This window comes from Mytilus trossulus, chromosome 4 (genome assembly GCF_036588685.1).
Source record: "Mytilus trossulus isolate FHL-02 chromosome 4, PNRI_Mtr1.1.1.hap1, whole genome shotgun sequence".
Taxonomy (NCBI): Eukaryota; Metazoa; Mollusca; class Bivalvia; order Mytilida; family Mytilidae; genus Mytilus; species Mytilus trossulus.
Genome location: NC_086376.1, coordinates 62,506,862 through 62,651,040, shown reverse-complemented (window position 1 = coordinate 62,651,040; position 144,179 = coordinate 62,506,862). Strand labels below are relative to the sequence as shown.

Genomic DNA, 144,179 nt, shown 5'->3' with positions numbered 1-144,179 from the left:
CCAAATGACTTCATACGGGGTGAACAATGAAGTATAAAAAAGAAAATGTGGTATGATTTCCAGTGAGACAACTATCCACAAAAGACCAAAATGACACAGACATTAACAACAATAGGTCACTGTTCAGCCTTCAACAAAGGGCCTTCAACACTGAGCTAGGATTTGTTTTATATTGTCAGGTTTGAGGTAATGGTAAGTTTTACTTTGTGTATAATGTATAGAGGGGGGATAATGAATCCAAATGACTTCATAGGGGGTGAAAAAAAAGATTGGTTTAAGATACTGTTATGTTTCAGGTAACAGTAGGTTAAATTTTGTGTATTATGTATTAAGGGGGTATAATCAATCCGAATGACTTCATATTTTGTGACCAACAAAGATTGGTATTATACTGTCAGGTTTGAGGTAATGGTAGGTTATACTTTGTGTATAATGCATAAAGGGGAGATAATTAATCCAAATGAGATCATAGGTGGTGAACAATAAAGATTTGTTTTATATTGTCAGGTTTGAGGTAATGGTAGGTTTTACTTTTTGTATAATGTATAAAGGGGAGATAATTAATCCAAATGACTTCATAGGGCGTGAACAATAAAGATTTGTTTTAAATTGTCATGTTTGAGGTAACGGTAGGATTTACTTTGTGTATAATGTATAAAGGGGAGATAATCAATCCAAATTTTATAAGGGGTGAACAATAAAGGTTTGTTTTATATTGTCAAGTTTGCCCCCCAAGGGTGACTGGGGTATAGAAATATGGTCACTTGGTCTTCACCTGACTGGCAGTAAAAAGCTTGCCCAGATGGGGCGTCCGTTTGGCTGTGCGGGATGTATCAAGTTCGCAGTCACGTCCGGTCAGAAGGGGGACGTTAAATCCGATGTCTCGTGTAAGGAGACTGCCACGCTCTTTGCACGTTAAGAACCCTTGCAACAACTCTTTGAGGGGTCCGTAGGTGGCCTATTGCAAGGCAAAATTTCTGTCCCTATCCAATATACCCTCCTTTTCCGGTGGCAGTCCAAATTTCCCCGACCATCATCCCAGATGGCCTCTATTGTACAACCTACCTATTGTATTTATTGTGAATTTGTTCTCGTCCTGAATATGCATGAAATATTTGCCACTGGACGTTAAGCAACCAACAATCAATCAATCAATATTGTCAGGTTTGAGGTAACAGTAGGTTATTCTTTGCGTATCATGTTTTTAGGGGAGATAATCAATATGACTTTAAAGGGGTTGAAAAAAAAGATTTGTTTTATATTGTCAGGTTTGAGGTAATGGTAAGTTTTACTTTGTGTATAATGTATAGAGGGGAAATAATGAATCCAAATGGCTTCATAGGGGGTGAAAAAAAAGATTGGTTTAATACTGTTATGTTTGAGGTAAAAGTAGGTTAAACTTTGTGTATTATGTATTAAGGGGGTATAATCAATCTGAATGACTTCATATTTTGTGAACAACAAAGATTGGTATTATACTGTCAGGTTTGAGGTAATGGTAGGTTATACTTTGTGTATAATGCATAAAGGGGAGATAATTAATCCAAATGAGTTCATAGGGGGTGAACAATAAAGATTTTTTTTATATTGTCAGGTTTGAGGTAATGGTAGGTTTTACTTTGTGTATAATGTATAAAGGGGAGATAATTAATCCGAATGACTTCATAGGGCGTGAACAATTAAGATTTGTTTTAAATTGTCATGTGAAGTTAACGGTAGGTTTTACTTTGTGTATAATGTATAAAGGGGAGATAATCAATCCAAATGACTTCATAAGGGGTGAACAATAAAGATTTGTTTGATATTGTCAGGTTTGAGGTAACAGTAGGTTATTCTTTGTGTATCATGTATTTAGGGGAGATAATGAATATGACTTTATAGGGGTTGAAAAAAACCATTTGTTTTATACTGTTATATTTCAGATAGCGGTAGGTTATACTTAGTGTATAATGTTTTAAGGGGAGATAATTAATCCAAATGACTATAGGGGGTGAACAATAAAGATTTGTTTTACATTGTTGTCAGGTTTGAGGTAATGGTAGGCTCACTTTGTTTAAAATGTTTAAAGGGGAGATAATCAATCCAAATGACTTCATACAGGGTGAACAATGAAGTATAAAAAAGAAAATGTGGTATGATTTCCAATGAGACAACTATCCACAAAAGACCAAAATGACACAGACATTAACAACAATAGGTCACTGTTCAGCCTTCAACAAAGGGCCTTCAACACTGAGCTAGGATTTGTTTTATATTGTCAGGTTTGAGGTAATGGTAAGTTTTACTTTGTGTATAATGTATAGAGGGGGGATAATGAATCCAAATGACTTCATAGGGGGTGAAAAAAAAGATTGGTTTAAGATACTGTTATGTTTGAGGTAACAGTAGGTTAAATTTTGTGTATTATGTATTAAGGGGGTATAATCAATCCGAATGACTTCATATTTTGTGAACAACAAAGATTGGTATTATACTGTCAGGTTTGAGGTAATGGTAGGTTATACTTTGTGTATAATGCATAAAGGGGAGATAATTAATCCAAATGAGTTCATAGGGGGTGAACAATAAAGATTTGTTTTATATTGTCAGGTTTGAGGTAATGGTAGGTTTTACTTTTTGTATAATGTATAAAGGGGAGATAATTAATCCAAATGACTTCATAGGGCGTGAACAATAAAGATTTGTTTTAAATTGTCATGTTTGAGGTAACGGTAGGTTTTACTTTGTGTATAATGTATAAAGGGGAGATAATCAATCCAAAATTTATAAGGGGTGAACAATAAAGGTTTGTTTTATATTGTCAGGTTTGCCCCCCAAGGGTGACTGGGGTATAGAAATATGGTCACTTGGTCTTCACCCGACCGGCAGTAAAACGCTTGCCAAAGTGGGGCGACCGTTTGGCTGTGCGGGATGTATCAAGTTCGCAGTCACGTCCGGTCAGAAGGGGGACGTTAAATCCGATGTCTCGTGTAAGGAGAGTGCCACGCTCTTTGCACGTTAAGAACCCTTGCAACAACTCTTTGAGGGGTCCGTAGGTGGCCTGTTGCAAGGCAAAATTTCTGTCCCTATCCAATATACCCTCCTTTTCCGGTGGCAGTCCAAATTTCCCCGACCATCATCCCAGATGGCCTCTATTGTACAACCTACCTATTGTATTTATTGTGAATTTATTCTCGTCCTGAATATGCATGAAATTTTTGCCACTGGACGTTAAGCAACCAACAATCAATCAATCAATATTGTCAGGTTTGTTTTAACAGTAGGTTATTCTTTGCGTATCATGTTTTTAGGGGAGATAATCAATATGACTTTAAAGGGGTTGAAAAAAAAGATTTGTTTTATATTGTCAGGTTTGAGGTAATGGTAAGTTTTACTTTGTGTATAATGTATAGAGGGGAAATAATGAATCCAAATGACTTTATAGGGGGTGAAAAAAAAGATTGGTTTAATACTGTTATGTTTGAGGTAAAAGTAGGTTAAACTTTGTGTATTATGTATTAAGGGGGTATAATCAATCTGAATGACTTCATATTTTGTGAACAACAAAGATTTGTATTATACTGTCAGGTTTGAGGTAATGGTAGGTTATACTTTGTGTATAATGCATAAAGGGGAGATAATTAATCCAAATGAGTTCATAGGGGGTGAACAATAAAGATTTTTTTTATATTGTCAGGTTTGAGGTAATGGTAGGTTTTACTTTGTGTATAATGTATAAAGGGGAGATAATTAATCCGAATGACTTCATAGGGCGTGAACAATTAAGATTCGTTTTAAATTGTCATGTGAAGTTAACGGTAGGTTTTACTTTGTGTATAATGTATAAAGGGGAGATAATCAATCCAAATGACTTCATTAGGGGTGAACAATAAAGATTTGTTTGATATTGTCAGGTTTGAGGTAACAGTAGGTTATTCTTTGTGTATCATGTATTTAGGGGAGATAATCAATATGACTTTATAGGGGTTGAAAAAAACCATTTGTTTTATACTGTTATATTTCAGGTAGCGGTAGGTTATACTTAGTGTATAATGTTTTAAGGGGAGATAATTAATCCAAATGACTATAGGGGGTGAACAATAAAGATTTGTTTTACATTGTTGTCAGGTTTGAGGTAATGGTAGGCTCACTTTGTTTAAAATGTTTAAAGGGGAGATAATCAATCCAAATGACTTCATACGGGGTGAACAATGAAGTATAAAAAAGAAAATGTGGTATGATTTCCAGTGAGACAACTATCCACAAAAGACCAAAATGACACAGACATTAACAACAATAGGTCACTGTTCAGCCTTCAACAAAGGGCCTTCAACACTGAGCTAGGATTTGTTTTATATTGTCAGGTTTGAGGTAATGGTAAGTTTTACTTTGTGTATAATGTATAGAGGGGGGATAATGAATCCAAATGACTTCATAGGGGGTGAAAAAAAAGATTGGTTTAAGATACTGTTATGTTTCAGGTAACAGTAGGTTAAATTTTGTGTATTATGTATTAAGGGGGTATAATCAATCCGAATGACTTCATATTTTGTGACCAACAAAGATTGGTATTATACTGTCAGGTTTGAGGTAATGGTAGGTTATACTTTGTGTATAATGCATAAAGGGGAGATAATTAATCCAAATGAGATCATAGGTGGTGAACAATAAAGATTTGTTTTATATTGTCAGGTTTGAGGTAATGGTAGGTTTTACTTTTTGTATAATGTATAAAGGGGAGATAATTAATCCAAATGACTTCATAGGGCGTGAACAATAAAGATTTGTTTTAAATTGTCATGTTTGAGGTAACGGTAGGATTTACTTTGTGTATAATGTATAAAGGGGAGATAATCAATCCAAATTTTATAAGGGGTGAACAATAAAGGTTTGTTTTATATTGTCAAGTTTGCCCCCAAAGGGTGACTGGGGTATAGAAATATGGTCACTTGGTCTTCACCTGACTGGCAGTAAAACGCTTGCCGAAGTGGGGCGTCCGTTTGGCTGTGCGGGATGTATCAAGTTCGCAGTCACGTCCGGTCAGAAGGGGGACGTTAAATCCGATGTCTCGTGTAAGGAGAGTGCCACGCTCTTTGCACGTTAAGAACCCTTGCAACAACTCTTTGAGGGGTCCGTAGGTGGCCTGTTGCAAGGCAAAATTTCTGTCCCTATCCAATATACCCTCCTTTTCCGGTGGCTGTCCAAATTTCCCCGACCATCATCCCAGATGGCCTCTATTGTACAACCTACCTATTGTATTTATTGTGAATTTGTTCTCGTCCTGAATATGCATGAAATTTTTGCCACTGGACGTTAAGCAACCAACAATCAATCAATATTGTCAGGTTTGAGGTAACAGTAGGTTATTCTTTGCGTATCATGTTTTTAGGGGAGATAATCAATATGACTTTAAAGGGGTTGAAAAAAAAGATTTGTTTTATATTGTCAGGTTTGAGGTAATGGTAAGTTTTACTTTGTGTATAATGTATAGAGGGGAAATAATGAATCCAAATGGCTTCATAGGGGGTGAAAAAAAAGATTGGTTTAATACTGTTATGTTTGAGGTAAAAGTAGGTTAAACTTTGTGTATTATGTATTAAGGGGGTATAATCAATCTGAATGACTTCATATTTTGTGAACAACAAAGATTGGTATTATACTGTCAGGTTTGAGGTAATGGTAGGTTATACTTTGTGTATAATGCATAAAGGGGAGATAATTAATCCAAAGGAGTTCATAGGGGGTGAACAATAAAGATTTTTTTTATATTGTCAGGTTTGAGGTAATGGTAGGTTTTACTTTGTGTATAATGTATAAAGGGGAGATAATTAATCCGAATGACTTCATAGGGCGTGAACAATTAAGATTTGTTTTAAATTGTCATGTGAAGTTAACGGTAGGTTTTACTTTGTGTATAATGTATAAAGGGGAGATAATCAATCCAAATGACTTCATAAGGGGTGAACAATAAAGATTTGTTTGATATTGTCAGGTTTGAGGTAACAGTAGGTTATTCTTTGTGTATCATGTATTTAGGGGAGATAATGAATATGACTTTATAGGGGTTGAAAAAAACCATTTGTTTTATACTGTTATATTTCAGATAGCGGTAGGTTATACTTAGTGTATAATGTTTTAAGGGGAGATAATTAATCCAAATGACTATAGGGGGTGAACAATAAAGATTTGTTTTACATTGTTGTCAGGTTTGAGGTAATGGTAGGCTCACTTTGTTTAAAATGTTTAAAGGGGAGATAATCAATCCAAATGACTTCATACGGGGTGAACAATGAAGTATAAAAAAGAAAATGTGGTATGATTTCCAATGAGACAACTATCCACAAAAGACCAAAATGACACAGACATTAACAACAATAGGTCACTGTTCAGCCTTCAACAAAGGGCCTTCAACACTGAGCTAGGATTTGTTTTATATTGTCAGGTTTGAGGTAATGGTAAGTTTTACTTTGTGTATAATGTATAGAGGGGGGATAATGAATCCAAATGACTTCATAGGGAGTGAAAAAAAAGATTGGTTTAAGATACTGTTATGTTTGAGGTAACAGTAGGTTAAATTTTGTGTATTATGTATTAAGGGGGTATAATCAATCCGAATGACTTCATATTTTGTGAACAACAAAGATTGGTATTATACTGTCAGGTTTGAGGTAATGGTAGGTTATACTTTGTGTATAATGCATAAAGGGGAGATAATTAATCCAAATGAGTTCATAGGGGGTGAACAAGAAAGATTTGTTTTATATTGTCAGGTTTGAGGTAATGGTAGGTTTTACTTTTTGTATAATGTATAAAGGGGAGATAATTAATCCAAATGACTTCATAGGGCGTGAACAATAAAGATTTGTTTTAAATTGTCATGTTTGAGGTAACGGTAGGTTTTACTTTGTGTATAATGTATAAAGGGGAGATAATCAATCCAAAATTTATAAAGGGTGAACAATAAAGGTTTGTTTTATATTGTCAGGTTTGCCCCCCAAGGGTGACTGGGGTATAGAAATATGGTCACTTGGTCTTCACCCGACCGGCAGTAAAACGCTTGCCAAAGTGGGGCGTCCGTTTGGCTGTGCGGGATGTATCAAGTTCGCAGTCACGTCCGGTCAGAAGGGGGACGTTAAATCCGATGTCTCGTGTAAGGAGAGTGCCACGCTCTTTGCACGTTAAGAACCCTTGCAACAACTCTTTGAGGGGTCCGTAGGTGGCCTGTTGCAAGGCAAAATTTCTGTCCCTATCCAATATACCCCCCTTTTCTGGTGGCAGTCCAAATTTCCCCGACCATCATCCCAGATGGCCTCTATTGTACAACCTACCTATTGTATTTATTGTGAATTTGTTCTCGTCCTGAATATGCATGAAATATTTGCCACTGGACGTTAAGCAACCAACAATCAATCAATCAATATTGTCAGGTTTGAGGTAACAGTAGGTTATTCTTTGCGTATCATGTTTTTAGGGGAGATAATCAATATGACTTTAAAGGGGTTGAAAAAAAAGATTTGTTTTATATTGTCAGGTTTGAGGTAATGGTAAGCTTTACTTTGTGTATAATGTATAGAGGGGAAATAATGAATCCAAATGACTTCATAGGGGGTGAAAAAAAGATTGGTTTAATACTGTTATGTTTGAGGTTAAAGTAGGTTAAACTTTGTGTATTATGTATTAAGGGGGTATAATCAATCTGAATGACTTCATATTTTGTGAACAACAAAGATTGGTATTATACTGTCAGGTTTGAGGTAATGGTAGGTTATACTTTGTGTATAATGCATAAAGGGGAGATAATTAATCCAAATGAGTTCATAGGGGGTGAACAATAAAGATTTTTTTATATTGTCAGGTTTGAGGTAATGATAGGTTTTACTTTGTGTATAATGTATAAAGGGGAGATAATTAATCCGAATGACTTCATAGGGCGTGAACAATTAAGATTCGTTTTAAATTGTCATGTGAAGTTAACGGTAGGTTTTACTTTGTGTATAATGTATAAAGGGGAGATAATCAATCCAAATGACTTCATTAGGGGTGAACAATAAAGATTTGTTTGATATTGTCAGGTTTGAGGTAACAGTAGGTTATTCTTTGTGTATCATGTATTTAGGGGAGATAATCAATATGACTTTATAGGGGTTGAAAAAAAAACATTTGTTTTATACTGTTATATTTCAGGTAGCGGTAGGTTATACTTAGTGTATAATGTTTTAAGAGGAGATAATTAATCCAAATGACTATAGGGGGTGAACAATAAAGATTTGTTTTACATTGTTGTCAGGTTTGAGGTAATGGTAGGCTCACTTTGTTTAAAATGTTTAAAGGGGAGATAATCAATCCAAATGACTTCATACGGGGTGAACAATGAAGTATAAAAAAGAAAATGTGGTATGATTTCCAATGAGACAACTATCCACAAAAGACCAAAATGACACAGACATTAACAACAATAGGTCACTGTTCAGCCTTCAACAAAGGGCCTTCAACACTGAGCTAGGATTTGTTTTATATTGTCAGGTTTGAGGTAATGGTAAGTTTTACTTTGTGTATAATGTATAGAGGGGGGATAATGAATCCAAATGACTTCATAGGGGGTGAAAAAAAAGATTGGTTTAAGATACTGTTATGTTTGAGGTAACAGTAGATTAAATTTTGTGTTTTATGTATTAAGGGGGTATAATCAATCCGAATGACTTCATATTTTGTGAACAACAAAGATTGGTATTATACTATCAGGTTTGAGGTAATGGTAGGTTTTACTTTTTGTATAATGTATAAAGGGGAGATAATTAATCCGAATGACTTCATAGGGCGTGAACAATAAAGATTTGTTTTAAATTGTCATGTTTGAGGTAACGGTAGGTTTTACTTTGTGTATAAAGGGGAGATAATCAATCCAAAATTTATAAGGGGTGAACAATAAAAGTTTGTTTTATATTGTCAGGTTTGCCCCCCCAAGGGTGACTGGGGTATAGAAATATGGTCACTTGGTCTTCACCCGACCGGCAGTAAAACCCTTGCCGAAGTGGGGCGTCCGTTTGGCTGTACGGGATGTATCAAGTTCGCAGTCACGTCCGGTCAGAAGGGGGACGTTAAATCCGATGTCTCGTGTAAGGAGAGTGCCACGCTCTTTGCACGTTAAGAACCCTTGCAACAACTCTTTGAGGGGTCCGTAGGTGGCCTGTTGCAAGGCAAAATTTCTGTCCCTATCCAATATACCCTCCTTTTCCGGTGGCAGTCCAAATTTCCCCGACCATCATCCCAGATGGCCTCTATTGTACAACCTACCTATTGTATTTAGTGTGAATTTGTTCTTGTCCTGAATATGCATGAAATATTTGCCTCTGGACGTTAAGCAACCAACAATCAATCAATCAATATTGTCAGGTTTGAGGTAACAGTAGGTTATTCTTTGCGTATCATGTTTTATGGGGAGATAATCAATATGACTTTAAAGGGGTTGAAAAAAAAGATTTGTTTTATATTGTCAGGTTTGAGGTAATGGTAAGTTTTACTTTGTGTATAATGTATAGAGGGGAAATAATGAATCCAAATGACTTCATAGGGGGTGAAAAAAAAGATTGGTTTAATACTGTTATGTTTGAGGTAAAAGTAGGTTAAACTTTGTGTATTATGTATTAAGGGGGTATAATCAATCTGAATGACTTCATATTTTGTGAACAACAAAGATTGGTATTATACTGTCAGGTTTGAGGTAATGGTAGGTTATACTTTGTGTATAATGCATAAAGAAGAGATAATTAATCCAAATGAGTTCATAGGGGGGTGAACAATAAGGATTTTTTTTATATTGTCAGGTTTGAGGTAATGATAGGTTTTACTTTGTGTATAATATATAAAGGGGAGATAATTAATCCTAATGACTTCATAGGGCGTGAACAATTAAGATTCGTTTTAAATTGTCATGTGAAGTTAACGGTAGGTTTTACTTTGTGTATAATGTATAAAGGGGAGATAATCAATCCAAATGACTTCATCAGGGGTGAACAATAAAGATTTGTTTGATATTGTCAGGTTTGAGGTAACAGTAGGTTATTCTTTGTGTATCATGTATTTAGGGGAGATAATCAATATGACTTTATAGGGGTTGAAAAAAAACATTTGTTTTATACTGTTATATTTCAGGTAGCGGTAGGTTATACTTAGCGTATAATGTTTTAAGGGGAGATAATTAATCCAAATGACTATAGGGGGTGAACAATAAAGATTTGTTTTACATTGTTGTCAGGTTTGAGGTAATGGTAGGCTCACTTTGTTTAAAATGTTTAAAGGGGAGATAATCAATCCAAATGACTTCATACAGGGTGAACAATGAAGTATAAAAAAGAAAATTAATATGATTTCCAATGAGACAACTATCCACAAAAGACCAAAATGACACAGACATTAACAACAATAGGTCACTGTTCAGCCTTCAACAAAGGGCCTTCAACACTGAGCTAGGATTTGATTTATATTGTCAGGTTTGAGGTAATGGTAAGTTTTACTTTGTGTATAATGTAAAGAGGGGGGATAATAAATCCAAATGACTTCATAGGGGGTGAAAAAAAAGATTGGTTTAAGATACTGTTATGTTTGAGGTAACAGTAGGTTAAATTTTGTGTATTATGTATTAAGGGGGTATAATCAATCCGAATGACTTCATATTTTGTGAACAACAAAGATTGGTATTATACTGTCAGGTTTGAGGTAATGGTAGGTTATACTTTGTGTATAATGCATAAAGGGGAGATAATTAATCCAAATGAGTTCATAGGGGGTGAACAATAAAGATTTGTTTTATATTGTCAGGTTTGAGGTAATGGTAGGTTTTACTTTTTGTATAATGTATAAAGGGGAGATAATTAATCCAAATGACTTCATAGGGCGTGAACAATAAAGATTTGTTTTAAATTGTCATGTTTGAGGTAACGGTAGGTTTTACTTTGTGTATAATGTATAAAGGGGAGATAATCAATCCAAAATTTATAAGGGGTGAACAATAAAGGTTTGTTTTATATTGTCAGGTTTGCCCCCCAAGGTTATTGGGGTATAGAAATATGGTCACTTGGTCTTCACTCGACCGGCAGTAAAACACTTGCCGAAGTGGGGCGTCCGTTTGGCTGTGCGGGATGTATCAAGTTTGCAGTCACGTCTGGTCAGAAGGGGGACGTTAAATCCGATGTCTCGTGTAAGGAGAGTGCCACGCTCTTTGCACTTTAAGAACCCTTGCAACAACTCTTTGAGGGGTCCGTAGGTGGCCTGTTGCAAGGCAAAATTTCTGTCCCTATCCAATATACCCTCCTTTTCCGGTGGCAGTCCAAATTTCCCCGACCATCATCCCAGATGGCCTCTATTGTACAACCTACCTATTGTTTTTATTGTGAATTTGTTCTCGTCCTGAATATGCATGAAATATTTGCCACTGGACGTTAAGCAACCAACAATCAATCAATCAATTTTGTTAGGTTTGAGGTAACAGTAGGTTATTCTTTGCGTATCATGTTTTTAGGGGAGATAATCAATATGACTTTAAAGGGGTTGAAAAAAAAGATTTGTTTTATATTGTCAGGTTTGAGGTAATGGTAGGTTTTACTTTGTATAATGTATAAAGGGGAGATAATTAATCCGAATGACTTCATAGGGCGTGAACAATTAAGATTCGTTTTAAATTGTCATGTGAAGTTAACGGTAGGTTTTACTTTGTGTATAATGTATAAAGGGGAGATAATCAATCCAAATGACTTCATAAGGGGTGAACAATAAAGATTTGTTTGATATTGTCAGGTTTGAGGTAACAGTAGGTTATTCTTTGTGTATCATGTATTTAGGGGAGATAATCAATATGACTTTATAGGGGTTGAAAAAAAACATTTGTTTTATACTGTTATATTTCAGGTAGCGGTAGGTTATACTTAGTGTATAATGTTTTAAGGGGAGATAATTAATCCAAATGACTTTAGGGGGTGAACAATAAAGATTTGTTTTACATTGTTGTCAGGTTTGAGGTAATGGTAGGCTCACTTTGTTTAAAATGTTTAAAGGGGAGATAATCAATCCAAATGACTTCATACGGGGTGAACAATGAAGTATAAAAAAGAAAATGTGGTATGATTTCCAAATGAGACAACTATCCACAAAAGACCAAAATGACACAGACATTAACAACAATAGGTCACTGTTCAGCCTTCAACAAAGGGCCTTCAACACTGAGCTAGGATTTGTTTTATATTGTCAGGTTTGAGGTAATGGTAAGTTTTACTTTGTGTATAATGTATAGAGGGGGGATAATGAATCCAAATGACTTCATAGGGGGTGGAAAAAAAAGATTGGTTTAAGACACTGTTATGTTTCAGGTAACAGTAGGTTAAATTTTGTGTATTATGTATTAAGGGGTATAATCAATCCGAACGACTTCATATTTTGTGAACAACAAAGATTGGTATTATACTGTCAGGTTTGAGGTAATGGTAGGTTATACTTTGTGTATAATTCATAAAGGGGAGATAATTAATCCAAATGAGTTCATAGGGGCTGAACAATAAAGATTCGTTTTAAATTGTCATGTGAAGTTAACGGTAGGTTTTACTTTGTGTATAATGTATAAAGGGGAGATAATCAATCCAAATGACTTCATAAGGGGTGAACAATAAAGATTTGTTTGATATTGTCAGGTTTGAGGTAACAGTAGGTTATTCTTTGTGTATCATGTATTTAGGGGAGATAATCAATATGACTTTATAGGGGTTGAAAAAAAACATTTGTTTTATACTGTTATATTTCAGGTAGCGGTAGGTTATACTTAGCGTATAATGTTTTAAGGGGAGATAATTAATCCAAATGACTATAGGGGGTGAACAATAAAGATTTGTTTTACATTGTTGTCAGGTTTGAGGTAATGGTAGGCTCACTTTGTTTAAAATGTTTAAAGGGGAGATAATCAATCCAAATGACTTCATACAGGGTGAACAATGAAGTATAAAAAAGAAAATTAATATGATTTCCAATGAGACAACTATCCACAAAAGACCAAAATGACACAGACATTAACAACAATAGGTCACTGTTCAGCCTTCAACAAAGGGCCTTCAACACTGAGCTAGGATTTGATTTATATTGTCAGGTTTGAGGTAATGGTAAGTTTTACTTTGTGTATAATGTAAAGAGGGGGGATAATAAATCCAAATGACTTCATAGGGGGTGAAAAAAAAGATTGGTTTAAGATACTGTTATGTTTGAGGTAACAGTAGGTTAAATTTTGTGTATTATGTATTAAGGGGGTATAATCAATCCGAATGACTTCATATTTTGTGAACAACAAAGATTGGTATTATACTGTCAGGTTTGAGGTAATGGTAGGTTATACTTTGTGTATAATGCATAAAGGGGAGATAATTAATCCAAATGAGTTCATAGGGGGTGAACAATAAAGATTTGTTTTATATTGTCAGGTTTGAGGTAATGGTAGGTTTTACTTTTTGTATAATGTATAAAGGGGAGATAATTAATCCAAATGACTTCATAGGGCGTGAACAATAAAGATTTGTTTTAAATTGTCATGTTTGAGGTAACGGTAGGTTTTACTTTGTGTATAATGTATAAAGGGGAGATAATCAATCCAAAATTTATAAGGGGTGAACAATAAAGGTTTGTTTTATATTGTCAGGTTTGCCCCCCAAGGGTGATTGGGGTATAGAAATATGGTCACTTGGTCTTCACCCGACCGGCAGTAAAACGCTTGCCGAAGTGGGGCGTCCGTTTGGCTGTGCGGGATGTATCAAGTTTGCAGTCACGTCTGGTCAGAAGGGGGACGTTAAATCCGATGTCTCGTGTAAGGAGACTGCCACGCTCTTTGCACTTTAAGAACCCTTGCAACAACTCTTTGAGGGGTCCGTAGGTGGCCTGTTGCAAGGCAAAATTTCTGTCCCTATCCAATATACCCTCCTTTTCCGGTGGCAGTCCAAATTTCCCCGACCATCATCCCAGATGGCCTCTATTGTACAACCTACCTATTGTATTTATTGTGAATTTGTTCTCGTCCTGAATATGCATGAAATATTTGCCACTGGACGTTAAGCAACCAACAATCAATCAATCAATTTTGTCAGGTTTGAGGTAACAGTAGGTTATTCTTTGCGTATCATGTTTTATGGGGAGATAATCAATATGACTTTAAAGGGGTTGAAAAAAAAGATTTGTTTTATATTGTCAGGTTTGAGGTAATGGTAGGTTTTACTTTGTGTATAATGTATAAAGGGGAGATAATTAATCCGAATGACTTCATAGGGCGTGAACAATTAAGATTCGTTTTAAATTGTCATGTGAAGTTAACGGTAGGTTTTACTTTGTGTATAATGTATAAAGGGGAGATAATCAATCCAAATGACTTCATAAGGGGTGAACAATAAAGATTTGTTTGATATTGTCAGGTTTGAGGTAACAGTAGGTTATTCTTTGTGTATCATGTATTTAGGGGAGATAATCAATATGACTTTATAGGGGTTGAAAAAAAACATTTGTTTTATACTGTTATATTTCAGGTAGCGGTAGGTTATACTTAGTGTATAATGTTTTAAGGGGAGATAATTAATCCAAATGACTATAGGGGGTGAACAATAAAGATTTGTTTTACATTGTTGTCAGGTTTGAGGTAATGGTAGGCTCACTTTGTTTAAAATGTTTAAAGGGGAGATAATCAATCCAAATGACTTCATACGGGGTGAACAATGAAGTATAAAAAAGAAAATGTGGTATGATTTCCAAATGAGACAACTATCCACAAAAGACCAAAATGACACAGACATTAACAACAATAGGTCACTGTTCAGCCTTCAACAAAGGGCCTTCAACACTGAGCTAGGATTTGTTTTATATTGTCAGGTTTGAGGTAATGGTAAGTTTTACTTTGTGTATAATGTATAGAGGGGGGATAATGAATCCAAATGACTTCATAGGGGGTGGAAAAAAAAGATTGGTTTAAGATACTGTTATGTTTCAGGTAACAGTAGGTTAAATTTTGTGTATTATGTATTAAGGGGTATAATCAATCCGAATGACTTCATATTTTGTGAACAACAAAGATTGGTATTATACTGTCAGGTTTGAGGTAATGGTAGGTTATACTTTGTGTATAATTCATAAAGGGGAGATAATTAATCCAAATGAGTTCATAGGGGCTGAACAATAAAGATTCGTTTTAAATTGTCATGTGAAGTTAACGGTAGGTTTTACTTTGTGTATAATGTATAAAGGGGAGATAATCAATCCAAATGACTTCATAAGGGGTGAACAATAAAGATTTGTTTGATATTGTCAGGTTTGAGGTAACAGTAGGTTATTCTTTGTGTATCATGTATTTAGGGGAGATAATCAATATGACTTGATAGGGGTTGGAAAAAAACCATTTGTTTTATACTGTTATATTTCAGGTAGCGGTAGGTTATACTTAGTGTATAATGTTTTAAGGGGAGATAATTAATCCAAATGACTATAGGGGGTGAACAATAAAGATTTGTTTCATATTGTCAGGTTTGAGGTAATGGTAGGTTTTACTTTGTGTATGATGTATAAAAGGGAGATAATTACTCCAAATGACTTCATAGTGGGTGAACAATAAAGATTTGTTTTACATTGTTGTCAGGTTTAAGGTATTAGTAGGTTTCACTTTGTTTAAAATGTTTAAAGGGGAGATAATCAATCCAAATGACTTCATATGGGGTGAACAATGAAGTATAAAAAAGAAAATGTGGTATGATTGCCAATGAGACAACTATCCACAAAAGACCAAAATGACAGACATTAACAACTATAGGTCACTTTACGGGCTTCAACAAAGGGCCTCCAACACTGAGGTAAGATTTGTTTTATATTGTCAGGTTTGAGGTAACAGTAGGTTATTTTTTGTGTATCATTTATTTAGGGGAGATAATCAATATGACTTAATAGGGGTCGAAAAAACCCATTTGTTTTATACTGTTATATTTGAGGTAGCGGTAGGTTATCCTTTGTGTATAATATTTTAAGGGGAGATAATTAATTCAAATGACTATAGGGGGTGAACAATAAAGATTTGTTTTATATTGTCAGGTTTGAGGTAATGGTAGGTTTTACTTTGTGTTTGATATATAAAAGGGAGATAATTACTCCAAATGACTTCAGTGGGTGAACAATAAAGATTTGTTTTACATTGTTGTCAGGTTTGAGGTAATGGTAGGTTTCACTTTGTTTAAAGGGGAGATAATCAATCGAAAAGACTTCATACTGGGTGAACAATGAAGTATAAAAAAGATAATGTGGTATGATTGCCAATGAGACAACTATCCACAAAAGACCAAAATGACACAGACATTAACAACTATAGGTCACTTTACGGCCTTCAACAAAGGGCCTTCAACACTGAGCTAAGATTTGTTTTATTTTGTCAGGTTTGAGGTAACAGTAGGTTATTCTTTTTGTATCATGTATTTAGGGGAGATAATCAATATGACTTTATAGGGGTCGAAAAAAAAGATTTGTTTTATACTGTTATATTTGAGGTAGCGGTAGGTTATACTTTCATATAATTTTTAAGGGGAGATAATTAATCCAAATGACTATAAGGGGTGAACAATAAAGATTTGTTTTATATTGTCAGGTTTGAGGTAATGGTAGGTTTTACTTTGTGTATGATGTATAAAAGGGAGATAATTACTCCAAATGACTTCATTATGGTTGAACCATAAAGATTCGTTTTACATTGTTGTCAGGTTTGAGGTAATAGTAGGTTTCACTTTGTTTAAAATGTTTAAAGGGGAGATAATAAATCCAAATGACTTCATAGGGGGTGAACAATAAACATTTGTTTGATATTGTCAGGTTTGAGGTAACGATAGGTTATACTTTGTGTATAATGTATTAAGGGTAGATAATCAATCCAAATGACTTCATAAGAGTGAACAATAAAGATTTGTATTATACTGTTAGTTTTTAAGTAATGGTAGGTTATACTTTTCGTATTATGTATTAAGGGGAGATAATCAATCCAAATGACTTCATAAGGAGTGAACAATAAAGATTCGTTTTATATTGTCAGGTTTGAGGTAACAGTAGGTTATTCTTTGTGTATCATGTATTTAGGGGAGATAATCAATATGACTTTATAGGGGTTAAAAAAAAACTTTTTGTTTTATACTGTTATATTTGAGGTAGTGGTAGGTTATACTTTGCGTATAATGTTTTAAGGGGAGATAATTAATCCAAATGACTATAGGGGGTGAACAATAAAGATTTGTTTTATATTGTCAGGTTTGAGGTAATGGTATGTTTTACTTTGTGTATGATGTATAAAAGGGAGATAATTACTCCAAATGACTTCATAGTGGGTGAACAATAAAGATTTGTTTTACATTGTTGTCAGATTTGAGGTAATGGTAGGTTTCACTTTGTTTAAAATGTTTAAAGGGGAGATAATCAATTTAAATGACTTCATAGGGGGTGAAAAATAAAGATTCGTTTTATATTGTCAGGTTTGAGGTAATGGTAGGTTTTACTTTGTGTATAATGTATAAAGGGGAGATAATCAATCCAAATGACTTCATAAAGGGTGAACAATATAGATTCGTTTCATATTGTCATGTTTGAGGTATCGATAGGTTTTACTTTGTTTATAATGTATAAAGGGGAGATAATCAATCCAAATGACTTCATGAGGGTGAACAATAAACATTTGTTTGATATTGTCAGGTTTGAGTTAACGGTAGGTTATACTTTGTGTATAATGTATTAAGGGTAGATAATCAATCCAAATGACTTCATAAGAGTGAACAATAAAGATTTGTATTATACTGTTAGTTTTTAGGTAATGGTAGGTTATACTTTGTGTGTTATGTATTAAGGGCAGATAATCAATCCAAATGACTTCATAAGGGGTGAACAATAAAGATTTGTTTTATATTGTCATGTTTGAGGTAACTGTAGGTTATACTTTGTGTATAATGTATAAAGGGAAGATAATCAATCCAAATGACTTCAAAAGGGGTGAACAATAAAGGTTTGAATTATACTGTTAGTTTTTAGGTAATGGTAGGTTATACTTTGTGTATTATGTATAAAAGGGAGATAATTACTCCAAATGACTTCATAGTGGGTGACCAATAAAGATTTGTTTTACATTGTTGTCAGGTTTGAGGTAATGGTAGGTTTCACTTTGTTTAAAGGGGAGATAATCAATTTAAATGACTTCATAAGGGGTGATAAATAAAGATTCGTTTTATATTGTCATGTTTGAGGTAATGATAGGTTTTACTTTGTGTATAATGTATAAAGGGGAGATAATCAATCCAAATGACTTCATAAGAGGTGAACAATAAAGATTTGTATTATACTGTTAGTTTTTGGTTAATGGTAGGTTATACTTTGTGAATTATGTATTAAGGGGAGATAATCAATCCAAATGACTTCATAAGGGGTGAACAATAAAGATTCATTTTATATTGTCATGTTTGAGGTAACAGTGGGTTTTACTTTGTGTATAATGTATAAAGGGGAGATAATCAATCCAAATGACTTCATCAGGGGTGATCAATAAAGGTTTGTATTATACTGTAAGTTTTGAGGTAATGGTAGGTTATACTTTGTGTATTATGTATTAAGGGGAGATAATCAATATGACTTTATAGGGGTTAAAAAAAAACATTTGTTTTATACTGTTATATTTGAGGTAGCGGTAGGTTATACTTTGCGTATAATGTTTTAAGGGGAAATAATTAATCCAAATGACTATAGGGGGTGAACAGTAAAGATTTGTTTTATATTGTCAGGTTTGAGGTAATGGTATGTTTTACTTTGTGTATGATTTATAAAAGGGAGATAATTACTCCAAATGACTTCATAATGGTTGAACCATAAAGATTCGTTTTACATTGTTGTCAGGTTTGAGGTAATGGTAGGTTTCACTTTGTTTAAAATGTTTAAAGGGGAGATAATCAATTTAAATGACTTCATAGGGGGAGAACAATAAAGATTTGTTTTATATTGTCAGGTTTGAGGTAATGGTAGGTTTTACTTTGTGTATAATGTATAAAGGGGAGATAATCAATCCAAATGACTTCATAAGGGGTGAAAAATAAAGATTCGTTTTATATTGTCAGATTTGAGGTAATGGTAGGTTTTACTTTGTGTATAATGTATAAAGGGGAGATAATCAATCCAAATGACTTCATCAGGGGTGATCAATAAAGGTTTGTATTATACTGTAAGTTTTGAGGTAATGGTAGGTTATACTTTGTGTATTATGTATTAAGGGGAGATAATCAATATGACTTTATAGGGGTTAAAAAAAAACATTTGTTTTATACTGTTATATTTGAGGTAGCGGTAGGTTATATTTTGCGTATAATGTTTTAAGGGGAGATAATTAATCCAAATGACTTCATAGTGGGTGAACAATAAAGATTTGTTTTACATTATTATCAGGTTTGAGGTAATGGTAGGTTTCACTTTGTTTAAAATGTTTAAAGGGGAAATAATCAATCCAAATGACTTCATAGGGGGTGAACAATAAAAATTCATTTTATATTGTCAGGTTTGAGGTAACGGTAGGTTTTACTTTGTGTGTAATGTATAAAGGGGAGATAATCAATCCAAATGACTTCATAGGGCTTGTACAATAAAGATTCGTTTTATATTGTCATGTTAGAGGTAACGGTAGGTTTTACTTTGTGTATAATGTATAAAGGGGAGATAATCAATCCAAATGACTTCATAAGGGGTGAACAAAAAAGGTTTATTTTATATTGTCAGGTTTGAGGTAACGGTAGGTTTTACTTTGTGTATCATGTAATTAGGGGAGATAATCAATATGACTTTAAAGGGGCTGAAAAAAAAATTTGTTTTATACTGTTATATTTGAGGTAGCGGTAGGTTATACTTTGTGTATAATGTTTTAAGGGGAGATAATTAATCCAAATGACTATAGGGGGTGAACAATAAAGATTTGTTTTATATTGTCAGGTTTGAGGTAATGGTAGGTTTTACTCTGTATATGATGTATGAAAGGGAGATAATTACTCTAAATGACTTCATAGTGGGTGAACAATAAAGATTTGTTTTACATTGTTGTCAGGTTGGAGGTAATGGTAGGTTTCACTTTGTTTAAAATGTTTAAAGGGGAGATAATCAATCCAAATGACATCATAGGGGAGGGACAATAAAGATTTGTTTCATATTGTCATGTTTGAGGTAACGGTAGGTTTTACTTTGTGTATAATGTATAAAGGGGAGATAATCAATCCCAATGACTTCATAAGGGGTGAACAATAAAGATTCATTTTATATTGTCATGTTTGAGGTAACGGTAGGTTTTACTTTGTGTATAAAGGGGACATAATCAATCCAAATGACTTCATAAGGGGTGAACAATTAAGGTTTGTATTATACGGTTAGTTTTTAGGTAATGTTAGCACTAGTGTTTGCCGTAAGACTATTCCCAATGCCTCAGTAATAGTTTTAACACTAGATTATGTATAACAGTTTGAGCAATTATATAACAGTTTGAGCAATTATATAACAGTTCGAGCCTGAGATCAGAGAACTGTTGAAATAGTTTTCTAGAAAAAAAAAAACATGTTTTATTTATGCTGCTAGTACGTTTTTTTTTTAAGTCCAATTTAAAAATATTAAAATATGAAATAATATTGAAATCTGTAGCTCTAGAACTATATGACAAGACAGCTGGATAAACCGAACTTTATTTATGCTGCTACATGACTGATATGAAAATAAATACTAAGTCCGACTTATTGCTAAATTTAGAATATTTGGGGGAAAAATAAAATCATTTGACATGATGCGCGTTATTATGAGTATAAACATCCAAAATTAAAGCTGTAGCTCAAAAACTGTGAGAGAAGATAACTGGACAAATCATGTCCCTTTGATGAAGTTAATTTGAAAAAAAGATTACTAAACTACTAAGTCCAACTACCCTAGTATTAATTTCAAAGTAATTGAATATAATCAAATCCATGTTACTATGAATTATTTTTGCACACCTACAATATTATAAATATGGATATATAAAACATTCTACAAAATATCCAAATTAAGAGCTTCGAAATTATCGGAGGAGATAGCCTGGACCAGAAAAATCATACATTTTTATCCAGATGAACAGATAATCTGACCACGAAAAGAATCGAAGGCAACATCTGAATTTCAATTAATGCCAATTTGACAAAACTAATTTGGATGCCATTAATGTTACGACCATGTCAACCTATCAACCATGTCAACCTGTCGACCATGTCAATCAATGTCAACCATATCAACCCCTCGACATGCCTACTTTGTCAAACTATCGACCTGTTTACTTTGTCAACCTGTCGACCTGTTTACTTTGTCAACCTGTCGACCTGTCTACTTTGTCAACCTGTCTACGTTGTCAACCTGTCGACCTGTCTACTTTTCCAACCTGTCGACCTGTTTACGTTGTCAACCTGTTGGCTCTGTCAACCCTGTCAATCTGTCTACCTTATCTACATGTTTTCTGTTAAGAAATTAATTTATTTTCTATAATTGATCATTTTTAAATGATTTGTTGGGTATGAATATAAAATTGTAATTCGGCTTTGAACTACTTGTTCTGTATACTCCAATTGAGCCGAATACTGTAAACCATATAGATTTTAATGACAACTGGGCCTCAGCCTTCTTACATGAAGGTATGTACAGATTCTCTAAATTAGGTAATTTAAAAAAAAAAATCTGAAAAAGATTGATGAAAGCGCTGACTAATAGTCCATTTGCCAATTACCGATTTGATTCTATTATTACACACTTTTTAAACAAATTACTTCCCTTTGTCAATAGTAGACTGGTTCCATACCAGACAAAATTGGTTTTTGCCAATGCAAAGCATAATGAATTGAAAATGATGCATCGGCGGTTTAACGAATATTTCATGAAAAATAATTTCAGATGTAAAAAGTATTCAGCTTAACAAATTAATGTAAAGATTTGAAAACCTTATAGATTACTCACATTACTCACAGGTAAATTGCTCTTTCTGCTAGCTCTCCATTTTAAATAAAAATTAACGTCTCTCATAAAGGGAGACAACAAAAATAAAGGTCTCTAATAATAGGGTCAATTACGGAAATTGGCAAATAGACTATTCAGCAATAATAAACTTTTATGCTATTTTTTTTATATTTAGTTGTTTGTCAATAGAGAGCATGATTTTATTGCATAATCACAATGCCTCAACCATAATTTGTACTGGAACTGTGTGCTACAGGGCAGTGCTCTAACAGTCTGAGCTAAAGGAGAACTTCCCCATTAAATTTATTATCTAAAGATTTTTTTTTTAAATACTGTCCATCTTTGAAAAATATCAAATAAAGAAATTATTCTAAGGTCGCCTGAATGTAATCGGTACTACAATACTTTTTTTTTTAATTACTGGTTCCTTTTTATTTAACTTCTTTTTTTTTGTAACGGAGAATAGACCGTACCATTTCAAACCAGTTTCCAAAACAGCAATGGCGTCCTTAAAAATTTGTAACCGAACTGTACAAGGAAAAACTGACAAAATAACACTTAATTTTGTAAATCTGAAAGGCAACTCATTGTTTTTAAAAGAGGAAGTTTCTAAAGTCATTAACTTACCTCCTTCTGACATCGGTAATGATGATATTCATTGTTTTGATTACATTTATTCACTTTTAAATTTTTATGCTATGCAATAATTTTATAAATTTTATTATAAACACGTACAATAATAGCAGTTATACTGACAATCCGTTTGGCACAACTTCAACCACAATTCACCAAATGTGGAATTATCCCGTAGTCTAGCAAAATGATCCCATAGTCTGGCGATGACATGATAGAGAATAAGTATACTTCAAATAATTATGACATATTGAAAACTATAATTTGTCCTTGTAAATATCTATTACAGTGTAAATACCTTAGTGACACATCTCTATTTTTAATCGCAATAGGGAGTGTAAACGGATTCCGCTGTACCCTTGCAGCTCTCAATAGGTTCTCCTAGTCCAAATAATTGTGACGTCTGGCAAGGCTATTTTAATTTTTATCTGGGATAATCCTAACTATGACGTCTGGCAGGCTATCATAATTATTTGGACAAGAGTTCTCCGTAAACTGTTTTTTTTTGTCCCAGGTTAGGGGTCAGGATTGGTTTCTTCAAACTAGTTTAACCCTATAATTTTGTTTATTGTACATGAACAAGGTTGTTAGTTTGTTGTTTGAATTTATTTTCATTTAATTGGCTTTTAAATAAAGCTGACATGTGATATGAGCCTTGCTCATTGTTGAAATAGATACAGTGTTCATTGTCTTTAATATCTGTGCCATTTTGGTCTCTTTTGGGGAGTTGTCTAATACACCTCATCGCTATTTGTCAGCTAGACTGAATATCACACAGGTTCCCCTTAAATTTTGATGTCAATACAAAATAACTGAAGCAACAATGAAAAATTGATTGTTGTATGATGTTAATAGTTCAAGCAAGACAGATTATCTGACCAGTCAGACAGGAATAGCTATGAGGTGTATTGGTAATCATATCAAATCTTTTTATTTTTATATTTAAAGAATTTGTTGTTTCAGAATTGAAATACAGGTATTTTTAAAGGGAACAGTGAAAACCTTGTGATTGGCTCAAAGTGTCTCAAAATATTGGAGGCAGTAGACAGGAAAATCTTGAGAAAAAAATTCTTTCACTCAAATTCACCCAAAAAATAATCAATAAATCCCAAGTTTTTATTTGTGTAAATGTGGAATTTCTGTGGAAATAAAATTTAAAATGCACAATCCAGATATCCTGCAATTGATAAGTATTGAATTGATTTTTACAATAGATAAAGTAGGTTAATCTATATCATCATCTGTATTTAGGGATTGTTCATCATATCCCCTTTCCTCCATAATGACGCTTTTTGACGCCCCCTTTACTACATAATGACGCCTTTTGACGTCTGTGTAGTACCTCAGTTGAAACAAACTACAAAATGTCTGCATCAGACTTAAAAAAGTTTGTAACCAATATGAAAAGGATATTCATTAGAATATCTGACTTGAATTTCATTGATGAAATATTTGTTTTTCACAATGAATTATAACTTTAAATTTAAACCTGCTAAAAAAAAATATTGATAAAATCCGTAAAGCACAAACAACAAATTCAACATGTTAAAAAAAAATATGAAAAGATAAAAAAATTATTAAAGTAAACATTCTTTAAAGATCAGATAAGCATAAATGACATATATCGGGTACATTTATTTATGAAATTTCTTATTATCTGTTTATTTTTCAGAATTAATTTACTGTGGTAAAAAATTACAAGACAGTGAACCACTAGAGGGTGCTGGTTTAAAAGCAGGTGCTACAGTTTTTGCTTTAAAGAAATTTTTAGCAGAGAAAGATGACTCACACGGTAATATTTCTTTTAATCATTATATACCAATGTGTACATGTAGTTTATATAATCAGTGGCGGATCAAGCCATTTTAAAAAGGGGAGGAGACTTCAAACTATATGCTCCCATTCAAATGCATTAATCTTCCCAAAAAACAAAAAAACTGGGTTCCAACCACTGGAACCACCTGGATCATAATGACAATGAATAGAATATATTTAATGTTGATAAGAATTGTGTACTACTTAAAGTGTACATTACAAGTTTTTCTCTGTGACTGTGTAAGTAAACTACAATTATGAACAATATAGTTTGGTGGGAATAAAAAACACCAAACAAGCATTAGCTTTTAGTTAGTTATCAAAACATATTTGGTATTAAACATATATACAAGTACTGTAAATTGATATATAAAGAAATTTTTAACACTTTAAATTTGGTGAATTTTATTTCATAGTTAAGGTGGTGGTACCAGTCTTGTATTACAACTCCAATTTCTGGTGCATATCAAAACATGGAGGGAAACAAAAAAATGCATTTTTTGCTGTATTTTTTCTGAACTAATTTTTTTCTGTTTGATTATAGGTTTATGCTGAATTGAAACATATATATAGACTTTAAAAAAAATCTTGCATCTTTTGGGGATATCAATCCAGGAAAGTGGAAGGATATCATGTTTACTGGAAGTGGTGCGGCCTAGTAAAAATAGCAAACAGAAAGTAGAAAAAAATGTTTTGACTTCAGGATTGCGTAACTTTTTATTCTTCGTGGCAAGACCCCTTCTTTTTTTTTTTTATTAAATCACAATTTCACATTAGTACATACATGATATGAACATGAAATTTTTTTCTGTGTAGCATTTTTAATTTTTTAATTTCAAAGATCAGCTGTTTAGCATGTAAGACTATGGAGCAGTCATTTACAAGACTGCAACCTGCATCCTAACACTACAGGGAGATAACTCTGTAAAATCAGCTAAACGTTTCAATTATGTTGTGTTGTTAAGGGAATATTAATCTTCTCAATGATCAAATTAGTGTTTGTCAAACTGCTATATAAGCAGTGTATTTTTTCTGATAAAACAGTTGGTACAAATTTCTTGAAATTTTTATATATTTGTCATAGGGTCAAAGTAAATACTTTGTCAAAATTTTATGAAAATTAAACCAGCCAAATAAATTAAAGTGAAGGTGTTGAATACCACCTTAACTTTATTCAAATTTGATAAGGGCACAGAAAAATCTTATTTAAATGAGTGTATAACTATTTTTCAATATTTTTTTGTTGTAAAATGAAAGAGGTATAAGAACATGAAGAAAGGAAAGATATTTTTATATTTGCAACAGTTTCTAACCTTAATATATAGAATAAGTAAAAATATATTTATTTAAAAGATATGATGGCAGATGTAGATGTCAGACAGTTAACACAAACAGTTAGAGCAGCCTTGGTGACACAAGACTATTCTGCTATAGTAAGTATATTGTACATGTATATAACACAAACAGTTAGAGCAGCATTGGTGATATATTCTGCTATAGTAAGTATATAAACAGTTAGAGCAGCCTTGGTGACACAAGACTATTCTGCTATAGTAAGTATATAAACAGTTAGAGCAGCCTTGGTGACACAAGACTATTCTGCTATAGTAAGTATATAAACAGTTAGAGCAGCCTTGGTGACACAAGACTATTCTGCTATAGTAAGTATATAAACAGTTAGAGCAGCCTTGGTGACACAAGACTATTTAGCTATAGTAAGTATATTGTACATGTATATTATGTCATTGTTGCATTTGTGCAGGATCATAAAACCTTCCTGATTGGGGTAAGGACTGATTATGGCCTCAAATTTCAGGTTCATCTGATGAAAGATTTTGACCACTTTTTAAACACTTAAGTGTCTATTTTATGTGAATCAATAAGTTTTTGTGAAAGATTTTAACTGATTTAGTCATTAAAAATGATCCGATTCAAGCTGAAATATAAAAAATCTACCAAATATGCCGAAAAATGTCGCTTTTCAGATGGTTTTTGTCAAAAATGAAAGTGGCCGCATCCGTGTTCATCCTCAACCTTTATATATGTTATGAATTATCCTAAAATACAACTTACATTTAAATATTAAGGATGAGCATGAATGCGACCACTTTCGTTTTACACGAAAACCGTCTAAAATTTGACCAAAAAAGGGTCTTACTGGACCTACTCCTTTATAATTTTGATCAATACTGTCCTCTATTTTAACATTGGTCAAGTTCAGTTTTTATTAATAGTACACCTTGTTCAGAAGTATAATTGTAAAATCCACTATGTTACTGATTTAAAAAAAAAATCATACAACTTTAGCTCGTTAAAATAAACTATAATTGAAAATTGAAAAATTGAAAAAGTAATGCATTCATCTCTTTTATTTTTCGAAATATTACTGTCGGATTGAGGCCTTCAAAATAGTTGAACAGCCAATCAGATTTTTGAAAAAGTCAAGTCTACTGAAAAGTCGATAACATTTAAATTTTCAAATTTTCTGCATAATAGTTGTTTATGTGAACAGTCATTATATTTTGGATATGATGTTAGAAATAGCAGACTTTTTTTTATCAGGATTAGGAGTTTGTGCAAAAAAGAGGATCATCTGTTGACAGTGCAAACTTTCTGTCATGTACAGCATATACAATGCATGGTGTTGTTGTAGTAAGGTCTTTAATTAGTATATAACTACTCTGTGTTATTTTATACAACTTTTTTTGTAAAGATTGATTTAGATTTTAATTTTTGTAGGTAGAAAGAATGGTGAACAATCCAGAGACACTAGAAAATGTTATTGCAGCTTCTCCAGGCTTAGAGAAAGATCCAGTAGCTATTGGTATATTATTTATTAAGTTAACTTATGTCAATTATACTTAAATACTGCTAATTATATATATATAGATTCTTACATTGGTACCAGTGGATTATCGGATTTATCCGATCGAGATAGTTAAATTATCAATTTTAAAGTCCGAGCCGCCTCGGCGAGGACTTTAAAATTTATAATTTAACTATTGAGATTGGATAAATCCGATAATTCACGAGTAACTATGTAAGAATTTTTTTCTCTAATGATTAAAACATACATTTTCTTTTTTTGTTAACCGAAAATCCCCTTCGAGTACCTTTCCAATTGCAGGAAGTTGTCAATTTCATTAACACCTGTAATAGCATAAATTGATTCATTCCTGTTAGCTAAAAAGGTCATGACCTTTAAAATCATCCAATGATCTTCTGAGATCACTGGCAACCACACGTTGATTAAATTTTTTTATGCAATGGGTTCGGAAAGCGATAAATTTACATAGAATTAGAGAAATATATATATTTGTTTTACATGCACACTTATAAAAATTGCTGTTTTTATCCAACGCAATCATAGGTTTGAACGTAGTTTTCAATTTAGACTTGTGTATATATAAAAGTTTCTCAGTTTGAATATATTAACATGATTTATTTGACATCATGATTGAAGAAGGATATCTGTTATCCTAAATATCTAATATTTGTTCATTTATTTAATGGTGATGTTGTACCCTTTTGACTTGTTATATAGTATAGTTTGTAGTGTACAGAATCATATTACATGATACATTGCCCTGTAAGATTGAGAGTTGACTATTTATTCAGTCATTTTATTATATATTAAAAACATACTTTAAATATAACATTAAAGTTTCACATAATGAAAAAATTTTAAGAACCCTTTTGCTTTGGTTATATTCTATGGATATTGATTTTCTCAGGTTAGATGCATTAATTATTTAAAAAAGATATTTATCTGTATGGTTTTTTTTTTACAGCTATGCTTCAAGACAGGGCTTTGTTAGCTATTTTAGCTCACCCTGGAAATATAAGACAGTAAGTTTTTTTTAAAGTTTCACTGAAAACTATTTGTGGTCTTTTGCAATCAAATATTGTTATTGAATAACATGCCATCTTACTGCATTTAGTCTTCATCATGTGGAGTTGGAACCCATCATGTATGGTGTAACACAAAACTAATTTTGAAGTCCAATTATGTAGCATTTTGCTGTACCTGTTCTGTTCATGTTTAATAGTGAAATATGGTCAATACAGTTCACAGAATCAAAATATTTCATTCAAATTTTACCTATGTTTAACTTAAAAGAAATCATAAAATTCTAAGTATGAATGAAGGAAGAAAAAGATATGAAGATAATGCTTCTCACTTTAACAAAGATTTTTTTTTTTTTGGTTCAATCTAATTTGCATAAATTCATTTAACAAATATATTTGACAGAATTTTAGAGAAACATCCAGCATTTGGCCAAGCAGCAATGATGGTTGCAGCAGCTGTTTGCGAAGAAGGCTCTAAGATGGAGGCTGGTGCAGAAAGATTAGCCCCTGGTAATTTTTTTTTATTTCTTAGCTCACATGAACTTTCTAAGTATCCAATAGATAATTCAATTATCTTGATAATAATCCCTATATTTTTTCTTCATTTCAAAGTATATCAATAAAAGTTATTAAGAACAACCAGGTAACCTTTATTTTTCTAAAAGCAAAAAGATTGTATTTGTTTCAGAGAGTTTTTTTTAATTGACTACATAGGAAAATCCTTGATGATCTTAGTAGATATAATTCAATCTTGGGCCACTTATGTGTCTACCAATAATTAGATCATAATTGTGATGGTAAAAATATAGTGCTTATTTCTCCCTAACAATACTACTAGAATGGTTTTACACTGGTACATTTCTGTATGAATCAGAACAAAATTATATTTATCAAATTCAGTTAAATTTAACCCCAAAAATGGATGAACTAAACATTACTTAAATATCAATGCACTAAGATTTCCAAATTATATATAACTAATCATTTAATTCTATCACAAAATTTAATTTCAATGCACTGCAATCTATTGAACATGTTGAATTTGCTATGGAATAGCCGATATGGCAGATTGACTACTTAAAAATAATTTTGATAAAAGACCAACATATTATAATTCTGAAAGTCATAAAGCTATAAAATAAGATTGGTTAACTAGTTTTATGTGTACTGTAAGTGAAACAAATCCTTTTATAAAAGATTTTGTCTTTTCTGTATCCAACTAATGGCCATGGTCTTGATCGAATTGAAATTATAATTTATTTGTTACTTTCAGGTGCCTACTCATTTGAACAAATGTCTGACGATGAAGATATGGAACCACAAAACAGACAAGGAACTTCCGTAAGTATTTAATATATGGGGAGACCCTCAAAATAGACAAAGAACTTCTGTAAGTGTTTAATATGGGGAGAACCATAAAACAGACAAGGAACTTCCGTAAGTATTTATTATATGGGGAGACCCTCAAAATAGACAAAGAACTTCTGTAAGTTTTTAATATGGGGGAGAACCACAAAACAGACAAGGAACTTTTACAAGTTTTTTTTAAATGGGAGAATGATTTGATTAGGAGAGAACCACAAAAAAGATAAGGTACTTCTGTAAGGAAGGGAAATTGAAATTAAAAAAATGCATGCCAGCCCAACACTTAGTAGAGAACTGTATTGTATTTGAAGCTTTAAGGACGTCCATTAGTAGTTTTACTGTCGCAAATTAAGTTAACCTGGCGACGCGTAGTGGAGATAGGCAAACGGGTATATGGACAGTAAAACTACTGATGGACGTCCGTAAAGCTTCAAATACAATACGGTTATCTCTATTCTATTGCAACACAAGTTCATAATTAAATTTCAATCATTATTTCAGTGTAAAATCTTAATTGAAGAAAATTCCACGAAAAGATGTTATCTTCTTTGGTCCCTACACTAGGTGATGTCATATGTATGCGTCCGGCGTCAAACATAAACACCGGGCATTTTCTGGCTTCTGTGCCCCTTCAGAATCTTATAAAATTAGATAAAAAGAAGATTTTTGGGTGCAACATGTGAGTTTTATTGGCTTATTATTGTAATTATTGAAATTACATGTCAATACATTCAGCAATTCAAAATGTCCGCTTCATTAGTTACAGACAAGGAGATAGAAAATTTTACGCTAACTGTCATCCAATCAGAATCATTGATACAAAATAATTGCATTAGAATAATGAATTTACAAGACTTAGGAAAATATAAAAATCTTTTCTCATTACAGAAATTTGCTATTAATAATACATGTATAGGTTTATTGCTATTAGTTTTGTTTAAAACTTGTATGGCAATACCTTAAGGTTTTCAATATCAAACAGGTAACGTACAATAATTTGTTTTTTTTTACAGGCTCCAAGATCAGCTATAACACCAGCACAGTTAGCAGCTGCCTTAGCCTCAGCAGGGGGCCCATCTCAGCCAGAAGCTAGTCCGCAACCTCAGGTATTGTATTATAGAAAAAAAGGTGTTTTCAAATTTCAGTTTAAGTTCAAACCTGCCAACTTTTTAAAATGCCCATGAGGGTTTTGCGTGCAAGATAGCTGTCATAGTCCTAAAAAACCTTCAGGAGGGCCTGCAAATACATTTTAACATTGTTTTTTGGCTTCTTCATACTTTTATAAGCCTTATGTCATTGTTAAATTAATTGTTTTGTTGAAATTGTGGTCAAAAGGAGTAAGTCCGGTAAGGACCGATTTTGGCCTCAAATTTCTGGTTCATCGTACAAAAATTTTGACCACTTTTTAAACACTTAAATGTCTATTTTATTTCATTCAATTAGTTTTTGTGAAAGAATTTAACTGATAAAGTAATTAAAAACGACTTATTCAAGCTAAAATTTGAAAAATCTACCAAATATGCCGAAAAATGTCACTTTTCAGATGGTTTTTGTCAAAAATGAAAGTGGCCACATCCGTGTTCAATTTCAATATGAAGGATGCACACGAATGCGGCCACTTTCGTTTTACAAGGAAACCGTCTAAAATTTAACTAAAATGATAGAATTGTGAAGATTTCAGTAATTCAGCATGATTTAATGGTGCTAGTTCCCGATATATATATGCATTGCATTATCAAAAACAGACCATATTTATGTAGCAGAAGCATTCTACTGTCCAATAAATAACTAATAGTTTTCATTTTAACAACTTTGTAAAACTGCTATATTTTGGGGCCAAAAAGGGGTCTTACTGAACCTACTCCTTTCTCTTTCAAAATTTCAATTTGGGAGCCTCCATGGGGAAAATCCCCCACAAATAGTGACAGTTGGCAGGTTATGTTAAGCTATGAATACCAAAATTTATATTCATCCAGGGTTTGTATATATAGTTTAATAGTGCCACAAATTATGAAGATTCAAATCAAGGGGTTGATTGTAGAAACAGTAATCTATTGGTAAAATTTCTAAATTTCACAAATATGACTGGTTCAAATGAATTTTATACAAAGTTGTGAGAGCCTGATAGAAAATAATGAATACACCACTAACATATTTGTTTATTATTTCAGGGAGGACCACCTATCATCTCTAGTGATTTCTTCTCACAAGCAATTGACCAAGCACAACAAAGAACGACTGCACCATCTGATGTAAGTATGTCAGATCTCTACCATGTTCAGTCACACTATGAGTCTATGATACATAGCACAACAAAGAACGACTGCACCATCTGATGTAAGTATGTCAGATCTCTACCATGTTCAGTCACACTATGAGTCTATGATACATAGCACAACAAAGAACGACTGCACCATCTGATGTAAGTATGTCAGATCTCTACCATGTTCAGTCACACTATGAGTCTATGATACATAGCACAACAAACAACGACTGCACCATCTGATGTAAGTATGTCAGATCTCTACCATGTTCAGTCACACTATGAGTCTATGATACATAGCACAACAAACAACGACTGCACCATCTGATGTAAGTATGTCAGATCTCTACCATGTTCAGTCACAGCATGACCACTTATAAACAGCAATTTGACACAAACCATTTATAAACAGAAAAAAATTAAATTGTGCAAAATTTTGTTGAAATAATAAGATGTTTAATGATAAATATCTGTTGTGATAAAAAAAAATCATTTATACTAGCATAATTGATTTGAAAATTCTACACAAAGTTTCAGTCATAAATTTTTCATGTAAGCCTGGATTGATCTTTAAAATGTCTAACCAAAATTGAAATTGGGACAGATTTATTTGCAAAATTGAATAACTATTTTTCAATTCCATAGATGGAAAAATGAATTAATATCCTTAACTGTTTCTGTATTTTTATATTATTGTATTGATAAAGGAAAACTATCCTATCAATCAGATCATATTTGTTTTTCAGGATCAGATACAACAGTTACGTGATATGGGTATAACTGATGAAGCTCTAGCTAGGAGAGCACTACAAGCAACTGGGGGAGATCTACAAGCAGCTCTTGATCTCATCTTTGGAGATGGACATTTTTAAAAAACTGTGATATTAATATTTATGTTGTTGTTTTGTTTTTGCAAATTCACATGAATTAAATACAAAAATTGCTAATAATTTTCAGACGTTCTTTTAAAAAGTAATTTTCCCGACTAGATTTATAAATTACAGATTTTACTTTCAGTTTTGAGACAGTGAGGTCCAGCTACTTTACTAAATTTGATTCATAGCTTTAAATTATTAAAGTATTTAATTATTATTTACATGACCAAATCAGAAACAGAAGCTTGTTTTATAAATTTTTCATTCAATATGCCTTTCGCAGAAATTTTCAAAGAAAACATGTCATATTTTAATAATTATTTCCAGGGTGTATGTAAAATGTTTGTTATTTTGTTTATTTGCATAATATTGCATAGTATATGTGAAGTGTTCTGTAACAGCAAAATGTTGTGATATGTACTTCATTAAAATTTTATGATTTATAGCTTTATTATTTACAATCATGGCAAAGTCCGCACTTTATAATTATTTTAAGAAATATCTCTCACAATAAATAAGGATGAACATCAATTAAGTGTGAAGTTTTCAGACCAAGCAATTCATTTTTATTGTGAACAAATAAAAATCAAGGTCCTGCTTGAAAAAAATGAAGCCAAAATGATAAGCTATTGTATAATCTCCTTTGAAACACTTTGGAAACCATCATGTGACTGAATATTTGAATTTTTCGCTTGTTAAAACTAATAGGATAACTAATATGGTATAGAATTTGATTGTAATGTCTATATGTTCATCAGATTTTGGGATTTGAGCTCAACCTCATTTCATGGATCAGTGATTAAAGTAAAAGTTACATGAGTAGGTCTGTTTATCAGATACGTTAATGGTGAATGATTAAATAAAAGTGTACATGTCTGACTGGTAGGTATCATCTGTTCATGACCTAATGTTCATGGTTCATTGGTTAATGCTTGTGCACACTTGTTATGTATTCATGTAAAAGTAGAGTCAATAGAGAAAAACTAAAAACAGAAAAAATTAACAGCAATACTGGATCAACTAAAATAGGGATTTAAGTCATGAGTTATATTTTAGTCTACAATATTGGAAAGGATCAAAGTTTAAGATGCACATATATCCAGGTGACCACAGTCTCTTATTTTACTCAGCATATCAAGACAAAATTTGGTTCATAACCAAATATTGATGCAAATTGATTAAAAAAAAAATACATCATTGCTAAATGTATAACTAGTGCAACTTATTGAAAAAGATGCAATGGTTGAAATAGAATTGGAATAAAATGTGAAAGGGGCATGCAAACAAATCAAAGGGGATTTTGTCACATTTTTAATTCATAGGAAATTCAAAGGCAGGTAAAACTTTTCATAGATATAAGAAGATGTGGTGTGAGTGCCAATGAGACAACTCTCCATCCAAGTCACAATTTGTAAAAGTAAACCATTATAGGTCAAAGTATGGTCTTCAGCACAGAGCCTTGGCTCACACTTAACAACAAGCTATAACAGGCCCCAAAAAATGACATGTGTAAAACAATTCAAATGAGAAGTCTAAGTCTTAACTATATAAAAAATAAGAAAAGCAAAATACATATGGACCAAATCAACAAACAACAACTATTGAAAATTAAGATTCCTGACTCAGGACAGGTGCAAACAAATACAGCAGGTTTAAACAAATAAAACACAGATTTCATATTTAATACCAACTGAAGATTATGAGCATGGATAGTTCTTGGCAAAGTTCATTATTATAATTATACAAAGTGAAAGATCAGTAATTGGTTGTTCCTGTTCACCTATATTAAATAATAATCCAACAAAAAATGCCACATTTCCTGACTCATTTTTAAAAATATATAATTACCTGCATTAATTTAACTGTAGAACAAAAGAAGAAGAAAAAAATTGGAAATTGAAAAAATATAATTTCCAATGTACTAATGCCTCATTCACACATACATTTAATTCGCGCTCACACACTCTTCCTTTTTAATTCAAATTGATTCGAATTGGCTAATTTGAATTATCTAATTCGCATTAGAAATACTCTTTTTTTGAATTCGAATTAAAAGTTAACGTGGTTTGAACAGTAAAGAGAATTTGATGCGCATTGTAATTTAAATTAGAATTAATGTTAGGACGTAAAATGTTTCAAATGCGAATTAAACTAATTCGAATTAGTTAATGGGAATGGAATTTGGATTACGAGTGAACTCAGCATAATGAACTCAAAATCATTAATTTATTTCTGACTTTTTTATTTTTCACCATTTGCACAGACATCACTTTCTTTCTTCTTGTCTCGTTTGAGAAGAGTCTTTGAGGAACAACAAAACCATTATCAGAAACATAACTGTGTTTCTGTTTCTTTGTTAACATTAAAACATGTTAGAATAATTTAACAAAGTAATTGACATGGAGTTGGCATGAAATTACACAACTTTTTGCTTAAGCAGAGACATATATATACACATATATATATATGTCTCTGGCTTGAGCTATGCATTATCTTACAATTACATGTAATGCGAAAAAATGTTGCATTACACACTTCATGTAATTACTTGAGAAAATGTAATGCATTACCATGCATTACAATTACAAATTTGTATTACTCCATGTCTTCATGTCTGATACTGACTTCGTCCCCTTTTTCAGGTATTCTGCCTAATATTAATCTGTTAGACCAAAATATCAGTTTCCTGGATGAATCATAATTGTTTTGTTAACAAATTTAAACTATTTGATCATAATGTTTTTACATTGGATATTCGTTTCGATATTCTTACGATTAAATCTTTCTTCAGTTTTGTTGTCTTTGGATTTTAGTTAATGTCCGTTGCGTTCCATTTTATTATTAGTCTTTTTGGGTTAGTATAGATATATCTACCGATTGGGTTTCGACCGATTCGTCAGTCAAATCATCCGGAAGTTATTGCTACATATGCGCAGTTCAATGTTGTCAAGAAATACAAATATGGTGGAAGTTGACAAATTTTTGGCGCACGCTTTGGGATTTTTGCATATATCACTTTTATAAGATCAATTTGTGAATTTTAGATACCAATTTACACATTAAAATTCAAAAATGGCGATGGAAAAACTGTATTCGATCCGTGATACTCACTCTCGGCCCATCACTGCAATCGGTTACAATCCTGCACGAAGGGAGATTTTGATAGGCTGCGAAGGTAAAGAAGGACGATGACAATGATCGCCTTAGTTATGCAATTTATAACGTTAACATCATTGTCAGCTGATCTTGGCAACTGACAATTTTAAGACTATTTAAAAAATAAAGATATTGAGCTAATATTTGTCCAACTTCTTTTTGAGATCTTTTAGGGTTTCTTCTTCTTTATGTAACTAAAGGAAGAGAGCATGCATTATATTACAAAATTGTTTTTGTTTCCACGGGAATCTCACTCAGAACCTCTTTGTTGCAGTGCAACATGACCTATACTTTCTTAGTTGAAGAAGTATACTACCTTGGCTCAGACACTTACGGCTGACTACACTACAGAGGGGGGATAGGACCTTTATCGGGACTCCGGGATCGGCTGTTTTTACGCCCGGGATTTCGGGATCCGGGAATTTTTTATTTGAATTTCGGGACCTCGGGATTTCGTGTTTTTAAGTCCGGGATTTCGGGATTACATGTATTTAAGCCCAGGATTTCGGGATCAGGACCCCTCCTATCCCCCCTCACTACAGCTGCAAAAGTGAAAAGGGGCGAACATGATAGGACGCGAACGGACCTAGATTTACTACAGCTCAGGTGGATTTTGTTTTGTCCACGTGTCCACAGTGAGAGTGGGTACAGGGTGGGCAAAATTTCTAGCTTGTCCAATTATGGGTGGGCATGCAATTTCTATTGTTTAATCAAAAGACTAACAAGTACAGTCAATTGAAATAAGCAGATAAGCATTTGTAGTCACTATTTTTACAAAAAAAGAGATGATAGCTAGGTTGGGCATGAGTGGGCTGGTGGAAAAAGCAAAATCCTTCCCCCACATCAAAAGTCATATTAAACTCTATAATGTTGATATCTTTGTTTTTATACTTCCCTGGCTATGTTGTTCAATTCATCCATGTGTTTTTATTGTTGGACGCTAATGAAAATGGAGAGCATGGTTCTTCTTTCAAAATAGTCTTTTGTTTTCACTGGAACTCAATACCCAGAAACTCTGTGTTTCAAGACAGCTCCTATAAAGACTGAGCTGAAGAAGTACTTCCATAGCTCAACAGCTTACCATTTATAATATATTATATTTAGCAACCCTACAGCATACTGATGATATGATGCCTTACACTGTAGTTGCTATCTGGCACATGCATGGTATCTTATTTATATGAACACTTAAACATACATTGTACAGTATTCTCCTCAGATATTTCAAATACATGTAGCATCCTGGTAAAAAAAAGAAAATTAGAAATACCATTTAAATATGTTTCTGAAAATTATAGCATCACATACATGACACAATCTATAAGAAAATCAATTCAGATAGCATCAGATTCAGAAATATATATGCATCATATTACTATGATGCTAAAAGGTCCTGCAGAGAACACTGAACATATTCATGATATTTAAAATAAATAAAGATACCCGGTCAGTGAAATTTCCTTAGACCACCTTGGCATTCACCGTTGGTCAGCATCCTTTAACTTTTACACAAATTTTCTCCTCTGTAACTGCTGTGCCAGTTTAAACCAAACTCATTATTTTAAAAGTATCTTGTTTAAAAAATGTGTCTGGTGACACTGTCTGTCTGTCTACCAACATGGCTTCAAATAGAATATACATGTAGGACATATGTTGTGTTTGTATAGTGTTCATGTCTGTCAGGCATGGTTCATCTGACCATAACCTCGTTATCATAGAACATTGATAATGTTAAGTTTATGTGATACTTGTATTGAAACCCTCATATAAGCAACATGAATTCAATGATAAGTAAGTAAATGGCCAAATATATTAGCTTGTGCTTTCTTGCATGAAAAGAGAAGGCTACATTTTGTTAATAGATAGGGCTCCACTCATTCATTAGTAGAAGGCCAATACTAAAGTCCCAATTAATCTTGACTAGACACAGTGAAAGTAGCCTTGTCAGACTAGTGGCCAAGGTCCAATAAAAAAAAATCTTAGGAGAGAATGAATCTTTTGGTACAATGTAGATATCTGTTATTTGTAGCATTTCATTTTATGCTAATTTCTGGTCTTATATTATTTTTCAGATGGTGTTATTAAGAGCTATGAATCTGAAACAGGAAAACTATGCTCTGTGCAGCATGAACATAAAGGCTGGGTGACAGACTTTTTATACTGGTAAGTGCAGTGATGGGTACTGCAAAATACTGTTGTTTTGTAAATTAATTATTAACCACGAAACAAACTTTGCTTACTGACAGTAAATAGCATGAAAAAGTACCACAATGGTTTGCTTACATCTAGTAAGATATGTAAAAAAATGTCATTAGCATCAGTAAAACTTAAACACATCCATTGTCTAGGTGGCATCAAAACTGCTTATCTGTTTGTCTTGAAATTGGTTTACCTAGAACCCTAACTAGTTTGCCACAAGTTGGGAAATTTGGGTGACATTACTTTCACCAGTCTTGAGTAGTCCCTCTTTATAAATGAAAAAAATTGAAGAAATTGCATTTTCCCCACTATAACACTATAATAGCATCACTTTACTTTGACCAAACCGTACAAAACTTATACACAAATCTTATTACCACCGAACATAGATCAAGTTCAAATTTTGGTGGTATTTAAATTGAAGATAACTATAGTGATCATGAGTTACATTAAATTTTAAGAGGTGTGGTGTTATCGCAATTCACAGGCTATTATTTGAACTTGGAATTATTTTTAATTATGGAATTTGCTTGATTTCTTGTTATTGATTTTTTTTTTATAAATTCCATGTTTATTCTGTTCTGAAATGTTCTGTACTGCGCACAACACTATCTATTACAAAGAAAATATTATATTTTCAATAGAATGTACTGTGCCGCGCACAACACTATCCAACCAAAATAAATGTTATGAACCGCTCAAATGATCATAATACCAAATAAACATGGAATTTATTAAAAAATTTAAACACAAGTAATTATGCAAATTCCATAAATAATTCCAAGTTCAAATAATAGCCTGTTAATTGTTGATAAGAGAATTATCAACCTAAGACCAATGACTTGTACATGTATGATGTAATCTATAGGTGACAATACAGCCTTCAACAATAAGAAAAATGCAATACATTACAGAAACAAACATGACACATTAAGGTTCCTAAGTTTTGACTTGGAAGGATGGTAGAACAAAAAAGTAAGAAGACAAAATAACCTATAACTGTACAATTTACATGTGATATTGCTAGAATTTATACCTTTATTTATTTGTAACAGGACTTCAGCCAAACTGATGTTGTCTGCTGCTAACGATGGAGACATTGTAGCATGGTCATCTGGTGGAGGGGTTTTTGATATAGTTCCTGTAAGTTTATAGTCTTCAAACTCTCAAAAGAGAACACGATGATGGATCCTGTGAATAGTTATCAGTTATTTGCAGAACAATCTTTTTAAATGAATTTTCATCCATTTTCTGTTTTTAAAAGTGACTGTCATGATACATATCATCATAAGAAAAAAGTTTAAAAAAAATTGTCAATGCTTATTCAACATCATCGTTAAAGTACAATTATGATGTAAATAATAAATACTAGATTTGATGTCGTAACAGATTTTTACAACTCATATATGACCATCACTGATTAATGTTTTCCAGAACATCTTTTTTCACTCATAATACAGATTTATTTTTGCCTTTTATTTTTTATGAAAAATAGGATATTTATTCAAATATTCTATACAGGTTACAGTTGCTAATTCCAATCTTTATTACATGTACATCTTGTTTGTAACAATGATGGTTCCTAAAATTGAAATGTTATACTAAGTATAAATGAAAAATTGAAGTGAAAATATTAAAATATCTAGTATATAAGGTCATCTGATCTTAAGTAGATAAGATATGGAAATTATTTTAGAATATTTTTTTATTGAGGTACTACATGTATATATAGATTTTACAAATGCATTGTTTCTCTACAGATTGGAATACCAGTATACTGTATGGCTATGAACCCATGGAAAAAGCAGATTGTCTGTGGTTTTAATGGTGCTATAAGAATCTATGGCTTAGATGAAAGTAAGTTTGATAAATGTGTTAAGACGTTAGTCTTGAACAATTTTATTTCTGATTAGAGAATTATATAACAGCAACAAACCATTCACATCTCATTATCAGATATTAATAGATATATTATGGTCATTAATGAAATTAAAAGGAAAAAAAGAAATTCTTCCCTTATTGTACATGTTATATTACTGTGAATTCATTATTATTCGTTGGATATCAGTTTTCGTGGATTTCATGGGAACAGGTAAACCACGAAATTAAATGTTCAACGAATAGCAAATTTTCTATAGGCGGGAATGCAGATTTTAGCAAAACCACTATATTAAATATCCACGAACATGTAAGTTTTCCTAAATCCACAAAAAATTGGTACCCACGAATATAAATGAATCCACAGTAATAAAAACTAAATTCAGAACTATTTTTCTCTGACAATATCCCCATTATAACTTTATCGGATATCTACCAATACGAGAGACAAACCTAATCATACTGTATATACATGTATCAGTAATTTAACTTGATTTGATATCTTAAAGATCAATCTATTTTTCGCCTGAAATCTTGGGTAGTTTTTATGCAATTAGAATGGTAATGCTGCATAAAAGAAATTAGATAACTGAACTTTTTAGAAAACTTGAAGCTAAATTCTTAAAAAAACCAACCCCATGCAAAGGAGGTAAAGATACAATCAATAGTTCTAAACATAAAAGTTGCTTTTCAGCCACCATTATGATACATTTAGAAGAGATAGAAGGTAGAATATGACAGATTTTAGGGATCTTTTGTCTTTATCTTTATTATGGTGGTACCTAACACTACAGGGAGATAACTCTGTAAAAAATCACCTAACGCTTTAATGACGTTGTGTTGTTAAGGGAATATTAAGCTTTTCAATGATCAAAATTAGTACCTGTCAAACTGCTATATAACCAGTGTAATTTTTCTGAAAAAATAAATGGTTCAAATCTTTTGAAAGTTTTATATTTTTGTCAAAGGGTCAAAGTAAATATTTCGCCAAAATTTTATGAAAATTAAACAAGTCAAATTAATTTTAGTAAAAGTGTTGGGTACCACCTTAAACATTTTGGTAGTAAGTTCAGGTGTAGACGTAATAGATATAAGATATATATGATTGGGTTAATTAAAGACATAGTATAATTATATCATAAGATAGATATGATTGGGTTAATTAGAGACATTGTATAATAATATCATAACTACAATATATGACATATATTTAGGTGTAAACTTTTGTTACATGTTGTATTGTAGTAGATGCCTTATTCCTGGGTGTATGTTCAAGTTTATAGATTTGTTATTGGAGTTCTTTCTTATCAACAAGTTAACATTTTGCCAAATTTTTAGCTATCCATTAGATTAGGCAGGTTATGATGGTAAAAGCATTTGTTTAAATCAACAATAGTTAACATTGTATAATTACATTAAAACTTTTCATACTTGGTACCTGAATAAACTTGTTCATCCAATTTGCTATTTTTTCTACTCACAAACTTGGATAGAAAAATTACCAGCTCATAGTTTTGGTGCTTTTAGTGTCTAATTGTTTGTCAATCATTTACATTATTTGCGACTGACTGTTCATACCCTCTGTTCTCTGGGCTTATTAAGATTCCTTGTTTTCAAAATTCCAATAGGGAACATACTTATTCATACAAGGATTTCATGGGAACAGGTAAACCACGAAGTTAAATGTTCAACGAATAGCAAATTTTCTATAGGCTGGAATGCAGATTTTAGCAAAACCATGATATTAAATATCCACGAACATGTAAGTTTTCCTAAATCCACAAAAAATTGGTACCCAATTCATACTTGATACCTGAATAAACTTGTTCATCCAATTTTACAGTCTTATTAAGATTGTCAAGTTTATAAAACTCAGGCACGTTTTATTACTTTTACTTATTCTTCCATGAAGTAAAATTTCCCTCTTTTCCAATTTGGTTACAGAACTGAGACATTACCTGAAAAAGAAGGTCATACAGATGATGCATAAATATATAAAAGTCTGATAATGATTCAGTTTTATGATAATTTAGCAAAATCAAAACATAAAATATAATATCATTTCGGACAAAGTTACATGTAGGAACAGTGGGAAGGTAAAAAAAAATATATATATATGTTAAATTTAAATAATTAAAAAGTAAAAATTTTACTATAACAATATTTTGATATTAATGTTACAATTTAAGCCAGTCTTTTTCAAGTATTTGGTGAGTATGTGTTGGTTTTTGTTCATTTTGTTCTATTGATATATATAGCATGATATAAATTATGAGATGCGTATTAAGCAGCCACATTTCTTTGGTTTTGTATGCATAATTTATGTGAAATTCAAGCTTCAGTTTATTAAATTCAGAAAGTTAAATATAGACAATGGTATTTTCCTTCTTTGAACCTATATTCCTTAGCAAACTATGGGTAGAAATGTACAAGTCCCTGGTAGAAAATGTCTTTTACACTGATATTCATCAAATGGCAACCTTAAATTGTAAATAGGTTTTTAAAGACATTTCATTCTATAAAGATTGACACAAAAAGGATAAGAATGTATCTGTAGAAATACATCATGTTACATTGTATGTGTCGCCCCAGCAAATATATCAAACCCCGTAGTTACAACTTAGAATTATTTTTGAAAAGTAGTCTGTATTAAGGATGTACACCTCTGAGGAGCCAAAAATTTCTAGAATTTAACTTTTTTTCTAACCCTATTTTTTGGGTTCATATGACTGTAAAAAAATAATTGATGAAGAAAAAATCATACGGTGGTGCACTTCTTTCTTTGCTACGGCCCTTTGAAAGTACCCAATTTTGATGATTTTCTCATTTTTCATCAGTTTTTACCTATTTTTGGGCTATAATCATGAAAAAAATCACATTTCCACAATTAAACTTTTTGTCATACTTTCAATAAAGATAAAGGGGACCAATCTGAATAAATTTGAATTACAAAAACTATAGGTAGGTGTTAATATAAGAAAGTTTTATCATTTTTTGATGCTTTTTTGTGCCAAATTTACCATGTTGGCAATTTTGTAAATTTGAGATTTTTCTCCGTTTTAAGTACAAATTGCATATTTTTTCAACTTCTTTGTTATAAATGTTTGAAAACATACATATCTAAGAAATTTGAAAAGAAAAAAGGGATGTGGGATGTACATGTTTCTGGTAAAATAATTTTTTGTATCCCTCACCCATTTTCTCGAAATTTTGGCTAAAAATACTGACTTGATTGGTAATAAAATTTGAAAAATTGATTACTCAAAAACTACTCGTTGGAAATACCCAATTTTTTCACATAGTTGAATTTGATTATAACATTTTTTAAATTCATTCATATTTTCCACTTTTACCACATGTTTTAGACATAATTCCAGAACGAGATTTCAACGAGACTGAACGAGACTGAAATGTCAGAAGAATACATCCTTAAGTGTCCTATACTACTGGCACTAGACAAAGTTATTTCTAATAAAATCGATGTTTTTGTCTGTATTCTTTTCAGTCATTTTCCGTCTTTTATGTGAGCCTTTCAAATTGTACGGTTTCCAAATCGTATTAGTTTTGCCATTAAATCTTCCACAAGTTCACAACCAATGCCTTCCTCTCCACTGAAATATTAAGGGATATTTAAACGTATGTACAACATGATTGTTCATTAAAGATTCAAATTTCATATTTATGATAGGCAATAACTTTATTTTATTTTTCAGGTAAAGAGATGGGTCACATCATAGATTTACATCCTGTCAATATTTTTGAACTTCATGATGATATAGTAAGAAGTATAATTTGGCAGGATTCCAAAATATATTCTGCAGGGTAAGTTGTAGTCATTTACCAATATCATTTGTAGATGTGCAAACATCATTCAAATTATATTGTTGTATAGATCTACATTCTATTTATAAGATTGATTATGATGCAGTAATGTAGAGGGTCTAATTGGGGGTTCCAATCCCAGATCCCGCTAACTGTTTTGTCAGATTTCCAGATCCCGCTTATTCTCTGCAATTCTCATTTTTTTTGTCATTTCCCTGGTCCCGCAAGACCACATTTCCTGTTTTCACAACACAATAATTTGACTTGCACGTGTCATGCTTACAAAAAAATGGGCAATCCTGTGTCACTCTTCCAAAAATCAGAAATCCTGCGTCACGCTTAGACCCCAATGATACCCACAATGTAGTTAGATTATATGATTCTCGTCACAACAATCCTCATAATTAACAGATTAAGAAATGGAAATCATTATGTATTATCATTACACTGATTTTTCTCACTATTATTATTATATTGTACTTTTAAAATAACATGTAGTTTATTTTCCTTTACAGTTATGACGGTAAATTAATAAAGTATGATATATCAGCTGTGAGGAGTGAAGATGGAAAGAATCCAAAAGTGTAAGTCATCTGTTAAATTTAAACAAAGTTTTTATGAAATAACCTAAGCACTCTTAATCATCATAATATCTTTTCAACTCACCAGTTCATTTTGCAAAATTGACCCAGAGATCTTTTTAGCTAACCTGGCCCAAAGGGCCAAGTGAGCTTTTCTTATCACTTGGAGTCCGGCGTCGTCCTGCGTTAACTTTTACAAAAATCTTCCCCTCTGAAACTACTGGGCCAAATTTAACCAAACTTGGCCACAATCATCATTGGGGTATCTAGTTTAAAAAATGTGTCCGGTGACCAGGCCAACTAACCAAGATGTCCGCCATGGCTGAAAATAGAACATAGGGGTAAAATGCAGTTTTTGGCTTATAACTCAAAAACCAAAGCATTTAGAGCAAATCTGACATCGGTAATATTGTTCATCAGGTCAAGATCTATCTGCCCTGAAATTTCAGATGAATTGGATATTTCGTTGTTGGGTTGCTGCCCCTGAAATGGTAATTTTAAGGAAATTTTGCTGTTTTTGGTCATTATCTTGAATATTATTATAGATAGAGATGAACTGTAAACAGCAATAATGTTCAGCAAAGTAAGATCTACAAATAAGTCAACATGACCAAAATGGTCAGTTCACCACTTTAGGAGTTATTGCCATTTATAGTCAATTTTTAACCATTTTTCGTATATCTTAGTAATCTTTTAGAAAAACCTTCTCCTCTGAAACTACTGGGCCAAATTCAACCAAACTTGGCCATAATCATCATTGGGGTATCTAGTTTAAAAAATGTGTCCGGTGACCTGGCCAACCAACCAAGATGGCTGCCATGGCTAAAAATAGAACATAGGGGTAAAATGCAGTTTTTGGCTTATAACTCTAAAAGGGTAATATTGTTCATCAGGTCAAGATCTATATGCCCTGAAATTTTCAGATGAATCGGACATTCCGTTGTTGGGTTGCTGCCCCTGAAATGGTAATTTTAAGGAAATTTTGCTTTTTTTGGTTATTATCTTGAATATTATTATACCCCAAGCAACGAGTTGCGGAGGGTATAATGTTTTTGACGCGTCCGTCCATCTGTCAGTCCGTCCGTCAGTCCTGTTTTTTGTCATCGCAACTCCTCTCAAACCACTCAACAGAATTTCACGAAACCTTTTCAGATAATAAGGACATACTATGTAGTTGTGCATATCGACGGGATGGCCACCATGGCTAAAAATAGAACATGGGGGTAAAATGGCTTATAACTCAAAAACCAAAGTATTAAGAGCAAATCTGACAGGAAATAAAATTGTTGATCAGGTCACGATCTATCTGCCCTGGAATTTTCAGATGAATCAGATAATCGGTTGTTAGGTTGCTGCCCCTGAATTGGTAATTTTGAGGAAATTTTGCTGTTTTTTTGTTATTATCTTGAATACAATTATAGATAGATATAAACTGTAAACAGCAATAATGTACAGCAAAGTAAGAACTAAAAATAAGTCACTATGACCAAAATAGTCAATTGACCCCCTAAGGAATTATTGCCCTTCATAGTCAATTTTTAACAATTTTATTAAAATTTGAAGATTTTCAATAACATTTTCCACAGAAAGTACTGTTATAGATAGAGATAATTGTAAGCTGCAAGAATGTTTAGTAAAGTAAGATCTACAAACACATCACCATCACCAAAACACAATTTTGTCATGAATCCATCTGTGTCCATTGTTTAATATTCACATAGACCAAGGTGACCGACACAGGCTCTTTAGAGCCTCTAGTTTTCATCATTTGGCATCTATCTTCATCGTGTAGTCAGTTAACTTTTTCAAAAATCTACTACTCTGAAACTATAATAAGGCCTTATTTTCCTAAACTTGGCCACAATTATCATAAGTAATAGTTGAAAAAATGTGTCTGGTGACCTGGATATAGCTTATATGATATTGGTGATTATTGGCGAACAAATTAAAAACCACACGCTACAATTTACAAACAAAAATTGAATAAGTTCCAAGTGATTTTTATTTTTAATGAATTAAGATTCGCATGAAATGAAGCCGAAAACAGATAAACAAGTTCTGCATCATTTTTAAATCCTGAGCAAAATCCTGTGTAAACTAATTATTGTACTTTTTGTATTATATTAGGCTTTATAAATGTGTATTTGTCAGGCCATGGAAAAATCATTGATTGTTTCCCCTAACCCAATTTAATGTTTCTGTAAAAAAAAAGTAAGTCTTGATTTGCAACCATTCCAAGTTGAAGGAGGGCTATGTGTAGGAGATGTTGTTAACTTTCGGAACAAGTTCATTGAATTCCAATGCACAGATAATTACACGTTTACAATTTTTTTTTTTTAAAAGCCTGCCTGCCCGGTCTTTTAAATTTTCCCATGTTAGGGGTATCAACAATTAATTTTCCATGGCCTCATAGTGATTGCTCATTTGTTTTTAGAAATCACCATGCTCATGATGCTGGGATATCTTGTCTACTGATGGCAAAAGACAACGAGAATAACACATGGGTAATCACTGGATCATTTGACAAAACAGCAAAGATCTGGACGGTCGATTTAGACTTGGTACATCGACTGGACAACTTCATGGCAACAGTGTCAGGAATATGTTATGTACCTAGGAACAAAACACTGTGGGTGGCTGGTGGCACATCATATGCCACATTATTTGACCCAAAGTCAGGAGATAAAGTAAGTAAAAAGAGTCATAAGTATTAAGTTTTTGATATTTCACTATTTAGCCAAGATTTCTTTCTTTGATTTATAAAGTTTTGTAATATTTATTAAATATCTTATTAACAAAGAGTAGGTTGCTGTCTCACTGACTTTTGTTTTATTGTTGTAGGTTTCAGAATTTATTGGGACATTTCAAAAAGAGGAGGAAGAAAAATATTCTTTACAAGTTTTAAAGTATTTTAATGAATTGAATGAAGTTGTGGGTAAGTGTTTGCTACAGTTATTTTAACAAAGTTGTATTAGATTTTTTTTAGAGAATGTAAAGTATTGCTTTTTACTTTTATTTTTTTTAATATTTCAAAGATAAAAAGAGACCAGGAATTATATGACATGTTGTCATGGTAAATAAAAGCTCTGAAATTTGTAATGGGAAAAAAAAAAAATTAAATCAATGATTTCCAAATATTGAAGTTTTTTTCATTATAGAACAGTAAATCAATTTGGATATTTTTCTGATTTATTTAAAATTGAGAATGGAAATGGAGAATGTGTCAACAACCCAACCAAAAAGCAGAAATTAGCTGAAAGTTTCCAATGGTTCTTCAATACAGCGAAAAAATCCCACAACCGGAAGGTTGCTTCTGCTGGCCCCTAAACAAAAATATGTACTAGTTCAGTGATAAACGATGTCATACTAAACTCTGAAATATATAAACAAACTAAAATTAGAAATAATACAAGATAAAAAAAAAGGCCAGAGATGCCTGAATTATATTTCAAGGTACATTTTGATACTAGACTGGTACTTTACATGTGGATACTAGACTGGTACTTTTCATCTCACAATTTTATTTTGTCAAAAATACTAATCTTGCCTTTGCCTAATTGAAGTAGAAACCAAATCAGTGTAAATATTTTGTTATCCGCTTACTTCATCATTCATATGTTAGTAAGGATTGTTTGATTTTATTTTTAGCTTGTACAAGCAGACGGCATCTGATAGTATGGAAGTATAACACATCTGGTTGTATAACTGCATTAAAGTGTAAATCTCCACTAGAAAGTTTATGTTATAGTGAGTATCATTACTAGATTAGCATGCATTTTCCAAAAGTTAAATGTATCGCTTGATGATATAGATTTAATATCTTTTAGATTAATGAAAATTAATGACAATCTTTGCAATATCACAAAGGAACTTAAAAGTAATGACTGTTTTTATGCCCCACCTACAATAGTAGGGGGCATTATGTTTTCGAATCTGTTGGTCTGTTCAACTGTTTGTTCGATCGTCTGTCCAGTTCCAGGTTAAAGTTTTTGATCAAGGTAGTTTTTGATGAAGTTGAAGTCCAATCAACCTGAAACTTAGTATATATGTTCCTTATGATATGATATTTCTAATTTTTCTTTCTGGAGTAATACCTTTCTCTTGTAGGCTTTTTCTGCTTTTTTATTGCTATAAATTTGTAAATAATATTTTGCAGCTAAGAAGGTGCCGATATTGATATTTAGTGGAGACCATGAGGGTGTAATAATGAAATGGGAGAGAATGCAATCTAATCATTTTATGTACAGGTAACTAATCATATATATAATCAGATGTTATTAATTATTTTTCACTGGATAAGTGTAATGTGAGCTTTTTCTGTCACTTCCTTTCTATGCTTATTTAAAACTGCTGAATCAATGTTGAGGGTGACAAAACAATACAGAGGGTTAAATGTTTTGACAATTTCTTCTCTTTCATTGATGTAAATAGTGGTATACAGGAGACAAAAGGCAAATATAAACAGTTATGACAGTTGCTCTAAACCTGAGAGTTCTGTCAGATGTATTTTCCTTAACTTTTTATCAGATCTGAAATAAAACATATTTTAGATAAATGTATTTATGTTATAATCATCATAAATGGTTTCCACATCAAGTTATCTCTATTTTCAATGATGAGAATCATATTGGTAAACTTTTATCCTGTAAATATAGTTTGGAAAATTTACAATTAAGACCTAGGTTCTAAATAAAAGTTTGTACATTCAATTTCTGGCCATCTTTAGAGGCAAACAAAAGTCTGTTTGAAAGGTTGAATTTTTTGTCATGATTGTCAATTTCAAAAAAATTTGGTGGTAAAGAAAGTTGGTTGACTAACAGAAAACAAGACATAAAATTTTATATTTACTTAAAAACGTCTACTAATATATACAGTTCTGCTTATTATTTACAGTAATGAACCTTACCAAATAAGTGATACACAGCTTAAAAAGAAAAAGAAGGCAGGCAGTAAAGCCAGAGAGTTGATTTTAGAACAACAGCTATCTCAAACGTCTTCACTGAAACCATTGGACCCAATCAAAGTAGATGCTGCCAAAGTCAACTTTAAAAATGTACAAAGTCACTATGCTTATAACAAACCAAATCTTCAACATGTGAGTACTTTACAAAACATTCATTTCAATTTTACAAAATATCCTTATTATCCAATCTTTTTTTTTTGGGGGGGGGGGGGGGGGGGTATTAATTCCCTTTTTTATTTACACTTCAAAATAAACAAGTCATGCGATCAATTTGACAGTCCAATAGGTTATCATGTATGTGTATTTGTTTAAGGTCTCAGAAAAATTGGTAGAGGGAAATCTCTTTCTAATTAAAGATGAACCATTTGTTTAGTGAACAAAATATTCTCAACCAAGGGTATTGAAATGTATTTTAAGATCAATGTAGAGGCAATATATAGTTAATCATTGTCCATATAACAGTCCCTCAAAAAATTGTTTTTCACTGTGAGCTTAAAAATTATGTTTTGAAACAATATCAATGAATAAGATAAGATATTGAAGACAGCACCTCAACAAGTAAACTGATACGAAACAAAGTTGTAATTTTATGATTTCATCAGCATAAGTCCCTAGTTGGACTAACTGTTAAAACCATAACAATTGGTCTCAACTACAATGTACTTTCAGACATCAACCCAAGATGACCAGAAAATTACCATAATGAAAGTTGTCTTTGTTGAATATTTAGATTATATTATAGCTGCTTCAGAGGATAGCAATATTTGTAAGTAGATACACATATTCATGATTTCATTTGTAAGTAAATATGCATATTCATCACATGTTTTAACTGCATGTTCCATGCTTCCCACAAAGAAACCATACAGAATGTGTGTGGTTCATTACTCATGGTTTAAATACAGTTGCATGTCAGATATCATTAAGATATTGTTTATGCTCTCACAACTGCTACTTTTAATATTCAAGTTTATAGTTTGAAATGCATCATGAAGTTTTTATCCTGCCTGGTCATTAATGAAAAATGTGTTTTGGCATGATCTAACTACTTACCCATTCAAACAAATATACACTGATTTTTTTTTTTATAATTTTGCATCCATTTGAATAATCTATTGTATAATGCTTTTTTTCAAATTTGAGATATTTCTTCTAATATAGGCAAAGTTATTATTTTTGTAACGCATATATATGAAATTTTCAAATACGGTAGATTGATACTAATAATTTGTTACCAATTTTTTAGGGTGATGTTTAAAGATCTGATAGATTTTTTTGGTTAAAAAAAGAGCATTTTTTCTATAGTTCAAAGTTAATATTTACATAAAATTTCCAAATAGCTTTATTGATGTAATCTGTGATCCACTTGAAGAGCTGTTTTCTTGCTTAATGCTTTGTAACATTTCATACAAACCTGTAACCCTGATGTCAGAGATTATAATTTTGTATCATTGCATTGATTGGAATAATTTATCTAGCTTTTATCAGATATACATTGAAAATTCTAAAAGCAATTATCAGTATTCCCTTATATTTCAGTGGCTTAAAATGTTTTTAAAATGGTTGAACAACTACAAACACTAAATTTATGTCCTTTTGGAATTTCTACACAAAATTATGTGTTTTTTTAAGTTTGCAAAAAATATCAATTTGATGACTGTTTAAAAATAACTAGCTTTAATAGTATATATATTTAAATAAACACCACTATATCTATATATTTTTCAAAAGTGCTAATATTTTTATTATATAGATAAAGTTTTTCTTCTTTAACCTTTGATAAGAATGATGTAAGGAACATTGAATAGTAAATAGGATATTATATCAACATGGATCTAGATATATCTTTACATACTATGTCTTTTTTTTAAAGATTTTGTTTTGTTGGTGATTTTATTAAAATAATCTTATATATTCAGACATTTGGGGATTCGATGATGATGCTGTTAAAGCTTTAAAGGATATGAAACCGGAAGATTTGGATAAACTAATTGAAAAGTACAGTATATTGTTGGATCCTGACTCAGAACTACTGCCAAAGAACAGAAAATTCAATGTTAGTACTATAGTAATAGTGACAATTATTTATAAAAAAGAGGGCTTACAATACCATAGGTACATTCAAAGTGATAAGATGAATAATGTCTAAAAACACCATGGAAATTAAAGAAAGACTATATAAACTACATCCTACAAAATTCATCATAGAAAACTAAAGACTTATCAGCATAAAGTGCATGATTTTCCTGATTTTAATTCTGTGGACCAACCTATTTGCATTCATTTGGTATCAACACTTCTAATTGAGTTTTTCTCATTTTTTACTTTTTTGACTTTGATAACATTTATATAGTTGTATATATACATAGCTTTCTCTTACAGGACAATAATTCTGTGACCAATAAAGGGGAAGGAATTATTTATGTGTATTTTTCTTGCAGGACAATGATTCTGTGACCAATCGAGTGGCAGGATTTATATGTAAATCTGTATTTGCTGAACACACTAGTTGTGTAACCAGTTTAGTGGTTGTTGGGAGAGAACAGGGACTGGACTCCACCTATCTGGTTTGTATTTATATTATTATCCTAAATTTCTTATATATTAATGCAGAACTGCCTTAAAATGAAATAAAAAAATAGATAATTAGAATGAATACTAAATATTTACTGTAAACTTATTTGTTTTTGAAGAATTCTCTTTATGAATCTGTGCAAAATTTGTATCTTTTAACATTTTGTGATTGTCTTTGTCTTCAATATTTTTGCTTTATTTTGAAATTGTTTAAATTGAATTTGTGGCTATATATATGTTTGTTTCACAGAACTTTTACATTTTATTAAGTAATTGTGTTTTTTCGTTTGTCATTGGTAGATAATTTTGTATGTTGTACAAAAAGAAAATTAAGCAAACTAGTTTACTGTGAATGAAATGAAAAATTATTGATAAAAAATTAATTTGCCATATCTTTTGCATTCTGTTTTTGATATCTATAATTTTCTATAACTTTCTAGCTAAGTGGTGGATGGGACAGCAGAATATGTATATGGGATTTAGAAAAAGGAAGGCAAGTACTGGTATTATTTCAACAACAAAAATAGCACTTTTAAATTTTGTATGTTTGAAGCCCTTTGATATCTGGATTTACCCTAATCATGAATGCTTTGACATTTGACTTTTTAGAGCAAACTAATTATTTGGTAAAATAACACTGTTTTACTGTGAACCATTTTTGGTGCATTAACTGCCTCAATGGTAGCATGCTAGCCCTGAGTGGGATGAAGAGGGTTTCAGTTCCTGGTCAGGTGAAAACAAAGACTCGAAAATAGGTATTATAATGCAATTAGTTTGTAACAATAATTTTTATTGGACGTAGACAAATATTTTGAGGGGTTAGATTCCAAGTTCTACCAGTCTGTAACTAAGAAAGCCACAATTTTGAATTTCAATTTTATTGGGGTATGTAATTCTAAAAAAAATAAACAAGATTGTCGCATTTTAACCCTCAAAATCTTCTTTTTGTCTATATTGAAACCATTTTGAAGCGTATGTTTAGTATTCGGATTGACATTCAGAGTATACATATGATGCCACATTGTTTAGATGCTAAAGACAATGCAACAGTTTCACAGACTTTTTCATTTATGCCATTTTTAAGCCAAAATATTTATTAGATAAATAAATTTTATTTTATTTTGTGGCATTAGAATGGGGATAATTGTATTGTATTTTAAGCTTGGTCTTTGTAAAACTTGATTTTACTGTCGCAAATATCCCTTTACCTATCTCCTATCTTCGCTAGGTAAACTTATTTTGCGACAGTAAAATCTATGTTTTACGAAGGCAAAGCTGAAAGTCAATACAATTATCTCCTAATTTGCAGATTTTCTGCAAAGTTTGTCACATTGAAAAATAGAAGTAAAATGAAAAGTTAAAATAAGCTTAGTAGAAGATTTGTACATGAACATGAATGGGGATTAATCTACAACAGTGTAATATATCTTTCAGGCTTCATGACACCTTTAGAAACACAGCACCTGATCCAAAGTTAGATAATGCAGAACTAGCTTGTGATGGTGTTATTATGGAAATGGATTTCTCTCCTAAATAGTAAGTGCAAAATGTGTTAAGTATAGTTGAGGCTTCAAAGTAAACTAATAACACTCAGTTTTTTGTACATTTACACAAATTTACCTTTAAATTATGGACATAATGGTTGCATATTTCAAACCATTTGTAATTATAAAGTAGTTATTTTGAAGATGATTTGATAAACATTGACTGCACACAATTATTTCATCGAAATTTACTGGAAGAGAGTTCTGAACATTCACTGGGGGTCAATTGAAGCTTAATACTGTGAAAGTACTTTAATTCGTGGGTATCAATTTTCGTGGTTTGAGGAATATTTACATGTTCGTGGGTTTTTAAATTCGTGGATTTAAGTTTTCTAAAAATAAAAAATTTAAAAAAATTAAAGCCTTTTAAGAAAAGAAGGTTACAAAATGTCTAGATTGAGGAAATTGCAAAGTAAACATTGACCCATGTAAATCTTAGTGATAACACTAATTTACCCATGATAGAGTGATTCACAGATTAAACACCATTGGAGGTGTTAATTAAGCCATAAACATGTCACATAAAGAAAACAGTTACATAAACAAATGCTATAAACGTATCTAGAATAGAATTGTCAAACAATTCTTATCAAAATCAAACCCAGCTTTAAATTATAATTTCCCATATGTACGAGAACTATGAGGATATAAAATGAACACTTTATCATACTAGCATATCCATACTGGATATCTGACTTTCATCGATTAAAAATGCTTTTAAAAGAAGTAAAAGATCAAAAGCTGTACAGTTTATGTTATTAAGGATTAAATGAATATAATCAATCATGCATGCGGTTGTAGTTCTGTGACTGCTATTAAAGAATTCTCAGGCTTGGCGATTTTCAATATATTCTCTAGATCATATCAGTAGTCAAAATACCGATGGGGATCTTTCCATGTCTTGATTTGGTTCATGGTTGTTTTATTTCGATGGACACTTAAATTCGTGGATAAAGTCATCCACGAAAACCACGAAAATTGGTATCCCACGAATAAAAGTACTTTCACAGTAAATGAGAATTAAAAAAAAAAAAAATTTCAACATTTGCATTGCATCATCAACGTAACATACAAGCCTCTTTTAAAAAAAATGTGGATGTTAAATAAACTTAATTTAAAATAAATGTGGCATTTCATTGGATTTTAATGAAAACTTGTTTTTCAGTAATGAATTTGCATATTCATCATCAGACGGTATGGTTTATATCAGAAAGTTTTCATTGGATGGTTCAAAGATGACCTTACAGAATACACTGCAAGGTCATGAAGGAGAAATAACATGTGTTCGATGGAATCCTCATGGCAAAGGATTCTGGGTAACTGGGTCAGATGATGCTACAATCAGGATTTGGGTAAGTTCTGTATAAATTTCATTGATAAAAAAAGTGGTCTGGGAGAAATGTTTATACTTAATCCACTGATTAGGTTGAGGAATGTCACATCACATGAGAGATAATTTTGCAAATTTAAATGAAAAAGATTATCGAAAATTTGATTTAATACAACAAACATTTTTCTCAATAGTTCGTTTTTTTGTTAAAGCATTGAACCTACACACATTTTTGATATGAAGTGCTCTACACTTCGAACAATATGTGCTTTGTTCAACTCTTACATCTCCATAAAATTTTAAAAATTAACATTGAATTCTCAATTCCAATCAAAAGAAAAAGTTGAATGATGAATGAAATTTTTGACATTATTTTTCATATGAAAATGTTTCTATTCTTCTATTTATTTACAGGCTGGCCATGGTTTAAATAAATGTGAGGCAATATTGTCAGCACAAGGTGCTGTTAGTTGTATGTGTATAGATCAAGTCAATGGATGCATAATAGTTGGTGTTCAAAATTTTATCAGGTAAGGCATTACAGAAGGGGTCAACAAAGAGTATATACACAATTTATCCAACTTTTTAAATTGCTGACTCAATCAAATTGTAAGGTAGAAATATCATATTCACATCAAAATTTAAAATGTTTAAAGTATCGAACTGTTTCAATCTTTAGACTTACAGATAATATGATTTTTTGGCAAACAGGGATTTGTAACATACATATTACATCTAATGGTTTAATGAAGTGCCATCAAGTATAGACATATGATACTTAATTTTTATTTTTATTTCAGGGTATATGATCCAGAGAATTATAGACTTGTCCAGACCAATGAAGGTCATACAGATTCAGTGAGAACAATCATGCACATAACAGAAAGAAATCAGGTAGGTCTATCAACAGGTATTTTTAGTCTCCTACCAATTTAAAAGGGATTTTAGGTTTGCACTCTGTCTGTTTGGTCATCCATCAGTTTTCCACACTTTTTTCTTAGGTGCTTAAAGAAATTGATTTGATATTTGTAGTATTGTTTTATAATGACAAGTTACAGATCAAGTTAAAATTTTGTACTGGTCTGATGATTTAGGACAGAGTTATGGTCCTTGGACTAAAAAAAAGTCACTTAAAAAATCAGTTTCCCACACCTTTTTTCATCATGTTTGAAGATATTTACTTGATAATTGTAACTAAGTTTACACCATGACAAGTCATATATAAAGAAGTTAGCATTTTGTTCCAGTACAATGATTTTTTTACAGGTAGGAGCCTGTGTATTGTGGAAATAATTTCAGAATACTTGTTGTTTATCCAGTTCAACTTAAAATTATAAAATCAGTGTTTTCATGCTTCAGAGTAATTTGTATTCACTATGTTCCTGTCTCACAAAAATCAGTGGATTTTAACTTTCATTTTAATACCAAAGGTAAACACACTAGCAATGTTTTATTTTAACCTTGACCTCATTAAGTTATATAGTCCTTCCCTTCAAATTGTATGATTAAACTAATTATCAAAAGTTCTCAAAAACTTTTCTCTTGGATAAAGAATTTTCTAAAAAGCACCCAAAAATGTACATTTGTTATGATATGATGTTTCTTACTTTTTCTGATAGTAAATTAGTAATACACACAAATTTACATTTCAGTATGTGTCATGTTCTTGGGACAAAACAATTCGTGTTTGGAATGCATACAGGAAACCAAGAAGGAAACACAGGCCAAGTAAAAATGGTAGTAAAAGTTCTAAGGACACTATAAGTGACAGTAGAAAATCATCTACTGGGTCTGAGAAAAAAGTGGGATTTGTTGACAGTGAAAAAGACACTGAGAAAAAGGAGGGTGAGGAGGATGAAAGTCAATCAAAACAAAATGGAGAGGTTGACGGAGATTATTTTGAGGAACAAGAACAATTAGATGTTCTGTCGGAATGAGGCAATAGATGTACGAGAATATTAAATTATTAGTCAAATATTATTGAGAGTAATATTTTTGAATTCTTAAGCACTGTGGTAAATTCATTAAACTTTCCCCATGATATGAATAATTTAAAATAATGAAATAGAAGTTACAAATTGATTTAAATGCTGATTTTTTTTTCAGTGTTATATTTCTTATCAACACAGTTTCTTTTTGCTTTATCTAAAAGTTTTAAAAATTGTCCATAAAAGCGAAAACATTTATATACTTACATATCATAAAGTCAGTCATGAAAACCTATTACTTATGTTTCTTTTATTAGAAAAATGAAACAATAAAATATTAAGACAAATTTGGGGGTTTCTGTTTACTCTAGGGCACCCTGTACATAAGAATTAGGACAGGGTTTATTTTGGGTAAGAATTATGATTAAAGGTTGGGTTAGTTCAGTATAAAACTATATGGGCTGGGTCCCCTAATGTAAATAACTATAAAAGGGCTATATATTGATGAAAGATAAAAGAAAAGAAAAAGAATGCATTTGAGGCATGCATTTTGAACTAGTCATACTGAATAGATTTCTGAATCATAAATCACACTTTGTTGAAAATTCACATAAACTTGTAACTATGGTAAGAAAATGCAGGTCATTTATCATTCTGTAATGCTATCACTATTAATATAATAATTTTTGTAAGTAACTGTGATATTTCAGTACTATTTTTATTACTGTGGATTCATTGTTGGGAATCTCATTGGGGGGTTCCAATCCCGGATCCCGCTTACTGTTTTTTTCAGATTCCTGTATCCTGCTTACACTATGTACATAAGCAATTCTCATTTTTTTTGTCATTTCCTGGGTCCTGCTAGACCTCATTTCCCGTTTTCATGACACAATAATTTGACTTTCATGTGTCACCCTTACAAAAAATCAGGAATCCTGCATCAAGCTTAGACCCCAATGAAATCCACATTGTTATTCTTTGGATACCAATTTTCATGGATTTCATGGGAGCCACAAATTCCAATTTACAAAATATTACACATTATCTGTTAAAATATATGCAGACTTTGACAAAACCAAAAAATCAAATATCCACAAAAATGCAAGTTTTCCTTAATCTGAACTTTTAGCCTAGTTTCAACTTTGTCATGACAACATATCACATCTTGTTGGACTTGAGTTTGCACAATACATTGCATTTATTGGTACAAATAATGGTGCTCCATACGATAGCTTTACATGTAGATTAGAATTTTATAGCATTTATGAATCATTATTTTTGGAACCACTGGGCTTTTCTAGTGGGAAAAATTGTTATTGTCTTTAACTATAACTTTCTCCAATAGCTTTAAAAGATAAATTATATGAAATGATTGTATTCCAAATATTTATATACAAACTTTTATTTTATTGAGTAGTTAACTATGTTAAAAATATGCATGTTATTTTGTTTTTGATTGAATAGCTTATCATGTGTGGTAAATCTCAAATGTTAAAGTTGATTTATAGAACACACGTTTTACTGTTGAAAAAGAAAAAAAATATGATGTGTATTCATATGAATTTACAAAGAAATAACCAGTATATCAATTAAATACTAAGTTTATATTGTTTATCTTGATGGTTGCTTGAAGTTTTATGTAATATTTTCAATAGAGGATGGCATTATATTTTAAAGTGTGATCTGGCCACTTCAAGGAAAGAAAAATAAATTTATTTTTAATTGTGTCTGTTTAAAAGAACTATTTAAACTATTGCTATTTGTAATCAGTTTTAGTGAATTTTTCCCAAAAATTGCTAAAGATAAAATTTTGCACCTGTGGCGCTAAACCATTTTGTTTTGGTAAAACATTCTGATTTTTGTAAAAAAAATAAAAACTATAAAATTGAAAATGGTGTGGTTCAGAAGCTTTTTCTTTTTCATATTCACAAATTATAAGCTGTTTCAAAAATTTAGATTGACACTACTGCACAGTTTTACATTGTTCCTCATTAAAAGTACAAAATGTTTTTTTCTATAATTAGTGCTAAATTAAAAGTATTAAACTTTATGGTTTTATTGTCATTGATTTTGAACTGATTATCGAAGACTTTTTGATCTTTGTTATATGGCATTACTTATGACGATGCATTTCAGGGGAATTAATAGGGTAAATTGTATTAAGCGTAGAAAAATAGTTACATGTACTGTTCAAAAATATATACATATCTATTAAGCTTTTATAGAGATGTGCAATGAAAGCCATGATCCATTACTGTGGATTCGTTATTATTATGGGGATCTAGTTTTTGTGGATTTTGTTGTGAAGGAAAACTACATTTTTTTATGTTCAACAAAGTTTCAGTCTTTTAGGGTCTTGTAATCAAGATTTTGGTAAATCCACAAAATTTCCATAAACATACAATCTTAAGGTGGTACCTAAAACTACAGGGAGATAACTCTGTTGAATAAGAAGAATGTTTAATGACGTTGTGTTCTTAAGGGAATATTTAAGCTTCTCAATGATCAAAATAAGTGTTTGTCAAACTGCTATATAACTGGTGTAATCTTTCTGATTAAACAGTTGGTTCAATTTTTTAAATTTTTTTTTAATATTTTTGTCAAAGGGTCAAAGTTAATACTTTGTCAAAATTTTAAGAAAATTAAACGAGCCAAATTAATTTTAGTTCAGGTGTTAGGTACCACCTGAAATAGTACCCATGAACATAAATGAATCTACAGTATCAAACCTCCATTGAACATCATACTTTATCCTGTCTTTATGAGATATGTATGAGTAATTGTTAATAAAGAAGAGAGATTACTGAAGTCATTTTACAATAGCCTTAACATTTATTCTTATTTTCTTTTGACTAAGTAGGAATTATTTAACAACATCAACTAATGTCCTGGAATAATTTTATTATTACTAAGTAGGAATTATTTAACAACATAAACTAATGTCATGGATTTTTTTTTCTGCGTGACTCAATGGTCCTGCAAATGTCAGCTTTAAAATTTTAGGAATGTTGATTGTTTTTTTTATGTTGTGCTATTTGGTTTGAATTGTTTTTATGACTTTCTTGAAATTTGATGTGTTTTATGACTGATTGTGAAGGGTACTTTTAATTTAATTTTAAAATTGACACTACAGAAAAACATTGAAAGCACGATGTTCAACATTCTTCATCACATTCTCCATCAAGTGCAATTTTTCATAAATTTTCCAATTAGTTTCATATTTATTTTATCATTTATCCGTAGTATATATGTATATGTAATAAGAAGCAAGCTTTGTCAAAGAACAAACAATACTAATGAACAGGAAATGTTTTTATTGGTATTTTCTGTCATTATAATTGTTTTTAATCCTAAAAGGAGAAACTATTTGTGAATAAGAACTATTATCTGAACAAAACTATAAAAAGAAATCACCATGTGTGCTGTTACTATTTTTAATCAACAGTGCTAGTTTTGAAATTTTTTTTTTTCACTGTGTGTTACCTTCAATGAAATCAACATAGTAAAAGAAAAAGCTTTAATAAGATCTGTATGAAAAAATAATCAAAACATTGTGAGGAATTAGCACCAAGACTTCCAGATGTTTACTTTATGAGAGTTTTTGTTATTTGTGAATACTATTTTTAGGAGCATTGCTGTGATCCTTATTGTTCTGTTATTATATTTCGTAATATTTTCATATTTTTCTATATGTTGTTTTATAAAAATTTAATATTAAAATATTTAGATAATAGTTTGTGTCTTATTTATGTTCTATTTGTTTGCCTAGACAATTTTTTGTTCAAACAATTGAGAATGGAAACGGGGAATGTGTCAAAGTGGCAACAACCTGAACATAGAGCAGACAACAGCCTTTGTATATGTACATGACATTACCATAATCTTTCCATCCCAACATTCAGTCAGGGTTCTCTTGCCTGTATTCAAGCTTTTTATCTGACAGCTCAGTATCAAAATGCGACAGTATTTTGCATTTTTCAAATTAATGAAGAGTGTGTCCATATGACATAGATGTCATCGCTTGTAAATATATAACTAATTCTGCAATTTTCTATTAAGAAGGGAACATAACACAAGAACTACAAAAGTGATGCCACCCAAATTTGATCTATGTTTGGTAGTAATAATCATTGTGGATAGATTTTATATCATTTGGTTGAGGCAATTTAAGTGACTGTGTGTGAATGGGAAATTTAACAATTTTTCCATTTATAATGGGACATAACTCAAGGAATGGTTAAAGGGGCACTAGCTACGAGATATATAAAAAGTCTAAAGTTTGATTTTTTTTGTTCAATCAATAATGAAAGTGAAATAGTGAAATAACAATTCGCTTTTTGCAGGCAAAAAGTTTCAATTTTGTCAAATTAAGCTAAGAAACATTGATAATTAGGTTTTCACTTGCAAGTGAATGAGTCGACCTTTTTAAATCTGTATTCATGTGAACTTCAATTTAACCCCTAGCTAGAGATTGACAACACATGCATAGTACGTGTACTGGTTATTTAAAGAAAAAGAATGTCAACAATGAAAGTGAAACTGCGGTAAATCATTTGATTACTAATTAGATGCACATAAGATCAATCTTATACGGTTAAAATCAATGAGAAACATCTATTGTTAATCTATAAAATAAAATCAAACAGACCTATAAAAATCCAATTGCACTTGTTGGTTTAATCTATTCATATCTTTCTTTATGTTTACATCGCTTATATGGTCATTTGAGGTCAAATCAATAGTTAATTAGATGGTGTCTGGACTAAAATACACACGAAACGAACCTATATTTTATCTACCCCATGCTCTGTAAACTGTTTATTTTAGACTTTTGATTGTGTGGATAAATGTTTTACATTGTTATAAATCAAATATGAGAATTTTGAGTCAAATCGGTGACCATGAATTTGACAGCTAGTGCCCCTTTAAAGTAATACCACCCGAAATCCAACTTGATCTGAGTTTAGTTGAAATGAGCACAACATTGAACAAACTAAAGTTTGAGAAAGAAACTAGATTTAGGAAAGATGGACAAGGGTAAAACTGAATGTCGCACCCTAACCCTCAGCAGGGGCATTTAAATCATTCAAAACATTGCATTTTTCTTCATTCAGCTCTCCAGAAAAATTATCAGAAAAGGAAATAAGTGCCTCAAGTCTCCATCTATTCGAAAATTTATTCATCAGAAATTTACAGTTCCTAGAAGATAACTTAGTAGTAGTATCTTATAAAATGATGATAAATTGATTACAAATGATAAAGCACTTTTTGATTTTTAATACATTATTTGACAATATTTAATACTAGTCACATTTTGAAGAATCAAAAAATGAATATTAGCCAAGCTTAGATGAAATTAGGAAACAAAGTGATGTCAAAGGTGAAATTTGTCAGATCATCAACTAATATCAAGAATATTTTTGCTATCCAATTAACATGGAGCACAAGAATTAATTAAAAAATATTAGATTTTAAGAATAAAACACACAATTAACTGGAAAAGCAGATAATGATTGGTTTGACTTTACTATTCTAAATATATGCCCATGAAATATATCAAAATGGAGAAATCACCTTCTGCATTATATGGTAGGTTTGTTTTGAAAGAAGGGTTTCATCACTGCCAAGTTACCACCTACCAGGAAATGCAGGACGGCTTTAATTTCCACTGTTTGCACAGTTACTGTACTTTCAGATTTCATGGCTTGCTCAGGTATAGTGAAGCCAGAGTCTAAGAGGTATTCTTTCCCAGAGTCTGGGCACTTTACAACTGCTTTGTCTTTTGTAAAATCTTCTCTGGCTGAGAATCTTGCTAACACTGCTTGTGACCGGTCTTTTTCTAGTTTGCTTGGTTCGAAACCTTTGGATGGCCTCAGACTTTCTCAAGCTTCTTTTGTCAAGTCAGAGAATAATCTGAGATGTTTGACTTTTGTTCTTGAGACGGCTGAGCACTTTTTGTCAGCAGCTGGGTCTCTTTTAAATCAACTGTCTCTGAAGCTCTTCATCAGAGACTTGTCAGTTCTCCTTTGTCTAAGGACAAGTTGTTCTCTGTTTACTTAGAGCAGTTACAGGAAGAGGTGCACAAGGCCCCTCCTGTAGTCACGGTGGATGTGAAGGTCACTGATGGGAAAAGATTTGTCGACTACTCAGGTTAACAATCCCTCTTCTTCTCATCAACCCAAGGCTTCTACCTCTTCTTCTTCACAGTCTACGAAAAGGCCAGCTTTTTCTCGTCCCAACTATTCAAGTGGGAAGAAAGCTTAAGTTGTAAAGGGACAGAAGCAGGGTAATTGACGTGTTGTCCCCTCCGTTGAATCGTTCCCTACTGGATGAGGAAAATTATATTTCTCCTCTTCCTCATCTTCCAGTGGGGGTAGGCTGTCCTTCTTTCTAGATCAATGGGCTCTGATAACTTCAGACAAGTGGATACTTTCGATTATACAGAGGGGATTGGAACTTTAGTTTCTGTGACAGCGTCCTCTTTCTCCTGTTACAATCAATCCGTCAGTGACAAACGATTCTCAAAAGAATCAGTTGTTACAAGACGAAGTGAACATTCTTATTCAGAAGGGTGTGTTGGAGGAGTTTAATCCTCCTTTTCATCTAGGGTTTTTATTCCCGGCTGTTCTTGGTTCCCAAGAAGAACGGGAAAATGAGACCGACTCTAGATCTTTCGTCATCCTGAGACGTTGTTGGGCAGACAATGCTTACAGTTTCAATGCTATGCCTTTTGGCTTGGCTATCGTTCCCCTAGGTTTTACGAGGATTTGTCAGACGGTGGTGTCTTATCTTCATACTCAGGCAGTACTAATTCACTCCTACCTAGACGATTCTCTCATCAAGAATCATTGCCGATCTCTTTTGGAGGAACACACAAATTTGTCTATCCTTTTACTCCTGAGACTGGGTTTTTTTTATTTCATGGGGGAAATCAGTGGTAATTCCCAGTCAGAGTTTCAATTTCCTGGGAGAACATTTTTGGACAGATTTGGGTCTAGTGCTTCCTCCTGAAGAGAAGGTAATCAAGGTACCTCAGTTAGTCAATGCTCTGACTCAGTTTTCATCTGTCCCAGCTCGTGAATTGCTTCAGCTGGTGGGTTTCTTGATTTCGATCATGAACGTCATTCCACTAGGACGTTTACACAATTGTTCAATTCAGTGGTATCTGTCAGATTTTTTGCACCCAATTTCTCAAATGTGGAAGGCACCTATTCCCATCCTTCCTCGGTTGTTACCTCATCTTCAATGGTGGCTTCAGGAAAAACATCTTCGGAAGGGAGTTTTGTTGGATCCTCCAGATCCCAGCCTAACTTTGTTCACAGATGCGAGTCTGATAAGTTGGGGAGCTTATCTGGAGGGCAGGACAGTATCAGGCATTTGGTCAGGTGCTCAGTTGGAGGAACACATCAATCTTCTAGAGATGAGAGCTGTTTCTTTCTCTCCGTTAGTTTCAGGCTGTGATTCAGTTTCAGTCACTACTGGTTGCCACGGACAACTCCACAGTAGTGGCTTATCTTCAGAATCAAGGGGGACCCATTCCTTTTCTCTGTATCATCTGAGCAAGGAAATTCTTCTTTTGTGTCACAGTCTCGATATAATTCTGTCAGTGAGACATGTTCCAGGCAGTCAAAATCTTCTGGCGGATACTCTCTCCCGTTCCCGTGTTCCAGTGAACACAGGATGGGAAATTCCTCCATCAGTGTTTCAGGAGATCATTCTTCGTTGGGATCCACATATATCTCTTTGCCACCAGTCTGAATCACAAGTTGAAGACTTAAGTTTCTCCCATTCCATGAGAAAAAGCTTGGGAAGTAGATGCTATCTTGGAAGGGAATGTTCAGTTACATGTTCCATCCTTTTCGTCTTCTTCCAAAGATCTTGCACAATAGTCAGAGGGATCTTTGCAGGACCATTCTTATTGCGCCGGCTTGGAAAAGACAGTCTTGGTTCCCAGAACTACTACTTCTGTGTTGTGCGAAGTCCTTTTGTCTGCCTCTAAGAGAGGATCTACTGTCTTAATTCAAAGGAAGAAAACTGCATCAGGGTCTGGAGAATCTCCATCTGCACAATTGGTTGTTTTCAGGAATTCCCTCAGAAAGGCAGTTTTTTCCGAGGGAGCAACCAAGTGTATCTCAGGATCAGTCCGACAATCTACAGGAGCAGTTTATGACTCCAAATGGTCAATCTTCTGTACTTGGTGTCTGTCGAAACAGATTGATTCAATCTCAGTTACTGTCCAACTGTTAGTGGGTTTCTTCCTCTATCTTTTTGAGGAGAAGGGTTATTCTCCTTCTATTATAAAGGAATATAGATCTGCCATAGCCAGAACAATATAACTTTCAGGAGGCTCTGATTTTGGGGATAATTGTCATTATTGATAAAAAAAAAAAAACGTTTGCCTTTAGAGACCTCGTCAAAGGCGTTTGGTTCCTTCTTGTGACTTAGGGTTGGTTTTGAAGGTTCTTCAGTTTCCATCTTTTGAACCTTTACATTCAGCCTCCTTCAAATTTTTATCTTATAAATGTTGTTTTCTGATAGCTTTGGCTACTGGTCGCAGAAGGAGAGAGATTCATGCAATTTCTGAGTCTTGTCTCCGCTTTGCGATTGATAAATCTTCAGTTACTCTTCTCACTAATCCATCTTTTTAAGCAAAAAAACAGTTATGGAAAATTTCTACTAAAAGTAAATGTAATTTTTGTCAAACAGAAGAGGAAGATTACTTTCATTTCTTTATAACATTTTCTTTTTTAAAAGACTTATGGGATAAAGTGGAATATCTTCTTGCACAACTCAATTTTAAATAAGATATCAGTTAAACAATTTGTATTTGGATACAAAATATCAGATAAGTGTTATTATGGTTTTAACTAATTTTTTTTTACAGTTTTAGGTTTTTGTATTTTCAAGTCATATTATGTTTCAGAGCAAAAATTGAAATATTTAGATATGTATGAATTGTTTTAAGGAATTAAGAAGGGTTATGAATGAAAGCAAAATAATTTCTCAAAATGTATTTTTCATAAATTTGAAGAAATTGATTTATAAGAATTAGTTGAATATATTGTAATAGTTTATGTAATATTGTTTATTAAGGTCTTTTATATTCTGAGTATGTTCCTGGCAACTCAGAAGTTTTTTTCACAGGAATACTCCACTGGCGCTTGTACAGTGAAGTATAATTGTAACAAGATATCTTTAGAATAAAGAATACATTTGTTGTTAAAAAAAAAAGAACCAGTTACCTGATAAAGGTTCTGGTTTTATTACTTCAATTCAATTCAATTCAAAGTTTTATTGCCATATAAATTTTAGTTTGTGACATTTAACAACAACAAAAACAAATAAAGACAATAACTAAGTAACTCAATATATATACACAAATTCGGGTAAATATTAAAGGGTCCCCTGTCCTCAGTTCCATTGACTTTTTTATAAAGGATCCTAGTTTATTCACTTGTGTTGGTGTTGATGGGTTAAGTATATATATAACTTTGTCATTGTCAGTGAGATTAGCAAATACTTTACTTTCTCTGTTAATGCAATCAAAATATGTTAATCTAATATTTGAATTATGAGAACAATTTATTAAGAAATGTTTCTCATCATCTAGTACTTTGCATTTTTTGCAAAGTCTCTCTTCGCGAGGAATTTTAAAATGCCTCCCTTTTTTAATTAATAATGAATGGTCACTGATTCTAAGTTTTGTAATTAACTTTCTAAATTCAAAGTTTGGGTTAGAGAGGTAAGGTTTGATTCCTGCTTTACCTCCCACGGCGGATAATAAGGTTTTGTGTCCAGTGAGAGCCTTGCTTGTTTACCTAGCTACTTCGGTTAAATTAAGGTCTGCTGGTTTTTCTAGGTTGTTCATTCCTATTAAAAAAGGAATTTCTGACATTTCTGCTAAAACCATTTCTATCTTGATTAGCAATACTGTCATTTTGGCTTATGAGTCAGCTTCTTCTGAAGTTTTAGTTAAACATCAAGTTAAAGCACCTTAGCCTCTTCTTGGAACATTTTTAATTCCCCCTCTATGTCGGAAATCATGTCAGCTGGTATTTGGAGGTCTGATAGTGCCTTTTATAACCATTATTTACGGTCCATGCCTCTTCATTATGACAACCTCTATTCTTTAGAGCCTTTAGTTGCTGCTCAACAGGTTGTTTTTCGTCCTCTTAATGATGGGGATTCAGCGCTTCATTAAATTCTGTTATCTGTTATCCCCCCCCCCCCTTCATCCACCTTAGTTCTTCGCATTTAAAGGAGAAAATGATGAAGGTTTCGGACGCGCAGGTGTCAGATGGGAGAGGTTGTCACGGGGTCATGGTTGTTTGATTTGATTTTAATAAATTCATGTTATAAACAGCTTTTTTTTTTATTTAACAGTTGAAGTTTTAGTTCGTCTTTCAACTGTTTCTTTCTTGTATGTTTACATTCCTTGATCTGGGAGCAAATCTCAGGATATTAAAGAAAAATACAAAAAAAAAAAGAAGAAAAAAAGCGGTATTTTCAAAAATAACTTTACTGATAGCAGATAGCTTGAATTGCCTTTAAAAATTACAGCCAGGATTTAATCTTGGAACCTCTGGCACGGTAAAAAGTAAAAATCACAATAATACTGAACTCAGAGGAAAATTCAAAACGGAAAGTCCCTAATCAAATGGCAAAATCAAAAGCTAAAACACACCAAACGAATGGATAACAACTGTCATATTTCTGACTTGGTACAGACATTTTCTAATGTATAGAAATGATGGATGGAACCTGGTTTTATAGTTAGCTAATCCTCTCACTTGTATGATAGTCGAAGCCAAAGATCTGCCAACTGATACATGAAGTAATTCAATAGTGTATTTAATGTATACTACACATGTAATTATTATATTGAATATTATTTCAAACAGCTAAGGTTAGATATCGGAAGATGTGGTGTGAGTGCCAATGAGACAACTCTCCATCCAAATAACAATTTAAAAAGTAAACCATTATAGGTTAAAGTACGGCCTTCAACACGGAGCATTGGCTCACATCGAACAACAAGCTGAATTTCTTAGGACATATATATATATATATATAATTATAGTATTGTTTGAATAATAACTAAAAGGATTCGTATTTCAGAATAAAAAATCTCTTCTAATAAACACTAAAGGTAATTATATGTTGAATTGATAAAGACATATATAGTATTGTATTAATTATGATAAATAAAAGCATCTGTTTTTTTTCAAAATAAAAAATAACTCTATATTATCCTGGTTACTTGAAATGAGGTAAATGGACCAGTAATGTCTGATAATTTTAAAGGACTAGTCATCTTTAGTTTGATTCCTTTCAATGTCTACTTGTAAATCTTGCTTCTTTTGTTTAGTAATTTCTTTACTTTTCTATCGCAATGTTTTATCAATTCCTGTTGTATTTCATGAATTAAAATGTACGTCACAACGTCCCTTGTTATATTACAATATTGCACGTGAATATGGCGTTTAAGAGACTTGGGTATTTTCTAAGTGCATAACAGAAAGAAATGTCCTAACACATTGCATGATATGTTCAATTCGTTTACGTCATTTAGGTTTCTGGTGGAGAGTTTTTTGAATTTTTGAATATTTGATTTCTATGGTATTATATTGTTCTCGTTTTCAAAGGGTAATTCTAAAAGAGGTAGGATGACAAGAACAATCAAAACCAAGGAGCAAACAAAGACTCACAAAACTAAAGGACATTTACATCAACAGTTATAAATAATAAATAAGAAACAACACAAATTCCAATAACTGGGAGTGAAATCAGGTGCTCCGGAAGGGTAAGCATTTCCTGCACCGTATACGGCACCCGTCGTATTATTTCTTTGTTCAGTTCGGTAATGATGGAAGGTTATTATGGGTGGCACGGTAGTATTTGCTTTCCAGAATTTAGGTTGCTCTTTTGTGTACTTAGGTAAATGTATCTAAACAGTGTGATTGGACAAAAAATACAGTATCAACTGAACATACTTTCCCAAACTGAGTGATGAATCAGGTGTAGAAAAATATGAAATAATTTTTCATACAGATGAAAATGAATTTTTGAGAATTTCTTTAATTTTGCATTCACTGCACCATAAAAGTCCTAAAAGTACTAGTGGCCTCAGGATTTTAAAAATAGCAAAAAAAGTAATCGGTCATGATACATATTAAAATTCATTTCTGAATGGTAAAATGAAAGTACATTGTACATCCGTTAACTGTGAATGTAGATTTTTTTGCAGTGTTAGAAAGTGGTGAAAATTCTAAAAAGGCTATCATTATCCCTTATGGGCCAGGAAATACTACCGTGCCACCTATGACTGAGGGAAAATATCATATATGATTTCTGACAAACTTTTGTCATAATGTCCAATCAGCACATGATTGCGACCGTAAAATTTTTTCATAGCCCTGTCTTTTTTGAGAAAGCAGTATTCCTCGTGCAACAAAATCAACGTGCTTTGAGATAGCTCTAGAGTAACGTATCAATTGAGACACTTATTCTCGATATGCTAGTGCCGCTGGGATGTTGCTACACAGAAATGGAAAGTTGACTATAGGAAAATTAAAATAAGTAGGATAAATTTCATTTGAATTTCTTCAATCTAAATCGCATAATCAAATCCGAAAGTTGATAAAACCAGCTGAACATTGAAGATTCGAAGTAATATACATTCAAGATATTACAATGTTATGTATTTCAAAAAATCAAAATGTTATTCAGCGATCTTCATTGTTGTTATAGACAGTTTTGCCACATATATATGTGTTTTTTGTACAACTTTCATTCGAGAACATCCATTACCATGATGAATTGAATTGTTTTCAGAAACACAAACATAGCTTTGCTAATATTATTTTGCGTCTGTGACGTAGAAAAAATTTTCACGTCAGACACGCGAATCAATGAATGTGTTTGTAGATGTATGTTTTTGTGTTTGTTAAATAGTTACTTTTAGAATTGTTACACGATGATGACTGCTGTATCCATATTTTGACTATTTTATTTATTATATCTGTTTAGTTCACGTATCATTGTAAATATAACGGTTTTTGATTAGACTGTCATCAAAGTGAGAGGGTTAGCGGTATAAAACCAGACTTAATCCACCATTTTCTACATTTGCAAATGCCTGTACCAAATCAGAAATATGACAGTTCTTGTCCATTTGTTTTTGAAGTGTTTTGTTATTTGATTTTGCCATGTGATAATGGACTTTTCGATTAGATTTTCCTCTAAGTTCAGTATTTTTGTGATTTCACTTCAGTTTAAGTATCAATCCCGGTTTATTCCGAAAATCAATTCTATCAAAACCTTTGATTTTTCAACCGTTTATACCACAATTTCTTTGGGATACTATACGGCATATTTTGAACAAAAATTGTAAATTTGCTACATAGAGTGACAAGTGATCATTAGATCAGTATGGTTGAAATCTTTATTGATCACATATTTGATGAGTTTAAATGTAGATGTTTTTCAAAAGATTGAGGGCATTCCTATTGGAACGAACTATGCGCCTCTCTTGTCTTAATATTGGGTTTTTTCCATGAGTCTGAATTCCTTCAAACACTTCTCAAAAACCAGAAGATTAAGGAAGCTAGATAATTTAATTTCACGTTAAGATATTATTGATGATGTTCGTTCCATTAACAATCAAAACTTTTCTTACTGGATTTTTTAATGTTTCCTCTAGATCTAGAAATTGAAGTCTCATTTATATATATATAACTCGAATTTAAAAAAAAAGCGGTGAGGTTAGTACCAGAGTATATTACAAACGAGAGTCAGAGAAGATTTTAATTTTGAAATTATAAATTGCCTCCACCTTACTCGCAATATACCAACTTCACCTCCATATTGGATATGCATTACCCGGACATTCAAGAGATTGCAGTTGCTACTCAAGACTTTATAACACGTCACCAGTGTCTGGGCAGAACGTTGATGAACCAAACCAGGGTTACATAAATGAACGTTGTTTCATTTTCTAAAAAATATTCAAATACCAAGACCTTTGTTGATAAATATATCGTATCAACTTCATAAAAAAATATAATGGTCTTGAACTAAGATAGAGTGTCATTTTTTGTTTGTCGAAAAAGCGAGACTAATCGATCCTACATTCCGTCGTCTGCGGTGTCGTCGTCGGCGGCGTCCAAAAATATTCACTCTGTGGTTAAAGTTTTTGAAATTTTAATAACTTTCTTAAAATATACTGGATTACTTCCAAACGTGGACAGAAGCTGTTTTATAATCATATGATACTAAGCAGAGGTAAATTTTGTAAAAATAAATTTTCATTTTTTTCGTATTTTACTTATAAATGGACTTAGTTTTTCTGCGGGGTAACATTACATTCACTCTGTGGTTAAAGTTTTTAAAATTATAATAACTTTCTTAAACTATCCTGGGTTTGTACCAAACATGGATTTGTTTATGATCAAAAGATAATATACAATAGTAAATTTTGTAAAAAAAATAAATCCATTTTTTCCGTATTTTACTTTTAAATGGACTTAGATTTTCTGCCAGGAAACAACACATTCACTCTGTGGTTAAATTTTAAAAAAAATAACTTTCTTATATTACTTTTAATTTGAACCAAACGTAGACAGCAGTTTGTTTATGATCAAAAGCTAGTATTAGAAGGAAATTTTGTCGATATTTTGTACCTGGGTATCTGTATTTTACTTATAAATGGACTTAGTTTTTCTTCCAGTTAACATTACATACAGTCTTTAGTTAAAGTTTTTAAATATTTTTTTAGATTCATAAACTATCCTGGATTTTTACCAAACTTGGACAGAAGCTTCTTACAATCAAAAGATAGTATCGAGAGGAAATTTTTTATTGATTTTTTTCTCAGTTTTGTTGAGCCTGTGATTTTCAGCAAAAGTAGGCGAGACACTGGGTTCCGCGGAACCCTTACAAATTTTTTGTATTCTTATTTATAATTTATAATTTTTGTTTTCGTGCTTTGTTTATATAACATTTTGTTTTTCTTTGTTGACTTATTCGTTTTTAGTGATTAAAATTATAACACAATGTTGACTACTATTCCCTAATTTTTGACATTTTGACATATTTGCTATAAAAATATATACTGTTTGTTTTGTTCACCCATTGTTGTCAAAGTAACGGAAGTGTGCGACTATGTGACTATCTTGAATTGAGCGTCTAATGTAGACGAAACGCGCGTCTGGTGTATTTAATTATAATCCTGGCATCTTTTACACTACTGGGTCGATGCCACTGCTGGTGGACGTTTCGTCCCCGGGGGTATCACCAGCCCAGTAGTCAGCTCTTCGGTATTGACATGAATATCAATTTTATGGTCATTTTTATAAATTTACTGTTTACAAAAATTAGAATTTTTCGAAAACTAAAGATTTTCTTACCCCGGAAATAGATTACCTTAGCCGTATTTGGCACAATTTTTTGGAATTTTGTGTCCTCAATGCTCTTCAACTTTGTACTTGTTTGGCTTTATAACTATTTTAATTTGAGCGTCACTGATTAGTCTTATGTACGCAAAACACGCGTTTGGCGAATTAAATTATAATCCTGGTACCTTTGATAACTTTTTAATTGAGAGGTTAGCCTAGTTATATAATCATAATTAATCCACCATTTTCTACACAAGATAATGCCTGTACCAAGTAAGGAATGTAACAGTTATTTTCAATTCGTTTTAATGTGTTAGAGCTTTTTATTTTGCAATGAGACTTTCCTTTTCGAATTTTACAGGGCGTTTGGTATTTTTGTAATTCTTCATTCTATAAAAAGAGCAATTATTATACAACATCTTGAACATGGGCACAGGACGTTTGCGCTTTTTTACCTGTTAAACGATAGGACATTTGCGCTTCAAATACCATGGACATTTGCGCTTTTAATTTTGATTCACCTGTAATAAATTGACCGGTCATTTGCGCTTTTTATCTACCTGCAAATAAATTTAACTTAAACATATATTTATCAATTCATTATAGTAAGACAAATGGTCCAGAATTCTTCCATGTCCACTATAATGAACAGTTCTACTCAACTCATCCAATTTATTTTTTAAATATATATTTGAAGAGTATCATTTAACAACAGACGGTGAATTACATTAAGATTCGTTCTTATGATGAACAGGCACCCAATAAAGAATTGAGAAAGTGAAACTTAATTATTTATTTGAAATGTTGGCACAATACCATTCAGAACAGATAACAAGGGCTAAATTTTTTCACTCTTTGGACATCAGATATCAAGCGAAAACTGATCTGTGATGACTATACGTGATTTAATATCTTTGAAATATTTACTTTTAGCTCTATATAATCTTTAAATATATGTCAAAGTGCTATGACATAAATGTGGTATGAAATGTGGTATGAAGTGATTTTGATGCTTATAACCATAAAGGAAAATATGACTTCAACTCTGCCGGGATAAACCTGCCAGTCCCAAGTCCAGATGAAAGAGTATGAATAGTCATAAAAACCAAATATTGCAAAAGCGCAAATGTCTTATGTAAAAAGCGCAAATGTCCTTTTTTTAAATCGCAAATGTCCTATGATTTGAAGTATCTAAATAAAAAAAGCGCAAATGTCCTATGAAAAAGCGCAAACGTCCGGTGCCGTTGAACATACAGCTTCTAAGACAAACGATACCTAAATCATTACTGTATCTTAATTTGCTTACTTGACTGATGTATCCCTATTTTGTATTTCATTTTTATCTATTATGTCTGTTTGTTTTGATCACGCATATTTCTTTCTATTATAGAATTTGATGTGACTGTCATACAAGTGAAAGGTTTAGCTAGCTATAAAACCAGGTTTAATCCACCATTTTCTACATAAATAAATGCCTGTACCAAGTCATGAATATGACAGTTGTTACCCATTCGTTTGATGTGTTTGTCTTTGAGCTTTTGATTTTGCCATTTTATTAGGGACTTTCCATTTTGAATTATACATGGAGTTTGGTATTTTTGTAATTTTGTACTTTTTTGTATGTCGAAATGAATTTATTTTTAAAAGCAAATCAAAATATAACCTACATTCCAAAAGAGTCAAGAGAATAATGTTATACTAAGAATACATATGGTTTATTTCATTGAATAAATACAATACACTTGTATAAAAAGTCAAGACAGTGCATCAAACATTAGTTATCACTTTTTCTGTTGCTTTCTTTTCTGCATCCTGGATAGTTGATTGTTTTGAACTGTCTTCACCAACCTCAACTGGTTCTGCGTTGTTGTCTCGTACTTTAACTTGTTTACTGTCCTTAGATTCTGGTGTTCCGACATCTACAGTTTCAGTGTTTGTATCTCTTACCTCATTTCCTTGACTTAATGTCCCAGACTTTTTTTTATCATGAGAAGCTAAAGGACTTTTCTGACTTGAATCACTACAAGTCTCAGTTTTATCCTGGCCTTCAGTTTGACATGGTATGCTCGATGATTGTTGTTCTTTACCTGTATGTGACATTTTGTATAGCTTTTCTCCTGCCTTTTCTAAACGTTTTCGGTATTCAAGTTTTTTATGGTGATTATCGGGAACTCCCAAAAATCCATATATTGCTCCAAACCAACACCCTGCCATTACTCCTGTGCTGTCGTTATCTCCAGAATGTAAAATACCTCTTTTACATATTTCAATCCAACTATCACCCGATCCGAGCATAGCATCATATGCAATCATTGGTGCATCATGTCCACTAGCTCCACCCCAACCAGAAAAACTTACAGATTTGTAAAATTTATCACGTTCATTGATTCCATACTCTGAGGGGAATTTCGGTAGAGTTTTCCCAGATGTAATGTTTCGTGTTTCTAAATAATTTGTCCATGCATTTTCGAAATATCCCCATTCTTTTAAATTATCTTTAACCTCATGACCCCTTTCCTTTATGTACTCACTAGCAAGAGGTAGGGTGTCCATTAAACCCGCACCCCACTGCTCTATTGGTTTGTTCTGTATAGCGTATGCTGTAAACAAAGCGGCTGCTAAACTTCCTAGAAATCCCGTTGGGTGGTGATGAGTCATACGTCCGGATTCTATGCTATCGGCGATCAAATCGGATAGTTGATCTGGCTTCGGATATCTAAGACCAATACACATTGCCCGCATCGCAGCGCCACAGCCACCACCTCGCGGATTGAATGGAATTTCATATCCTTTTTCTCGTAAAGGTTTCAGCATATGGCAAGAGTTCATTGTTGTTGGGCCAGGTGCTCTTCCACTCATGTCCTTCATACCTTCTTTGTATTTTTCTGCAATATGTTTATATAAAGTTTCTTTGTCTTTTGTGTCTTTAGTTTCCTGTAAATTACAAAAACAACTTTAGCAAAGCAATATAAAAGATCGTAAAGTACTATATACAGCTGGGCATCTAGGTGGGGTGGGGGGGGGGGGGTCCGGGGTTGCCCCTTTTATCTGACAATAAACAGCCGAGAACGATTCACATTGCAGGATCACACTGTGGGTTAGCACATTGTTGACATCTGGACAACGTAAACAAAATGTCTCAAAAGTACAATCACATTTATAACCAATAAATTGCATAATGCTTGTTATTTCCCATGCAATCCAACTTTTTGAAAGTCATCTAAGTCATGTAAGTTAAATTGTGATTATTTACTTCAATCAAACAAAGTTTTACCCAATGCAAAATAGAGGGACTTTTTTCTTGACTAATCAAACCAAAAGTAACAGTGTTTCATGACTTGAAGGATACAAATGTTTAAAATTATTTACAAAACTGCAATTATATAATTCATGCTGGCGGAGTTAAACTTACAAAATGTTGGCTCCTTAATTTAGGGGGTTGAAGAGAAAGAAACCAAGAACATTTTATGTCAATAATTAAGTGTACTGTGTAGGTCAAGATTACTTAAGAATTTTGGAAAAGTGGTTTTCGGATTAAAAAAATAGTTTCCCTTGCTTGATTTAATTTGTATTAGAATAATTACGTTAGATGTATGTTTCATTATAATACGTTATTCTGATTGGCTAATTGCTCATCACGTGTTATTCCGTAAGCAGTTGCATGAGACAATAACATTTCATTCATGATGACACGAGGTCCCACAATAAAGTGCACAGGAAAATTAAAAAAATTTACTTCATGAAAATCGTGTTTTTATAATCCTAGCTAAAAAATGTAATTATAAGTATTGAATGCTCTTTTTGTAACTTTATAGGGTTGTAAAAGCGTTGACCGTGCGTACATTTTTAGAAATACAAAATGTACTTCGGTCAACGCTTTTACACCCCAATAAATTTACAAAAAGAAGCATTCAATTCTTAAATGAAACTTAATATGCAAATATATGGAAGCCAGGATAAAATAAAATGGGTGTGAAAGACGGGTTTTTAGTTTTTGTTTTAGTTGCAGTGGTTCAAATTTCAACATGGGCAAATTGAGTTGTTATTAAACTGTTTTTATCATATATCTTATAATATTGTCGAGTTTTTATTATGTTTGATTATGTTTGTTTTGTCAATGTATTTGTCATAACCAAAATTGGTTTTTGTATGTTTTTGCAAATAAAGAATTATTATTAAAATTGATGTATTCTATTTTATAGGCTTTATAGTGTACTTTCACAGGCACTTGTCTCGGAAAAAAATGTCCTATACACCTTAATATAACAAGGTATATATTAATTAAGGTATATAGAAAATTTGAAGGTTATATTAAGGTTTATAGGGAAACAAAATTCCGAGACAAGTACCTGTGTTTACTTTCTCTAATTACTCTATGGAAATTTATCCCTTTTCGAGCTCATTGTATAAAAAAAAATAAACGTGAGGTAGCCGGTGATCTCAAAAGATAATTGGATGATTTTAAGGGTCATAACCTCTTTAGCTATAACTGGATGAATCAAAATATGCTAACAGGTGTTTATGAAATTGACAACTCAGTCGTGGAATGTGAAAGGTTCTCGAAGGGGTTTTTCGTTTAACAAAAAAAGAAAATATATTTTTTAGTCATTAGATTCTTACAGAGTTACAAATGGATTATCGGATTTATTCAATCTCGATTCATGTAAGAATTTATATATATATATATATATCATAATTATATGATCCATGATCGCCCATAAGATTTATCGTTGGCTATTATTCAGTCATGTTATATGATAACGTTATACTTAATCATTTAAAGTATAAAGACAGATAAATAAAATCATAAATACCATATAAGCTTCGGCTGTTGCCAAATGTAAAACAGTGTCATCGCTAACCATCCAATCCTTTTTTTTTATGTTCAATTTTTCAATTCCTCCTAAGTCTTCGGCTTCCTGGTGTATTGCGGTCCCCGAATGACAGAATTCCCAACTTCCATTTTTATATCCCATCGCGTCACCTACACCACTCAAAACCATAGCGGCAACATATCTTTCCAATATTGCTGGAGCTGCCATCTTAATAGCAGATACTTATCCTGCTTCTAAATATTGGCATTAGCAACGGCTGCCTATACGAATGGGTATTTCTACTTTCTGTTTTGTTTTGTTGAGATAATAATTTTCGGTTATTTCCCTTACTCTCTTACATTATAGCTTAAATACCAAATGTTAACCGATAGATAGAAAGGGGCGTTTAAAATCTTATAATTTAAATTATTTTTAAAATAGATCTGCTTTAATAAAATTAACGGTACCAATTTTCTTGCACCAGAAGCACATTTCGACAATACATGTCTCTTCAGTGATGTTCGTGGCCAAAATATTTGAAATCCAAAGCTTATATAAAAGATGAAGAGCTATAATCAAAAAGGTCCAAAAAGTATAAGCAAATCCGTGAAAGGAATCAGAGCTTTGCATAAGGGAGAATCATTCCTTTAAGCTTAATTTATAATAATTTCTAATATTTTGTAACAGCAAATTTTAATAACACAAAAAAAATCCGTATTTCATGCCAGTACCGAAGAACTGACTACTTGGTTGGTGATACCATCGGTGACTAATAGTCCACCAGCAGCTGCGTATTTCCATTGTTCTTGACTTTAATCAATGTTTACAGATCATATGAAAAAATGTTGGCATTCAATGAAATGTACAGCAGCAGTAACAATTAAATTTATAGATTTGATTTGAAGTTTGCCTTCCAAAAGTTAACTTGAACCACCTGGATTCTATCTCAAACCCCAGCTCAGTAGGACACTGCTCTACCAATCGAACAAAAGAGTGTTCCACTAGAGTAAGTAATCGAGGGCGGTTATATTATACTGTATACCAGTAAGTACTACATGTTAGTATTCAGCTAAACACTCAAGAAAATAATATTTTCGACATTTATTCGTTTGTTTGAATTGAGGTATATTTTTTTTAGCAGGGATTGACATAAAAACTAGTAAATTAAAGCACAAATGAAAAATAATATAATTCGACAGGATTTCATAAAGATTATCGGTTGTTTACTTTACGTTCAGTGGAAAGTATTTCATTTATGTTAAGTAATATTATTAATTAACAACAAATAAAACTGATATGTAGGTCCATACTCCAATACATATAGAGGGTCAGTATACATTGGAATCGTGGATCAAAAATTCGGAATGCCCAATTTTGACAAGTGGTGTTCTGTCGGTCGGACTAGACTCGACATAAAATCAAGCTTTCGGTGGCCGAGTGTTGTGACCTGTCCTGGTCAGATTCAGTGGCGGATCTAGAAATTTTCATTAGTGGGTCCACTGACTGCCCAAGAGGGTGCCCGCTCCCGTCACGCTTCAGTGATTCACAATACAACCAACCAAATTTTTTTCTCAAAAGGGGGCAGGGGGGCTGGCCCCTTAATCCGCCTCTGAGTTTTGATCTAGCGTCGTTACACAGTCAGTACATGCTATATAAGGCATGAAGATTGAATATTACAGCTGAATTGTTTATTGAAGAGGGAGGATCTTACAAATTAATGTAGAATGCTTTCGCAAAAATAATTATATGCCCCCCTCTTATATTATAAGGCCGCATGTACCAGTGACAACTCAGATCAACTTTACGACAGATTTTTATTGAAAACAATGTTAAAACCTATGGTTGCGTTGGATTAAAACCGCAAGTTTTATACGTGTGCATGCAGAGGTCTAAATCCTGCACAAACAGCATTTTGAAAAAGACCAAAAAGTACAAGATTGCACACCCTGAAATGCATCACATCTTTACTGATCACTGATTTAATATTGATACAGTCTAGTTCTAAACATAGAGCTTTACTACAAGTATCACATAAACTTAACATGATCTAAGAAAATGAGGCCACGGTCAGATAATTCATACCGGAAATACGTGTACACCTTACAATCTTTCCATACACATAGTTGACCTATTGCTTATAGTTTCTAAGAAAAATACTAAACCAGGAAAATTTAATCTTGACCTATGAATCATGAAAATGAGGTCAAGGTCAGATTTCCCATGCTATACAGACGTGTTCACCTTAAAATTTGTGCTAAATATAGTTTACCTGTTGTGTATAGTAACTTAGAAACAAAATTTACCATAATTTAATATTGACCAATGAACCATGAAAATGAGGTCAAGGTAAGATGATACTGTTAAGATAGACATAAACACCTAACAATCATTACAAACACTAAATGTAATAGACCTTATAGCTTGTAGAATGGGAAAAAAAACACAAAAACACAAAAAAATCATTTTAACCACTGAAAAAATGTGAGGTCAAGATCAGATGACACCTGCTTGCACATGTACACTTAACGACAATTCCATACATGGACTATAACTGACCTATTGATTATGATTTACGGAAAACAGACTAAAACACGTAAAAAATATTACTGAACCGTGAAAATGGAGTCAAGGTCAAATACAATCTGCCAGACAGAAATATACATCGTATAAAATATGTATACGCCAAATATAGTTGATCTATTGCATATATTATAAGAAAAAAGACCAAAACATAAAAACTTAACTATAACCACTAAATGAGGTCAAGGTCAGATGGCACCTGCCAGTTGGAAATTTACATCTTACAATAATTCCATACACTAAATGAAGTAGACCTATTGCTAATAATATCTAATGTATGGACTTGACCACGAAAACTTAACCTTGTTCACTGATACATGGAAAGAAGGCTGAGGTCAGATAAAAAAAAACCATGACTCATCTTACGTACATGAGTGTGTTGCTTAAAAAACATTCATTAACAAGATTAATGTTCTCTTTTGCTTTAACTTGCTTGAAGAAGTTTTATTCTCACATTTACAAGTATATTTTTTTTTAAGCTTATCGTAGTACGAACGTAGGTCTAAAAAAATATTCCCTTGAATTTGACCGTTGTAGGTAATTAATCCTACATTTTATTGCAGTAAAACTATTTCTGGGTCATAAACATATGTCTTGGGTATTTCTAAACACCATTATTTTTTATTTGTGATTTCTATAGAAAATTTTGTAATCTTGAGGTTACATGGTGACTAAACCTTGTGCACACTTAGAATAAGGGGAGAAATTTGATTGGTTAACTTCCGATGATGGTTATTTTCTTATATAAAAGAAAATATGCAATGAAATGTTATGTGAAAATTTTTCTATAGAACTGAACAGAATAAAACTTTACTCATGCCAAGTATTTCTTTATTTGAAACAAAGATAAATTCTGCACAATTTTTTGAAAAGTGCAAATTTAACAAAGACTAATGGGTAAAATCAATGGTGGTATTACACCTATAAAAAAAACCAACAGCCTGTCATTACATCAGTGGTATCATTGTGACTGCCATTGCCACCACCATGCAAAATACCTCTCTTATAGATTTCAATCATAACATCGCCTAACAAAGCATCGTATGCACTCATTGGAACATCATGCCCGCTAGATCCACCCGTCCCGAAAGGTTTACAGACATTATTATGCACAATGAGCAGATTAGATGAATTACCTCTACTTTCAAGTCTATTATATAGATTTTGAATACCACAGGCCGTTGCGCATTGCTCTCATCGCTACCACACAAGGAGCCCCATGTGGATTGCAAGGCATTTGATAACCTTTCTTTTCAATTGAATTAAATTTCTGAACCCCACCAAATGTTGTGGAACCATGAGTTCTATATTCCGTATCGTCTATGGACACATATCAGGGCATACCAATAAAAGGTTTCTTTTTTTGAAAACTTGATTTACCCATGGCATGGGTAAACGATAACTTAAAATCATATATTTTTCCCATATATATATAATTTTGCAAAAACCAATTAACACAGTTTTTTTCTTGTGAAATGATGTCCTTACATTCTAAATTTCGAATGGAGATAGTTCCATTACCATTTTTCAATTGATATGTATAGGTAGGCTCTCCCCTAAATAGCACTAACATTATATCAAATGAAGAAATTGGGTAATTCTGCATTACAAATAGATCAATTGTAAACTAGTCAAAAAGTAAAATTTGCGTGATATTTGGATAGAACTAACTGTAAAGCGTCAAGAAACTCCTACGGCCCAAACAGTCTTAAAAGGGCGTCAGGGCAGTCGTGGATTATAAAGAAACGGAGAAATTTGCTTCAACACATTACCAAAGCAATAAAGAAACGTAATTTGACGCATGCTTTTATATTCCCTTTAGTAAAAGAATGCAAAAACTTAAATATTTTCATAATACTACCGTTGGTGAGTTATGTAACTTTAAAGGGGCACATTAATGAAAGTGAAACAGTTGAATTATAATTCCCTTTATAGCAGCCAGTTTTGCTAAAATTATCAAAAAAGGCTAAGAAAAATCACTGACGAATTATTCACTTGCAAGTGAATAATTCGATCTCTTTGAACCCGTATTCATGTGACCTTCAATTTAATCCCCAATATATATTTAGAGATGGGCTACACATAAATTAAGCGTGTTCGGTTATTATAACGAAAATAATGTCAACATTAAAAGTTAAACAAAGGTAACCACTTGATTGGCTTATTCGGTGCAAAAAAAAAACTCCTTTACAGGTAAAAACAATGATAAACATAATTTTATCTATGATATAAAATCAAACAGACCTAGAAAAATCCAATTGCACGAGTTCACTCTCTTTTTATATTTTTATTTGTGTTTATATCGGGTTGTATTACCGTCGGCAGTCAAACAATAAAAAAACATACATAAACGCGTTGAAGGACGGTTTTTCAAAGTGCAAAAATATAAAATAAAATAGTTATTATTCATTACTGAACTATAGAAACGAATAGTGCATTTCAAATTATTTTTTAGTATTCAAGCTGGCTGAAAAGTACATAATGCACTCTGGATCATTTTTCATTTGACCCTTGTTAGCGTGCTGTATTTCTATATTCGCAAAACTGACTTATGTCGCTTTACAACGAATTTGTATAATCAGGAATTATGTAGAATGCCTGATTTTTCAGGGATTATGTAGAATCACTAAAATCATTAGATTAAAATATAGATTTCCTGAAAATGACCAGTGATTTTGTAAAATCACTGATAATTTTAAGTATTATTCTGCAAGTTCCCTAATATGATTGCAAGAATTGTCAATAATTAAAAGCTCCAAAGATGATGAAACCATTTAATATAGACGAATAACCATTGTTTTCTTGTTCCTTGAAAGTTTTAGTAAACCGTTTTCATTCCTGATCTACTATGTGAATCTTTAGTGATGAGTTTTTCCCATTATATTTTATTCAAGTGTTGAACCTCATTATATCACTAACAAATAAACTCGAAACAGACACAGATGTAGCTTTGGTTTGAGAAAACGTATGCTCAAAAGTTAAGAGGAAAAACAAAATGCAACATATGCATATCTCAAACCAATTCTACTAGTGGTTCCAGGAAAGGGAGATAAAAAAAATAATGACCATTATTCACGAAAAAACTGAAGAAGGATATCGCCTTGCCAATAGCATAGACTCCTGCTCGGATCTTTAATTAAATTAAATCAAATCAAATACTTTTATTGACATATAAATCAAAAACATGATCTGTGACAAACATAACATATATACAAAAATAAATAATAATATAAAAATAGCAGTTACAATAAATCAGTTTGAGGTTCGGATGATTTTCCTTCATTGGTACATTCAGGTGTTTGTGCTGAAAGCTCGATTTCTCTGATTCGATATGGAGGACAAGTTTTTTTAAATGTTGATATTGTGGTAAAAACAGATATGAGTTTGATAGATAGGCCTGTAGAAAAGCAGGGCAAATGTGTAATAGTCGATGCCATCGAAATTTAGTTTGTAAATAAAATGCTTATTTTTTAAAATATTGCATGGGTGTAACATATACATTTATCAAAACGAGTGTACGCATAAAAACAGTTTTAATGACAATTTCATTTTATTTCATATTCTCATCCTAAAAACAATCAGTGCTAAAACAATACGATTAAAAGAATAATCATTATGCCATTTAATACTTTCATAAGAGACTTCCATGATGATCAACCCGCCCTTGTTGGCTCGCTTGATATTATTAATACTGATACAGTGAGTGCCAAAAGGGGCTCACTTGATATTATTACTGATAAAGTCAATATTAATAACAAAACATCAATTATTCTATATGTATTTATCTTATCATTTAATTTTATTGTGCTTATTTCAATATTTTTGTGTCTTTCATATTAATATTATGCCTAACGTATACAATATTAAGGTTATTATATTGATTTATTAACTAACTAAGTACATTATTGTCAAAAATGACTGTTTTAAAAATTAATTGTTTTCTGGCCCCGTTAATGCCCCGTTTTTTCTGTAATGGCCCTGTTTTTCTATAATGGCCCTGTATTAATGGCCAGTTTGTCTATTATAAGCCCAGTTAGGGTTTTTAATAAAGTTAATAAAATTAAGTTGTTAAGAGTATAATACCTTTTGTATTTTATTTAATTTAGTAACCAGCAACCAACATTAAAGAACCATATAAAGGGATCACTGTTCATCCTGTTTGTATTTCCAAGCAGTCAATGTTTATATGTATCACTGGTGACTTTGGTATAGATATCACGAACGGTATCATCTCTCAGTCAAGCACACACAATTGTGTAATCTGAATGAAAACAATTACGTTGTTTTATTAAAATACAGATATTTGACTAATGCCTAAATAAAGTTTAAAGGTCAAAAGTGCACCAATCTTATAGATTTGTATAGAATTATTCCTTTGTGACAGTCCTCCTATAAGTGGTTCCAAAACAACTAACCTATTGTTTGCCACCTATGACGTTCCGGTCAATAAACACAAATTCATCTGAAAAATAAATAATGAAAAGATTGTTAAAATAAATAAATAATTTTCGATTCAGTTTAAAAGAAATATCTCTCATTGATTCAGTCACTACATATTTAGCAGTGTAAAGTCTTATGAAATTAATCCAACGGACCGATATTGAAAAGGTTTACTCGTCAATGGGCCATTAACATACAAACTCGAGATAGTACACATGTTGATTTTGGTAATGGCTTGAAACAGTTATTATTTTAACAATCAACATAGTTTTTCCTTGAAAATATATTTGGCGATGCCTTTTACAGAGTTCATTTTTTAATAGTTGTTGCTTTAACCTCGCAAACGCCTTCGTGGATATCTTTTTTTTTTTAAAGTTCGAATTTTAACATTTGCCGTAATAGTTACATGAATAAACCACTACGGTTAAAGTTTTTAAAAAAAATACTGAGATATATTAATTACAGTGGTCAACTTACTAAAATTTATGAGAATTTGGCAGGAGCTTTTTATGATTAAGAAAAATATTATGAATTTGGGAAATTAAGGGGAAAAAAAAACGTATATTGAATAGAAATAGTTTTGTTACATATAACTCCTTTGTTTATTCATTTATCAGAGGCAAATTAAATAAGGACAGGCCCAACTCCCTTTGTGCGGAAAAAAATGATTATATATGGATTTACTGAAGCATGAATGGATAGGGCCCATCTTAGGCAGTCAGTCAGTCCGGCGGACCCCACATATGAAAATATCTGGATTCGCCACTGTTTTTCACTGCTATCATAATAAAAACAATTCATTATGCTTTATATTATGAAATATCGCCCCGAAATTGTTTAAATCTTTACACAATTGTTTATAACCGTTATACTCATGTATGCATACCAGAGTACAGATATAATTTGAAATTACCGCCAAATTTTTTTGTTTCCATTTATGGAAGGTTAAAATGAAGTCTTTGAACTTTAGATATACATAACATGGTTACTTAAATTTGATCCGTCCCATTAGGTGAAACACATTAAAAAAAACAGACCTTAATTTTACACTTTCAATGTAGTGTTCCCGCTTCACTATACTGTTTAACATAATTTTTTAGAAAATAAATATTTGAATTTGGTGTCTACCACAATTCTAGTCAGTCTTTACAGAAGTCAATCCACTGTGAAGTTCACAACCCGTATATCCATAATTCTCTATAGTAACGCATATTTTAAAATTAAAGGCTTTTTCGTTTATGAATGGATCCCCATAATACATAAGACCGATTAAATGAAAGTTTCGGACGCTCAGTTTGAAATTTTAAATGTTTATGAAAATTTATAAACATATTAAAATAAGGTGTTAGTGGTAAAAAAAAAGAAAAAAAGAATTAAGGCAATACATTCTTAGATTTTTGTTGTGTTTTTTTTTTATTTGATTGTAGTATGATTGTAACTCGCGACTACAAGAGACCAAAATAGCACAGAAATTAACAACTATAGGTTACCGTACGGTCTTCAACAATGAGCAAAGATCATACCGCATAGTCAGCTATAAAAGGCCCCGAAATGACAATGTAAAACACGTACGTTTAAAAGTAATTACCAATTCATTCAGTCTTATCGGCCTGTAGTCCTTTTCAGACTTAAAAATTTTACCCCGCCGGCAAAGGAGTGGATCCGACTGAATGCTGATAATATTTGAGACTACCATGTGTTTTAGCTGGGACTATTATACTAGTGTAATAATTGTTCCAGGTTATAATAGTCACAAGCTATAGTAGTCTCAAGTATTTGTACATTAAATGATCTATATATGCTTTCGTGTTTCCTAAAACAATGTTTTACTATACACTGAGAGCTTTAAGTCAATAAATATCGACAACCAATGTAAGATTGCATATTTTGATATTGATTCACTTATAGGGTCTTTGCATCGGAACTAAACACATTTATATTTAAAAGAAAACAGTTGTTGGCATGACACGGGTTATGTTCTTCTCATATATTTTATGATACTAGTAGTATGATACAAAACCCCTAACTGGAGGGATTGTGCCTGACATTCATATGATGAAGAAATAATCTTTCGATAAGTTTAATTGGGGTCTGGAGCTGGCATGTCAGTTAACTGCAAGTAGTCTGTTGTTATTTATGTATTATTGTCATTTTATTTATTTTCTTTTGTTTCATCTTCTGACATCGGACTCGCACTTCTCTTGGACTGAATTTTAATGTGCGTATTGTTATGCGTTTACTTTTCTACATTGGCTAGAGGTATAGGGGAGGGTTGAGATCTCAGAAACATGTTTAACCCCGCCGCAATTTTGCGCCTGTCCTAAGTCAGGAGCCTCTGGCCTTTGTTAGTCTTGTATGCTTTTTAATTTTAGTTTCTTGTGTATAATTTGGAGTTTAGAATGACGTCCATTATCACTGTACTAGGACACATATTCTTTAAGGGACCAGCTGAAGGACGCCTACGGGTACGGGAGTTTCTCGCTACATTGAAGACCCATTGGTGGCCTTTGGATGTTATCTGCTCTATGGTCGGGTTGTTGTCGCTTTGGCACATTCCCCATTTTCTTTCTTAATTTTATTGAAAAATTCATAAAACAAACAGAAATCACAGGCACTTGTATTTTAGTGATAAAATTACGGAGCACAACATTTAGTGATATATATTACTACATATATACCATTGTTTTGTTTTTATTTATTTTTTATTGAATCAATTATCACTGAAATTCAGCGGCGACTGTGTCTATATCAAATACAATACTGAAATATCAAAGACATATGAATACATAATAAATTAGTATATATGTCTCAGGAAATATGTATCAGAGACATTATACATCATTGTATTATATGTCTCTGTGTGTATTACTGATTATTATAATACACGAGATAATATATGAGACTATCCTAGCAAGAGTGTCATCATAGGCTTCCCCGTACAAATTCCTCTTAGCATATTTACTTTCCAAATAAAGAAATAATTCCGCACCTATGGCCAAAGGTAAATCATACTTAGGCCGTAGTTTTTTTATTTTTAGTTTTACGAACCCTCCTACCCTATTTTTTGCCAAATAGGGAAAAAAATAAAATTAAAAATGTTGATTTTTTTTCTCCTCCGACCCAGTGTTTTTCATGCAAAAAAAATAATTTAGTTCATAACTGCATGAAAGAATCTAAATTTATGCTCTTGGTGATTTAGTAAGTTGTTGCACATTGATTTTCAATTCAAACCTTGTCAAGAAAAAGAAAATAGTTTTTACACTAGTAGAAAATCTCCTGGTGAAATAAAAAAAATAAATTTTGATATTGACGGTTGGTATTAAAAAAAAATCAGCAGCAGCAGTTTTTTTTTGCTTTTTTTTTCGTCCTCCTACCCATTGGTTTTTTCAAAAAATTTCGTAAAACTAAAAATATAATAACTATGGCCTTAGTAACAAATTTCCGGTCAAACCAGATTAATCCTCTCCTTCTCTTTGCATTGCGCAATAATCGAAACACGTGCTGCTGTTTACATTTTTTTTGATTGACCAATCAGAAAAGAGTATAGATTATTCGGAAAATGGCGGTCTTGACGGAAGCATGACAGAAGTGTTTGTGTAGTGAAAAATGACTGAGATGAAAGTTAACGGCTCACTTGGAGCCGGTGAACCGTCAGATACTTTAGACTTTAGACTCACGGAAGGTAACATGAAAAAGGTACCATCATCATCTCGATTTCAAGTGGCTAGGGTTGATTTTGCGGAACCTGTAGACAAAGAAGCTGAATCGGATGCAGAAGACACCATTGATAGAGAGAATGAAAATAGAGGAGACCGTTATCAACGCCAGGATTCTCACAGGGATTCTATAAATGTGTATATTGATACGATAAGTCCAACTGCTACATATCAATCTGTCAATGCAAATACTAATCATAAAACTTTTGGAAAATACACAACAGAAGCTCTGCCACATGTGGATCATTACAGAAATTTACTTTCTGCTACAAATGCACTCAAAAGCAGACCAACCCTTGCAGAGCTACATGAAGAAAAGGTATGGTAAATTTTACATGTCGAAATAATATACAATTTTTATACACATATAATTTATGTATAATTAGCTTGTATCCTATTCCAAATATAAACTTACTATGGATATATTAATATTTTATAAAATGGGTACCCGGTGGTTCAAGGAAAGTTTAAATAGAATTAAAGCATTGTACATGTATGTGAAAAGAAAACTTTTTTGGGTCATTTCATTTGATTATTTACAAAATAGAATATTAATTTATAAATGTTTTAAGATTTTTATAGCTAAGATGACATGTATGATGTTGACAGGTACTTGTATTAAATTTAATTATTTGTTGAACATTGTATGTATCACATGTCAACAAAGTTCATGGAATTATCTGACAAAACTAAACTAAAATTTTAAGGTACATGTACTATTTGATTGAATAAATGAGAGTAAGAAAATTCTAAATATGAGAAAGTAAAAAAAATTATCAGCATCTTATTGAGATTTTGAAATTTGCATATTAAAAAAGATAAACATGATAAAGCAGTGGTGATATACATGTATATATATCCATGATTTGGATAATGATCTGCCTGAGGTTGAAAAGGGGCTGGTGTAACAATTTTCGATGATTTTATGATTTCGGTATAAGGTTTATATTTCTTTATTTTATTATTCCTGTCAATCTTAATATTAAAAAAGTGTTTTGTTGAAGATGACATGTTTGATATACAACCTACAATTTGATGGATATGTGTTCATGTAAAGTAGTATACATGTTCAATAAATTATTTTACTTTAGCGCCTTTAGCCGTCATACATGTAGGCTGACACCACATTAAATACTTACCAATCAATCACTGTACTTTAAAATGTATAAATTGCACATTATTTGCATATACTGCACATGTACAAAATGTATATGATTCGTTTAAAAAGTAATAAGCATGCATTTATTTGTGTATTATGTTTGTTTTTTTAGAGTTTCAGATCAACTTTTCAGGTTTGTTTTGTTTGTTTTATAGGGTTTTAATAGATCAGCATTTCAGGTTTGTTTAATTTCTTTAGCTCACTTGGCCTTTCAACAGATCATTGGTGAGCTCTCTTATAACACTTATCAACCTTTTGTTCTTTCTGTTGTACACTACTTTCAGGGACATTCAAACGTTTGTTTTATACATGTATCTTTGTCATGTTTGTTTGACTGCAAGTTTATTTTCTCAGAAACTTAAATGGCACTTGTATGATAACATAATTATAGTATCAAAAATGTTTCGGTATTATATAAGACTTGAAAGCTAAAGTTAATTGAAGTCTGAAGTCCTATTGACACTACCTTTTAAATCGTTTCAATGAATTTGCCATTAAATAGAAAATTTTAAAGAATTGTTAGGGAAACCAAATCAGCCATAAAAGGAAATAATAGATTGCTTAATGCTATTTCTGTTATTTGTTTATTCGTTGTGTATTGCTACATGTATGTTGAATAATGGTGATAGAAATGAAACAAGATGTACTATTGTACAGGAAGTTAGAGGTAGCGGTTAAAAAGAAATACATATATTTACATTTACATAGAATTCAATTTTTCTCTGAAAAATAAATAAATTAGGTCTTAACAACCATATTATGCATATGAAAAATAAATTCACATTTAATGAAGGTACATACATGTATATATATATACAAACTTTCCAGATTGAATCTCTAAAAAACAAAGAAAAGAATATACAGCAACATCCTTTGAAAATTTCCTTTTAAATGGTATCAGTTCACATATTTAGAAATTTTTACTCTCTGAAGCCAACTTTATCTGTCAGTGTCATGATTTGTCCATCGGTACAATGTATTGCTGTCCATGCTAGCTACATGTATTTTCCTGTTTCTATGTGGCTCACACAAATTCGCTCTAATAATACATTGTACATGTGTTATGCAAATATATTGAAAATGTAAAGCATGGATCAGAAATTCTGATGTTCATCTACTGCCTTTGTTCTTTACAATATGTATAACGCATGAACATATATATGTAAGACAGCTTTTATGATATCTACATTGTACATGTATGAACAACATTACAGTGGTCGACTGAACTACATGTACATCGCTCATGTACAAAAATGAGTGGACAATTTAACAGTACTATTTACCGTAGTACATGTATATATTTGTATGTTTGTATTTATCTCATGAGTCATGTGAGTAATGTAAATTCATATTTGACTAGGGGGACACATTCAGAATGAAGAACACATTAAGTACAGAAAAAAATGAAGTACAAAATGTATATTACCTTCCAGAGTTGTCCAGAGAATTTTATTGGACAAACAGGCCAAATTATTAGTAAGCAAATGACAGTACAAAGTAGCCAAATTAAGTTCCAAGTACAAGACACATCTTTCCACTTGTATGATTCACAGGAACAAATCATCCATTTTTCTTTTGCTGTCCCATTCTATCGATATATCTGAGTCCTGACAAAAGAACCAAATACAGAAGAATACAAAAGTCATGCATAACCTCTGCTAATGTTGCAAGCGACTGTTTATACCATGAACACCTGTATCTGTGAAACATCAAAATTAGTAGGAGACCATGGTAAATGGTTTTAAAAGTATTAATATGATGTTTAAATCCATCAAATGTAATTATGCATATTGGTTAAAAACAAGATTTTCATGCATTCTGTCTATCTAGTATGCCGGGTGCCGGTGGCAAATTTATTACATATGAAATTTTTCGTTTTATTTATACTTATAAAAATATACATTTGTACATGTAGTATTACAGCTGTGAAAGCTCATGGATAGGTAAGACAATTCAGGCTGAAATATAAATCTGTGAATAGTAGCATTGAAGCTAGGCATCAAGTATGACCAAAAGGGCTTTATTGCATTGGTTGTATCTAATTTACACCAATGCAAGAGAATTATGTTAATGGATTAATTATCATTGATTTCTATAATTTAGGATGGGGGGTCTGTTATTTGACACCATGCAAAGAAGAAATTTGATACATGCAGGATATTTGCATCGATTATAAATAAGTGTAAATAGCTAAAATAAGTCAAAAGATTAACTATTAATCCTATAATCTTAATCTCATGGGGTAACATATGTAATGTAAGTAATTAACTTATCAGAATCTTTTACTATGTTTCATTATTGAAACCAGTCAGAAGAATTCCCATATGGAAATTAAATTAATTAGGTAGGAATTTCTGGCTGTGTCACTGTTTGAATGAGGATGTTTTGAATATTCTATTCTATATAAAGATGCCACCCTTGAAGACTTTTCCATTGATAATTGCTGTTCACCTCCATGAGAGTGCTATTTATTGTAATGTTTACTCTTGATAGAATGTAAATCTAATACACTGCTTTTCGGTCAATAGGCATTGCTACAAGAGAGATAACACTGTAGAGGTAGCTGTTGCAATAGTGTTTATAGAATTTATTTTCAGTTTGTTTTTTAAATTTTATAGTTCACACATGTAGGTATTGCTGGGGTTAATACAATATAGAAATGGCCTTGTAGTAAAGTGCAAAAGTACAAGTTTATAATGTTAGATATTGTTATTAAAATTGAGATGTTAATGTATCGTGCAAATACTTCATGCAAATACTTTTGTTCAAAACATTATTAAACACATACATCACATATCTGCACAGTATTTGACAGTGCAATACACAGTTAATCCTTTGATCTACTGTCACAAAATATTTAAACATTGAAAATTCTTTTTTTTTAAATAATGTTTCCTGTTGTGTTCATTAAATAATGATGTAATTTTTGAAAAATTTTAAGCATTCTGACTGACTGTACTGAAACACCTTAAGTTTACTACCACTGCTAATTATATTACAGTATGTACAGTCATCAATTAAAACACTATGACTCAAGAACTAAGAAATGCTCATGGTAATGAATTGAGGGGAAAATAACTGATTTAGGGATGACTTCTGTTGTTAATGTTAAGGTTGTAGAACTTTTTACAAGTGGGTAAGAATGCACAGTCTTTGATGATGATGACGATGATGAATGATTTCTAATTAAGTACAGTACTAGTTAACAACTACTACATGCTCTAAATACAACACAGTTCTTACCTACCTCAAAAATGTAAATTGATTATTAGTTACGTTCAGTTTTATATAGTTCCAATTAAGTATATAGTACCTGCGTACTGTTTACTGTTGCCAGAATACACAGTTTGACTACAACACGGTTCTTTATTATCATGTTTACATATATATATTTTACTAGTAAGAGACAGTCATGACAGTTATGAGTTCATCATCATCCTCTATCCTTGTTTCAGCAGACCTATCTAACTTGGATGAAATGAATTTTAAATTTGAATAAACTTAAAAAAATCACAGTATTTGATTTTGATGAAAACCCATATCCCCATGTTAGTCTTTTAGCTGTCTAAGAATACAAGCAGACCTCTTTTGTTAGAGGGACAAACAAGATGAAGGATGTGATATTGTGATTCAAGCATGCTGATTTATAATAATAAGAAGTGTGTGATTGGTTCAAACAATTTCTAGTCAAGCTAAAGAGTTTTAAATGCATTGCAGCTTGAATTGTAGGAGCAAAAGGAGAGAGTATTTTGCTCAGTTAGAATAATGCATGTGAATGGGGTGACTGGTTTTTAAAAGGAATATTACGATGCATCGAGATCTACATGAATAGCAATATTTATAACTGACTTTCTCAGGATGTTGTTTTGGTACAAAGACATATTCACTTCACTCATTATTTTTATCATATATCTTCTATAGTCTTTTTTTTGGATACATACACATATAAATTTATTCAACATGTCATTTACCTAAAACTGTATCTGCAATGCTTAGTACTCTGGTCAAGATGTTTTTCCTTCAAATCAAAATTTTGTATTCATATGGTTAGGTTAAAACAATAAACAAGCACAGATCACTTCAGGGTGTTTTTTTTTTTGGTGTGTGTTAGCAATTTTTTTAATTTTTGTTATGAACATGCAGTGTCACTCTGTGGATATTAATTTTCATCTTTATCATGAAATCTACATTGATAAACAAACGGTTCTTTATTTTTCTTTTGAATATATTAAAAAAAAATATACTTGTCCCTTATATGTATTACTTGAATATATTTAGTAAAATATGATAAATCTATGAGGTAGTCCATCATATTTGGTTAGAATATTTTAAGATATTTATAAGTTAAAGGAAGTTTGATGGTCTGCCACACAATTGATCTTAATAGTACTTGTGGTTTGTTCCTAGACCTTTTGTCTTTTATTATAAAAATAGATGACCCACCGCATGATTATTCACATTGTATTTGTTGTGGTTAAATAATAATGTACTATGTATGTGTGTTTATGGGACAAATTGCATTTTAATGTTGAAGGTCAAGGAAAAGTCACATGTTTAATTTGTGGCATGGTAATTAGTCAGCATTTGGAAATTTAAACACGCCCAAATGATCATGATAAAATGTTAAATACATGTGTACAACAATATTAAACTCTTCTCTCTTCTATTAATCTATTTAAGGTCGATAAGGACAATTTACAATTTTTAGAATTTGCTTTGAAGACAACAAATCTACACCATGTGTAAAAAATGAATAATAACATATAATTCAGAGAAAAGTTTGAATTTATAAAAGTTTGAAGCTGGTTTAGAATAGGGTTTGATTATGCCCTAGGGAGTTGGGAAGACCCCTATAGATTGTAGGGTTGTTAATAAGGTCAAGGTCACATCAACTGTTGATGAACTGAAATTTATCCTTTGAAAAAAAAATTTGTTTCTAGTTGCTATATTTTAAACCATATATCCAACTTGAACAAGACTTTGGTTGAATTGCCTCATAAGATAATGGAAAATGATATAAATTGAGGTCACTAGGTCTAAGGGCAGTCGGAAGAAAAAAAAATAAGAATAAAATCAAAATCAAAATTAAACAAATAAAAGCTCTCAACTCAATGCTATAGTTTTCATTATTTCTATTCATTATCCTATGAACTTCACAATTTAGCAAAGTTAATGGAAAGACATTTTAAATCTGTTTGTGTATGATCCAAATTTCAATTTATATCAAGGAAAATTGTAATCTCATGGTTTTAACAAATTTTGCTTTTCCAGCCTTATGAACATTTTATTTGTGTAAATATTTAAAGTTGTGGTTAAACCTTACATCATGACCCTAAAATTGTTCAACCAGACATCCACTATCAATAAGGAACTTTATGTTATTACCGATGTTTCTTTGTAGGTAGATACATAGTATGCTGCACCAATAAATTTGTTTATATTTAAACTATAATCAAGGTATTGTTGTAAAGACCAGAAATAAACAGAAATGCAGATACAATTTCATTAGTTTTGTATGTCTATGTTTTAGGATGAATTAGAATCTAAAGGAAAACCAAGTGAGCCATTATTAAGTAATGCTGTAACAGTAGAAGACGGAAAGCCTTCAGGTCCTACAGCTGTTAAATTTGGTTGGATCAAAGGTGTTCTGGTAGGTAGTTACATGTATATCTAGTTAACATGTATTGGAGTCTATGTCTAGAATTAGATGGTTTATTGTATTAAGATTAAGAACAGTGCTGGGATATGGTTCAGTCTTCATGCTTTAATTTAGTTGAAGGCTTGTAAAATTGCTTTCAGGCCTGTAAAAATCATCTTGACAAGTCAACAGAATTTTTCTAAAAAAAATCCAAAAGACCTGTCGATTTAAAAGGTATCTTAAAGACATCTTGGGTTTCATCATTAATTTTTCATCATGAAACCTTATTAATTCTGTGAACTATAAAAAAAGAAGATGTGGTATGATTGCCAATGAGACAACTATCCACAAAAGACCAAAATGACACAAACATTAACAACTTAAATGTTACTGAGATGAGTGTTTGTATCAGTTAAGAGAAATAAACAGTATGGGTTAAAACTTGTATACCTTCCTCCCCTTTTTGACCATTCTTGCAAATGTACTTAAATTGCAAGTATACAACAGCAATGTCACATAATCAAATCATCTAGTTTGTTATACATGTACGTTGTAATTGAAGTTGTATCTGATAACTGTTATTAAAAGAAATCTACATTAACCTCTATGAAGCTCTCGGTGGATTTGACTTTCAAAGTTAATATTAATATGTATTTACGTCACAGGATTAGCTATGATACGGTTGTAAGGGTAACCAAAAGAATCATGTTCAACATCCCGTTAAATGAACACATACGTCTTGTGCTTATGGGTCATTAAAATATACTGCAAAAAAAAATCATTTTATACCAACTAATCATGGTTTTTCTGACAGGTTGTTATTGAACATCGATCTATATGATACTTTGTAGAACATTCACTCGCTGTTTAAAATCAAATAAGTCTTAGTATTATGTAATCTGTTAAGGAATTAGTTCAGATAAAGTGCAGCTATTTCAATATATTCTATTGTGTTGATTTAAAGATATATTTAAGTCCCCAGCGGAAATGAAATTTTAATGTTATATATGTTATAAAGTTGATGATACATCATATGATATAACTTTAGGAAGAATTTTTCCATTAGGTTTCAGGTAAATTAGTCTCGTGTGATTTGTGAGTAATGAGGTGAAAAGTACACCTGCTATTTTTGTCAACACTATTATCAATAATAACAAAGTACCTACTTCGATAGACAAATCACCATGACTTCTGAAAAAAAAATCAAATTAAAAAAATTAGCATGATTATGATATATTGTTCTAGTAGTCCCCAAATGATTGTGGTAAAAAAACATATATATATTAAATAATTGATTGTCCTTAAAAGCTAGTTTAATTTTTTTCACGTTTAGTTTTGCCCATTATTTTTAAAATCTTTTGTGAAAAGATTGAGCCGTGTTTTAATATTTAGTTTAAAATTTTCCCATGAAACAAACATTGTTCGAAATATAAAAATCTAGGTAAATAAGTTATAGGTTCTATGTAATTTACAAAGTAATAGAACCCACTGGTCACGTTGGTAAATTGATCGAGGTATGTTCTCTTTTAAAAATAAGACCAGATGACCTCATCTGTCGACCTAATGAAAATAGACTTTATAGGGAAAGAAATCGAAGGGACACAAAATATCAATTCAAAGAGAACACCCCACAGTTCAAAACAATTCTTTACTAATTATAAACAACTATTTTGAATTGAATTTTGAATTAATTATTCAAATGATATTCTCAATTAGATTTTTTGTAAGTAGTCTTCATATATAGCTCTATTTTGACCATTTTCATCTGTTTTCAAAATAATTAAGCAACCACTACTTAACTTTGAGACTTAATTTGACCTTATCAACTACGTCACAGTGTATCAGGATGAGTTATTATGACATCACATTGGGGGAGATTTTATTCAGCATACATTCATCAAGCGAAAAAACTGTCTAAGGAATGGGAGAACCTATAGTATCTGCCCCCCGACACAATTTGTAGCTGTTTAACTAATTCCATGTAATCACTCACCTTAAAAGTTGAGATTGTGGCTCACATATGATATTTTACTATACATGTATCAATATGTGGAGATCCTGAGAACTTGTACCCCATTCAGTACAATGAGAGTTTATTAATATTCATCATCCTCATCTTTTTGAGCCTACATGTTTATTTTTTCTATTGCAGGTACGATGTCTTCTAAACATTTGGGGAGTGATGTTATTTTTAAGATTGTCATGGGTCGTAGGTCAAGCAGGCACTGGACTGACCTCTGTTATTATTTTACTTTCTGTGGTTGTGACTTTAATAACATCCGTCTCAATGTCAGCTATTTGTACAAATGGAGAAGTAAAGGGAGGTAAGTATTTCTCTTTAGAATAGGAACGTGCATACAAATCCGATAAAAAATCTTTAGACAGTTATTTGAATAAAATTATGAATACTGTTGATATTCGAATATCTCATTTAGAAAACAATTCTGAAATTAATAATAGGAACCATGATATTCCCATTTCTAGAATAAAAAACAAACTCAAGGTACTCGCAGAGCGGTTTGTGTTCGTACCGGCAGACAAGGCAGCAAATAATGTAGTGGTGGTGTGACGCATATACTACACGAAAGTTCTTCAAAACGAAATAATAAATTCCTCTACATTCAGGTCAGTGCGCACCACAGAGAGTCAAATCGTTAACAAGCATACCACTGCCACTGCCCAGCTTAAAGCATCTTCCGAACATTTGAAAGTCCCTACCATGTACTGGTTAACGAAATTACACAAAAAAACATTTAAATTCCGTTTCATCTCCGCTTCGAGTAAGTGTTCTACTACTAATCTATCAGTGCTTCTAACCACCTCCCTTACTACTATCAAAGAACTGGTTATTAACTTTTGTAATAAAGCTTATGAAAATAATGGTATTAATTATTTTTGGAGTGTTAAAAATTCTTTAGAGGTTTTAGATAAAATACATGCTTTCAATGGTCCTTACAATTCTGTTGACAGTTATGATTTTTCTACTCTGTACACTACACTTCCACACAATCTTATAAAGAAAAAGTTTTTGTATTTGATAAAATGGTCTTTCGAAAAATCTCATTGTAATTTTATTTGCTGTAACTCGTTTAAGGCCTTTTTCTGTAACGAAAAAGGAAAGTATGCTAGATACACTTACTGGAAATGTGAGGATATGATTGAAGCTTTAAACTTTCTGCTTGATAACATTTATGTACGTTTCGGCGATAAAGTGTATCGTCAGGTAGTAGGTATTCCTATGGGCACCAACTGTGCCCCTTTAATAGCAGATTTATTTCTATATTGCTATGAATCTCAGTTTATGACCAAACTCAGTAAAGACCCATCATTGTTACATTTGGTTGATACATTCAAAAATACCTACCGTTATCTTGATGATATTTTTTCGTTGAATAATCCAGAGTTCTCTAAATATACTTCAGAAATTTACCCAAACGAACTTACTTTAACTAAATCTAACATAAACAGCAGCAGTTGTCCTTTTTTAGATTTAGACATTTCAATTTCAAACGGGAAACTTCACACTAAAATTTACGACAAAAGAGACGATTTTTCATTTCCTATTGTTAATTTTCCTTTTTTAGACGGCGATGTGCCTTTGACTCCATCATACGGTGTTTATATATCGCAACTCGTTCGGTTTGCCCGTGTGTGTTCTGATGTCATAGATTTTAACGAACGTAATCAATGCATCACTGGTAAATTGTTGTGTCAGGGATTTCGATACCATAAATTACTTAAAACTTTTACTAAATTCTTTCATAGATACAAAGATTTGAATAGTAAATTTGGCTATACCTGTAGAAAGCTTATTAAAAATGGTATTTCTCATCCTAAATTTTATGGTAATATTGTACTTAAAGCGAGGAAATCACTATGTGATCCTTGTAAACTCATCGAACCTTTGAACAAACTTATAAGTAAGGGGTATCGTACCAATATTGTAATTAGATCTCTGAATATAGTTCACATTGGCACTTATATTGATTTTGTCATTAGCAAATTAAAACATAACTAAATTTCATTATCTTTTGAGGCGAGATGTATAGGGGACACAGCCACGTTAACTTTTATTTCTATAGAAGTCGCTCTTCACTATACTACTACCTGTCGATACATTTATTTTTGGCATTGCACAAGTCATGTCTTCTTTGACTATTAATGACGTTAAAATACTAAATCCCTGTGATGTGTTTTAGTCGATTTTAGTCTCTGATGCATGATTTTTTACTATTGATTGGTTTTGGCTTTTAACTAGCTGTCAGTAACTGCGAGTACTCTCAAATCGTATGTTCTTGTTAATTCGACCTGTTGATACTGTTTATAATGCTTTTTTGTCATTTTTTATTTATATGGATCTTGGCTGTATACCAGCTTTGATTATTTGTAATATCTTCAATTTTTCACTTATTCTTACAACATTTGTATAAACTTCAAGATTATAAAAAAACGTTTTTTTTCTAAAGTGAACATTGATTGGTTAAATATTTCTCAGTGTGTTTGAATTTATTTGATAGCCTTTTGGTCATGACTGTTTGTCTCTAATATTTAATTAACTGTGCATTTGTATTCAGATATCGCAGATCAAATTTATTCGTTCTTTGTGTAATCATACGTTTTTTGATTGAGTTAAGTCTGCTAATTGATATTTTATCGTATGTTTTTATATGTTGTGATGTTATGCTATTGTTTCAGAAAAAGGGAGAAGGTTTGGGCCCATTAAAACGTTTAATCCCGCTGCAAATGTTTGCACCTGTCCTAAGTCAGGAATCTGATGTACAGTAGTTGTCGTTTGTTTATGTAATATATACGTGTTTCTCGTTTCTCGTTTTGTTTATATAGATTAGACCGTTGGTTTTCCCGTTTGAATGGTTTTACACTAGTAATTTTGGGGCCCTTTATAGCTTGTTGTTCGGTGTGAGCCAAGGCTCCGTGTTGAAGGCCGTACTTTAAGTATGGAGAGTTGTCTCATTGGCACTCACACCACATCTTCCTATATCTATGTATCAATTGATGGATATATGAAAAATAACACCATATATATATATATATATACTTTACTAGAGACAGACATGTGTTAAATCAGATTTTATATGGAGTTCTTGGAAGTTTTTTCCCCTGGTGGTCAATGATGAAAATATGCTGCTTCTCACTTTTATTTCTATTGTGAAATACAAAAGTTGTGTCTGTCCTTTGTAAAATTGTGGTGGTCAGCATCTTCAAACCTCCATCAACCTTAAAATACCAGATAGAATATTTTTCTTTCAAAAATACCAAACTCTTAAGTAAAATTCAAAACAGAAAGGCCCTTATCAAGAAGATATACCAAACTCCAAGTAAATATAATACTCACATTTCATAAGTTATACTACAGTTGATAGGACAAGTCACGTGGAATTTCCTGTCAACCACTGTTTCGTAAGCATCAATAGTTTGCGCAAACAACGCTTTACAACAGCTCAGGATTCAGGGAAATTGACGGGAAAAATATTTTCATAATTCCCTTATCAAGAAGATATACCAAACCCCAAGTAAAATACAAAACGGAAAGTCCCTTATCAAGAAGATATACCAAACTCCAAGTAAAATTCAAAACGGAAAGTCCCTTATAGACAAGACGATATATGCTGTATTTTTCAATAAGAGGATTTAACCTTATTTATCTACCATCCTTATACATGTATACGATTATTCTAATATAAAGTAGAATTTCTGGCTTCTTGTGTGATTTACCAGTAAATGTTTTTAAGTTACAAGTTATCTGTAGCTATTTGAATTCATTAATGGAATGACAGTTGAAGAGTCCCTTCGGAAATCATCTTAGCAATTGACATGTCTACAGAGACAATTAACCCTCCTTATATGTTATGTAAATCAATTATTGGGCTACAACAGCACATTTAACATTGCATAATCCTGTAATGAAGTAGAATAATCAGGAAATACATAATTTGTAACCATGATATCATTACGCAGCTCAATATCATGTACATTATGACATTCATAAGAATTCTTAAATGGTCACTATAGTATAGGCCTAAATTACTTACATAGGTATTATTCATGAAACTGATTTCTTTCCTGAGTGTATATCTGGCCTATTTATCAGCATTTTGTGTTTGCATAAAATATTATTGATATGATTTTCTGTTTAGTGTTATATGAATATTGAATTATTCACAACACTAGGGTTTTTCTACCCCTGAAATAGATTGCCTAAAAGCCATTTGTGTTGCAACTCTTTAGAATTTTTGTTTTTAAATGCATTTTAACATTTGATTTGGTCTTCCAACTTATTTTGTTTCAGTTCCACTGATGAGTTAACGTTGATAAAAACATGCATCAGGTGTACCAAATTATCTGCTTGGTACCTTTAATGAGTTTATAAATAAACATTTGGTTGCCATGACACTCAGGTGCCTACTCTATGATATACAAATGTACCATAGTTTAGGTCCAGAATTTGGTTGGGATATTGGACTAATTTTCTCTGTTCTATTGTAGGAGGTGCTTACTTTATGATATCCCGTAGTTTAGGTCAGAATTTGGTGGTGCTATTGGACTGATTTTCTCTGTTCTGTTGTAGGAGGTGCTTATTTATGATATCCTATAGTTTAGGTCAGAATTTTGTGGTGCTATTGGACTGATTTTCTCTACTTTATTGTAGGAGGTACTAACTTTATGACATATCGTAGTTAAGGTCCATAATTTGGTGGTGCTATTGGACTGATTTTCTCTGTTCTATTGTAGGAGGTGCTTACTTTATGATATCCCGTAGTTTAGGTCCATAATTTGGTGGTGCTATTGGACTGATTTTCTCTGTTCTATTGTAGGAGGTGCTTACTTTATGATATCCCGTAGTTTAGGTCCAGAATTTGGTGGTGCTATTAGACTGATTTTCTCTGTTCTATTGTAGGAGGTGCTTACTTTATGGTATCCCGTAGTTTAGGTCCAGAATTTGGTGGTGCTATTGGACTGATTTTCTCTACTTTATTGTAGGAGGTGCTAACTTTATGACATATCGTAGTTAAGGTCCATAATTTGGTGGTGCTATTGGACTGATTTTCTCTGTTCTGTTGTAGGAGGTGCTTACTTTATGATATCCTATAGTTTAGGTCAGAATTTTGTGGTGCTATTGGACTGATTTTCTCTACTTTATTGTAGGAGGTGCTAACTTTATGACATATCGTAGTTAAGGTCCATAATTTGGTGGTGCTATTGGACTGATTTTCTCTGTTCTATTGTAGGAGGTGCTTACTTTATGATATCCCGTAGTTTAGGTCCATAATTTGGTGGTGCTATTGGACTGATTTTCTCTGTTCTATTGTAGGAGGTGCTTACTTTATGATATCCCGTAGTTTAGGTCCAGAATTTGGTGGTGCTATTGGACTGATTTTCTCTGTTCTATTGTAGGAGATGCTAACTTTATGATATCCCGTAGTTTAGGTCCAGAATATGGTGGTGCTATTGGACTGATTTTATCTATTTTATTGTAGGAGTTGCTAACTTTATGACATATCGTAGTTAAGGTCCATAATTTGGTGGTGCTATTGGACTGATTTTCTCTGTTCTATTGTAGGAGGTGCTTACTTTATGATATCCCGCAGTTTAGGTCCAGAATTTGGTGGTGCTATTGGACTGATCTTCTCTGTAGCCAATGCTGTAGCTGTTGCCATGTATGTTGTAGGATTTGCTGAGACTGTCAGAGATATATTGAAGGTATTTATATCAGTTTTAGGATTATTTTAATTATTTATGATCATGATATTGTTAGGATTCATATTAACATTATGGCATTATACAATGTAAAACTGATATTGTAGGAATTAGAAACACTAAATAGAATTACAGTGGAATATTAAAACTAGTGCTCAAGATTTTGTAACTCAACAAAATTAGTATAGAGGTACAAAATGAATTGGAACTCACATGCAGAAAAATCATAACCCATTTTTGGTTGTTCTTAATATGATCTCCTTTATTCAATGAAAAAATTCTTTCAATATTATTTTTGATGCATACATGTACATGTACATGTATATATATTTATACTGTGACAGTCCAGTATGGAAAATTTTGAATACTAAATGCCCTGAAACTGAAATTCTATACAAATAGCTGAGTGAATGGTATAGTAATTAAGTTTCTATACTGGGAGATATATCTAGGTAGAATAATAAATGTTCACATTGTCATAAAACTATTCCTGTGATCAATAAAGGTATAAGTCTGATTAATATATACAAAACTATTTGCAGTAGAATTAATTATGCATGGAAACTGTCTGTGGTATTTATTTGTTCTGATTGTCAATAAGAAAAAAGGAGTAACCCCAGCCATTAAAGAGAGACAAGTGTCAGAAATAATCCATATAGTGGACAGTTATAGATCGTTATTAGTATTCCATATTTATTATTGTTTATCACTTCCTAACGAGACAGTGGTATTTATTGTAATAAAATTTATAGTCCAAAGGCAAAAGATATTCCATTCACTATTTGTCATTACAGTTTCCTAATGTGTCAATATATTTATTTAAGATTATCTGCAAGGACTCAAATATTTGATAAAGGCAGTGGCGGATCCAGAGGGGGGGTTCCGGGGGTGCGCACCCCCCCTTTATTTTTGCCGATCAATGCATTTGTATCGGGACATATGTTTTGCACCCCCCCTTTGCCCTGGGTTAGCACCCCCCCTTTCGAAAATTCCTGCATCTGCCCCTGAAAGATATATCCTACTTGCATCTTTTGATATCCTCATCAAGACCTGTAGAATATAATGTCATGTAACCCTTGAAACCCTCTCATTCTGTCCAGTTATTCTCTCTTTTTCTGCTGACATATGATGGAAGTGTTTAGTTTTAAGTCTAATTTTAAAATACTTTATCCTTGTTTACTTATGAAAAAAAATAAAGAATATATATGTTTAAACCTAATAGAACAGAATATTATTGACTTTGAAAATTGTTATTAATAATATTATTGACGGCCATTACAATCTGTACAATGTCCGCTATTTCAAAAAGTAAACCATTATTAGAACAATGCCTTAGCCTAAAACTGAAAAAAGATTGAACTAAAAAAGAATTAAAAAACGAAAAATACAAAAGAAAATCCCACTTTTCATCCCCCAAAAAATTGCTTTGTTTAGCTTGACCAGTTCTCTTGAGGATAAGCCACCTATCACTTTTACATAACATCTTAATATATCATTTAAACTTTTATGATACAGGTTTTCTTCAAATCTGATGTTTGAAAACATCCTGTATTATTTGTATTATAGATATAGTGTAATTACATTTTATAAGTTAACTGTAATTTGTTTTAATAAATATTTAGTTTTCTGATATATATTACAACTATTATTAAGGCCAAACATAAAAATATGTGTGTTAAAGGTTTGTTCTGAAAGAAACCCCAGGGTAGGTAGGTACAAAGTACATGTAGGTAACGTAGGACTAAGGTAATTAAGGTAAAAACCTTGAGTTCAATTTATCCACCCCTGTGCTTACATACACCAGAATTGTTTTGCTTACATACACCAGAATTGTTTCCACTCTCAAACTTTAAAACCCATTGTAGTTGGGTAATGAAACTTGGCACAATTATTCACCACCTAAAGAATGAGTGTCATAAAAGAGGGAAAAAGATATAGGTGTACATTGAAAGTGATGGTATAGAAAAACTTGATCCAACTTAGCCACATCTGTGCATATGTATAGAAGATGTGGTGCACAACATTGTCGGATCCATGGGGGGAGTTCTGGGGGTTGGAACCCCCCTTTTTTTTGGCTAATCAATGCATTTGAATGGGGACATATGGTCCGAGTACACAGTTATCGTCCTTTGATTTTCGTTGTCCACGAATATAGTCCTTAATTTGGACAGTGTGTTACTTGCCAATTTATGTTATACCCCTTCCAAATTTAATTCTCCATGTTTTATGCCTCATATAGCAAGTTGGGGGGTGAAATGTCACTGTAAAAAAATTTAGGTCATAAATATTAAGGTAAAGTAGTGATTAGGTCCAGCTGAAAAAGGTAAAAAATTAGCACTTCGGAAGCTGTCAAAAGATTTCAAGACCCCCTTAACACAAAATTGTCCATATTTTGAGTTAGAGCTGATGAAGTTTTCTATAATTTTGATATAATTTGTCCCAAAAGTAGTACAACACACTGTAAAAATGTTATTGAGAAAGCGCAGGTGAGATTTTTTTTATTTACATTTATTGTCTAAAAGAAATGCACTACGAAATAACTGTGTACTCGGACCATATAGTTGGAACCCCCCTTTGTCCTGGGTTGGGAACCCCCTCTTTTTAAAATGGCTGGATCCTCCCCTGCACAAGTCAAATGTCTGTGGGTATAAGCTGTGATTGAATGGATGATCCTAAATAATTCAAATAATAAAAAGAATTGCATAATTTTTCTAATGAATTTGAGCAGGTACATCTGTGATGATGCTATTCCCATCCTATAGTTCCCAATAAAATAGTACGTACTACATTGCCAGTTTGATAAGATTACTTTTAAAATTAATGCACTAGAAAAGAAGTCCTGTGAAAAATGTTTGTCTATAGTATAGACCCCAATAGAATCGGTAGATAATTAATTTATGTGCAAAATATAATGAACATTGACATATGAATTAAATTTGATAATGATACATGGGCATACATGTGCCTTTGTAGTTTATACAAATGTATCATTAGTATTATAAAGAAACTAGACTTCAAAAGGTTCCTGCTGTCTTAAACGGTTATGTCACAAGTGTAGAAATTAATGATACAGTTTTATATGTAATTGTTTAAATGTTCAAGGCTGAGACATGCCTTGAAACAAAATAGTCTTCCTATTAAACACGAGAAAACTATTGGAACATGTCATATATGTGATGGTATATATTGTAAACATGCTTTTATATTCACCTTTATAGTGCAGCACATAATCATTCTTAATTACATGCACCATATAATTTGTAATTTCTAGAACATCTTACAAAAAATCTAAATCTTATTAATTGTCTTGTCTGGACAATGATGTAACATATAAAGTACAGGGGCACACTAAATAAAAAATATTGTTATTGTAGAAAACTATTACACCTTTACAGGTATCTTGTCATATGAGAAGTGCATACATGCAGGTAATTTGCAGTTAGATCTGGTACAGACAGATTTATTTTGCATGTATCTCACGTAAATAAACCTTGATGTTGTATTTGTAGGAACACGATGCCTTGATGATAGACGAGGTCAATGATATACGTATAATTGGTATCCTGACTACTACGTTTCTGTTGGTGATCGCTATCATTGGTATGGAGTGGGAAGCTAGAGTAAGCTATGATATATCAGTGTCTGAATAAAACAACCTTACAACATCTGTACAAATGTAGACATGTTAAATTGTCTGGGTAACAAGTAATGAATTTCATTAGGATTTTTCTACAAGTTTCAGTCGATATGAAAGGCTTCTTTTACTTGTTAGAAAGTGTATACACAATAGATATTGAGAGTCACATGTCAATAACCTTATTCCATATAAACTGGTAGACCTGTTTACTGCTTAACTTTCATCACAGTTTCTCATCTCTTATATATTTTTTTCTATAAGATTCATGCATGCTACATTTCTTTTCAAAATTCATTTTCATCAATTTTCCAAAAAGGACAAAAATATAGAAAAAATGAAATAAATGGACTGATAGAAAAAAAAGTGTTTTTTTATTTTATTAAAGTATAATTATACATAAATGAATAAGGTTATGTACCTATTTTCCTCATACATATCCCTGAAGCCCAAAAAACCTTCTATTCTTCTGAATGTTAAATATGATATTTGTAAAAATGAAATATATTAATTGACGTTCATGTTTTATTTCCAGGCTCAGATGGTGTTGTTAGTAGCCTTATTAATTGCACTTGTTAATTTTATAATTGGAACATTTATCCCTCCAAGTAAAGAAAATTTAGACAGAGGTATCATAGGATATAATAGTAAGTAATCCCTCCAAGTAAAGCAAATTTAGACAGAGGTATCATAGGATATACATGTAAGTAATCCCTCCAAGTAAAGCAAATTTAGACAGAGGTATCATAGGATATACATGTCAGTTATGTCTTCTATACCTATGAGTAGTGAAAAAAACCAACAGTAAACTTAATGCAGGCACTGATGATAAAAAAGGTTCAAGAACATTTGAAAATTACAATTATAACTCCCCATAATCTACAGATAGGTCAAAAGGAAGTATAACAGGATATTTATAGATTTATATATAATTATAATACATGTATAAGGTAATTAGTGCAAAGAGGTCCTAGATGTCATAATAATGAATACAAAATTTAAAGTGCAAATGTCTATCATATTTGGAGTGTAAATTCTTCATGTGATAAATGGTAAACAGAGCACATGCCCTTTGCACATTATCATTAGTATAAGTCAATCTACCTTTAATTGGGTTGACGTTTTAATTAACGTTATTAAAGAATGTAAGTTGTGTATTGTTCCAAGGATATGTTAGCAGTTAAACTAAATCAGTAAAGAACAAGTGTCACTGGTACCAGTACTATCATGGGTTATCACATATATTGGTGTTTTGTTCTATGTGGCCAGGAAAGCTATACACAAAAATGACTGAAATCAGCCAAAAGAAAACTAGTAAATACAGAAATTGTGAAGATGTTTTATCTCTTAATCAATACAAAAAAAAAGATGTGGTATGATTGGCAATGAGACAACTATTCACAAAAGGCGAAATGACACAGAATGCATATGGACCATAATTTGCTATTGGGCTCCGTTTCCTATAACTATAGAAAAGTGATAAAATGTGAATAACTGTAAGAAAAGTTGTAACTACATCTAAAGATGCCATTATTTTTATCAACATACAAGTGTATGCTACTCTTCACTAGAAAAAAATTTAAAATATACGAATTTTAAAGATTCTACAACCGTATTTTTGTGTCGTTTCTCGCGTTACTTTTTGCTTCCGAAGAGCATAACACTGACTGATTTATAGATAATCGTCACCAGCAAATTCATAACTTTTGCTTTCAAATAACAAAGAACATCAACCAATAAGAATAGTGAGAAGAAAATGCTGAGAACTATAAATATTTATGTAGCAGATGTAAGAACAGTGGCGTGATTTTTGTGTCCGATTTCGTAACACAATTTTTAGATGATGTAATCTGCTTTGTTGTAATAGAATTCTTAAAAACAATATGCAAATATGAACTCTCGCGAGATGTTCAAACAGGTAAATCCGAGATGATTTACATTCTTGTTTTGATCTTCGTAATAATTAAGTAAGAAAATTACGTTATCGTTATGCGTTACATTTCACACGAAACAGAAGTCCAGTTATTTATTAAAATTGTTTTTGTCCTTAAGTTCAAACATTTCCGGTCATACGTGAAACATGTGACTAACATGTGATAACGCCATTACGGCCGGATGTACGAAATACTAGGTCTAAACATTGTTTTTGTTTCCATCTGGATGTTAGCAAACATAATCTGTAGACTTGTTTCGTCTTGTTTAAAAGAGGAAAATACAATTGTCAAAGAGATTGCGCCGGTGGTCTGTTATTTTTCCTATGTGCATAATGTTACATACGATCCTGTGTGAAAATAAATGCCCAATGACTTGACAAAATCGATTTCATATTTGACAGACGTTAGAACACACTTCGTTTCCCGATAATGACATGAAGAGTCCTTTGAAAAATCAATCGAAATTATGTCTCTTATCATTGTAGCAATGCTCGTTGGATTGATTTAACTTCAGCAGTAAATATTACTGGATATTTTAGGTGAATAAATATAATTTAATAAAAAATACATGTTTAATATACCGTTACACTTGGAATGTACAAAGTTGGAATCTTTGTCACAGTTTTTAATTAATATTTTTTATTCATGTTCTGCAAACACTTATCAGAAACGCAATAAACTTGTCAAAGGAGAAGTAAACTTTTACCATGCATGACTTGAAAGGAAGTACTTTATTGATTTTAGCCCACTAAAGTAGGTTAAAATGTGGAAACCATGTAGATGGTGTACAGGTCACAAGTATCACATTGTGCCTATTTTAAAGATTTTAATTTCAAGTTAAAAGTTTTTTTCTTTACTGGATTTAAAGAATGTTACATTGCCAATGATTTGGAATAAATTGTATATAACTGGAATATTAAAACCAAATATAAATACATTGTTTTGGCTTAAACATCAAGATACAACGATTATGGTATCCTGTATCAATGAAGAAAATATGGAAAATTCTGAATAAATTGTACTAATTGATTTCAAAACAAGCACATATTTAGGAGTTTTATAATACTGTTACATTTAAGATGGATTTTAAGAAAAAGTATACTGTTCTGATTATTTAAGCAGATTTTGCAATAAAATAAAACTAAAAAATGCTTTCGGTTTCTTATGGTTTCCTGTCAGGTTTAAAAAAAACTTTAATATAACATTGAAAATAGATTTTAAATATTAACATGAGGCAAGTAACACTAGTAATGGTGTTTATTTATGCCTTTTGAATTATATTGTGCAAAATAAAGAAAATAAAGATTGGTTTCCTGTTTGGTTTCATGTCACATAAACGGTGAATCAAAATGTATTAATTTTTTCTCGAAAAACTCAATTGTTCCATTCATACCATTCTAACACCAACACAACCCACAAAATAAAAGTTAAAATTTTAGAACTTATAAAAAAGGATACAAAAAGAAACCAAAGGCTGAATACCAAATTATGGTCCATATCCTTAACTCAGGACAATCAATTTGTATTCTGACTTTCACACTTGTCTTCTCTTGAACAACAGTCACTAGATTTTTATTCTCAAAGAGATACACATGGGTATCAATGGTAAACCAAAAACATCAACTTGTACAATAATTAAAGTTAAAATAGAAACTTGCACTTGGATAGTCACTCAAGAAATGGGAGTGAAAACATAATGATTTATTTTGATTTTTGTTATTGTGGTTTTATAACTCATTCATTTTTATTTCAGGTACTGTTTTTGTAGAAAATTTGAAGCCACAGTTTATAGGTGGTGAATCCTTTTTCTCTGTCTTTTCTGTATTTTTTCCTGCTGCCACAGGCATATTGGCCGGGGCTAATATATCAGGAGATTTAAAAGTAAGTATTGGATTAAAGCAGCATTCAATAGTGTTATTTCAACATTTTGATATAGAATAAAAAAATCTATGAAATGATGTATCATATAGTGTTCTTCACCTTTATAATACAGATCATCAGTCTTAAAAGAAAATATGAACAGGAGTGTTAATAAAAACAACAACAACTTGAAAATGGATTGCTTCCTAAAAAAAATCTGGTACATAAGGTCTTTGAGTATATCTCGGTTCTATATACATGTAGCTATAGTAAATCTTGGATGGCCCTGAAAAATATGATATGAAATATAATCAAGATAGATGACCTATTAAATGTAATGGACTGATCAGCTGTTCTTTTCCTTTTATCTGTTTGGCTTTAACTTATATGATAATCCAGTTTACCAATATCCTTCTTCAACAGCCTTTAATAACCGTGAAATACACTCAAAAATATAAGACTGAACATCTTACCCCAACAAATTTTGAACCTGTTAAATATGACTTTAATAAAAAGTCTTCTATAATCCATATAATTGGATGATACCCACAACCTTTTCACCACAAAAAAGTAGGATTTTTTATAATAATTTTTTAAAGTACCAAGTCTTTTATTGTTATTTGCAATACTTTAAAAAAAAAAATCCCTTTCTTCAATCAAAATATAGTTGAAAAAATGTTATCAAATTAATGTGAATCCTTTATAAGTGTAAAAATAGGATTAAAATAAGAAGAAAGATGTTGCAAAAAATGTGTTTGTCATTAGTTTTTAAATAACCATCAGTATTCTGCAATCCAGTTTGATGTTTGATATTACATATTTATACTATTAAGACGTAGATATTTAAAGAACTTTATGTAAAATATTAATCTAAAAATCTTCATAGAACTATTTTCAAAAACAAGCAATAGCTGGACTACTTCTAAATTCATATTATAGAGGTCAATTATTGGTGAAATTTGTTTTCTGGTTGCTGCCTTATAATGTTAATTTTTCTTTTTAGCTCACCTGGCCCAAAGGGCCAAGTGAGCTTTTCTCATCACTTGACGTCCGGTGTCCAGCGTTGTTTATTTTACAAAAATCTTCTCTGATGAAACTACTGAGGTAAAATGCGGTGTTTGACTTATAACTCAAAAATCAAAGCATTTAGAGCAAATCTGACATGGGGTTAAACTGTTTATCAGGTCAAGATCTATTTTCAGAAGAAATGGGACAACCTGTTGTTAGGTTGCTGTCCCTGAATTGGTAATTTTAAGTTAATTTTGCTGTTAATGGTTATTACCTTGAATACAATTACAGATAGAGATAAACTGTAAACAGCAATAATGTTCAGCAAAGATTTACAAATAATTCAACATGACCAAAATGGTCAGTTGACCCCATGAGGAGTTATTGCCCTTAATAGTCAATTTTTAACAATTTTCATAAAATTTGGAAATTTTCACTAACATTTTCCACTAAAACTACTTGGCCAAGTTCATTATTGATAGAGATAATTGTAAGCAGCAAGAATGTTTAATAAAGTAAGATCTTCACCATCACCAAAACACAATTTTGTCATGAATCCATATGTGTCCTTTGTTTAATATTCACATAGACCAAGGTGAGCGACACAGGCTCTTTAGAGCCTCTAGTTTCTTCTATTTATGTTGTTTCAACATTTAATTTTTGGTAAATTAAATTATACATGAAATATCCTTATTATCTCTTTTTTTTTTTTACAGAATCCTCAGAAAGACATTCCTAAAGGAACAATTCTTGCCATTTTAATATCGTCTGTTGTGTATATAGTTGTTGCATGGATATTAGGCGCTACTGTGATACGAGAAATTCCATTAACAGTGTGTTCATCTGTGCTTGTAAATAATACATTAAACTCCAGCCTTGTTACCTCGGACAATATCACATCTACAATAGCCAATTGTACGGTTGATCCCACAAGTTTGTTTGGATTATTACATGATTATCAGGTAAGATAACTCCAGCCTTGTTACCTCAGACAATATCACATCTACAATAGCCAATTGTACTGTTGATCCCACAAGTTTGTTTGGATAATTACATGATTATCAGGTCAGATAACTCCAGCCTTGTTACCTCAGACAATATCACATCTACAATAGCCAATTGTACTGTTGATCCCACAAGTTTGTTTCAGGGACTAAACTTAACGCTCGCCCGGGCGCCCGAGGCGACCAGATTTTCGGCTGGGCGAATATATTTAGTCATCATGGTCGCCCAGCTGGCGACTGTAAAAAAAATTGAAGTAAATCCCATTTGTACCCTTTCCCCCGAAATATTAACAAAGACTGTTCCCAAAAGGAAACCTGTTTGTCTTATCAAAGCGATATAGAAATATAGAGTATTTCCGAAAACCAGTAGGTTATTTCTAATAACTGAACCCAGTCGAATAGCTATGTTTTCAATCCGGAGTCACGATGTTGCATATATATAACTTCTTCTTTCCGCATGTTTTCTTAGTTCTGCTAAATTTTCTACGATAATTTCATTATTGAACAGTGTTTTCTATTTTACTGTTCAATAAGCATCGTGAAAGGGATGTTTTCTTATTGTACTGCGATTCATTACAAGCCTGTGTTAGACGCACAGGCACTTGTCTCAAAAAAAATTAACTATATACCTTAATATAACACAAGGTACTTAACTAATTTTTTTGAAAAATGACACCCAGTCTCGAATTCACGTTATTTTTGTATTTCTCGGTTGTCAAACCTACTTAAATTTAATATACCGTAAATCTTAATTGATTTATCTACACAATGGTATATGACACGACTATCATTGTTGTCGGGATCATTAGTAGCAGGCCTCAGAAGTCGGTCAACGGGATGTGTTGCCAAAAATTGAGACGAATGCAAAAAAACATCCCGTTGACCGACTTCTGAGGCCTGCTACTAATGATCCCGACAACAATGATAGTCGTGTCATATACCATTGTGTAGATAAATCAATTTAGATTTACGGCATATTAAGTTTAAGTAGGTTTGACAACCGAGAAATAAAAAAAATAACGGGAATTTGGGAATGGGTGTCATTATTCAAAAATTTAGTTAAGTACCTTGTGTTATATTAAGGTATATAGGAAAAAATTTTTGGAGACAAGTGCCTGTGGTTAGACGGTAACTTGTCCCTGAATCGCTTTTACCAAATATTTAATAAAAAAAGAAATTTAAAATCTCGTAAATAAAAATCCCGATATCTAGTTTGATATCCAATCTTCATTAAAAACTTATTGAAAAATATATTTTGATCAACACTATTAGGGGATGGCTTGGATTGAGATAATATTTAATGTTCATAGAAAAAGCCATATTGTCTAAAGGTCAACAGGAAGTTGAAAATTTGAAGGGAGATAATTTTGTTAGGAAACAACCTAAAATAAATATTGTCAAATCTTATGATGCATTTCTGGTAGCAATAATTCAAATATTATAATGGTTACCATAGAAAACATTTTCAAGACTACAAGTGGGATTTCACAATAAGGCTTCATTAGAAAAACTGTTTTGTTTCATACCATGAACATACATTTAAAGAAGAATCAAAGAAGTTTGTATTTGAACATATATGAAGACTACTTCCTGTTTAACTTCTTGTATGAATGATCCTCCTTACGTGGGAGCACTTAACAAATGTACAAGTTTGTTAACATAAACATCAAAATGATTTGCTTTGCTTCATGGTATGATAATTTGATAAAAAAAAATCTGACTGGAACCAACATCAAGAACATATTAATTTCTGAATAAGGTTTAGATACAACTAATGTTCTCCAGCTGAGCCTATAGCTAGCAATATTCAAGATAACTTATACAAAGTATCCTTACAATCACTGTTATTATGCTAAAGTGCCCTTTCAGAAAACTAGCACCCTTCTGCCCTGAGATTTAAGCTGGAACACTGTTAGTAAGTATATACTAAGTAATTTTCAGTTTTGTTTTATTTTAGTATAAAGATTAGTGGGCTCCTTAAATTTTAAGCGGGCCCCTGAAAAAAATATCTTAGGGGCCCAGCTGGCCCCTAGAGAAAAACAGTTAAGTTTAGTCCCTGTTGTTTGGATTATTACATGATTATCAGGTAAGATAACTCCAGCCTTGTTACATGTACCTCAGACAATATCACATCTACAATAGCCAATTGTACTGTTGAACCCACGAGTTTGTTTGGATTATTACATGATTATCAGGTAAGATAACTCCAGCCTTGTTACCTCAGACAATATCACATCTACAATAGCCAATTGTACTGTTGATCCCACAAGTTTGTTTGGATTATTACATGATTATCAGGTAAGATAACTCCAGCCTTGTTACCTCAGACAATATCACATCTACAATAGCCAATTGTACTGTTGATCCCACAAGTTTGTTTGGATTATTACACGATTATCAGGTAAGATAACTCCAGCCTTGTTACCTCGGACAATATCACATCTACAATAGCCAATTGTACTGTTGATCCCACAAGTTTGTTTGGATTATTACATGATTATCAGGTAAGATAACTCCAGCCTTGTTACCTCAGACAATATCACATCTACAATAGCCAATTGTACTGTTGATCCCACAAGTTCGTTTGGATTATTACATGATTATCAGGTAAGATAACTCCAGCCTTGTTACCTCAGACAATATCACATCTACAATAGCCAATTGTACTGTTGATCCCACAAGTTTGCTTGGATTATTACACAATTATCAGGTAAGATAACTCCAGCCTTGTTACCTCGGACAATATCACATCTACAATAGCCAATTGTACTGTTGATCCCACAAGTTTGTTTGGATTATTACATGATTATCAGGTAAGATAACTCCAGCCTTGTTACCTCGGACAATATCACATCTACAATAGCCAATTGTACTGTTGATCCCACAAGTTTGTTTGGATTATTACATGATTATCAGGTAAGATAACTCCAGCCTTGTTACTTCAGACAATATCACATCTACAATAGCCAATTGTACTGTATGTTGATCCCACAAGTTTGTTTGGATTATTACATGATTATCAGGTAAGATAACTCCAGCCTTGTTACCTCAGACAATATCACATCTACAATAGCCAATTGTACTGTTGATCCCACAAGTTTGTTTGGATTATTACATGATTATCAGGTAAGATAACTCCAGCCTTGTTACCTCAGACAATATCACATCTACAATAGCCAATTGTACGGTTGATCCCACAAGTTTGTTTGGATTATTACATGATTATCAGGTAAGATAACTCCAGCCTTGTTACCTCAGACAATATCACATCTACAATAGCCAATTGTACTGTTGATCCCACAAGTTTGTTTGGATTATTACATGATTATCAGGTAAGATAACTCCAGCCTTGTTACCTCAGACAATATCACATCTACAATAGCCAATTGTACTGTTGATCCCACAAGTTTGTTTGGTTTATTACACGATTATCAGGTAAGATAACTCCAGCCTTGTTACCTCGGACAATATCACATCTACAATAGCCAATTGTACTGTTGATCCCACAAGTTTGTTTGGATTATTACATGATTATCAGGTAAGATAACTCCAGCCTTGTTACCTCAGACAATATCACATCTACAATAGCCAATTGTACTGTTGATCCCACAAGTTTGTTTGGATTATTACACGATTATCAGGTAAGATAACTCCAGCCTTGTTACCTCAGACAATATCAAATTATAATAGCCAATTGTACTGTTGATCCCACAAGTTTGTTTGGATTATTACATGATTATCAGGTAAGATAACTCCAGCCTTGTTACCTCAGACAATATCACATCTACAATAGCCAATTGTACTGTTGATCCCACAAGTTCGTTTGGATTATTACATGATTATCAGGTAAGATAACTCCAGCCTTGTTACCTCAGACAATATCACATCTACAATAGCCAATTGTACTGTTGATCCCACAAGTTTGTTTGGATTATTACATGATTATCAGGTAAGATAACTCCAGCCTTGTTACCTCAGACAATATCACATCTACAATAGCCAATTGTACTGTTGATCCCACAAGTTTGTTTGGATTATTACATGATTATCAGGTAAGATAACTCCAGCCTTGTTACCTCAGACAATATCACATCTACAATAGCCAATTGTACTGTTGATCCCACAAGTTTGTTTGGATTATTACATGATTACCAGGTAAGATAACTCCAGCCTTGTTACCTCAGACAATATCACATCTACAATAGCCAATTGTACTGTTGATCCCACAAGTTTGTTTGGATTATTACATGATTATCAGGTAAGATAACTCCAGTCTTGTTACCTCAGACAATATCACATCTACAATAGCCAATTGTACGGTTGATCCCACAAGTTTGTTTGGATTATTACATGATTATCAGGTAAGATAACTCCAGCCTTGTTACCTCAGACAATATCACATCTACAATAGCCAATTGTACTGTTGATCCCACAAGTTTGTTTGGATTATTACATGATTATCAGGTAAGATAACTCCAGCCTTGTTACCTCAGACAATATCACATCTACAATAGCCAATTGTACTGTTATAGCCAATTGTACAGTTGATCCCACAAGTTTGTTTGGATTTTTACATGATTATCAGGTAAGATAACTCCAGCCTTGTTACCTCAGACAATATCACATCTACAATAGCCAATTGTACTGTTATAGCCAATTGTACAGTTGATCCCACAAGTTTGTTTGGATTATTACATGATTATCAGGTAAGATAACTCCAGCCTTGTTACCTCAGACAATATCACATCTACAATAGCCAATTGTACTGTTGATCCCACAAGTTTGTTTGGATTATTACATGATTATCAGGTAAGATAACTCCAGCCTTGTTACCTCGGACAATATCACAACTACAATAGCCAATTGTACTGTTGATCCCAAAATCTTAGTACAAATGTTCCTTATAATATGATCTTTCTAATTTTGATGCCAAATTAGAGATTTTCCCCCTTTTTACGGTCAGAACCTAGAACCTAGAATATGATAGTGCAAATGGGGCATCAATGTACTATGGACACAATCTTGTTAAGATCTTTATTAAATTTGACCACATAAATTTGGTAGAAATGTTTATAATATCAAAATTTTTATCACAACCAAAAATTAAGACAGTACCAAGCATAATATTTATCCAAACTTGCCCCAAATGTTCAGGGTTTGACCTCTGCTATTGTATCAGGCTGTGCTGCGCTCAGCATTTTATTGTCATTGGTGTTTGATGCCAGAGTCCCAGAGAGGACTTCCTGCAGGAAAACTGATGTTACTTTTAATCTTGACATATTATATTAGATACCTGCCTATGGTTGATCTCTAAATATCTTTTTGCATTGTTAGTATGCTTTCTACCTAATATCCTCTTTTATATGTATTCAAGTAGAAATATAGTAAACCAGTGGGTTTTTGGCTTCTCTGTTTGAAGAAAACTTCTAAATGCTGCAGATCTTAAACAAGTCTTCTAGGTTACAATTTATCTTCTAATTGACCTAACAGTTTATCTTTCCATTTATCTGATTGCTTTTGTAAGATGTTTACAATCTGTTTGTGTAATTTATAAGATATCCCTGACCTTGCTACATCTTGAGCAATTTGTCTTGAGGATGTCCTATTCAGTAATCAATTGTAATCAGTAGAACTAGAAGTGACATTTGCTACAGTATTGAAAAAACGTATGGATATGTTGAGTGCAATGTCCAATATATGTAACAACAAACCATTGATTTACTCAGCCTTGAAAACTTGTAACGTTTAATTACAATTCTCATTTGAATATGCCCATAGAAAATTCATGTATTTTTAGCACTGGATTTGCTATTGATCATGTTGATCAGATTTTTTTATTCTGCTTCAAAATATGCTGATACTGCAGTGTTTTAGTGAGAAAAATAAATATTGTTTGAGGAATTACTACCCAACTAGAACATTGGTGGATCCAGGGGGAGGGGGGGGGTCCGGGGGTTGGAACCCCCCCCCCCTTTTTTTTTTTGGCCGATCAATGCATTTGAATGGGAGCATAAAGTGGGAACCTTCCCTTTTTCAAATGGCTGGAATGGCCCCTGTAGAATATCTTGGTTTACCGTTCTTCCTGTAGAAGAAAATGTCCTGAGGTCACCTTGACATTAAAGATTGATTTACAAGGGTTTTGGATTTTATTTTATGGTTTATTACAAATTGGTATTAAAGGGAAAAAATCACTTGGGTTATTTGAAATATTCCATTTTATTGTGATTTGAATTCATCAATTACATGAAGAAGCTAGTGAGAAATTGATTTGTCAATGTCAAGTTGGGAAGATTATGTCTTCAAATTGACAATTCTTTACAAAGTAATTTGTGTTGACGTGCATGAATGCACAACCAACATAAGGAAAACATTAATGGAAAATTTATTAGAAAACTTTATAAGAAATGCCATTTAGAATTGTTCAACACAGAATTTTATTGTCAAGACCTTAAAATCTAGATTGAAAAAAAACTCAAATGTTTTTTCGTACTGAAATATAATTTTTAGAAAATTTGAACAATCATTGAATTTCTTTCATATTAGGTGCCTCTGGTGCCTTGTAGAATTGAAATATTGATTCACATTATATATAAAGGAATTTAATATCCTGTTCAAATTGCAATTGTGTTGTAAGCTTTATCAACAATCTTTACAAAAGTTTAATAAATTTAGAAATTGCACTACTTGTAAAGTTATAAATGCAAGATTCTATATCAATATAAGCTTGACCCTCAAACTTTCTCTATTTCCTTCACATCATAGTGCCAGTAGATGTGACAATTATGGTCATACTTTTATGAACCCATCATAGCGAAGGGGGCATTACGTTTTACCCTTGTACGTCCACACATCGCAAAGTTGGTTTGACTCAACCAAATGCTATGAAACTTATACACAATGCATATTACGTATACCACAAAACACCGTTAAATTTTGAGTTATAACTAGTTTAAATATAAACTCATAAGGTTAAAACAAAAATCAGGGGTGATCCATATGGGTAAGAAAAACCCATTCAACACATAGTACCATTGTGTAGAAAATGAGGACATTTGTGTTAAAAATTGCTTTAGAATACTGTAAATTCAGAAATTAATGCAAGGTTTTTATTATTGCGAAAATGCGACTGAGTTGTAAACGCAATAATTTAAACTCACATTTTGAAATATTTCATATGAATTTAACAGGATTTTTCTCAAAATCGTAAAAATTAAAAACGCATTAAAGTCTTAAATGACAATATCACAATAATAAATGCACGCAATCATTTCTGAATTTACAGTATCCAGTTTTAGCTGGATTTTACCTGTGTTTAACCTTATTTACAATTTTTTTTTATCAAATCAATATGGGAATAAATTGACTCTTTAACCTTTAAACTCTTATATATGCTACTGCAGTGTTGTAATAAATACATTGATTTAGCTATATGATAAAAGATATATAAATATATAGTATAATATATTTTAATGTGTGTTGTGTATTGCAGGCAATGGAAAAGGTGTCAGGGTTTGGACCTCTGATCACCATTGGTATATTCTCAGCAACTCTGTCTTCAGCATTAGCCAGTCTTGTATCTGCTCCTAAAGTCTTCCAGGTTTGCTCAGTTACTTCCCTTTCTTTCTCAAATTACTATGAATTCAGAAAATTAATGTGTGCATTATTATTATTTTTTGAAGAATGAACAATTATGTAAGATTATTTATTACAATTTAAGGAAAATTTACATTCTGATATATGTTACAGATATCACAATGCCAGTTGTTAGTTTTGTAGTCCTCACCCAGTCACATTTATTTGCATTAATAAAAAAATTGAAATAATTTTTTACTCTAAATTACAGTAGTCAACAACTATCTACTGCCTTTTTTCACAAATTTCAAGATTTAACAAAAGCTATTTTTGAAGTTCTTTAATCTTAGTGAGTGGTTTTACCTTGACATATATTTAAAACGCAGTTTAACTTTAAAAAGTGAAATTAAGATAATTATTCAAGCATGTTTACTGAGCCACAATTAATTGTCTGTTTAGAATGTCATTATGTTAGGATCTTAACAATCAAAGTGAAAGCTTTAAATCTATTGTATGCTTCTCAAATAATCTGTATGGTTAGAATTCAAAAGTCAAGTGTTGACCATGTTAGAATTTATGTGATAACTATCAGTATGGTTAGAATTCAAAGTTAAAAAAATCACCATGTTAAAATTTAAGCAATAATAATTTGAAGTGCTTTAAAATTTTATATGCTTCTGAAATATTGCATGATTAATCCCAAATGAATATACAATGATTGAAATCATGGCTACAATTAATGGTAAAGTACAAGATTTCATTCAGGGAAATGAGTTTATTTTCAAGTGAAATAGGAAATTTGTTTTGCCACAAACCTAATCCACTCATCCTCCTCTCGTTGATGATCTCTGTACTGGTAAAAGTATGGTCTAATTACAATCAACACAGCTGCTGTTATAAGTTCCAATCATTATGGAGTGTCATATAACCAGACACATGATTTCATTTGATAAATTGATGATGAAAAGAAAGAAAACATGAGTGAATATACATATATATATATATGAGGCAGAAACAAACTACAAAAACAATCAAGAGATAATACAATATCAACACAAAATAAATGACTATACACAGTTAAAAAAAGGGGAGGCTGTTTAGCTACATTTTAGCTACATTTAGCATTGTCCTAGACTAGTGGATTGTCTTTTATTATAATCTTATCCATTGTTTCTGATTTCTTACTTCTGAATTACCAAAAAGTAATACTTATATAATTATCACATGTTGGTTTTGTAGGCTGTATGTAAAGATAAGATATTTCCAAAGATAGATTTCTTTGCTAAAGGATATGGTGTGAGTGATAATCCCAGACGAGCCTATATATTAGCATATTTTATAGGGGTAGCATTTGTTTGTATAGGTAAGTGATGAAAACAAGTTAATAACAACAAATTCCTCTTCTTTCAACAAAAGCCAGAAAGCCACTAGCAATACCTGCCATATCAGCTCCTGTCGAAAGACCATTTGCTATAACTCGCTATTGGTTTCGACCATAGAGATGCAGGCTTAGTAGCAAAACATTTGCATAACTTATGAAGATCAAATGCAATGCTTAAACTGTGTTGAAAGCTGTTGTGAATATTTTACACATGCTATATGGAAATAAGTATGGCTTTCATTATCACTGAACTAGTATATATTTGTTTAGGGGCCAGTTGAAGGATGCAGGAATTTCTTGCTACATTGAAGACCTGTTGGTCACCTTCTGCTGTTGTTTTTTCTATGGTCGGGTTGTTGTCTCTTTGACACATTCCCCATTTCCATTCTCAATTTTATATAAATATTGTTCAGGACATATTGTTTAATAATATTGTGATAAATGTAATGTGTAATTTAATTATTTACATTTTAAAAACTGTAATGGTAATTAATGTATTTATTCATTTTTGCAATGTAATGTGTAATTTAATTAATTACATTCAAATGTAATTGAACCCAGTATGGTTTATGTCACCTGTATTATCTCCCCTTTTGAATGTCAAAAGGAGGTATATGAATATTGTTAGTTAAGCACCAATGAGAAAGGGAATGTTTCCCAAACTGACCATCATCTTGCTTGCTGACCTAATATATTTATAAGCATTCCTACAATAACTTTTCACCACAATATCAGTTGTAACAGCTAATGTATTTTATTATATTACTCAATAAAATAAGTCTCAAACAAGCCTATATTTTAGCTCCCATTATATCTAAATTAATTATTGTTTTATGTTTCAGGTGATTTGAATGCTATAGCTCCGATTATATCCAACTTTTTCTTAATGGCTTACACTCTTATTAATTACGCTGTGTTTGATGCATCTTTAGCCAGATCTCCAGGTCAGTTACTCAACATATTTGCTTTTTAAGGATGTTCGCTGCTCAGTTTCAAAATAAATAACTTTTCATAAAACTAGTATGTATTGATAGGGAATAAATTTAGGAATCAAAAAAGCAAAAATAATATAGGAGTCAAAAGTGATTGTTTTGAGATATTAGTCATTGGAATTTTGGTGGGAAAATGTTCTCTCTTGATTTTTCATAGCTTTATCATTGACCAGTTAAAGTTCTCAAATACTATTAAGAAATTAAAAAAAAATTATAAGACTTTTACAAATGACTTATAATAATACATGTAAAAGATTTATAAAAAGATAAATGGGGGTTCATGGGGATTTTTTTTAAGGATAAAACCAGAGGATTCTGAAAATCTGACAAAAATTCCAAAACATGACAAGCAGACATCCTTAATGGTTTATAGTAGTGATTATCATATACATGTGTCTAACAATTTACAAAAATGTGGAATTGAGTTTAAAAGTTTGCATATACTAAAAACATGTAAAAACTTGACAACTTGACATTAAGGGCATACAATACAGTTACAGGGGAGGTAATGACGTTGCTCACATAAAACATTATTTTTTGCAACGCCAAACTGTGACATATTGGGAAAAGATTAATTTTTCAAGTGTTTTTATGATTTAAACTGTTTAACTTTAGTACATGGACCCCGCGTTTTAAAAAAAAGTGTTATAACTTAAATGTGGCTTGCAATTGTTTAATCCTGCTCAGCTGTTGAATCAGTTTGACAGATAAACTGTTTTGAATTTATTTTTATTCATTGATGTGATCTTTAAACAACTTATCTTTAGGAGATAACTACATTTTATTTTAAACCTTGCCTATGTTAGTTAGGTTTTACTGATAGAAATTAAGTAAAACCTTGCCTATGTTAATTAGGTTTTACTGATGCAAATAGAGTAAACCTACATTTTATTTTAAACCTTGCCTATATTAATTAGGTTTTACTGATGGAAAATAAGTAAAACCTATATATGTGTATTGGAGCAAGGAAAACAGATATTTGCAGCAAGTAAAACCAAGTTTTAAGTGTGCCAAGTTTAGAATACAATATATTTATCTCTATTCAAATGCAAAATGAACTTGGTTTTCCATTCAAGTTATAATTTGGGTGTAAAACAAAGTGAATTGTGATCTTGTCTTGGGTGACTAAATATCATGATATTATAGGAATGCTTCCGGCTTCAAACATGAACACCATGCATTTATATTAATTATTGATACATGTTTGCATCAGACATATAATTGATAAAAAGGAGGTTTACTGGTGAAGCAATTGATTATTTTGTTTATTTTTGAAGATACATGTATTACAATACCATTGAATTCTGGGATACCAAATTGAGGCTTTTATAGTTGGTCAGTTAATACAATGGATTTAACCCCTCGAAAATTATGATGTTGTCTATTCAAAATTGCTATTACAAACAAATTGCATTAGAAATATAGATATTAATGTGTGTGTGTGTGACTTAGTTTAACCTAATTGTGTATATATTAATGTGTGTGTGTGATTAATTTTAACATGATTTACCTGTATTACCTTAACAGGATGGCGTCCTGCTTTCCGTTACTACTCTATGTGGATAAGTTTGTTGGGTGCCTTACTTTGTACAACTGTGATGTTTATAATTAATTGGTGGACAGCTCTGGTTACCTTTGCTGTCGTTGTAGCTTTGTTTGTATATGTACATTATATCAAGCCAGGTAGGTGATAACAGAAAGACTGTGATTTAAAATGTATGAACATTTGTGTCTAAGTGTTTGGTTTTGTAAGAATCCAATTTGATAATCCAATATGTAAATAATCATGGACTTAATAATTTTTAAACAAAGCTTAAAGTCAGAGTCATATTTCAAATAGTAAGTGATAATGTTATTACCAGCATAGCCTGATTAATTTCAATGGCATGCATATCATAAATCAGTTGTCTTACAAGACTTGAAACATATTATTTCCAATTTTCAATATTTCGATAAACACCTACTAGAATTAATTCAACCATCTATAATATAATATTGTAACAGTGCCTTTCTGTACAGCCTAGCAGAGCTTCTCATGTAAATACATATTAAATTATTTTATTTTCAGATGTAAACTGGGGTTCCTCCACACAAGCCCATGTATATAGAACTGCTTTACAATCAACATTAAAGCTAATTCAGGTGGAGGATCACATTAAAAACTTCAGGTTAGAATGTTCACAGTAAATCCAGAGGGAAGATTGTTGATAATGTTCAATACTATTAAAGTGCAATGTTTTTTTGATACCCCCAATCTTAGTGAGAGGGCATTTGTTGTTATCCATGTTTGTCCATCTGTCAATCCTGAATGTTCCCAAAATTGATTATCATCGTTCTCTTACAGCTTGCCTCATCCAATTTTTATAAAAGATAAATATATAAACATAACTGATTTGTTTCTTTTCTCTAACTTTAACTTGCCTCAACCAATAATATTAACTTTATACAGAATGCATATTACAACAAAACACAGATTCTTTTATGAATTTGGTGGCATAACGTTTACTGAGCATGAGTTGTGCCCCTTTGTGCACATAGAAATTGCTATTTTTTTCGTTTCTGTTCTCTAGCCTTCTAGCCTTGAGGTTGTGAGTAAGAACCCTGCTTCTGACAGAATTTTAAATCTCTAGTATTTCCAGTTTTCTATCCTGAGTTCTGTCCACAATCTCCAGTTTCCTATACCATTTTATTATCAACAAACAATTAATCATATCTTGTGGTATTCAAAAGGATGAGTAATATTTACCAACATATCTGTTATAGCGGTAACTAATGTGTAGTCTTGAAAATACACAGAACAAGTTCAGTGTCAATATATCTAGGATTTATGAATTTAAATTAGTATATTAATGTTTGTTTTTCAGACCTCAGATTTTAGTATTGACAGGACTACCAAAGTCTAGACCTGCATTAGTGGACTTTGTATGGTCACTATCAAAGAAAGTCAGCTTAATGATGTGTGGCCATGTTATTATAGTGAGCATCATTTATATCTTATCTGTTACAGGGACACATTTAAAAAAAAATATTGGTACATAATGAACAAGGCATACTTTATAAATGTAGTCACTTTAAATGAAATTAAACTGAAGGATTCACCAAAACTGTCATATATACTGTAAATTCCAAAATGATTGCGTGCATTTATTATTGAGATCTTTGAAGAATGGTCGAAAATGCAGATTATTATTCCGCTGTCATTGAAATTTACATACAGATATATTTTATATAAAATATCAGAATACAAGTTCTTATTATTGTGATACTTACATAGTCACATTATTTGCATTAATAAAAACCTCACAATATTTCTGAATTTACAGCATTCATTCTAAAAAATTGTCAGAAGAGTAAAATGTTTTTCATTGAAAGTAAAAAATAGAAATGTGATACCGGTAATTGTTCTTTAGACAACACAAATACCTGTGTGAACAAATCATGAAATTAACCAGCAGTAACTTGTAAGAGTGCTGATCAAGCAACTATAATGTGGAATGGAAAATACTACAGAAGGTCATTGGATTAAAAGGCAATACAGTTATACACCGTTTGAATTTTTGAGAAACCCTAATATATGTTTTGTATTTTTGTTCTCAGGGTGATTTCCATGAGAATGTGAAGTTGATAAACAGATACAAATCATGGGAAGTTAACAGATGGCTGAATAAGAAAAAGATAAGGGCATTTTACAGTGCAACATCAGCGGAGAATTTCAGGACAGGGGTCCAGGCTCTTATGCTAGTGAGTAGAAAGACAGATTTTATAAGGTGTACATGCCCGTCTGATAGGGCTATCTGTCCTTGACCTCATTATAAAAGATATTTAAATATTTATGTGATACTTGTAGTAAAACCTTTATCTTGGAACATAAAATCAATGATCAGTTTAGCAAACCAGACAATTCAGTGTATGCATTTTTTTTTATGTTTTATATAGGCGAGTTAGCATTAATGGCTTTGAAATACAAAATTTAGAATTTTATGAAGAAGTTGTGTGTTTCTTACTATGCAGAAAACAGTCTTCTTTAAATATCTTATGACTTAACCCTTTCACCGATTGCTGCCCAGACAGAAGCTACTCTGAGGACGATGGCTTCCCTGGCTACTATTACTCAAGCGGTAGATCTTCATAATAAATGTCAATAAAAACTTGTTTGTAGTTATTTCTGTATTTATTTCTTTCACTAACACAATGTTCACAGTTTTGTTCATGTTGTGATAATTTTTTCTTCATAAAATATTTAAATTTTTTAATTTTCGGCATTATCTAGGTGAAATTCTCAAAATTCAGTTCTTTGACCCCAAATCGTGAATTTTTTAATCCTAAACCGGCAAAATTTTGAAAAATTTTAGGAGGCCGTATAAATTCCTGACACTGAATGATGTCCATTCCAAGTGTTTTGTACATCCAACGACATTTTATGTCAAAAAGTATACTAGTTTGTCTTCAATTCTTCCATATTCTTTCAAAAACAATGTTCCCTCATTTCAAATTCTCGTAAATTCCGTAAGTTTCCTCTGATTTTGACACGGTTTTCAACAAATGGAAGCGCCATGTTTACACTTTCATCCGGGTATTCATCAAAGAAAGATAACTCATGTTTGCACTGTTTTGAGCGCGAAATATAAAAGAGGTATTTCGATCCCGGTAAAACAGGACTCATTGTTAGCTGTCTGAAGCGTGAATCCCGTTAAACCGGGACTCATCGGCAAAAGGGTAAAGGAATTTTGTTTTTACAGACATCAACAGGTACATGTTTAGGGGTGTTTTTTTTTAAAAGATATCTGTCAGCCTTTGAAGACATTGTATATTAATTACTATTGGTGGTTTGTGTGTAGAACATTTATAAGCTTAATTAAATAATTATGGTGGCCTATGTTCATGGGATGGTGGGATTTTAAGAAATACTTCAAAATTATCTTACACCATCTTTATTTATTATGTAACTTATTATTAATATATTTTCAGAACACAGGAGTTGGTAAACTGAGACCTAACGTTGTAATGATGGGATTCATGTCTGGCTGGAGGACAAAGGAAGACCAGAGTCAAGTGGAGGAATACTTTAATGTGTTTCAGTAGGTTGACTGATTAAGTTTATTATACACCCCGCTTTAAAAAAGGGGGGGTATACTGTTTTACCTCTGATTGTCCGTCAGTCCATCCGTCAGTCAGTCCGTCCCATGAATATTTTTCGTCGCATTTTTCTCAGGAACTACAATACAAGGATTTCTGAAATTTGGTTTCAGGGTTTATCTAAGTCAGCTATACCGTGTGATGCATTTTCAGATTGATCACTTGAAGATTTCCTGTTTACCGAACACTTGTATGATTTTACACATGATAGCCAAGTTGAAAATTTTCGTCACACTTTTCTCAGGAACTACAATACGAGGATTTCTGAAATTTGGTTTCAGGATTTATATAAGTCAGCTATACCGTGTGATGCGTTTTCAGATTCATCACTTGACAACTTCCTGTTTACCGAACACTTGTTTGATTTTACACATGATAGCCAAGTTGAAAATTTTTGTCACACTTTTCTCAGGAACTACAATACAAGGATTTCTGAAATTTGGTTTCAGGATTTATATAAGTCACCTATATCGTGTGATGCGTTTTCAGATTGATCACTTGACAACTTCCTGTTTACCGAACACTTGCATATTTTTACACTATTTATATTATCCACTTGCGGCGGTGGTATCATCAGTGAGCAGTAGTTCGCAGTTTCACTTGTTTTTTCATAATTGCTTGTTATAACTGCTGAGTCATTTATTTCCTTTTATTTATGGATTTATGGATGAATGCAAACAATGTAATAACTATAAATTCTTTGAACACAGATATATAAAATTAATATAAGCAGACAAAATGAATTAATAGAGATTGTCTTTTAAACTTAATTTACTTGTCTGTTAAAAATTAAATACAACAATGTTTTGTGTTTCTTCAGTGATGCTTTTGACCTGCAGATGGGAGTGGCTATACTGAGAGTAAAGGAAGGATTTCTTGTTGATGAAAGTGGTGATTGTACAAAGCAGGAACAAGAGGAAGAAGTCAACCTAAATGGTAATAAGACCCTTTGTTTTCTATTTTGGAATTGTCACATATTTTTTCATGCCAACCAGTTGTTGTTTACATCTTTCTTATTTGGTCTCTCATGAATTGTTGTCTCATGGCAATCATTAGATATATCTTTATTTTGACCTGTAAAGCAGGTCTTATAACTGATTGACTTTTTGTTAGTTTATCTACAAAGTCCAATATCGATGCACAGATATTTTTTGATAGCATTATATATTTCATATTGTAAATACAGTAACATCGAGTCACTACAATTCTCAATCTCACACTATTTACATATGTTGTATATGAATTAAGGACTTAAGCTCAGTTACATATAATATTTTATAAATGAACCTGTTTGATTATAATTAACCAATGTCTTCTTTCTCGTCAATATAATCCAAACAGGTCCATATATAATGCATTGACCTCCTCATCAAAAGTCCATAATTGATAAATATTTGAGTACCTGAATTTGAGGCACATTACTAATATTGACCTTTTTTTCTCTTTCTCTTTTTTAGATGAAGAAGATGAGGATGAAAGTGATCCAGAAAGAGAACAGACTCTGAACATTCCTGAGGGATCCCCCACCATGTTACGTCGTTACAGTACAGCCTCCACCAATGGAGAGAATGAGACTCATGCTTCTACACCTAATAGAGACATGGAGAAGGACGACTCAGCCTCTCCTCTAGATCAGCTGTCTGAGAGGTTTGGGGGGAAGAAGATGAGGAAAGGAACCATTGATGTCTGGTGGCTGTTTGATGATGGAGGTATGCTCTTTTAGTGAATCTGCTTAGTTAAGACAAAGATAAAAAAAAAATCAGCTTTGTCTTTACTTTATAGTTTTACACTAAAGCTATAAGTACCATTTTGAGGGACTTAACATTTATCATTCATTTAATTGAAAAGAATATAAAAATAGATTGATTTCTGTTTTTTCTCAGATGTGATATTAATGATACAGTTCTTACCACACAATGCCAATGTTATAACTGAAAATCAACTGTTTTCCCCCAGGTCTGACATTACTGTTACCCTACATTCTGACTACCCAGAGTCAATGGAGCAACTGTAAGCTGAGAATATTTACAGCAGGAACAAAGAGAGGAGAAATTGACAGGGAACAGAGACAGTAAGTTCATTTTACAAATATAAGGGAGATAATCACTAAGATTGACAGGGAACAGAGACAGTAAGTTCATTTTACAAATATAAGGGAGATAATCACTAAGATTGACAGGGAACAGAGACAGTAAGTTCATTTTACAAATATATGGGAGATAATCACACAGATTGACAGGAAACAGAGACAGTGAGTGAGTTCATTATACAAATATAAGGGAGATAATCACTAAGATTGACAGGGAACAGAGACAGTAAGTTGGTCCGAGACCACCATTGTCGTCCCTTGATTTTCGTTGTTCACAAATATAGTCCCTAGTGTTGACAGTGGGTTACTTGCCATTAATTTTTATACCTCTTTCAAATTTATTTCTCCATGTTTAATGCCTCAAATTGCAAGTAGGGGGATAAAATTACACTGTAAAAAAATTTGGGTCCAGAATTTTAAAGGAAAGTAGTGATTTGGTCCAGCTGAAAAAGGTTGAAAATGAGCACTTCGGAAGCTGTCAAAAGATTTCAAGACGCCCTAAACATAAAATTGTCCATATTTTGAGTTAGAGGCGATGAAGTTTTCTATAATTTTGATATAATTTGTCCCAAAAGTAGTACAACACACTGTAAAAGTTTCTTTGAGAAAGCGCAGGTGGGATTTTTTTTATTTTCATTTATGTTCTAAAAGAAATGCACTACGAATTAATTGTGTTCTCGGACCTAAGAGGTGAAATCTGTAAATATAGAATTTGTACTCTGGCAACTTCCCTAAATTATTTGATGGTGTCAACTTGTCAAATAGCATGAAACTAAAGGATTTAAACTTTTATTTTATAGAATTTCTGCAAAAATAACCAATTTTGGCATTTTATGGTCAAAATAGGCATTTTATAACTTTTTCAATATTGATGCATAAATGGCATCCTGACTTTCTATCTGGCAGGTTTTCATGTGTCAATATTTGTGTTTCTATGCCTTTATCTACTTCTTTTACTTATTTATGAACTCTGAATCTACAGAAAAGAAGTTTATCTCAGACAAAATGTGCAAAATGTGTTATATAAATGACCCTTGTCTAACGCCTTGTTTGGATGAAGTCAATAGTGGGGAGCTTGGTACATAAAATTTGATGTCCATATCGAAGACCTCTCTAAATTTGTATCAAATGCACTTTACAATGTCTATTGTACCTGTTCCATTTCACATACTATCTTTCTTTTCTTCTGTAGGATAGCAAGTGGTTTAAATATAAGCCTGTTGAGAATAAATAGCATGCAAGTTTTTCCCTAAAAAGGCAAAAATCTTTGTATCAGCCCATACTGCTTGTAAGAAAAGTTAATTGCAAGAGTCTTTTTGTGCTCAGATTTGTTGTATCATGTCACATGAGTATAGAAATGATAAAAAAGACACAAATTTTTATTCCTTATAGTCTCAATATGCATTTTTTAATGTAAATATGTGGCACAGCCTAAATTGACCCTAAATTTTCTCCACTCTTAGTTGGCCCATGACCCTTTTAAACTAATATGATATGTTATTTGTAACTTTTCTTTTCATTTAAAGTACTTTCAATACATATGTAAGGATTATTTATAACCAAAAAGCTTCACAAATTTAAAATTGGTGGAAAATATTACATCTTCATGTAAGGCCCACCTTCATTGAAAAACCTCAATTTTTAGGCGCAGGCTCATATAAATTTGACTTTTGAATAATTATGCCAAGTCTTATAAATCAAATGAGTACTCTATTGCTTTCAGTACATGATAAGTTATATATTAAGTCATTTAAAAAGTATTTTTTTGCAATGTTTGAATTTTTAAAGCCCCAAATGTTGATAGTTGAAATTTTTCAATTTTAACGTCAAAATTTTACACGCAAAGAGGAGTATAGAATTTTACTTAATGTCTATAATATACATCCTATTGTCATGAAACTTTGTAAGCAGTGTTATAATTCATTAAGCTTTAGTCATACCAAGTCTTTTTAAGATTTGTCAACTCTTTATACCCTATTAGGTCCGAGACCACCATTGTCGTCCCTTGATTTTCGTTGTTCACAAATATAGTCCCTAGTGTTGACAGTGGGTTACTTGCCATTAATTTTTATACCTCTTTCAAATTTATTTCTCCATGTTTAATGCCTCAAATTGCAAGTAGGGGGATAAAATTACACTGTAAAAAAATTTGGGTCCAGAATTTTAAAGGAAAGTAGTGATTTGGTCCAGCTGAAAAAGGTTGAAAATGAGCACTTCGGAAGCTGTCAAAAGATTTCAAGACGCCCTAAACATAAAATTGTCCATATTTTGAGTTAGAGGCGATGAAGTTTTCTATAATTTTGATATAATTTGTCCCAAAAGTAGTACAACACACTGTAAAAGTTTCTTTGAGAAAGCGCAGGTGGGATTTTTTTTATTTTCATTTATGTTCTAAAAGAAATGCACTACGAATTAATTGTGTTCTCGGACCAGTTCATTTTACAAATATAAGGGAGATAATCACTAAGATTGACAGGGAACAGAGACAGTAAGTGAGTTCATTATACAAATATAAGGGAGATAATCACTAAGATTGACAGGGAACAGAGACAGTAAGTTCATTTTACAAATATAAGGGAGATAATCACTAAGATTGACAGGGAACAGAGACAGTAAGTTCATTTTACAAATATAAGGGAGATAATCACACAGATTGACAGGAAACAGAGACAGTGAGTGAGTTCATTATACAAATATAAGGGAGATAATCACTAAGCCTTGAAATTTAAGGCTACCTATTATTATATCTATCTTGGAATTAATTTAAAAATAAACTTGTTTTACACATACAAGATTAGCTTTTCGTCTTTTACATTTTTCACATGAACAATCTATTTATAGATAAACAAAAGACTAAAACAAGTTCATTAAATGATATGAACAAAAATTGAAAAATAATTCATATTAAATATAGAATATATGATAATTTATTATTTCAACAGATTGATTAATAATTGTTTTTATTATGATTCATATCTGTTAGATCAATTATAATTTATAAAACAAAATGTTTGTCAATTTAATGCTTAAAGAAAAAAAACTTTTATTTTTTTCTGGAATAAAAATTGTTTTAGGAAGTTGGTTTTTATGAGATTTTCTTTGGGAAAACCTTTGAAAAGGAGAAGATAAGAAAAATATTTCTAAAAGTGTTGGGATGTAAACAGGAGAAATGTTTAAAATCATACTATATAAAAAATATTTGTATTTACAGACTAGCCACACTGTTGAGTAAATTCAGGATAGACTGTAAGGAGATGTATGTTTTGCCAGAAATAGGACGTAAACCAAGTGAAAAAAGGTACATATAATTGCATTTTATTTTCCTGTTTGATAAATAAATGTTGTTCCTTGGAAGGTCAAGTGTTTTGTAAATCTGTTAAAATTTCCTAGCAGTAATTATTAATCACATTTTTCACAGCAACTTCAAATTACAATGTGTTGATGTTTAGTACGGATCAGCTTTATAATTTGTTTGTTTTTGTAAGTTAAAGAATGCATGGACATGAATAAAAAATTGGAATCCGACCTCTTTTGTGGTACAACCAGGGGAATCTCATTAATGTTAGAACTATTAAAACTTGGATTCTACACAAAAACATGAGTTCTGTAGGTTCAACATTTTTTCTCAATTCTCTTTGTAAAATTAAACAACTCGACTACAGCTGAACTCAAATTAACATATTTTGCTGAATGAAATTCCACCTTCTAAAAATTCTCAAGTATAAATGTAAACTTGCATTTAATTGCATGGTAGAAAATAAACTTAGGGGGAAGATAATTTAACATTTTCTTGTTCTGAGTTTGATTTTCGGTAATGTTTTAACTACATGGACATTATGTTTAGCATTCAAAGCTCTTACATACAACAGGTTTACTCCATTTTTAGCTCACCTGTCCCGAAGGGACAAGTGATCTTATGCCATCACTTGGCGTCCGTCGTCGTCTGTCGTCGTAAACTATTTCAAGAATCTTCTCCTCTGAAACTACTGGGCCAAATACTTTCAAACTTTAACTGAATGTTCCTTAGGGTATCTAATTTATAAATTGTATCCAAAGTTTTGATCTATCAACAAACATGGTCGCCATTGCTAAAAATAGAACATAGGGGTCAAATGCAGTTTTTGGCTTATAACTAAAAAACCAAAGCATTAGAGGAAATCTGACATGGGGTAATATTGTTTATCAGGTCAAGATCTATCTGCCCTGAAATTTTCAGATGAATCAGACAACCCGTTGTTGGGTTGCTGCCCCTGAATTGGTAATTTTAAGGAAATTTTGCTGTTTTTGGTTATTATCTTGAATATTATTATAGATAGAGATAAACTGTAAACAGGAATAATGTTCAGCAAAGTAAGATTTACAAATAAGTCAACATGACGGAAATGGTCAGTTGACCCCTTTAGGAGTTATTGCCCTTTTTAGTCAATTTTTAACCATTTTTCGTAAATCTTAGTAATCTTTTACAAAAATCTTCTCCTCTGAAACTACTGGGCAAAATACTTTCAAACTTTAACTGAATGTTCCTTAGGGTATCTTGTTTGTAAATTGTATCCGAAGATATGATCTATCAACAAACATGGTCGCAATTGCTAAAAATAGAACATAGGGGTCAAATGCAGTTTTTGGCTTATAACTCAAAAACCAAAGCATTTAGAGCAAATCTGACCTGGGGCTATATTGTTAATCAGGTCAAGATCTATCTGCCCTGAAATTTTCAGATGAATCAGACAACCTGGTGTTGGGTTGCTGCCCCTGAATTGATAATTTTAAGGAAATTTTGCTGTTTTTGGTTATTATCTTGAATATTATTATAGAAAGAGATAAACTGTAAACAGCAATAATGTTCAGCAAAGTAAGATTTACAAATAAGTCAAGATGACAGAAATGGTCAGTTGACCCCTTTAGGAGTTATTGCCCTTTTTAGTCAATTTTTAACCATTTTTCGTAAATCTTAGTAATCTTTTACAAATATCTTCTCCTCTGAAACTACTGGGCAAAATACTTTCAAACTTTAACTGAATGTTCTTTAGGGTATCTTGTTTGTAAATTGTATCCGAAGTTATGATCTATCAACAAACATGGTCGCCATTGCTAAAAATAGAACATAGGGGTCAAATGCAGTTTTTGGCTTATAACTCAAAAACCAAAGCATTTAGAGCAAATCTGACCTGGGGCTATATTGTTAATCAGGTGAAGATCTATCTGCCCTGAAATTTTCAGATGAATCAGACAACCTGGTGTTGGGTTGCTGCCCCTGAATTGATAATTTTAAGGAAATTTTGCTGTTTTTGGTTATTATCTTGAATATTATTATAGATAGAGATAAACTGTAAACAGCAATAATGTTCAGCAAAGTAAGATTTACAAATAAGTCAAATGACGGAAATGGTCAGTTGACCCCTTTAGGAGTTATTGCCCTTTATAGTCAATTTTTAACCATTTTTCGTATATCTTTAAAATCTTTTACAAAATTCTTCTCTGAAACTACTGGGCCAAATACTTCCAAACTTTAACTGAATGTTCCTTAGGGTATCTAGTTTGTAAATTGTATCCGAAGTTATGATCTATCAACAAACATGGTCGCCATTGCTAAAAATAGAACATAGGGGTCAAATGCAGTTTTTGGCTTATAACTCAAAAACCAAAGCATTTAGAGCAAATCTGACCTGGGGCTATATTGTTTATCAGGTCAAGATCTACAATGAATCTGCCCTGAAATTTTCAGATGAATCAGACAACCTGGTGTTGGGTTGCTGCCCCTGAATTGATAATTTTAAGGAAATTTTGCTGTTTTTGTTTATTATCTTGAATATAATTATAGATAGAAATAAACTGTAAACAGCAATGATGTTCAGCAAAGTAAGATCTTCAATTAAGTCAATTTGACCAAAATTGTCAATTGACCCCTTAAGGAGTTATTGCCCTTTAAGGACTTTTTTCGCAATTTGTTCATCATGTTGACTTACTTTAAAAAAATTTCTCCTTTGAAACTGCTGTATCAATTTCAGTTTCAGAGTATTAAGTATAAATTTTATATTTTATTTCCTTGTATGTCAAGAAACGTAGCTACTATGGCTAAAATAGAACATAGCAGAAAATGATTATTTTTTTTGGCTTTTGAAGAAAATAGGACGATCCAAAAAACATTTAAATAAATTGAAAAGCCAAAATAATCATTGATGAGAGATTTAACCAAAAGAATTAAGGTGAGCGATTCAGGCTCTTGAGAGCCTCTTGTTTAGCTCACCTGGCCCAAAGGGAAAGTAAGATCTACAAACACATCCCCATCACAAAAACACAATTTTGTTATAATTCCATCTGTGTCCTTTGTTTAATATTCACACAGACCAAGGTGAGCCACACAGGCTCTTTGGAGCCTCTAGTTTAAAGTAAATTGTAAAAGTTATCTAATGTCCTTTATTATTTCCTCTACAGTATGAAGTCTTTTGAAAGTTTGTTAGAAGGTTGGATGTTAGACGAGGATAACGGTGAGACTAAAGATGAGTATCCATGGAAAGTTTCAGAGGAGGATGTCATTTTATTAAAAGAAAAGGTAAATGTATTGTTATTAAAAAAATAATATACAAGTTTGACAATATATGAGGACTATGTTCTACATATTTATAAATCTTTAAAAGTTAATTCTGATAACAACACAGGAAATAAACTGTCAAGTTCAGGAGGTCAACTGTTTTCTAAATAGAAAAAAATTAAGTGTATTTAAACTTAAGAATGAGTTTCACTTAGTTATTAAGAAAATATTATATCATAGTAAAATCAAATCAATTAAAAGTTTTAATGTACATCCATATAATACTGATCTATAATGTATATGTTATAAAAATTACTTTAACAAAAACAGTACTAAATGTTTTTGTTTAATTTAATTGCAGACACAGAGAAATGTAAGATTGAGTGAGCTTTTGAAGATCAAATCATCAGAAGCATCTTTAATAGTTATGTAAGTTAGTTGTCTTTGTATAATAACAATATAGCATACTTGAAACATAGTAGGTCTTACATTTTGCCTACTGTCCATATTGTTTGATGTATAAGTTTATTAATTTGCTTGTTTATTTGTGTAAAACTAATGGTCCTAGATGAAGGACCCTACCAATGCCTATTTGTTAGTGTAAAATTATTGCTATTGTCTTTAGGACTTTACCATTGTCAAGAAAGGGTGTTTGTTTATCTGTGTAAAATGATTGTCATTTTCTTTAGGACCTTACTAAGGCATAGCAAAAGGTTTTAATTAAATTGCTTAAAATGCTTGCTATTTTCTGCAGGACCTTACCAATGCCTCGGAAAGGCTGTTTGTTTATTTGTGTAAAATTATTGCTATTTTCTGCAGGACCTTACCAATGCCTCGGAAAGGCTGTTTGTTTATTTGTGTAAAATTATTGCTATTTTCTGCAGGACCTTACCAATGCCTCGGAAAGGCTGTTTGTTTATTTGTGTAAAATTATTGCTATTTTCTGTAGGACCTTACCAATGCCTAGGAAAGGCTGTTTGTTTATTTGTGTAAAATTATTGCTATTTTCTGTAGGACTTTACCAATGCCTAGGAAAGGCACATGTCCAGCAGGATTGTATATGGCATGGTTGGATGTTTTAACTACAGGAATGCCACCAATATTGTTATTACGTGGTAACCAGAGCAGTGTGTTGACATTCTATTCCTAGGTCTAAGGTTAGTAGCAAGTCATAGGGAGTTTTAGAGCAACAAGGTGGAGGCTATCATAATGGGATCTCCATTGGTTGTTACGACAAGATTGTTTTCATTATTTTGATATTTTTCTTAAAATAGTAACTTTGAAAAAAGTATTGCCTTTAAACACCAACATGATAGTGAATGAAAGAAAATAAGCAGGTTGCAACTCACCATTATTTGGAAAAGGGTAAGATTTGAGTTTAGTTTTGTAATGTGTCCTTGCAATAAGCAGTTATTTGTGTTGGCTAAAGGAAAACTCATATAGAATTTTGTTGAGGAAAATTAGGAAGAGGTTCTAATTTTAAAACTAATATAAATGTATCTTGTTTTTTTTTTATTTATAAAGGTTGTGAGAAGATACAATAGAAAACAAAAGAAAATCGCATACACAGAATAGATTTGACAGATGAAGATGTGCAAAGAAATTCATATCAGAAAGCAAATAACGGTTATGAAGACATGGAAGTGTTATATGGTGGTAAATAGAAGCCACTGTACAATGTATTCTGTATACAGAGATGATATCATGTGAGGAGAAAAGAAAAAAAGAATCAAGGCTTTGATGCATTAGTTAACATTAGAAGTATTGTTTGTTCTTTTGTACAATTATGTTTTAATTTTGTATAAAATTGCTCCCCTTTCATACATGATTTGATATCTTTATGGAAGGCCGGAAGAAAGTAAAAGTAAAAAGATATTATTTGTTATTTGATTGCAATAGACAAGCTTGTTATTTTTTTCAAATTTTCAGTCACACTGACATAATTTATTGGCTCTTAGGACTGGTTTGAAAATGAAATATATTAAAAAGAACATATTTTTGTAATAATATTTTATCCAAAATCACATTTAAGTTTTGTTATATATATAGTGAGTCACAAAATTGTTATAGAGATAGTATGCTTACTGTGATACAGATTTATTTTCCATATAAATCTATAAAAATGTGGATTCATTATTATTCATGGGGTACTTATTTCCTTTGGTTGGTAAACAATATTCATGAATTTTAAACATTTAACAAAATATAATTACATTAGATGTATGATTCATTATAATATGTTATTCTGATTGGCTAACTGCACATCACATGTTATTCCGTAAGCAATTGCGTTACACAATAAAACTTATCATTCATGATGACACGAGTTCACCAATTGCAATGGTAAATTAAATAAAAACTTGATGTAAATCATGTTTTCATGATCCTAGCTAAAAAACGTAATTATAAGTATAGAATGCTTCATTTTGTAACTTCATAGGGTTGTAAAAGCATTGACCGTGCACACATGTTTTAAATGAAGCGTGGAATACAAAATGTACTTCGGTCAACGCTTTTACACCCCAATAAAGTTACAAAAAGAAGCATTCAATTCTTTAATAAGCCTTTCAGAAATAAGAAGATGTGGTTTGATTGCCAATGAGACAACTCTCCACAAGAGACCAAATGACACATGAATTAACAACTATATGTCACCATTTGGTTATATACCAGATTTGTTGATGCCTCAAAATCAAGTTTCCATGAAAACAAATGAATCCATAGTACACTGTTACACATTACATGACAAATATAATGTAATAATAGCTAATCATTTATTTTGTAATCTTATAAAATATTATCAATGCATTAACCATTTATTTTTTTAGAATTTATGTTATAAACTGTCTCAATTGTAGGGGGGGGGGGGAAATAGAAATTCTCTATATTTTGATAAAAAATTAAAAAGGAAATATTTTGAAAAGATAATGGATAAAATTTGGGCTTCAGACCTTTATTCAAAAATAGTTACAAATTTTGCTCTTTTTATGCCCCACCTACGATAGTAGAGGGGCATTATGTTTTCTGGTCTGTGCGTCCGTTCGTCCGTCCATCTGTCCTGCTTCAGGTTAAAGTTTTTGGTCAAGGTAGTTTTTGATGAAGTTGAAGTCCAATCGACTTCAAACTTAGTACACATTTTCCCCATGATATGATCTTTCTAATTTTAATGCCAAATGAGAGTTTTTACCCCAATTTCACGGTCCACTGAACATGGTAAATGATAGTGCGAGTGGGGCATTCGTGTACTGAGGACACATACTTGTTTTTAATCTTCTTTATTTGATTATAGCTTGACATGTTTGTTCAACCTTTCTTTAAAGAAGACCGTTTTCTAGATTGAATTATCTTATATCTTATATAGAAAAACAAATAAAAAATTATAATTTTAATTAATGTTTATCAAAAATCAGCAAACCCCAATTTTGTAAAACATTCTATAAATATATATAACATAAGTTAAATTTAATACCTCAAGTGAATATACATAAATTTAGATTGTACAATGGGTATATTAATTCTCAATGTAAATGTTAAAACTCAAAGCTTGAGATTAAGGTTTAATAGGAAGTTTGCAATATCTTTTGTGTTCAGTTTATATTTATTTTGATGCAATAATTTTGTCAAGACTTCAAAGCATAATGAAAAAAACTGATGTGTTTTAGATTATCTTAAAAAAAATATCTTCAGATAAATTATGATTTTAGCTCTGGTAGTCAGAATTCTGTTATAGCTATACGTTTTAAGTTGAAACATATCCTCTTATAGATGCTCAGTTTATTATAGTACATAGTAATAATATTACATTAAATTGACATATCAATAATAAAAAATAAGCAATTTAATATATTGTCAATGAAAATATTGAGACTCCAGATTAAAAAATAAATCAACATCTATTGCAATTTATGAATGTCATGACAAATCTGTTTAACAGTATTACAGTAGATATTTAAAAGTTTAATTTTTATTTGTACTGATTTATAAAATTTAGAGTTAAAACATAACAAACTACAATCAACAGTTTCAGTACATGCTAGTATGCTGAATACAAATGATGAAATATAACTAATTGTTAACTGGATTTTTAGTTATCTTTTCTTTGGCTGCTGTCTCAGGGATATTCATCCCTCTTATTTTCCCAATGTATGCATAATAAACTGAAATTTTCTGATATGGATAAAATTGCATCCTATTAAAATGAACCAGAGAAAAAAGTTCAATTACATTTTTTTCAAAATTTTAAAAAGTTTCTAAATACTATTTCTCAATGTGAATAAACACTAAGCACAACAGTTTAATTCTTACAGCTTTGATTTGTATTTATATTTTACATGTATCTTAGTTCGCAATATCTTTTACTATTTACTTTATTTATTTAATTTGTTAACTTTTCTCATTTATATTTTTAGTTTAACATTGTATTTATTATGCTTTTTTTTATGTTTTGTTAGAATTTAGTTGAGGGACGTAATCTGTACTATTATGTAGAATTAGTGTTGGTAGTTTCATTCTATAATAATTCAGGTCTGCTCATGATGTCTAAGCTTCACGTGCTATGCATGATAAGGGCACTTTAGCCAGCATTTATAAATCATGTATCATTAATTATTATTTGTGAACAGTTAAGGGAGAGAAAAAAAATGATTTTGATCAATTAAAGAATTTTTATCATTGAACTTTCATTTCTTAAAAGATTGTATCAGTCTTGGATACAGAAATTTTCATTAGAGCAGCCCCACTTCAGTCATGCTTCAGTGCTTCCCTATATAATCAACCAAATTTTTCCAACAAAGGAGGGGGAGCTGGGCCTGCCGCCACCTCCGCCTAAATTTACTTCTGTGAATAAGTCTGATTAAAACAATGTATCAGTGCATTAAATTAATTGAAAGAGCAGTATATTCTTAGCACATGATTATAATAATTGGACTTGATTGTTAAGAGGGCAGTCATTAAGAAAAAGGGAAGGGGGTAATACATTGTAACTATTTGAACTTTAATTTTAAACTTTCGTGAAATACATGTCATCTGTCTCTTTATTTAATTTAAATTTGTATTAATAGCATTATTTTCATTAATTTTATTATTTAAAGTAACCAATTTGTTTGAACTCACATGACCTAAAGGGCAAGTGTGAAATCTCTCTCTGCTTGTCATTTTTTACCTTTGACTGAAAGCAATTTTTTGTTATTATGATTTATTTTAAAATCACCAGATCTCTTTGAGAATCAACCATCATGTTTGTTGTTCTAAAAATAGATCTTGGGGTGGTCAAGATCAGTACAAAAATATAATAAAAAAATCCCATAAACCCTGTAATAGCCATTTTATTGTCTAAACTAAAAGAAAATGATGTATTGGTGATTTGCATTGAAGAATTATTGGTGATGACATCAGCAGCAACTAGGATTAAAACCCAACTAATTATGGATTCTACCATTATTAAAATTAGAAAATTGGACTAAAATTCAATACTACTACTAAACATGAGGTAAAAGTCAAATATTACAATGTTAGATACTTTCTGGGATTTTTTGGTTAATAACCCCATCAATGATCAGAACTTGTTGCCAACATGACAAAAATCAGATATAGACAAAAATTAAAAAATTAAATATAATAAAAAGGATTCTTGGAAATTTGATTAAAGGTGTAAAGGTGTAGTGATTTTCAAAAGTTCAAATAAACTATCCACTATCGCAAAGATTATAGATTTTCATGTTCTCTAGTGCAATATGGGTAATTTGGTTAATATACATTATAGTATGACTTTACATTTGTACATTAACCTGGACAGTATAGGTGTCAGTGAGACATATATTTGGATCTACGTATATAATCATTATAATACTATACATTGTGGTATTTATTATATATAAAATGTAAAACTATACATTGTGGTATTCATTATATGTAAAATGTAAAAACTGTGATTATGTAAAAACCATCCAAAAGTGCTGTAAACATGTTACATTATTTTCTGATCATTTTACTGTTTTTGTTGAACACTGGGTTTTAGATTAATGAATAAACAGTAGAATTCTGTTTTTATTGTGTCATATTTTATATATACACATGTATGATGTGTTAAAGTTAGGTCAAAAGTTTGACTTTTCTACATGCAGATTTAATGTTATACACAGAAAACACAACTTTGAATTATGAAACATATATTTCATAACAGTCAACAAACTTGTGATGGATTCTGTAAAATTTATGAAGGGATGATTTCAACTTCTTCATTTTGGAACTCTTGGTTTAATAGCTTCCTTGTGAGCAGCAACCTTCTATTATGAAAATCATGATAGGAAATACATGCCTGGGAATAACATATCAGTTGGGAGATATATACTTCGTAGGCAGGCGCTGTTGGAATGTTTCTACATAGAAATGGAAAGTTCACTATTAGGAAGCTGAAATACTCTCTTTTGTATTTAAGTTTTTATTTTCAATAGTCACTCATTGTCAATTTCTAGATATAAATCAAGATATGAGGCAGACATAACTGTATCTGTGATATCTTTTATATGTTCAATGGGATAGATACGTTCAATATAGTCACCATATTTGAATTATTGAGTGAGAGAACATCATCTTAATCAATGTAGTCACCATATTTGAATTATTGAGTGAGAGAACATCATCTTAATCAATGTAGTCACCATATTTGAATTATTTAGTGAGAGAACCTTATCTTAATCAATTTAGTCACCATATTTGAATTATTTAGTGAGAGAACATCATCTCAATCAATAGTGTCGCCATATTTGAATTATTTAGTCGGAGAACATCATCTTAATCAATATAGTCACCATATTTGAATTATTTAGTCAGAGAACATCATCTTAAAAGGGGAAAGTAAAGTAAAAGGATACTGCTACCGGTAACTTTGTTTCCCCGAAGAAGGTCCATGCTTTAATAATCATGTTTGATTATAATGAAGAAATTAGAACATGTGATATACTGGCAAGAAGACAACACTCCCTCAGAAACCAAATGATGTAGCAGTTACAAATATAAAAAAAAATCTTTATCCTTTTCTTTTTTTCAATTTTCGGCTATTACTGGTAAACAATAATAGAGTGTAAAAGTCTGAATATAGCCAACATGATCAACAACACTAGATCTTATAGAATATCAAGTGAAGGAAAGCTTCAATTTACTCCTAGATGGGTTATTATCCCTAATTGAAGTCATATTTTTTGTGAAGATCTGTCTTAAACCAAGCCACAATCTCTTATTTTGTTTGAAGATAACTGCCGCTGTTGCTAAATTGGTGTAGAATTTTCCACATAGAATCAATTCCTGAGATCCTCTAGTGAAAAATTGTCAAGTTATAAGCATCTTTTCTTTGTTGTATTGTTCTTTTATCAATAATATGAAATCATAAAGAAACTAACTTTCTTCAGGCAAAGTTGACCTTTGAAGGAGTGGTTATTTCTTAGGCAATTTGGTCATATAAATATTCAGCTGATAGGTTTTGCCAAATACAGCTAAGTTGACCTATTCCTGGGGGTTAAGCTCTTTTATCGAGAGATAATCAGTTGATGTTTTTAAATGTATGTCCAAGACTGCTTTAGACACTTTTAAAACAACATATGTGGGCATGAATTATTCTTTTAACTAAGCAGGTATATTGTTAAAAGTTATAGTAAATGGCCTGTTCTGTCCCTTTCATATGTTACATGTCTGATTCTGATTTCTGGACAGGCAAGTATCTGATGATAAAATTTGAGAATAGAAATGGTGTCAAAGAAACAAAAATATTAATATACTACAATTTGGGAAAACATACAACTTTTAGTTTCCTTTCCATATACTAGAAAATCTGTAATACGACTAAATTGCAATGTCCCCTTTCATGTAAACTGTGATGATACTTAATTGCAATGTCCCCTTCCATTTAACCTGTGATGAGACTTAATTGCAATGTCTCCTTCCATATAACCCGTGATGAGACGTAATTGCAATGCCCCCTTACATATAACCTGTAAAGAGACGTAATTGCAATGTCCCTTTCCATGTTACCTGTGATGAGACTTATTTGCAATGTCCCCTTCCACATCACCTGTGATGAGACGTAATTACAATGTCCCCTTCCAGTTAACCTGTGAAAAGACTAAGAATTGCAATGTCTCCATCCATATTACCTGTGATAAGACTTAATTGTAATGTCCCCTTCCATATAACCCGTGATGAGACTTAGTTGTAATGTCCCCTTCCATATAACCCGTGATGGGACTAAATTGCAATGCTTCCTTCCATATAACCCGTGATGATATTTCATTGCAATGTCCCCTTCCATATTACCTCTGAAAAGACTTAATTGCTATGTCCCCTTCCACATAACTTGTGATGAGACGTAATTGCAATGTCCCATTCCATATAACCTGTGATGAGACGTAATTGCTATGTCCCCTTCCACATAACCTGTGATGAGACGTAATTGCAATGTCCCCTTCCATATAACCTGTAATGAGACGTAATTGCTATGTCCCCTTCCACATAACCTGTGATGAGACGTAATTGCAATGTCCCCTTCCATATAACCTGTAATGATACTTAATTGCAATGTCCCCTTCCATATAACCCGTGATGAGACGTAATTGCAATGTCCCCTTCCTTATAACCTGTAATGAGACGTAATTACAATGTCCCCTTCCACATAACCTGTGATGAGACGTAATTGCAATGTCCCCTTCCATATAAACTGTAATGAGACGTAATTGCTGTCCCCTTCCACATAACCTGTGATGAGACGTAATTGTAATGTCCCCTTCCATATAACCTGTAATGAGACTTAAT

General features: G+C 31.9%; 4 protein-coding genes across 6 annotated transcripts; 3 read left to right on the top strand and 1 right to left on the bottom strand.

Annotated features, from left to right (window-relative positions):
• Window positions 1–22,444: 22,444 nt before the first annotated feature.
• Window positions 22,445–33,247, top strand: LOC134715716 (ubiquitin-like protein 7). The gene is made up of 10 exons (XM_063578078.1): window positions 22,445–22,644; window positions 24,308–24,427; window positions 25,804–25,883; window positions 27,190–27,274; window positions 28,242–28,299; window positions 28,703–28,809; window positions 29,573–29,640; window positions 30,678–30,770; window positions 31,836–31,916; window positions 32,674–33,247. Exons 1-10 carry the CDS (start codon window positions 22,503–22,505, stop codon window positions 32,797–32,799), a joined length of 960 nt encoding a protein of 319 aa, XP_063434148.1. The 5' UTR covers window positions 22,445–22,502; the 3' UTR covers window positions 32,800–33,247.
• A 2,488-nt stretch (window positions 33,248–35,735) lies between these two features.
• Window positions 35,736–60,510, top strand: LOC134715715 (uncharacterized WD repeat-containing protein alr3466-like). Of its 2 annotated transcripts, XM_063578075.1 has the most exons (21): window positions 35,736–35,977; window positions 38,031–38,121; window positions 39,213–39,300; window positions 39,918–40,014; window positions 42,225–42,245; window positions 43,749–43,857; window positions 44,373–44,441; window positions 46,873–47,125; window positions 47,280–47,373; window positions 48,087–48,185; window positions 48,595–48,685; window positions 49,332–49,533; window positions 50,071–50,167; window positions 51,321–51,457; window positions 51,843–51,968; window positions 52,416–52,468; window positions 53,410–53,511; window positions 54,685–54,871; window positions 55,264–55,379; window positions 55,650–55,743; window positions 56,502–60,510. In XM_063578075.1, the coding sequence occupies exons 1-21, from the start codon at window positions 35,875–35,877 to the stop codon at window positions 56,784–56,786; spliced, it is 2,514 nt and encodes an 837-aa protein (XP_063434145.1). In that variant the 5' UTR covers window positions 35,736–35,874; the 3' UTR covers window positions 56,787–60,510. The 2 variants fall into 2 exon arrangements, with proteins under 2 accessions (XP_063434145.1, XP_063434146.1); XM_063578076.1 differs by lacking the exon at window positions 42,225–42,245.
• Window positions 60,511–73,865: 13,355 nt separating this feature from the next.
• On the bottom strand, window positions 73,866–77,304 carry LOC134715714 (ADP-ribosylhydrolase ARH1-like). The gene is made up of 2 exons (XM_063578074.1): window positions 76,987–77,304; window positions 73,866–75,106 (listed from the first exon to the last, which is right to left on the bottom strand). Exons 1-2 carry the CDS (start codon window positions 77,212–77,214, stop codon window positions 73,940–73,942), a joined length of 1,395 nt encoding a protein of 464 aa, XP_063434144.1. The 5' UTR covers window positions 77,215–77,304; the 3' UTR covers window positions 73,866–73,939.
• A 10,263-nt stretch (window positions 77,305–87,567) lies between these two features.
• On the top strand, window positions 87,568–141,420 carry LOC134715712 (solute carrier family 12 member 2-like). 2 transcript variants are annotated; one of them, XM_063578072.1, is made up of 26 exons: window positions 87,568–88,041; window positions 89,037–89,060; window positions 94,412–94,531; window positions 96,672–96,843; window positions 101,850–101,882; window positions 102,132–102,238; window positions 105,745–105,855; window positions 106,405–106,516; window positions 109,557–109,684; window positions 111,388–111,633; window positions 119,165–119,272; window positions 120,487–120,610; window positions 121,471–121,572; window positions 123,148–123,303; window positions 123,689–123,788; window positions 124,485–124,596; window positions 125,218–125,361; window positions 126,589–126,698; window positions 127,577–127,692; window positions 128,214–128,465; window positions 128,713–128,827; window positions 132,057–132,143; window positions 135,281–135,398; window positions 135,739–135,806; window positions 136,392–136,534; window positions 136,902–141,420. In XM_063578072.1, exons 1-25 carry the CDS (start codon window positions 87,613–87,615, stop codon window positions 136,525–136,527), a joined length of 3,330 nt encoding a protein of 1,109 aa, XP_063434142.1. In that variant the 5' UTR covers window positions 87,568–87,612; the 3' UTR covers window positions 136,528–136,534; window positions 136,902–141,420. The 2 variants fall into 2 exon arrangements, with proteins under 2 accessions (XP_063434142.1, XP_063434143.1); XM_063578073.1 differs by lacking the exon at window positions 89,037–89,060.
• The last annotated feature ends 2,759 nt before the right edge of the window (window positions 141,421–144,179 follow it).

What these genes read in the sequence shown, in the direction of transcription:
- LOC134715715 (XM_063578075.1), top strand. Translation starts at nt 35,875, where the DNA reads ATGGCGATGGAAAAACTGTATTCGATCCGTGATACTCACTCTCGGCCC. An exon ending in GTGACAGACTTTTTATACTG is followed by an intron (nt 38,122 to 39,212) that starts GTAAGTGCAGTG and finishes TATTTGTAACAG; the next exon opens with GACTTCAGCCAAACTGATGT. An exon ending in ACCCAAAGTCAGGAGATAAA is followed by an intron (nt 47,126 to 47,279) that starts GTAAGTAAAAAG and finishes TTATTGTTGTAG; the next exon opens with GTTTCAGAATTTATTGGGAC.
- LOC134715714 (XM_063578074.1), bottom strand. Translation starts at nt 77,214, where the DNA reads ATGGCAGCTCCAGCAATATTGGAAAGATATGTTGCCGCTATGGTTTTG. An exon ending in CAACAGCCGAAGCTTATATG is followed by an intron (nt 75,107 to 76,986) that starts GTATTTATGATT and finishes TGTAATTTACAG; the next exon opens with GAAACTAAAGACACAAAAGA.
- LOC134715712 (XM_063578072.1), top strand. Translation starts at nt 87,613, where the DNA reads ATGACTGAGATGAAAGTTAACGGCTCACTTGGAGCCGGTGAACCGTCA. An exon ending in CTGCTCCTAAAGTCTTCCAG is followed by an intron (nt 119,273 to 120,486) that starts GTTTGCTCAGTT and finishes TTGGTTTTGTAG; the next exon opens with GCTGTATGTAAAGATAAGAT. An exon ending in GAAGCATCTTTAATAGTTAT is followed by an intron (nt 135,807 to 136,391) that starts GTAAGTTAGTTG and finishes TATTTTCTGTAG; the next exon opens with GACTTTACCAATGCCTAGGA.
- LOC134715716 (XM_063578078.1), top strand. Translation starts at nt 22,503, where the DNA reads ATGGCGTCCTTAAAAATTTGTAACCGAACTGTACAAGGAAAAACTGAC. An exon ending in CACAAGACTATTCTGCTATA is followed by an intron (nt 25,884 to 27,189) that starts GTAAGTATATTG and finishes TAATTTTTGTAG; the next exon opens with GTAGAAAGAATGGTGAACAA. An exon ending in TGCAGAAAGATTAGCCCCTG is followed by an intron (nt 28,810 to 29,572) that starts GTAATTTTTTTT and finishes TGTTACTTTCAG; the next exon opens with GTGCCTACTCATTTGAACAA.